Source organism: Sander vitreus, chromosome 13 (genome assembly GCF_031162955.1).
Source record: "Sander vitreus isolate 19-12246 chromosome 13, sanVit1, whole genome shotgun sequence".
NCBI lineage: Eukaryota > Metazoa > Chordata > Actinopteri > Perciformes > Percidae > Sander > Sander vitreus.
Genome location: NC_135867.1, coordinates 10312063 through 10456241, shown reverse-complemented (window position 1 = coordinate 10456241; position 144179 = coordinate 10312063). Strand labels below are relative to the sequence as shown.

General features: G+C 38.9%; 1 protein-coding gene across 9 annotated transcripts; it reads right to left on the bottom strand.

The window, feature by feature from the left end:
- Nucleotides 1-78272: 78272 nt before the first annotated feature.
- gabrg2 (gamma-aminobutyric acid type A receptor subunit gamma2) lies at nucleotides 78273-128907 on the bottom strand. Of its 9 annotated transcripts, XM_078265774.1 has the most exons (11): nucleotides 111762-111818; nucleotides 108341-108561; nucleotides 106441-106523; nucleotides 104378-104515; nucleotides 95821-95827; nucleotides 90835-90857; nucleotides 87719-87727; nucleotides 86791-86943; nucleotides 83301-83506; nucleotides 81710-81733; nucleotides 78273-78551 (listed from the first exon to the last, which is right to left on the bottom strand). In XM_078265774.1, exons 1-11 carry the CDS (start codon nucleotides 111801-111803, stop codon nucleotides 78273-78275), a joined length of 1185 nt encoding a protein of 394 aa, XP_078121900.1. In that variant the 5' UTR covers nucleotides 111804-111818. The 9 variants fall into 9 exon arrangements, with proteins under 9 accessions (XP_078121900.1, XP_078121895.1, XP_078121896.1 ...); XM_078265769.1 differs by lacking the exons at nucleotides 87719-87727; nucleotides 90835-90857; nucleotides 95821-95827 and adding exons at nucleotides 118629-118768; nucleotides 128792-128907 and having other exon boundaries at nucleotides 78273-78554; nucleotides 111762-111829; XM_078265770.1 differs by lacking the exons at nucleotides 87719-87727; nucleotides 90835-90857; nucleotides 95821-95827 and adding exons at nucleotides 118629-118768; nucleotides 128792-128907 and having other exon boundaries at nucleotides 111762-111829.
- Nucleotides 128908-144179: the final 15272 nt, after the last annotated feature.

The window sequence follows — 144179 nt, the reverse complement described above, 5'->3', positions numbered from 1 at the left end:
ACACATGCTATTTCAGAGACTTAACACCACATGACCCTTATGGAGCATAATTGCAGTTACAGACACATACATGTCTCTAAAGTGAGATTAGGAAGATAGATATCATGAGCAACACCCTGTGTATGTGCAAGTGCAGATGCACATCTGTGTGTTTTACCCACAGGTATGCGGCAGTGAAGAGATCAAGCTTATTCTTTGTGACAGTCACTTTTAAGTCCTTTTTGTAACTGGGTGGTTCAATTTACCACCGTCGCCTCCCTCCACCCCACTTCAATCGCATGTGCTGACACACACACACACACACACACACACACACACACACACACACACACACACACACACACACGTCTCTGATAGGCTGTTGGACAAACCATTGACCTTCACTTTGCAATCTCTGAGGTCGATCAGTAGGCCATTCTTCGATGTAATGTTTACATCTCTCTAGGCTATTTGGCCACAATGGGGAGATTGCCTTTGGTCAACAACCTGTGTCCACAATGGTCATTTTCCTCAGCTTGGCCCAAGGCGGGAGGCCATCAAAGCAGCACAGCGCCACTTTTTCTACTTATTGAAAGGAGTGAGACATTAGGGTAGAGGGAACACATCAACATCAGATTCTTTCTGATAAACTTAGTTTGCTCTTGGTTTTCACGGCTCCTACACAGCATGCTCAACATGACATCTTCTGAGTGTCGGATTGTGAACTCATCCTTGGGAAAGCTGTGACTAGAGAACAATTCATGACATTATCATGAACATTATTCTTAAAGTGTGGGTTCCCTATAGGGATTTGGTGCATTGTGCATATGTTTACATATCAATGAGGAAATATCCATGTTAAAACCGCCGTAATAAAATGAAGTTAATTCAACTAAATTCCAAATGCTATTTCAAGTGGTTTATTTGGAATAAAAATATGTATCAATGAGTGTTGTAATTAGCCTAATTCATAATGATTAACATTACCATTGTGCATGTTTAGGAATAGCACTGTCTCTCAGCATGGGCGTACTTTTTTGTATATAATTCTCTAGAATATTATTATTATATTAATATATTTGATATCTCACAAGATGTCTAAGACTAATGTCTTACACTGGAGGTTTTCAAATGCTATTAGAAATGTCGGCTCCAGCTGAGAACTAGTGAGTAACTGAGCACTGACAGTAGAGTTTAATTTAGTGTTTTACAGTTTTGTGAATTGTTATTTCTCAACTGGGGTGAGAGGGGTCAACTTTTAACTGTGTTTTATCATTAGCATAAGGGGAATGTGATGAGACAACTGGCTATTGGCTGCCTTTAAAACATTATAAGGGAATCAAAGAATGCTTTGAACAAAGTGTTTAGGAGCAGAAATGAAAGGGAACAGGATCAGAGTATGCTTGAATAAAGGATTCACTAATCATTTAAATCTGTAATACTTAGATGATTAGAAGCTTAGAAAATTATGCATGGGCTCTTAGTTCCATTCAGAGAAGAGTCTTCATTACAACCTGGTTTATATCTGCTTGATGACTGTGAATGTTTTCAAATTAATACATTTAAAATAATGTGTTAATGATTAGGTGCAAATCTTTCTGAAATCTGTTGCTCTAATCAATGCAAACCCCAAATATTGTGTAACAGTCCTCATCAGACCTCTAATGCCGTTGTTTGAGGCTACAGTGTATCTCTGTAAGTGTGAACAAATTTGTCCACACTTACAGTATGGGAACAGATGTAATGTAGCTAAACAATGGATCTGCCTGAATGTGTAGTTGTAGTGTTTCCTACAGAATTAGATTCTGTTTGTGGCAGTAGCTGCTGGACGGACAGATTAAATAATATCATATATAAGATGTATTGTACTAGCTAGGATTCTTACATGTTAGCTAATACCTTACTTTAATAAACACTTTCACAAAAGGCAACTTTCCACTATAAAACTACAAAAAACAACGTGTGCATTAGGAGGAGCATTACAATTAGTTTCAAGTCACATACTCAACAACGGTGGAGCAACACCGACACACAGACCTTGTCTTATAAACAATCTCCCTCTGTTGTTGTTGTAGCTGACCGGGACCCCACAGGCAGGTCTTCCAGTTCTGGCATTTCATTTGTGCTCACCATAGTGTGACTAGCACATTGATCCACTTGTCGTGCTAACCTCAGTACATGTTGCTAACAGTGTATGGGTAATATAAGTGTCCTGGCGGAACTCACATTTGTGAACTTCTGGTTCCACATTACGCGCATCAATCTACGTACGTGCAAAATAAAAAAATGCTATAATGGGTCGCCAATCTTGGCGGCCGTTAATATACCCGGGCACTCCATCCATGTCCAAGTCTGTGTGTGAGAAACACTGATCTACTGTCTGTAAATGCATGTGTGGTATTATATATTTATTATAAATTAGGATTGAAGCTGCTGTTGTCACTAATAAGTGCAACATTAGATGTTGTATAACCAAAAAGTTCAAGACAAGCAACAGCCTCGGGTAAATAAACAACTGTGGCCTTAAAGGACTCATGGATGCAAAATCAAAAATATATGCATGACAGCATCTGTGTTATACTGTATATGATTAGTGAATGTGTGTTTGAGCGTGACAGATGACAGTCTGATGCCTGTGGATCCACAGGGACTGGACTGAGAACAGGTGTACTGCTCCGTCCTGCAGCCGTGCCAGGACACACAGCCACACTGTGCCAGCGATGTCCGCCTTTCAACCTACCTCTCCCACTCCCTCCGCCTCACCTTATGTCTCGCTCTTTCTCTCCCTATTTGCTTCCAACCTTCATTCCTCCTTACGTCCCAATTTCCCTCCCACCTCTCTCTTGTTGTTTTCCTCTTCCACTCCCTTCCTGCTTCCCCTCACCTCTCTTCCCCCTGCTCCCAAATGAACTAAATCTCACGATACCCTTTATATCCTTCACTATTTGCATTTCCTGCCTGTGCTCAAACCTCACCAAATGTCTTGGGGGCATTCTTTGGGCTCTAACCCCCACCCATATGGAATCCTAGTCTTATAATTATTTTTGTTCCATTATTTATCATTAATATCACAGTCTTGATGCTCTGCAAGTCTTTTTATACTTTACCTCCACCGGTAGGCAGCCAGAGAGCAGGCAGACAGAACTGTGACCCCACTTTGAACCAGGCTCATTTGCTTTATAGTTGATCTACCTGCACACTAACCTTCTGCTAGAATAAGGTATCAGACTATTAAAATCGCCATTTACTGTAAACACGATTATGTTATCTATGTATTAAGACAATTGTCAGGATTACAGCCAGTGTAGTGCAGTTGACACAACCATATGTCTGATTGTTTGATTTCCAGCTGGCATACATAATAATACCTTAACCAGATATTATTTGGCTTTTTTAAAACTATACATATGCATTTTGATTTATTTAAACAAGTGTCAGCTGATGCAGTGACCTGGATGCATTAAGCAAATTATGGGTCATCAAGGCATCAGCTTCTATGAAAACACAAATTTTAATAGGGCTCCAAAAGATTATCTTGGTCATGTTTATTCTAATTCCTTTGGCTATTTGCATTTCATTTAGTTAGTTAAGTTATACATATTTATAAAATATATATAAACACCATTCCCTAATGTGAGTGGCTTGGCCACACACATTTGTTTTTCCCCTGCCAGATCTGAATTCTTTCCTCTCTTTTTTCCATGTTACACAACAAAAGCGATCATTTTTACCAAGAGTATCAGCATCAATGCATGAGAACACTAAGCCCTCACTGAGACACACCCAACTTTAATGTTTTCTCTCTAACTTCTTCCTACCATCAAAGCCCCACCCTTTTAATACCACCTTCCTAAGCTCCCTGTTGTCTTCCAAGCTCCCCCACATATATTAAACCCCCCCCCCAACTGTCACAGCCACCTGGTTTATAGCCTCACTCCATCTTCACCACATGCCAACACACACACACACACACACACACACACACACACACACACACACACACACACACACACACACACACACACCAATTTAGCCTCACAAGCCAGACCCCAGAATCTAATCAAACCTTCCCATCACATTCAACCTCTGCTCGTCTGCAACCTGCTTTCAGCCAATCACACACTACACACACACATTCTCTCACACACACACACACACACACACACACACACACACACACACACACACGCACACACACACACACACACGCACACACACATTCAGAGTCTCCACAGATGCATAGCCACTTATCATCACCCATCTCTGCTACCTTCCACCCCATCAAGCCTTCACTTGCAGTTCTTCCACCTGTTTTTACTGCATCTTCATGTTATCCTCCATTTTCTTTACTCTTACTCATCCAGTTCCTCTGTCCTCATACTTGGCTGATCCATCTGAATGGTGTGCTACCTATTCACAGTATATAGTATTGTTTAATTAAAACTCTGGCATAGTTCTGTGGTTGCAATGCAAGCTGCACAATTCAACTCTTACTATTGCTCACCCTGGACAATGTTTCCAGGTGTGTGACTCATTCAATTATTTGTGAAATTTAAGACATACATGCATAATTAGCTCTTCATGCAGCATACGTCGCCACACAGTTCAAGTAAACATCTTTGTTGAATCATATATCATTAGTCTCTCTCATTAGATGATTTTTTGTTCACCCAAAGACTGTTACCATCCAACCATCACTAATAAACGGTGAGCAGATAACTAAGTTAATTGAACTTAAGTTAATAATTATTTTACTGTTAACAAACAATGAAATGATAATTGTCTACTAATTATTACTAATGCTATAATTGATGTTATTTTAACAGTTTATTGTTGCACATACTGTATCATAACTATATATTATTTGTTAATGCTTGACATAGTATTTGTAAACCTTTAGGAAATCAGTTGTAAACCGCCAAACATTATTGTTTTTATAAAGTTGCAAATTATTATAATACTTAATGGTGAATAAATGGAAAGCATTTATAAACATTATTTATATAGCTTTTATCAATGCACAAATAATTGTCCCTTTCATAGATCACCAGAAACTATTTAATGGGGCAAAAGTTATGTTACTTGATGCTTTATAAACCACTTATTAGTAATTAACTATCAATTATCAGCAACTTTATAATAGCCATCCAATTCATGTTTGTAGATGGTTTACAAAACAATTATTAACAACTGACAAAGTATTATGTATTTAAATTGATAAACTGTTTTATATTATACTAAAGTAATGATAAAATAACATAAATTATAACATTACTTATAATTAAAACAAACATAAATCATAATTTCATTGTTTGTTAACAGTGAAATAACAATTTACCATTTATCAATGATGGTTATGATAAATTTGACCTGATCTTTTTTTTATTTTTAGCCCAATACTCATGATACTGTCAAAAAAAAACTACACAACAGCAAATGTATCCTGCACTCTGAACACGTTAAACCACTTCACACCTCCGTGGCAGTGACAATGACTAGTCACTTTTTTATTTTCCGTCATAAACTTGTTAGTGTTCTTCTGCTAACTGGATGTCTACCTTCGCTGCTGTTGTGCTGCACATTTGGAGGGGCCTGGATTTTGAAAAAAAGCAACGCACACTACACAGCGAAACAGGAGGGAGTCAGGCAATGGGAGGTTTAATCAAGTGGCTGACATCTGTGAAGCCTGACTACAGTAGTCGTGACCACAAGAGGCAGAAATCAAAGCTTACTATATCTTTACGCCTGTCCCTGACTCTGCCTCAGTGCAGCCCCTGCATGTGTGTAATTGGTCAAATGCAAGAGATTATATGAATTCATAGAAATTGTCCTTTTAATGTTGGTTCGGATGACCTGTTTGTCTCCTTTGAACACGGCCTGTAAAATGTGAAATGTGGCTTGTGCCCAAGGCATTATACAACGTGTGTGTTCATGTGTGCATGCACTGTGTCTCTGAAAAAGTGAGCATGTATAAATAGTGGTTAAACTGTGCATGTGTCCCTGTCTCTGGCATACAGGTGCTTTTTCGATCTGTGTTTGTGTGTCCATCTTTTCATACTTGCTTGTGCTGTTGTGGTTTCAGAGATGAATAAATGTATGAACACAGTCCTGTGGGCACTGCTTTATTACTTTTGGTTCATTGTGCAGCATAAACAGTTTGACAGCTTCCAACAGATTCCATTTCACTTGGCGTCCTTATCTGATCTTCAATTGAAAAAAAACTTAATTTGTTGTCCACACTTGGACATTTTTACTTGCAAAATAAGACGGCTCCGAGAGCTTGTTCTAATAAAGAAAATGTAAAGCCATATATATATTAATACAGTGTGTATGTATGTATGTATGTATGTATGTATGTATATATATATATATATATATATATATATATATATATATATATATATATACACACATACACCTGTGTGGCTGTGGGTCAAAATCATACTGTATTAATCACCTTCAAGTATATGATTCCCTTCCCTCCCATCTACTGAAAAAAAAGTAAATTAACAAATGATTATGATGGCATTATTACTATATGATACCACTCACATGCCGAATAATGGCATATCTTTGTAGCCTAACTTGTCCTTAAAACATACAAGTCCTCCAAATCATACAAGGATATAGGTAATTTATTCATACCCTCTAATACGACCCATAGGGGTGTTTCCTAAATTAACGACCCTAGGGGTGGCAGGAAATACGACCCATTTTTCATCATCATAACTAAACATAATGATCGCTGCCTAAAAAGAAAACGTAAATATGAGTCGTAATTGATTGAAGTCATTTTTCGGAGGACAGTCTTAAATAATATATGGCATGTTTGACACATGAGGTGAAAATGCCATAGACTGAAAAATAAAGGGAGTAAGAGTTGAGTGAATTTTTTTTTTAAAGGCAATTTTAAAATAAGTTTGACCATATTAAAAATGAGTTGTTTGAAACAATTTGCAAACTAAATGTCCATCCATCTTCATCCGCTTATCCGGGGTCGGGTCGCGGGGGTAGCAGCTCCAGCAGGGGACCCCAAACTTCCCTTTCCTGAGCCACATTAACCAGCTCCGACTGGGGGATCCCGAGGCGTTCCCAGGCCAGGTTGGAGATATAATCCCTCCACCTAGTCCTGGGTCTTCCCCGAGGCCTCCTCCCAGCTGGACGTGCCTGGAACACCTCCCTAGGGAGGCACCCAGGGGACATCCTTACCAGATGCCCGAACCACCTCAACTGGCTCCTTTCGACGCAAAGGAGTAGCGGCTCTACTCCGAGCTCCTCACAGATGACTGAGCTTCTCACCCTATCTCTAAGGGAGACACCAGCCACCCTCCTGAGGAAACCCATTTTGGCCGCTTGTACCCTGGATCTCGTTCTTTCGGTCATGACCCAGCCTTCATGACCATAGGTGAGGGTAAGAATGAAAATTAACCGGTAGATCGAGAGCTTTGCCTTCTGGCTCAGCTCTCTTTTTGTCACAACAGTGCGATAATTTGAATGTAATACTGCACCCGCTGCGCCGATTCTCCAAACAATCTCCCGTTCCATTGTCCCCTCACTCGCGAACAAGACCCCAAGGTACTTGAACTCCTTCACTTGGGGTAAGGACTCATTCCCTACCTGGAGAAGGCACTCCATCGGTTTCCTGCTGAGAACCATGGCCTCAGATTTAGAGGTGCTGATCCTCATCCCAGCCGCTTCACACTCGGCTGCGAACCGATCCAGTGAGTGCTGAAGGTCACAGGCCGATGATGCCATCAGGACCACATCATCTGCAAAAAGCAGCGATGAGATCCCCAGCCCACCGAACTGCAACCCCTCTCCCACCCCGACTACGCCTCGATATCCTGTCCATAAATACTACAAACAGGATTGGTGACAAAGCGCAGCCCTGGCGGAGGCCAACCCTCACCTGAAACGAGTCCGACTTACTGCCGAGAACCCGGACACAGCTCTCGCTTTGGTCGTACAGAGATTGGATGGCCCTGAGAAGGGACCCCCCTCACCCCATACTCCCGCAGCACCTCCCACAGTATCTCCCGGGGGACCCGGTCATACGCCTTCTCCAGATCCACAAAACACATGTAGACCGGTTGGGCATACTCCCAGGCTCCCTCCAGGATCCTTGCAAGAGTAAAGATCTGGTCCGTTGTTCCACGACCAGGACGGAATCCGCATTGTTCCTCTTCAACCCTGAGGTTCGACTATCGACCGAACCCTCCTTTCCAGCACCTTGGAGTAGACTTTACCAGGGGAGGCTGAGAAGTGTGATACTCCTGTAATTGGCACACATCCTCTGGTCCCCCTTTTTGAACAGGGGAACCAACACCCCTGTCTGCCACTCCTTAGGTACTGTCCCAAACTTCCACGCAATGTTGAAGAGGCGTGTCAACCAAGACAGCCCCTCCACACCCAGAGCTTTCAGCATTTCTGGACGGATCTCATCAATCCCTGGGGCTTTGCCACTGTGGAGTTGTTTGACTACCTCAGTGACTTCCACCAGGGAAATTGACGACAATCCCCCATCATCCTCCAGCTCTGCCTCTGACAAAGAGGGCGTATTAGTTGGATTTAGGAGTTCCTCAAAGTGCTCCTTCCACCGCCCTATTACCTCCTCAGTTGAGGTCAACAGCGTCCCATCCTTACTGTACACAGCTTGGATGGTTCCCCGCTTCCCCCTCCTGAGGTGGCGAACGGTTTTCCAGAAGCACCTTGGATGCCGACCGAAAGTCCTTCTCCATGTCTTCTCCGAACTTCTCCCACACCCTAAACTAAATGTGATCCAATAAAATGTAATATTGTATTTGTAATGTGATGAATACTTAATGAGTAACAGTTTTGAGTTTTATAACACACAACACAATGAGTGATAAGCATATATTTACTGCTGTGTCATAAAAAAAAACATCTCCCCTAAACATGGACGTGAGGATCCACATTTAAACTTCTAATGGACATTAACAGTCTGTTTGTGTTTCAAAACATTGAGCGATTAATTACAGAAGCAGGTCCTTCAAGGTCAGGGTGACTGAATCCCATTTAGAGTGGCATCATCAGCGCAGGGTCCCCAGGTGTTCAGATGATGGGAATGAAGGGAGGAGGCAATGTTGAGGGTAATAACATCATCATAACTGATTAAAACATTATAGTGTGTTAGAACTGCAATTGATAGGGGGAACTGTGTGTCTATATGTAAACAGATTTTGTTCTTCAGCGCATTATAAACTGGTCAGGATGTAAAAGAGAGCGAGACAGCAAGAGCTGCGTTTATTCCCAGGCTCAGGCAGAATATCAATTGACCTGAAAAGATATTACAATGCAAAGCACCGTACCAGAGTTCCTCCTCAGAGCGGCTCAACACAATAAGGAAATGAGATAAGTCACTGTAGAGTGAGAGGTAACACCAATATCTTGCTGTGATATTCCTCCCCATTGGTATTTGGATATTAATTACATGATGCTGCTTTAGTTATATCAGCCATAGAAAGCATGCAATGCTATGAACATAAACTACAATGTATTGTTAAGAACTGTTAAATCACTTAACAGGGCTCTCAAGTGTCACGCATTGAGCCTGTCTTCAAAACTGTCTTCAAAACTTGAGAGCCCTGACTTAAGAACAAGTGCTGTTGTTTACCTGTTTACTGCATTGTTTGCAGTGCAGTGGTGCAGAGAATACAAATTATGGTTTCATGATTTTCTTTTGATCTTGGACGTTCAAGGTTTACATTGTCATGATACTCAATGGTAAACTAATAACCCTTAATTTCCTTAAAGACTTCCAACCCCAAAATACAATCACTGTGCTTGTATGGATCATGAGGAATTATTTGAAATTAACCACTGTTAGATTTATCTTTCAGTGGTGCTTTATCAGAAGATCATTCTAGGATCAGACCTTTAGGGGGGCTCAGCCCCTAATGAGAATGTGAAACGGATACTGTGCCATGCAATGAAAACCCCTGCTAAATCTGTAATTTCATTTGATAATCTCTGAGCTAGCTACTGAACAACATCAGCTAACATTTTTTGACACTGTTAACACTATGATAGAACTAAACCTGACACTTCATAAGTCACAGTAATAACGACTAATTTGAATGTTCTAACATTCAGCAATTTTTGTTTCTTACGTTTTAATTTGGGTCTGCGCCATGAAATTACCAACTTCTTCTCTGGTGACTACCAACGTTAAACTTCCGCACAACCGCACTCCTGCTCTCCCTCTGACAGATTAGATAGAGACTCAGCCAAAGGCGGGAGTCTGGCACAACCACCTCCGATTAGCCAAAACTAAGTTTCTGTTAACCCTTTCCTTGAGTGGGTAACAGGTGCATAGCATTGGTGACAACGACACAGGATATTAAACCTGTTTCAAGCCCTTTGAACCTGTAATTGTTTGTCCTCTGTCACTAACAGACAAGTTCGCAAACTACCTTGAAGTACTAAAATTGATTTACCCAATTTTGTTTTTCAATTATTATAATTTTAAGGGGGGCTGAGATGACATTTAGGGGCTTGAGCCCCCCTAAAAAAGGTCTAACATTGCCAATGGGCAGTTAACACATTAAAGGAAAAACATGCATAAATTACTGGAGAAACATAACAAATGTAGATACCACCATACAGGGCATAATGGGTCACTGAATGGTTTGATGAAAATGATGTGAATCATATTCTGTAGCCCCAAGACAGTCACACCCAGTTAAAGCGTAACTCTCGCCAAAATGCAACCTAGGGTCTTTTTGTGAATGTACCCAAGTTAAACTTTCGTTTAAAATCATATTTAGGACGGAATCGCCACTTTTAAGATTTACCGTATTTTCGTTTTTCGGTCAAATGGCCTTTTGACTGGGAGTGCTAGGGGCACTTTTATGCTAGCCTCAAAATAGCTATTTTTAAAACACTAAGAAGGCTCAACACGACATGAAACTTTGCTCAAAGTATCACCAGGGGCTCTACACCTTAACGAAAGCATTGACAACATTGTTTGTGTACCCAGAGTTTACTAAAAAGAGAGGTTTTGAACAACTCACCATAGGTCTTGTTGTTTCCGGCTGCTATCACCTCGGCAGTCAAAACGAGTCGATATCCGAATGCGAATGAATGGGCTCTATATGAGGCTCCTTTTTCAACTACGAGGTCAATATTGTTTTTCAGTAACGACAAAACAAGAAATAATCCGTGCATTTATATGGAACTAACCTTTAGGAGCTTTCCATCTTTACTCTCCTCCCTGTTATGTTGCATTCGGAAATCGATTATTTTTGACTGATAAAAGGGCTGTGGCCGGAAACAACAAGAGCTACGGTGAGTTGTTCAAAAGCTTCCTTTTTAGTAAACTCTGGGTACACAAACAATGTTGTCATTGCTTTCGTTAAGGTGTAGAGCCGCTGGTGATACTTCGAGCAAAGTTTCATGTTGTGTCGAGCCTTCTTAGTGTTTTAAAAATAGCTATTTTGAGGCTAGCAAAAAAGTGCCCCTAGCACTACCATTCAAAAGGCCATTTGACCGAAAAATTTAAATACGGTAAATCTTAAAAGTGGCAATTCCATCCTAAATATGCTTTTAAACGAAAGTTTGACTCAGGTACATTCACAAAAAGACCCTAGGTTGCATTTTGGCGAGAGTTACGCTTTAAACACCTATGAGATAAGTAATAAATAATTTAGTTTATAGATCTCATATGGAAACAGACCCCATGAGAAGAACATAAAAGGAAAAATCAGTATTCAGAATCAGTAATTAATCAAAATTAAGTTTAGAAATGGGTCTCTGATGGGAATTTTACAGATCGCTATGTAGACTGCAAATAAAAAAATATTATATGTTTAAGTCCCTTACCTTTTTTCCTTATTTATTGACCTCACGTCTGATTAAAATAAAGTGTACATCTGCTCTGAAGTATGTGTGAAGTGTGCAAAGTCCCCAAATATGGGAATATCTTTTGAAAGAATGGTGTTCATCCCTCCAGAATAGAGTTCAGAGACTTGTGGAATTTATGCAGAGGAGCACTGAATGTGTTCTTGTATCTCTGAGGTGGACTAACGCCTTGCCTTAGTTTTTTCTTTGATTTTTCACCCATGTGGGATGGTATCACTGTCAAGGAGAAGTCCCCTTAAAAGAAACAGTCTCAGATACGACTAGGGGAAAAAAATGTTCAAGACAAACATGTTATAGTGTCTCTTTTAGTTGTTGAGATACCTACTCCTTCACCAGTTTAACACTTTGGGGTCTTACCAAGCCCTCTGACCTGAAATGAGAGATTTAAATAATGCTCTACTGCTGATTTTAGGATTCACTACCTCTCCCTCATGTGTTAGTCCTGCAGTTATTTTTGTGCTGGTGCTCTTTTGGTGTTTTTATTTTTGTATAATTCTTGCACTCGCTCTTCTCTCCTTCTCTCTCTCCCTTTCCTGCTCTCCTTTAGTCTTAAAAAAGTTTTCTGAGGAGTGAGTGGGTTGCAGGTGTTAATACTAAAGGAGGAAAATACATCTCTGCAAACTGCATTAGTGCTTACCTCAAACTGGGTTTATTAAAACTGTAAAATGAGTAGTGAATAAAACAATAAAGTCATACATTTAATTTAGCAGAAGGGAAGATGGAGAGGGATGAGCTGCTGCTTAATTTCCTCGCAGAAAATATTTAGTTTGATCATCATATGAGGAGTATCTTATAAAGGATTGGCTCTTGCAATAGCTGAAATTAAAAATCCACTTTTTTCCCCCGCAAATATAATGCTGTTATTTCTATTTCATGGTTGTCTTTAATCACTCTGTGGAACGGACCACAATTCAAAATGAAAAGTAGCGGTAAGATGCATTTCTAATGAAGATTTTCCACTGATGCGTTAGTTATGTCATGAATCAAAGGCTGGATTTTAACAGCAAAAACTGAAAGTGTGTGAAATTAAAATGTCCAGAGATGAAAATAGGCGTGATCACGCACACATGATGATGAGCTGTAATAAACTGGAGACCAGAGAGTCCGGCTTGCCTCTGGTTGTCCAGACAGTTTAATTGAGGTTGTATTAGGGACCTCTAGGGAGGAATTTAACTTGTCAGGCTAATCATCATAATGTCGGCCTTGGGTCAAGGCCTATTTGCATCCATTCCATCAAATAGCCAGGGTCACTTTAGTCAGCTGAGGACTCCACTGAAGTCACCAACCAGGCCACAGAGAGATGCAAATGATTATGTTGATTCACCTTTAATTAACTATAATCTGCTGGGTTTCCATATTGTCCCAACAATATTGCTTTGGGTCTGGGGAGAAATCATTCAAAGGGTCATTGAAAGTGCTATTAAAGTTTTCACACTTTGTTATGCACAATCAGACGTCTGAAATCATGTTGAGAAATGTACATTGTTTTAATTGCAATTCAACACAAATGTTGTCTTTTCTGTTTTAGTTTCGTTCTGTGGGAAATGGCCAAGTAAATCATCCTTTTGAAGTATGTGTATATCCTAAGGGTGTGAATAACTTAGTTGTGCTTCTTTGCCTAAAACATGCATATGTGAGGGAAGAGAAGTCAGTGAATCAGCTTGTTTGCATATAATTGTCACACACCAGCATGTATTCATAAATAATCTTGCAAGCATATTAAGTAATTCCATGAGGGTGTAAACTGTACCATATGCATACGTGGTATACGGTTAGACTATTGCCCTACATATGCTTATAGTAAAGCAGGTACTTGCATGCAGTAACACAGTGACTCACTAAAAAACGCCATCGCTTGAATTTTATATCACATCACAATCACTTGTGTTGTTGTCACATCTCCCCGAATGAAAATAAACCTGCAAGACTTTCCCTGTCTGTCAAATTTTACTCATGTATATGATGTGAGAATGGCAGCAGGGATTCAGTCAGCAAATCCCATTGACACTGCAGTAGAGAGGGTCGGGAATTATCACCCACTGACACATTTAGATGGAACCAGAAAAGCATGAAATTGAAAATAAACCATTGGATATATATTGACCCATCATGCGGTGGTGTACAAATGTTTCTGTTGAAAACAAAGGCAAATTTCACATTAACTGTATTCAGAATATGTGCATAGGAATGTGTTGGGAATGGCATCAACACAAGTTAACAAACTAGTAAAATATTACAAAATAGTTTTGCTTTCACCCAAAAGAGATTCACCCAAAATGCAAGGTGTTAGCTTTGTCTCATCTTTTAATGCTTCACTAGCTGATAACTACTAAGGTAGAGCATTAGGACTATAGCTGTAACCTCACACTCACTGTAGTTATTATTTAAAGGGTAACTACACCCTCAAATTCTGCTAAGACCCTCCCTCTAAGCATAATTAACAAATGCAGTGCCTGCAGGGTGGTGACCTTGTGGCTATATGTGTGTGTGTGATGCAAGGGTCAGGGGACATGGGGGAGACTGACAGTGTAACCTAGACAGCAGCGACATAGAGCTGGTAGTCACAGTTGACAGCCATGAGCAGCTATAGTCTGACTCTCTGTGTCTCTGCTGGAAGTAGCTCCGTGTTGTAGCAGAGCTAACCGCTCTTTGAGAGGCTCTCCCTCTGTGTGTGTCTGTGAGGGAGTGTCAGTACATTAGAATAGATTAGATTAGATATAACTTAATTGTCATGGCACAAAGTAAAGGTACTTAGACAATGAAATGCAGTTTAGCATCTAACCAGAAGTGCAAAAAGCAGTAAAGTGCAGAGCATTGTACAGAATAAAATATTGACTAATTAAAATGTGTGGAATAAACAGGAAGGGGTCTAAATATGATATATATATATATATACAGTATGAGCAGTATGAACAGTATTAACAATAAGTATGAATACGCGAACATATATACAGTATGAACATATTAGGCAGTGCAGGTAGCCAATAGTATAAAATACATAGTGAAGAGTAATTACAAGTAATGCCAACAGTAGACATTACAGAATAAACAGCTGGGGTTATGATTATGAATACAGTGTATACAATATTGATCTGATATGTACATTGTAGTATACAGTACACAGTATACAATGGTATAAATATGAATACTCTATAGCTTAGTATACATTATGTAAGTAAGTGTATGTGCAGTAGTTTGGCTGTTTGGTGTAGAGGTGGGTGTGTGTACATAGCCATAGCCCTGCTGTGCATGCAGTTAACACAGCTGGGTTAACAATAGTGTTCATCAGCCCTAAATATCTTTTTAAGCTCTGAACATAGCATAGTTATCGTTAGGCACGTTATGCGTTAACTGCCACTGTTCATGCATCACGTCATCTGCCCGCCGACGCTGATAAGGCTTGCTAACGACGCTACCAGCAGCTGTGTGTGAAAGGCACAGACTGGGGCCACGGTCAGCCACTATTTGGCACAGGGTCACTATATGACATAGACCCCAGTGTCTTGCTTATTACTTCGCAGTTTGGGAGGTACCATAGAATTTGGCTGCACTGACTTTTCAATTTTGTATTGCTGGAAAATTCACCTGTATTGACATCACATCACATCTCGTCAGAAGAAACCGGTGAGTTAAGTCTGTGAACAAAAACATTATGAAAACTTAAATTATTGCTGTTGCCAGAGGGAGAGAATCCGGAAATAAGAAGAGCGAGATAGAGACACTATCAACCAACTCAGCCAAGGGCATCTTTTTTTCAATCTAGATGACTGTCCCTGATCTCTGCAATTATGTGTGCATCCCGACATATCACAGAGATCTTAAACTGGAGGCAAATTAAACAGCCTTTTTATTGCTGTCGTGGCCCGCTGTGTCACTGGGCTGGGTTAGTCCATTACCTTATTTCCGCACGGTGTGCAGCCTTACAGAGGGAAACTGAGAGATGCAGTGTGAGGTCATGACAGATAAACTGCAGTTTAGTTGTGGGGAAGTGAAAGTTCACAAAGCAGGTGCGGGTTGGCTCAAGGAATGATGAACTATCCTTCAATGATACTGTCCTTATATCTGCTGAAGCTCCCTCGAACAAGATATTAAATCTATAAAGGTAGGTAGATAAAGGTAAAATCCATGATCAAATAAATATTTTAAAATGATTCATTAAATATTGGGTCCATTGTGTTCTATATATATATATATATATATATGTGTTATCACAAAGTACTGCTTGTCTATACAAAAAAGACATCAGAAAGGTACCGTATACTGTAACAAAAGAGATACAAATTGTGAAATGAAGGTGATGGAATACAAAATGTGGTTAAAAACACTGTGACCACGATGGGCAAGTTGTGCACTTGGTTTAGGTGAAGGTCATCTATAGTAGGTTACAAACCTCTCCTGCAGAGACTGTTAAGTGATTTTTTTTGTACTAATGATATGCAAGATGCAAAATAGCAGAGCTACCAAGGACAGAGATAGGACACAATAGCAGCAGTGGAGATAATTGGAATGGATGTCAGCCATTCTTAGTTCATCGTAGAAAAAGCATGCATGCCATGAATTGAGCTTTTCAGTACAGCTATTAAAATGGGGTTTTGAGAGGAATATTGTAATTCATCTCTTGTATTACTGAGCGTGAAGGATCAGCTTTACTTTTATTGACCTGCCTTCATAATTCATAGTGGCTTTAAACAAGGTTCTACAAGAAATAAGACGGATGATAGTCCAATAACTTGAATTCCATTTGGATTATTTTAATATAATTAGAAGTTTTCATCCATACTGGTAGAATTATGTTATTAGTTAGCCAGCAACCGGCAGATAAAGAGAGAGTACTATGTGTAATTCGGTTGTCTGTATCTATACTGTAATTTATACTGCATACGTATTTATATGTGTCAGGAAAATAATAGTATCTTAAAATACCTGACACATCAGAAAAGTGTCCTGGAAAACAATTTATGTTAATTCTGGTTGCATTTTGTTTTTTGAGAAAAGCAACATTTTTTTTTGTAATCCTGAGGCATATTTTTGCCAACAGGAACCAAACTTGCCAAAGGCGCAGCATAATTGATCCATGAGAGCCTGAACCAATGTTCAGGTTGGCAGCACTTTCTCAAAACAGGGCAAAATGTCCTTTTTTTCGTAAAAACATGTCAGTGGAATAGATATCTGTATTCAAAACATTGCACGACCAGTCTTCTGTTCAGTTGTAAAAGGTCATAGGGACTCTAATTAGGTGCCTGCTGGGAAAATAACATGCCCATCATGCCTCGATAGATACCTCCCCATGTCAGAACAGGTCAGCTGTAGCAGAATGGAAATGCTTCACCCCGGAGATGATGGCAACATTTTTAAGAATGGGACTTTTTTTGTTTTGGACCAAATGTGTTTTGTCATTTCAAGTAAATATAACATTTGAAAGCTCCACATCACTCTAAACATTGAGCAGCATTATGAATGATACATTATTCATTACTGCGTATCAACATTGGATCATATTGTTTGTGAGAGTATTTCCCCTAGTGCCCTTCTCCATCCAATCGATAATAAATACCACAATTAAAGAAATGTTCCCAATACAAAAGTCACAAGTGGAGCAGAATACCTCCATCATGTTAAATGAGGCAAGTTGAGCTTTTACTGATTTAATTAACAGAAACATTGGGTTCCGCAATCACGCAACAATGGCCCATGCAACATAGAGTATGGTGTCTCTAAAGCTCTTGAGATTAAATGTTGTTTTATTCCACCCATAGGTTCTTAACTCACAGTTACAGAGCCACATTCCTTTTGACATTTGAGAGAGTACTCATACAATAGCACACAATGGCTGCTGCCATGTGTAGGAACAGACACTGCACACATGGGATGATGTGAGTATTCTGTGCCTGCGCATGATATTGTAACTGGCAGGGACATGTTGAAACAGAGCGTTGCTGTCAGCCTACTCGCATGTACATATGCTTGCTTACTTATACATGTATATACGTGATTACGAATGCGGTGACAAACAAGAAACTACACAGGCTGAATACATGTGAGAGCACATCAGTAGGTCGAAGGGAGGTGGGCTAAAGCAGTCATCGCAGGTTTTTGTGATGAATGTGGTATCCGCTGTGCTATTTGATGTCCCTCTGTCACGGTTGAGGGATTTTGGGCTACTTGAGCTTTCTGTGTTGTTGACACCGTGCAACAGCACAGTGGATTTGATGTCTGCTGACAGTTTTTCAAACTGCTGTTACAATAAACCTTGGGTGGTGAGAGGGGGAATAAAGGTCTTGAAAGAGTCGAAATATAGGGTCTTGCATTCGGTTGCATTATGTGCACCACTGTCTGTGGGGTATTTGAAGTGTCATTTAAGTATGGAGCACATGCAGATCAAAGCTGTTTTTACAAAATAAAGCTACAACACAGCCAATTTAATGTCATGCTTCACAAAAACTTGTCAGTCCTTGTAATAAAAACATGTGAACCTATTCTGCCCTGCAAGATGAGATGACCAAACATAATGAATACAATAAAAACACTGCAAGGCAAAAGATTTTCCACCTCCTAATTGGCAGCATAGCCATGCGATGCTCTGGTTCCGTAGTTCCTGGAACTTTTTGGTTGGAACAGGGCTACAAGTAAGCAACATGTGGGGCAGAAAGTTAATAACAGACAAATGAATTATGGGATATTCATATTCACAAAGAGAGGCCAGCTCAAGCCAAGTCCCCACTACTCAAATGTTTCAATTAGCACATTATTTGCTCTCACTTACTTAATGAAGCAATGATGATGTGTTAGAAAAACTGTGCTCAGGGTTTAGTTGAATGACCCACTTCCTGGTAAAAGGCATTCATTCAGAGTTCAACTTGGGCTGAACACTGACCTCAACCAAATCAATACTGAGCCATAATCTCTTAGGATTATGCTGCCTTTCTCTTTTACTCTGTAGGGATTTCCTCAAGGCAGTGCCATTTCCCTTTTACTCTATAGGCATCAACACCAAAATAGTTTTTATGCCAGAAGTAGAATAAGACTGAGCCATTACTTACTTGGTAGGAATTTTAAAGTGATTCTGATAAACTGGTGATATTTTTTATTAGTGAGATAGATTTCTGTATCATCATGAGGGAAATGTTAAAGGATAGTTTTGTACTTTTTAAAGTCTGTTCTAACACACAGCTCACATGCTCGTATGTACATTGAAAGAGTCCCAGTCCTCATTTTGTGTAAAAAATGATTTTGTGTTTGAATTAAGCTATGTGGGGCTTTAGCAGTTTGAGTTAACCCAAATTAAATATGTATTTCCCATAGTCTTTTTCGGGCAAACTTCCCTTTATGGTTCCCCAGACTGTTTCCTTGCTGAGCTTCAGTGGAGCGATATGTTCTGGTAGTCACTAGTACGTTTGCAGGCAATCACGCTTACTAATGCTCAAACTAAAATATGAAAGTGAACTTTCACCCAGCTTTAGTCGCACAAATTTGACTATTGAGTGTTTTTGTGGTCTGGGTTTATTCGGCACAGATGGCTAATGCAGCTAAAGCAGATTCACTTGTTTATGTTAAGACCCTCTCATTTTAGCTCCAGTCTCTGTGCATAGTAGGGACAGACATGGTTTGTATCTGTATTTTGTCAGGATGTTCTCAAAGCACACTGTACTAAGATACCCACTTGGTTTGGCAAATATTAGTCTACAGTATATCCACGACCTTTCATTTCCGGGATTGTTCAGGTGCCGCCGGAAATTCCGCCAGATGTCCCCCATATTCGTCCGGATGTCCGTCACCTTCTGCTTTCTTTGTGTTGGCATTCTAAACTCCGGTCGATTTTTGAGGACTATGGTTAACTGTTACTCAGATCTTTGCAGACTGAATCCAGACAGCTAGCTAGACTATCTGTCCAATCTGAGTTTTCTGTTGCACAACTGAAACAACTTTTGAGTGTACACGTTCCACAAAACAAGTTCCTTCCCGAGGCTATTTTGCAGATGCACCGTTGCGCTGTCCGGCGCTTAGTGCTGCCCAAGACGATTGTGATTAGTTTAAAGAAATGCCAATAAACCAGAGCACGTTTTCTCCAATCCAGCAATGTAGTGTGGACTAGCCAGACCCTCCTCCACAGCGATGAGGAGGAAGGTCTGGCAATGCAAGACTAGGCAATACAGGCTGCTCATATTAGCTTGCTAGCGAGGGCTGTGGATTTTGCCCCTCATCTTTTATTGTGTGGTTACGCAAGAAAAGGATCACTTCTTTACAATAGGAACAGTGACTATTAACTCAATATACCATGTGGTAGATTTGAATAAATCTGAAGCAGCTCTTTTTCCAATAGTTGAGTATTATTGCATTTTAACACAATGTCCAACACAATGCCTTGGCATCTAATACTAAGGTAAACAAAACAGAGAATTTGCATTTAATATCTCTTAACTGGTGTCATGTGATTCACAGCAAACTTTGTAACATTTTACTCATTGATTATTAATGGTGTGATGACTGCTGGGATAATAATCAAAAGATAAACCAATATATATGCAAATTCCTCACAGCATAAGGATGATGCTTTGAGATGCATTATTAATACCATGCCATACCCACTAAAGCAAAAGTCAGAATCAAATGATCACAGTAAACTTTAAGAACTTTAACTCCTTAACACTCATCAAAGTAAAAGCCTCATTTGAAGTAGATCAATGAAAATGTAAATGAAATTTGGACTTGTACAAAGAAAAGTTCTCACACCTTCATAAAAAGTTTAATCATATCAGACAATCTGCTGCAGCCTTCAAGTAAAAGTGTACCTTTAAATGTTAAGATTGTTAAACAATTGGTTTAATGGAAAATTCCACATACATCTGCATTTAAATACATTGAAACAATGCTTTTTGACACTCCTTTCTTTAAGAGGACTTTGTAATAGAAACATATTTAAATGGACACTCTACTGTTTTGATCAAATATTCATTGCAGAGAGAATTGACCAAGCGTCCCCACAGAGCCTAGAGAAGGAGGGCTTTTTTCCGAACTTCACCTTAACTTTGTACAACTGGGTAATAGAAAAATTCAAGGGAAACGATTGAGGTCAAGCTTGTTTAGGCTACACCAGCATGTCTTGGAGTGCAAGCTGAAAGAGATTTTTTTTGACGGTTCTATCCTTTTGCTCCCCTCACGGTGGACATTTTGAAACAGTTTGATAGCTGTTTCATGCCTGTCTGAGGCATTGGCATTGTAAAATAATTGATTACCTCTACAGGCACACTAACCTTCTAGCCCTATATCACTCTCTTATTCTCACAGCCTTGCTGCTCATTTTACAGTTTCCTCCCTCTGTATCTTTTTCCAATTGCTGCCAACGGTTTATTTATAACCAAACACATACGAGCCCTGTACAGTTAAATAAGAACTATTCCTAAAGATACATCATATTAGGGTTTAATTTAAATTACAACCTCACTCAAACATGATGGTAATTACACATTTAATCTGTAAAACAGTAATTAAGGATGTATGGCATGCCGTCAGTTATTATAACAGCATGGTGAAAATAGGGAAGTCATAGAGGAAATGGACATTAAGACCACTGACTGAAGTCAGTGAGAATCATGGAAGGCTTTGAATGATGGAAGCTCTTCCAGCATGACAAATACTAACAATGATTCTCTACCTTTTTAATGCGATGCCGAACTTGTACGTGAGGTATGACAATTGTAATGATCTAAGGATTGAATATAAGGATTAGGTCACTAGGCTTAGTTGGCTCTCACCTCCATATTTATGCTTCTGGTTATTGCGGATGCTTTTGCTTGACATGAAAGTGTAAGCTTTGGTTTAATGAGAGCAGCATTTTAGGTCTGCAAGCTGCTCGACAAAAGATCAAATTTGGTCATGTCAACCTGACCATGAGCAGGAGAGGGACTCCTACTACTACCCGCTAAGTCAATCTGCAGTTTCACTTAATAAGTGCTTTAGCAAAATGTACTGGATCACAACCTGAATTCACTCATTTGTAGACCATTTGCCCTGCACACTTGAAACTATAAATAAGTCAAAATCATGCCATGCCCTCATAAACTTGTATAGAATTGCACTCATGCTTTCTCTAGTATTTTAACCAAGAAAGTCTTTGAACATGAGCATGTGGTTTGGCACTGCACCAAACCCATTGTCAAGCAGAAAAGATCAGAACTTTGTGACACCCAATATCGATTTCCTTTATGAACAGTGTTCTACTAATGCATGCAATGCTTTGACATTTGAAAAAGGAAAGTGTCACTTTGAAAGTTCTTGGAGAGGCATTATATGCGATCGATGTGTCGTTCAGGATATTGCCAACGCTAAGATGAGGGACAGTTTCAAGAGTGATTAGTTTGATGGGCCTCTGCCTGACAACAATGCTTGATGGATTGCCAAGTCTGTATCATTACCAAAACCACTATCCTTTAATGTTGATTCACAGCAGTTACATCAAACTCTCCCACGACCTCTTCACTCCTCCCTTGGTCACCAAGACTGATATCAAATATGGTTATTACACCACCAAGCTGATTTCGAAGGAGGATATGCAGGGCTGCCTTTAGAGACCAGATGCAGCGTTAGAAGGACAGTCATTCTGTGGGTGCATCCAGTCAACATGTTATCTGTTCTCCACCTCCCAGCCCGATCAAACACAACAGGCACTCCAAAACAAATATCCGTCTATCCTTTGGGACAGCAAGCCATTCTGGGTCATGGCTCGGATGAAAACGACCTTGACACACAGTAGGTCTGCAGAAGCAAACATTCAACATGAATTATACAAGGGCTAGAGGGATCTAATGAGGCCTTCATAGAGTGTTTGAGTAACGTAATGAACCGTGCATGCAGTGGACAAGTAAGGTATGACTAAATCAATAATATCTTTCATTGGATGGTGTGACAGTATACTTCCTCATCATCAAGGCTCATTTGGCAGACCAAATATGCCACAGGATTGTATTTTCGTTTTTTTTCTTCATTTTTTTGCTGTTTACCTGTGCTGAGACTGTGTGTGTGGGTTTTAATGTCTGTACCCTTGCCTCATCTTATGGTGTTGGGAGGCAAGTGGGATGTCCTCAATCCTGGCCACATAATAGACCGACAATCATCCCTCGCTATGAGCCAAGTGCAGCAGAGAGCCCACAGACGTACTATGTACTGTATGTGGCTGCCTGTCATCATCATATGTCTTGAGGGGGTCTGATAAATCAAACATGCTCGCATGATAAATTGGCAAAGGGAAGCCTCACAAAGCACTTAATTATTACTGCTAATTGGTCCATTCATTATCGTCTGATTGGGGAGCCACAAAAGGGTCTTTGCTACATAGAAGCAGTAGTGAAGACTGTCACATGAACCAAATCTGTGTCACTCTACCGCTACAGAGACTATTTCTACTAAAAATAAATAAGAATTTTTAAGGAAGATAAGACAATTTACAAACTTTCTGTAAGGAGGAGGAATATCGTGACTGGTTCAAATGCCACCAATATTACCACCATTATCAGTGTTCTCGTAACGATGTAATAATTGCAAGGCTCTGTAGACAGAGGTAGCCACCAAATGTCATTTTTCATGAACATACCTAACCATAATGAGCAGGCACAAAAAGCTTTTTCAAGCACTGGAAAAGAAAAGCTTAAAGTGACTTGCTACTCCATACTTTCCAGACGCCCTGGAAAGATGGAAAGAATATAATGAATTTTAGATCACTAGTGTCAGTTAGTAGTGTGTTCATCAATAGAATAAACCAAATGTAAGACCTTCATCTATAAAACATCTTTCATTCAATGTCTGACATTTAAGCCAGTATTCATCTCCAGTCCTTTTGTATTTACTATATTTTAGTTTATTTTTAGTGAGCTGTCACAGGAACAAAGATGTCAGCCCCTTTGTCTATGTTAAAAAAATAATTTTTTAAAAAATTACAAAATAAAAAAGGTCACAAGGAGGTAAGCTAATTCGTCATCTTCATCACTGGCAGCCTTGATGTCCCTGACATTAATGGTGTACAGTACAAGTAAAGGACTAAGTTTCCAATCACACTGGTTAAGTTGTGAACCAAAAAATTCTTTAAAAAAAACAAAAAAGTATAGAGTATATTTTCTTCCACTTGCTGCATATAGATTACACACAGAAAGATGGGAGAAGCACAATTATAACTTAAAAGTGCAGGAAATAATCACAATGTTCACAAAGGGAACACTTTGTCTTTACCAGTAATAACTGAAGAGAAAATGTCTGCATATTCTGCTTATTTATCTGTGCAAACTGACAATTTAGCTACTGTATCATAATGCAAAGCAGTCTGCACACTAGTCATTTTGCACCTCATTTACTGTAGCTGTAATACAGACACTGTAATATTTAGTGTTGTGTGCCTCACTTTTCAGAATTGAACGAAATATAAAAAAAGTTTCCAATTTATCAGTTTTTTTTACTCAGCTTCATCATATTTGAGACCAGAGATGTTCACCTTAACACCTTTCCATTGTGAAAATTTCCACAAAATCGCTGAAAATACAAAAAAAAATTGTATTTAAAATATTGACCCATTCCACAGTGCTTACAATTGAGGATAAAGCACAATTTTTCACAACATGAATTATTCATCCTGCCCTTTCTCCTGCACTCATAACTTGCAGAGAAGACCATAGGTTTAGAGGAATATGCATAGATAGGGTTTACAGTAGAGCAACACATTTATTAACTGCTGTTTAATATTAAGGTTAGTAAATGTGTTGTTGACTTATCTCTGCAGCGCTGCAGAGGAACGTCTGGCCCTTTCACACAACATTCTGCAATAGGAGAAAAATGGTGTATTGGCATTTTTTTAAACCAATCACAATCATCTTGGGCGGCTCTAAGCGTTCGATGGAGCAACGGTGCCTCCACAAAATAGCCTCAGGAAGGAACTTGTTTTTGTGGAACATGTTCAAAAGTTGTTTTAGTCGTGCAAGAGAAAACTCAGATTTGACAGACAGTCTAGCTAGCTGTCTGGATTTACCCTGCAGAGATCTGAGGAGCAGTTAACCATAGTCCTCATAAATGGATAGGAGTTTAGAATGCCAACACAAAGAAAGTTGGCCGGAAAGGAGGGCCATCCGCCGGAACCTCCGGCAGCAACGGAGCAATCCCGGAAATGAAACGTCATTGATATAGAGTAGTACATGATTTGCATTTTGTAAAGTGAAGATTGACAGCAAAACTAATAACATAATAGCATAGTCAGCAGCACTTACTGAAGGAAAACATGCAAATTTGATAAAGCTCCGTCGTTTCTTTTCTTTTTTTTATACATACACAAATATATATGGGAATCATACCCTGACAATAAATAGAAAGCATGCAATCTCATATCCTTAGTTTTATCGTATACAGACATTCACACAGCATAAACCAACATCCCTTAACTTGAGATTTTCTCCATGAGAAGCATCCATTTTCTTGTTTAAGTGCTTGCTTTCTCAGTCATTTCTCAACTATAAACAAACTCTTCCCCACAGCAATTCCTAACACACAAAGGGGAAAAGGAGCTCTTCCCTTTTTTTTTTTTAGCTGACTCCATTATAACTCCAATTTCAGAATTAACTTTTTATACCAACAATGGAATAACAAACATCTCTGAAGTCATAAAAGGGGCTCTTGTGCATATTTCGGGTGACTGACACACATCATCCTGAAGCGAGTTTAATCCATCTGAAGAGAAGTGAGGATAATCTTTCCAGAGCTTTGGCTTGTGAAAAGCTTCCTGCCATGGCCTGTGTTCAATCCTTTGTTTCTTTCTTTCTTGCTGCCTCACGTAAACATTGATAGACCGATGGCAGGAAGCTGTCATGCAAGGTGACCTGCTCATCTGGAGCTTGAGGGTTTAGTGTCTTGCTCGGGTTTCATGACAGTTTTTCAATTCAAGCGATTATTAATTTGTGCTTAACCCTTTTTTAGTGGGCCCACTCCTGCAAAGAGTCTCTCTGATTTACTGTACATGCAGATTTATTCACCTGCCACCTGTTTACTTCAGCTCACTGACATTTTTCAGCGGTCGGGTACATTTCACAATTCTCTCTGAATAATTTTAAAGAAGGGATATTTATTTACACCTTTGGTAGTTGTGACATTATTGCTACATGGACAATAATATTATTCCTACAACATGTTGAAAAAGTCAGGGGATCATAAAAGTCATTAGTTCCGTTCCCTTTGATTTATTCAATAATAGTGCAGAATCATCATCCTCATTTATATTATTAGCATTCAATGGGTTTATGAGTTTCATAAACATCTAAAAGTCCAGTGCATGCAGTGCAGACATATACCTGCTGCCGGTTTTCACGCTCTCATGTCTGTCTTATCTCACTGGTTGACATTTGGTTGCGGTAAACAACAATACGCCTGCAAAAGGCAGGGAATAAGGTACCAATGCTACCAATCATGGATGTAAACAATGCACGATTTCAAATATTTCAAACATCAGCGTTGCAAGTGTTTTAGGCGTCACGGACACACTTGTTTTCTTGAGGAACAGTAAATGTAAACATAACTTTATTTAAAAGAAAACTCAACAGGGTGCCATTAAGTGTTCTGAACTTAAAGGACATTTTAGTTGCCTTAGCAAAACCGTTATAATATTTAATTTGGTTACGGATTTATTATAATATTTGTCTGACTGTTAAGTTATACATCTACTTGTAAGTGGCAATGTTTTTTGTCCATTTATCTCTCCAGCAAACAATGTATGTTTTGCTATTAGATAACTTGTGTAATCATAAATTAGTTCAAATTATAAAAGTGCCCTCCTATTCCATCGAGGCTAAGCTCTCAAATTCAGACCTGTATGTGTCTTTTTGAACTTTGAGAACTGCTAACGCAGGAGAATGTAATCCCTTCCGTATTTATTGTATAAGTAAACCCTAATGGCGGTAAGCAGCATAGATCTGAAAAAGAATGATTCCTGACAGGAAATCTATTTTGTCTACACAGCAAGCACACAGCTTAAGGCTCTATTTTTAAAACAATACACATCCCCTCTCTCTTCAGTGAATCCCTATGTCATCAGAAATCCCTTCCTTTCCTCTATCATCTTCATCTTTTCAAAACGCCAAATTAGCTCAAGTCATATGCCCAATGCTTGTCTGTCATTGAAAATGTTGTAAAAATGCTGTAAGATATTTAAAAAGTAAGACTTACACACCTTACAGACACATGTCATTTATCTTCCTCTGTTTTGATGATTTGCATTCAAATAATTGCCTTGATGAGAAATTATTTACAAAACAAAAATAGTACAAAAATAGATCATGTCTCACTGTATGCTCCAGCGACATGCTTTTTAAAGTGTTTTTAAGCAGATTATCATCTGGAAATGCTTTGTGTCACATACCTAGATCTACATTCTGGGGAAGAGAGTGGGTTTGGAGACAGAAATTCTATGAACTAATAAAAACATGCTTTTTGTTAAATTGGGCTTTTAATGACTTTAGTGCACTTTACTCAGGAGTTTGGATGGGGCTACGTCCTCCCCTGTGTAACTAATCTTCAATCAGTGTTTATTTGAAAGACAAATGATTTAATCTTCACTAAGAATCTATGCACGTCAGTAAAATTTGTCTTTGGAAGTGTGTATTATTTTGCTTTGACATTGAAGTAACCTTGAACCAACCAAAAACCAGATCCCTGCTAGCTACATTTTCTTTTTCTTTTTAATCACTACTCATACATTTCTCTTATTCTCATTTCTAATACTAGTGATGTCTGGGCATGAGTGTAGGAGGGATGGAGTGGGTTGGGTTTAGGGGGAGCTTGTATGTGAGTGAATGTGTATGTTGTACTGCAGTGTCTTGTCTTCTGGACTGTCCAGTCCCACCGAGGACCCTCTCGAAAATGAGATGACACATCTCAAGAGTTATTCCTCGTACAATAAATTAATATCAAATATCTGTGATAGGGTTTTATGAGCCTTTTTATTCAGTTCCCACAGTAGTACACTTTGTCAAACAGCTGCGGCATGGCCTTGACTTTTAGGTATATTTACTTGTTGCATGCATCACCTTTAGGACAACAGTTTTTACTCTTCTTCTTGTTCCCTTTTTTTTTCCCCCATATGCAGGTCACCTCAGGCTAATAAGGACAGAATCAAAGTTAAGGAGGGACGGCTGTTACTCTTTCTCTCCAGGTGACACATGAAGCTGTCTCCAACGGACTGTAACAGCTCCCTCACCACCTGGCCAGAACAGTCACCAGCAGGGGGTGGTGTTTATCCTCACAATGTCAAGTGAATCAATCTGGTAAGTCAAAATGGGCAGATGGGAAGGAAAGTATGGACCTGATTAATCCTCTGTGTCTGTCAGTCTGTCTGTCTGGCTGTCTGTCCATCTGCAATACTGTATCTATCAATCAATATGTCTAGTTTTTTTTTTTTATCAGTCTTGCAACCCTTTTTACTTTCTTCTGTTTGATTTATTCATTTATCTGATTTATAGCAAGACACATGTTTTAGAGTGGTTTAGTTTTTACTGACTTACCATAGTATTCACTCAATTTGAAATACCACTCAAGCTGGTGTAGTCTTTGCTGCATCTGAAACTGCAGCATTTTCTGCTTTTTCAGTTAGACTACAGATAATTCCTGCAGTTTTCACAAAATGACGCTTCCTTCTGAGGTCAATACATTATAAAGTCTGTCTGGGTTTGAGGATTTGCAAGGCCAGTAGGCTTGTTCCCCCGAATTGTAACTTGTGGATGATGCTTGGCTGTCCTTCTATATAAGCCATATATTTTGTCAAAAGGCTTATTTTCTCTCTCAGTGATGGTGGCAAGAATCAGATAAGGCATTGAAGTGGAGGGTGCCACAAACACACAACTGAGCTGTTAATGAACAGCCTCTGTGAGAAGCACAATGTTTTTGTTCCATTGGTTGGTTGTTGGGTTGGGTGGTGGGTTGGTGACGAGTCAGCAGGGATATGGAAGATGTGAGGGGTTTTGAAGTTGAATCATTTATTCTAGGCTCTGCTCCCAAGGCACTCGGGCAGCAGCATTTATTTAGCTGTTGTTTAGCTGTTGTGTGGCTGTCTGCTCTGTCGTGTATTGTGTTTTTGAGTGGATGCTTTTCCCATATGCAAACGCTTTTAAAGTGTGTGTGTGTGTGTGTGTGTGTGTGTGTGGGGGGGGGGTGTTACTCTGCACTTCAACTTCAACTTCAAAGGCAGGCTTTAAGAAAGCTTCTCTGTGCTGTCTCATGCAACTCTTGTCCCTTTAATGAGGTTTCATCCTTCCCAAGACTGTGGATAACAAGACACAGTTTGTGGAAAGAGGAGATATGTATATGTATTCTTGTTTGTAGTGTTTGTATTACAGATCATGCAATTTCATAGTGGGGTAATGTATAAATATCTCTATCACCTCATATATTATAAGCCTCCGTGCTGCAATACTTTGAGGAAATTGAGTTCTCCTTAACTTTATAGGCAGTGTGCTTTATCCCTCAGTCAGTGGAGTACTTCTGAATAAATTTAAAAGTGAGAAAAAGGCCATGCAGTTACACAGTCAAGCTTCATTTAGAGTTGAATGCATCAATCTAAAATCACTAGATTAAAAAGTTGTTCATGAGTTTTGTGAGATGCATGTGTAACTTGCTCCCAATAATTCACTGATTTGTCAAGTTCCAACCGTGAGCTAGATTGATTCAATAGTTATTTTCCAGACTTAAATCTGGTAGCTTGTTGGTCACTGAAGCAGCCTTATGTAACACATAATTTTTATTTATTTACTTATTTATTTAGGCCTTAGGTAAACACAAGAAATGTGCAATCATGTGACGTAAACCTTTTTTGTAAACATCATTTTCTTTTTGAAATTTGCATCTGATGAAGTATATCCAAGACCAAGGGTATCTGTGGCTCACACTTAAACCCGCTTCAATGAAAATCAAGTTTTTTTTATTCCTGTTAACATGTCCTGTGTATATGACTTGTATATGCTACAAAACATATCATGAGCAAAATGAGCAGTTCACGCCATGGGTGAGCATCTTTGCCTTGAAACTGCACTGTACCAATGACAGTCTCTAAATTTTGGATTAAGGCAGTCATGGTTTCATATATCACATACCTAAGGAATCAATCCCATCAACTTGTGGCTGGGGCATTCCATAGCACACTATGGCAGTGGTGGTGGGTGGGGCCTCAGGAAAAGAGTAGCACTTCCAATCTTTTTTCAGATTTTCTTTGTAACTTTTTTGAGGGAAAACCATGTTAATCAAAATATGAATCATAGCAGATTATTGTATATATTTTAGAATGTGTCTAGAGTAGGACTTAAAGTATGTTATACCTAATACAATTAAAGATATTGTAGATGGCAGCATATTTTGTTTTGTCTGTTGAAGCTTATCTATTCCACCTCCCCTTTGACCGACTTAGAGAGAGATCTGTTGAGCTGTGGGGGAATACGTACAGAATCCATAGTAAGTGCTGTCTCCTGGTAGTGAGTGCCGCTTTTACAGGAACAGCATGTAATAGCATGTTTAAGTATAAATTGCCTAAGTGAGCCTCCATTAGATTCCCATCAAGGGCCTATTTCCATTACTTAGGGTACATTGATCAGATTCTGGCAAGTGTGTCCGATCAGCATTTCCCCTGAGTCAGCTAGGATTTTGTGTGTGTGTGTGTGTGTGTGTGTGTGTGTCATGCAGAGTGTGTAGGGCTGTTGTGTGACTTTTGTCAGGTTACTGCAGCTTAGATAAACATGTCTGGGTAATTGATTGAAGTTTACTAATCACATACTTTTGCGAATGTGCTTAACCTACATTTTTTTCACCCACCTTATAAAAGCTATGGCTTTCATTGAATGGGATTTTCAATAAAAGCCATAGCTTTTATAAGGTGGGTGTTGGCCTGAAGACAACAGGAGTTTCATTCATATATTCTTAGAAAAATGTGCAGTATTTTACTCATCTTGTCTTCTTTTATCTTTTTATTTTCTGTAATATTTTGGAACACTGTGCTTGATTTTCAATATTCCAAAGACTTTCCCAAACACAAACAAAACTAATCCGTTCTGTGCACAAAGTTGTCAGGTTGAGCTCAGGTTGCTGCCCATCCGGGTAAGGAACATTTGGCTTCCCCAAGTGAGATAGTTTAAGTATTTTGGGGTCTTGTTCACAAGTGAGGGTATGATGGAGAATGAGATAGATGGATGGAACACTCTCAACAGATGTATTCAGATGGGTAAAATCCTCTGAATGATGATAGATATATAGAAGTATGCATTTCTCATAATTAGTAGAGGCACACCTCCCTGTGCTATGTTGCCCAGTGATCACAGTTTGGAAAAGAGCCCCTCCCGCTGCTGATGGTGAAGTTGACATTTGAGGTCAGATTATGCTAGGAAGGACTGGGTGTGCATGTTGTCAAAGATGTGTTTCTTTAATGTAATAGTGGGTGTGATAATATATCATGACAATAAAAAGCATTTGAAATTTAAAACAATCTTATGTTATTAAAATACAGATTTTTTTAATCTTAGTGTTGCATGTAAGAGCCTCTTACACTTTTTGCATTATAGCATCTGTGCTTTGGCGTAGATCCGTGTGTGCGAGTGTTTGCTTGTGTGTGTTTCTCTTATCCATCATTCTTTGATGGATTACACACAGCTGAGTAGTAGCAGTCAACTAGGCCATTAGAAAAGCTCTATTAACATTGTAAACAATGACAACAGGCAGTCCTAAGAAAGATTCAGACGACATGCTGTAGCTAGGACTGAAACTCTACAGTCGCACAATACTGAAATGTTTTCCAGCTGATAAAGTATAATATGGTATGACGGCAGTTTTTGAAATGTTGGGGTGTTTTTCACTTTTCTTACAGAGACAGATGAGTGCCACTGCTTTTTATTTACCCAGATGCAGCATTTTTTTTTTTTTTAACATTATGCACAGATAAAAAACATTTTCCTTCTCCAAGAAAAGCTGAAGCTATGTTTTTCAGCCCCCTAAAATCTGAATTCACATGCTCTTTGTAGTAGTGACCTATTTTTGTCATAGACAGTTAGTTTCACTCATTCACAAATGAGAGCTTTTCCCTTGTCTGGCCGCAGAGGCTGGCTGCAGTACATTTACTGGAGCTGTGCATAAGCGCTTGCTCAAGGACATCTCAAGAGAGGAAGAGGATCACATAAAAACAAAACACACAACAAAGTAAAAAAAACACTGACTTTGTATGCCACCAGTTTAATTCCACAAACTTTAGGACCCCATTACTCTTACAGTCAGCAGCCTGTATATCTGAAATTAATACATAATTCACTATTTATTCCATATAGTGAATTATTATTTTCATGATTATTATTATTACTACTACATTGCACCTTATAATTAGGGCTGTCAGCATTAACGCGTTAATCGCGATGCGATTAAGGACCGAGCATAATGCGTTAATTTTTTTTTAATCGTATTAATTGCATGCCGCCATTAATTAATTTATTTTCACTTCACTCGGCTTTGCGTCGTGCCTAACAGGCTACTATTTTTCCGTACTTCCTCTGCTGCTGCAGGAATAGCAACGCGGATTTCGGTGCCTAATTCTGGTGCCACTGATATGTCTGCACTTCTCTCTGATGCTCTGAAACAGATGTTACAGGAAACAGAAACATCGCTGCACGTGACGCTAGTTAACACTATACTCGACAGCAGCTAACGTTAGCCTACCGCTAGCTAGTAGCTGGATTAAAAACGGTTAAAATGCTGACAGCTAACGCTAAACGGTGTAAAGTTTGTCTGTATTTCACTGTAGAGGATTCCGACACCGGGATGTAACAATCTGCAGCTGCTGTTGTCGGAAAAACACAGACGGTGTGTTCAATGAAACTGGTAATTTACACCCTCGTGGTGCGTTCAAAGTTGTTGTTAAATGCCCTTTTCCCATCTGGTGGTTGTTTTTTGTCATTCAACAGCTATTTACTAGTGAAATAAGTTATTGTTATAGTGATTACATTATTATTAAACATTTAATTTTGACGATATGGCCTTAGCAATAAACAAGCCATTTTTTTTATGTTGCCAACTGTTTAGTACCCTTCTTTTTTTAATTTTCTTCGTAGTAGTATTGGTTAAGGCACCGTACCGTTTTAAAAGTACCGCTCTAGCACCGGTATCCAAACCAAACAATACCCAACCCTAATATTGACTCTAGATTCAAATGTGTGACTAGATTAAATGTGTAATAAACAAATACAAATCTTAAAATCAAGTTCAGTTCAATCAAGTTCAAAGTAACTTTCTTTGCATTCATTTGATTCCCAATCAAGATACACTGGTAAGAATTGCTTTCCATAGTTAATATGTACTTAAAAACAGTTCTGAAATGCAAAATAATAGAATTTTAATCATGTGATAAAACATGCGATTAATCGTGATTAACTATAGAAATTCAACGATTAATCGCGATTAAGAAAATGTAATCGTTTGACAGCCCTACTTATAATATATCTTATATCCATACTATACTATGCTATATCATACTATACTATGTTAATATGGTATACAGTACGTATACAGTACAGTTCTTATTTTTACTTCTATTCTTATTCTAGTTGTGTACAGTATACACCTCTTATTATTAGGGCTGTACTGAAATCAGATTTTCTCAATTCAAATTGGTTTTGGCTGTTCAATACAAAGATTGTGTTTTTTTTTTAAATATAGACTACTGTATCTGACAATCAGAAAATCCATTGGCATGAGTTTCAGTGATAATTCCAACAGCTCTCCGAATTTACAGACGGTGTGCCAGAGTTTGTTCTTGGGTCTGGAGTGACAATGTACTAACGCAACCTTAGTATGAATACTTTACTGTGAATAAAAAATGTCTTACATGGATAATGCTTTCAAAAAGAATACAGGGTTTAGTTTTTCTTCATGTATTTGTCATCCCTTAAGACATACCATTGTTCAAAACAACAACGTCATATTTGTTGTTGTGCTTGAGGATGAAACATTCTGATGTGATTTAATGTGAGGGGTGCAAGTCTATTGTTTTGAGCTGCCCATTTGCTGCCATGACAGTCAGACACCTGAGGGAAAGTTTGTCCTTCCCAACTACCCCTTGCTTCTCATCAGCCATGACTCATTCCAGGTGTACATGTGTGTGTATGTGCACGTGGGACAGAGAGAGAGAAAGAGAGAGAGAGAGAGATATGGGGGGGGGGGTGTATGTCCATGCGGAAGTTGGTGGGTGTCAGCGTTCGTGCATGGGTCCTTATGCAGCTGCTTACGTGTCAGCAGACAGACACCCTCTGGCCAGAGCCGAATAAAGTCTCCTCACCTGTTTGTGGCCTTTGAGAAAGACTGTGTGTGTCACCTCCCAGAGGCCAATGCCATGCTGACTTAAAGCCGCTGGAACAATCAGCAGAATCTACACGGCTGGGTCAGATAGAATAGCCTCAGCCCCTCTGAGTCCAGGATCAGGAGCTGTTTTGTCTCTCTATATACGCCAAATGACTTAAGCCCAAAGTGGATGTTTTTAGAGGATAAGTGTAGTGCATGAGCTGAAGGAGCTTAGTCCAAGACTTGAACCTTGCTTGTATTACAATGTAAATAGTTTAAAGGGTGTTCATTGATGGAATTTAGGGATTAGGGGCAATACCCCAGTCAGACTTTCCATACCATAATATATAATATAATATAGTCGAAACCACATGTTTTCAATTCAATTTCATCTTTAGTGCCAAATCATAACAGAAGTTATCTTAGTACAATTTACAGATAAAGTAGGTCTAGACCACACTGGTGCGACAGCGGCGAGGAAAAACATCCTTTTAACAGGCAGAAACCTCGGACAGAACCTGGCTCTTGGTGGGCGGCTATGTGACTCGACCGGTTGGGGGTGAGGGAGAAGGGGAGACACAGACAGAGAGAGAGAGAGAGAGAGAGAGAGAGAGAGAGAGAGAGAGATATGTTTTGAATTGTTAAAGATACAAATACACTAACACATGTAAGCAGTATAGCATTACTCAGATGTTCTGTGATTTCCTGTAGTGTACCATTGCTCTTACCACCTGTCAAATGAATGTAGAATATTCATTTTATCTTTAATCTGTTTTTATTTATTATGCAAACAAATGGATTTGCATCTTTAGTTTGGTAGATGTTTACCTGGTGTGTATTTGACTTACATGAGTTTGTGAGGTCTAGGGTTGGACGATTGTTTCTATTTTCGTGTCGTCCAATCACGGTTACTCTAGATCGGCGGAGTAGTAGGAGGGGGTAGGGGGAGTTACGTAACACACCACGCCAGTGAAATGCCAGCATGTACGTCTGGTGTCAGAGAAGAATTTTTAAAGTATGTTTTGGATTTATGGAAGAGTAGGTAATACGTTACTTGTTACCTGTATTTGATTATTGTGAACTGTTTATGGCTGAATAAACACATGCCTACTGTTGGGTAACATTCTTAGTAGTAGTATGACGGTTTTATCAAAGAGTTTATTTACTGTTTACTGTATTGAGTGCAAAGCAAAGTTTTGGTGAGCGGGGAACTGAAGCGGAGAATCTGTGGAAAAGAGAACGAAAATTCACTTGTCACTTATACTGATTAATGAGGCTCAGCGGGAGATTATTTTTCATAACATCTTAGTTTTGATTAGGAGATAATTTAAACCACCTAATGTTGGCGTAGGAAAAAAAACAATAGTCGATCATCCTTTCAATCGTCAAATGATCAGATCATCAATCGGCACATGCCTAGTGAGGTCACAAGCTAAGTAGGTTTTATTTGGGGGCCTTGGTGAGGGATTATCTGATCTGTCTAAATTTAAACTATTTTATTTTTCATAATTTTTCACCCGTCAAAACCTTGTGTTGAAGACATCAATATTTTTCCATATAGACAAACTGAATCATTTCTAATGGTCTGTTGGGATCTAATGTTTCTGAAGAAGAACATCTCTTCTCTTGAAATTGAGCCAAGATTGTGATCACAACTGAACACTGATATACTTCATTAACTTAGTAGTTCAGCACATCACAGGCATATCTGGAAATGCGTGTGGGCTACCCCCACCGTATACTGTACAGTATACTGTATATGGTGAGTCCCATTGGGGTCTCGCTGCCCCTATAGATAGATTACTGTGCGGCCCATGTCATTTTTATTCAAGCAGGTGGGAATGGATTTCATAAATATTTTATTATGTTTTCAAAATGCTCGGACAATAAAATAAATAAAACAACATTCAGCTCAGAGTATAAGATTGAAAAACAGCAGTCTTATAAAAAGCTTTCCTGACCTTCACAGTAACCTTTCAAAAGCCCAGTTTCCATCCCTATGAACTCATTTCTTTTTCGGAAATCTGCAGTAAAATTTTTGAATAAAGGTCAGATGAAACCAGGAGATATGACAACATTAATCGGATGTCACTTTCGTCTTACAGTATTTTAATGTCCTCTGTGGCCACAGTTGACTTTGCCCAACTCGTCTTATTATAATAACATCTCAGTCATGTTATAGGTAGGTGTAGTCTGTGATGTAAACACAGTTCAACAATTCTACTTACTAGCTGTCAATTTACACAGTCTAGATTGAAAACAATTTCACACATGGTTTCAGGGAAGCAAGCTTTTTCGATTAGTTTGTATCAGGAGATTATCTATGTTAAGCTTTTCAAAATGTAATAAGCTGCATTGTTTTTAATATTGAAAGGCATGTTACTCATAAGTAGGCTGGGAGACATGACTTGAAATCTATTTACCTCCATAAAGACAAATGAAAGAATATCACATGTAAACATGTCCTTTCTTTCTCCTGTGATTCTCCGTTTTCCTCTTAATAATTGTATGTGCTGAACAATAAACAGAAAATCATTGACTATGACTCTGAGTAAGATTTAGTTAACATTAAAAATGCATTTGGCATTTTGGCTGCTAAAAATATGAAATAGACAATCAACTATGGGAAGTTTAAGCCTTTGGAGTGATATGTGTGCACTCAGTATATTGTACGACATGGGTGTACTTCGGGTGAACACATTTCTCGTGTTTCCTTTAGGGATGCACAGATCCATTCCAACGACTCGTTGATACTGACCTTATTAAGTATATTTGATACCAGATGTGACCAATACACATTTTGCACAGTGTTTTGCTCTACTTTTGGAATTTGCTGTGGTGAGGTATAACGTTGATCTGCAAGCTACTGCTTAAATTCATTGCTTCCTGCACATGCTTCCCAATAAATGCATTTGAACCTGAAGAGAGCGGTAGGCCTTTCCTTTGAAACCAGAAGTGTTGAGAATTAATTGATTTACAGATTTACATTTTCTGCTCTTTTCTTTCGGGAGGTCATTTTTAAACATTGCATGGATTAAACAGTTTTTTTATTCCACATTTATCAAAGCTCAACAAAGGAGAACAGCTCAAAAATCAATGGCGATGATATCTTATTAATGACAAACTTTAGCGATGTGGAGTTTAAAATAACTGCAGAGAGCTGACTCCACGGTTAGGATATACGTCTTGATTTATAGTTAATTATTGATGTGTAGTTAAAGGGATACTTTGCAGATTTTAATCCAACGGTGTGCGGCATCCCTCTATGGCACTGTATATCTAAACACACTGCCCACACTGCCATGACACATAGCTGGATTTAAATCAGCAAAATCTCTCTTTAAGATAAGTTAAAATATGATAAACCTGTATTAATCCCTGGAGGGAAATTCCTCACATTACCATACACATACAGTGGAAAAGTGATGTTGCCCATCTATGTTGTGTTGACTAAAGTCAACGTGTGACCTACGTGGCATCTTTCTGTACCAGCTGCAGTTTCTCTAGTGTCATGGATTTTTATTTCTTGGTTACTGTACATGACTGATGATGTATGATAAGGTATTCAAGCAATGTGCCTTACCACTTTTATTACATCTAATTTGCATCTGATTTGAACCAAAAGAGGAGCTGTAGTAGCAGGAAGTCAACACTGTTTGTATGTCTGGTGTACTGTAGCTTTATCAGTGTCAAAACTCTGCCTGTATGACCATTATGTTGTAAATATTAGTTCCTCTCACATCCTTACTGGTCATGCTCTGTCGATGGATGGTGTTGTTGTGTTGCAGCATGAGATCAGAGGATCAAGAAGATACACCACTGTCCTGGATGTGTGCTGGTGTGTTAACTCTTTATTTTAATTTTTTTAGAGATTTTTGAGATTTCTGAGAGAGCAAGCTTGCAATCTTTGCCTCTAGGGGCCTTCTCAATATTTCATGACTGTGCAGTGTATCTTTTCACGCTGAAATATGCTTTGAATTAAACATGACTGACTGCATAATCAAAAGCTTTTAATGCAAGTAGAAGGGCAAGCCTTTTAATTAAAGAATAAATGGCTACAGATTTTGGTGAATCTAACAAGGCATATTTCAGTTTGATATAACAGGAACAGTTTGTGCACTTCTTAGAACGGAACCCTCTCTGCTCTCAATGGCCCCTCTAACATTTATAGCCATTTCAATCACTTGTGAAGCAGGTCCACTACTTCACAGAGGCATAAAAGACCAATGAAAAAGTTGTTTGTAGAGCATTAAATGCGGAGGCCTTTATTTTTTTTTTGCAAAAGCTCCATGAAAGAAGGCGGTCATGGTGTTCAGTGCTTTAGAATAGACATGGAAGTATAATGCTAAAATTGTAAAGTAATTAGCTCAATATCAGTGAAGTCTGGCATGTGGGACTTTCAAATTAAATGAGCAGACCTTGTGCTTGTTGTAATCATAGTGGAGGTAGTTAGAAATCAACATACAGTATCATACATCAACTTTTTAGAATCTAATTACTACATTTTCAGTAAGGCCAACCATCTGCGTGGGTCTCGGTGTCATAGGCCTACAAAAAATATTCCTAATAATATTTCTAATTCACTAGATGGATACATTCTCAAGGCACCTTGGCAGTGATAAAATAAAAAAGCCCTTATACATAATTACTTTTATCTATACTTTCGGTGAAGAGCTTGTTTGAAATGCATCACATGCTTTAAAGTTATAGATGCCACTTTCATGGTAAATTAAAATATACATTCAAAGTCGATCTGCAAAATTGATGTAAAGAGTTATTTGATTATAAAGTTGTCATCTTTAACTCATCTCAAACTAAACTCATGCTTCCATGTCATAAATAAGTGATCATATGCAGAACACCAAGAAGCAAAAGCATAGCATAACTCCTGATCTGAGACGTTGTCACAGATCTATTATGAATGGATTTTATGATTCAACATGCCACATATCCACAACAGTATGACACATCACTTATCACATTTCAGCTGGGATGTCATAATACTCATAATAAATCTATAACATAATAATAGATATGCAAAGTCAAATGTTCATTTTTAGATACAACAGTTTAGAAGATGTTGCCATTTGTATGACATTATGATTTAATAAAAGACGATTGAAATTGATCCATTAATTCTGAGTACACCATTGCCTTCTAGATGCCGTAGGTAGACTTCAGTTTGGAATCAGTCTTTTGTACTACGTCTGAAGACTATATTGCTTGATGCTATTCTCTTCTAAAATGTCACATCACAGATACAGCTATACTATAATAGCATAGTGGACTGACCACTTAAAATTATGTTTTTGTTCTTTATTGCACCCTTTGGTTGAGTGAATGAACTTAACAAAACTGCAGGCCCCTTCTACCAAACTATCCTCTCAAACCAAGTGTATTGCCTTTTTAAATGTTCAGGAAACGCCCCATATTTTTCTTACAATATTTCCATGCTAGATTAACTGATTTTAGGAAGTCTTGTTTCATTTAACTGAATGTCTGGTGAGGAGAACAAATCAGATTGTTTTTAACTATTTTAGCAGAACTTTTAAATTATGGCGATCACACGTGCTCCAATTGGCACCACCCTTTAAACTATAATTATTCCTGAACGTATCATAATTAAGGTGCAGTTGCAAAATCTGTTCTGCTGCATTACAGCAGAGAGTTTATTAGTGTTACACATCTGCTCTCTTTAGTCAGCATAGTATACTATGGCCATATTCTCAAGGCGTAGAGCTGTTTCTTTGCACAGTCCTCCTACAGTAGAAGTAGCAGCAGCAGCATGACAAAAATAGCCTAAGGCATCAAAGTCAGAGGTGACAGCAGTTCAACCAGTTTCATGGCCTTGCTTAAGCTAATTATTGTTTTATTCATACAAATTATAATGTAATATATTATACTTAAAGGCTATTTGCAGCACAGAGAAGTAGTGAGCGGCGAACAAAGTTTTAGATTTATCATCTTTTTGAAAGGAACAAGGAGCTCCTCTCATATCTATACACTCAGAACATTTGTCATGACGCAAAGGGCTGAAAGGACCAGTTGGTCAGGGTTTTTCACATTTTAATGACCCTCTCTGGGACTTGTTCCCCATCTCTCTCTCTCTCTCTCTCTCTCTCTCTCGCTCTCTCTCTGTCTCTCTCTCTCTCGCTCTCTCTCTGTCTCTCTCTGAGAAGAAATTTCAAAAATATGGATAAGGATTGCCCCACGGAGAGTACATGACCTCATTTCCATGTGTCACAGTGATCTAATAGGCTTGGACACTGCGAGCTTGGATCTAAAGGGTTTAAAAATGTTCTTACTTCACTCTGTCAGTTTGGCTGTTATAGGTGGGGATAATGAAGCCCTGGCTACAGAAAGGGTAGAGGCCCTTTAAAGTAAAACCACCTCAACTTCCCTCCAAAGAGGTCAGATTAAGTCACAGTTTAGACAAACTTGAAAAATTAAACATAGCAGATGTGTCATGGCAGTCCTTAGTTATAGGTTACTTGCACATAGGAAAACACCATGGATTATTTGTTCAGCTCACATAATGCTTCTGGGTACTTTATTTGGAAAGAGAAAAAAACACTGTAATTTAATTATTCTAAAGAGCTTTAAATAATTTAACAAATTTGGCAAAACACAAAAGAAAAGAAACAGTAGAGAAAATAAATCCTGACATTGCAGCACTGGGATTTTTTATACAGAACCCGTTATTACAACCGCTGACAGCCGAACTGTAGCCAGGAACTGTATGTAACTAGCAACCATCAGCACTATAAACCAATTAGAAGGTGACAGGAACCTAGCAGACATTAACACAAAGCAATTGAGCATTCTCCTTCACAGCTTTTTACGAGGCCACAAAGGAGATGTCACTTAGTTTCTTTGGTAATTACTAGTCTTTCAATTATCCTTGATGAAGGGAAATTATTTAATTTAATAAATTACTGTAAATTAAGTCATAAATGTATGCAAGCTTGTGAATTTGACATGCCTAATAAGTGGATTCATTTATTCTGCAGCTAACTGTTCAGTACATATCAATGCCGTTGTTTATTTACCTTTTGCTGTTTTTGTGAAACAATGTTATTTTCAATCATGTACGTAAAAAAGCATAATAAAAACCAACATGTTCAGTATGGTTCTGCAGAATCATTTTACCGTGCTTGGTAATTTAAGTCATTCTGAACCTGATAGATATATTTGGTAATCATCTGTGGTTAAAAGCAGCTGAATATTTACTTCAATTTTGTTTTTTAATAGAAGCTGGCGTCCATCTGCACATTGTCCTAATCCTGCTCTTGAAACTCCACAGTTGTCTGCCCATCATAGTGCCATCACCATCTACGAGTCAACCTACTTTTCTTGAACAAAGCTGACATCTTACAGCAAACAACTTAGACACTTCTCCCACAGCTGTTTATACTCACACAGAGGGGATGTCATCAGTTGAAAGTTTTTTTTTCAAAAAAAATGATACAATACAGACTACCCAAACTTTTTTGAGTACCTGGGTTTTCTCAGATGGAGTATCAGCCCATGGAAGTCCATGGGAAACTGGCAGTTTGTTGTAAAAACATGAAGTTAAACCTCTGAATGTATAGATTGTATATCTAATGTTCGCTGATCCACATAATCAATTTTCTTATTAAACCATTGTCCAAATATAGCTGATAAAGAACAGCTGAGGGATAGACGCACAATGGTGGAAGAGGATGTCCTGGGCAGATGTTGCATCAATTATGCACTGAATGACAAGAGGATGCTGGCTGGAGTGTAATTACTCATTAATGGGTATGTCAAAAGTCCACAGTCAAACAACAATACATCTTTGCTTCCTGTTTGCATTTGCAGAGAGGCACACATTCCCTAATCTATTTAATATACTATATATCACAGAGTATATCCCAGAATAGAATTAAATATAATATGAATTAATTAATATAGCTACAATTATAGTAGGTTGTAAACAAAATGAAACAACCATAAGCTGAGTTATCTATCCACCCTGTAATCTTTAACCTAGCACACTCTGACAGAGATAAACATGTTTTCTTGGAGCAGACCGCGTGCAGCGTGAGACCTTCATTAGGCCCTGTGTAGCTGTGTCCATCGAAGCACTGGGATCTCTCTAAGATTGATTGTGGCAGAGCCAGATCAGTTAGGAGACCTCCCCCACATTCTGCTGCTGGTCCAAACCCAATAGCTCTTGCTAGGGAGGAGCTTAGGGACCCCCACTCTACACAGAGGCAATATCATCTGATAAATTGCCTTTCCTGGCACGATTATACACTGGAGTGTTCCCTACGGTCTTTGGGAGCAATGTTTTAGAGTTTCAGCACAGTGGGAAGGTTGTAAAAGGGGGGCAATCTGTAATAAGAATGACAAACAATGATAGGCTTAAATCATGTGTTGTAGGCATTAAATCTAGGGCTGTCAATCGATTAAAAAAATTCATCAAATTAATTGCATACATCATTTTTGCCCGGTGCCTTAACTGATACTTTTTAAGAAAGTTAAAAAGAAAAAAAAAAGAACTAAACAACAGTCGGCAACATTAAAGAATGCTTGTTTATTGCTAAGGCCATATGGTCAAAATTAAATGATTTAATAATAATGTAATAACTATAACAATAACTTATTTAACTAGTAAATTGCTGTTGAATGAGAAAAACAACTACCAGATGGGAAAAGGGCCTTTAACAACAACTTTGAATGCACCACGAGGCTGTAGTTTACCAGTTTCATTGAACGCACGTCTGTGTTTTTCCGACAACGGCAGCGGCACATTGCATCCCGGTGTTGAATCCTCTACAGTAAAATATAGGCAAATTTTACACCGTTTAGCGTTAGCTGTCAGCATTGTAACCGTGTTTAATCCAGCTACTAGCTTGCAGTAGGCTAACGTTAGCTATTGCAATGTTTCTGTTTACTGTAACGTCTGTTTCAGAGCATCACAGAGAAGTGCAGACATATCAGTGGCACCGAAATGAGGCGCCGAAATCTGCGTTGCTATTCGGTCTGGTAGATGCAGGTCATGAAGGCACCTGTGCCATATTAGCACCGGATTTCGGTACCCAACCCTATTTAGGAAGAAGATTTTTATAAGTAAATGTTCCAATTAATTATCCAGGCAGCGCATTCTCGTCTCCCTCCTTCATTTTACAGTCGAATGGTGACTAGAACAGCTCCGGGTCAAAGTTCAATATGGAATGGATGAATATTTTTTATTTTGACAGCCCTAATTAAATCAAATGTAGGCAATTTAAAAGTAAATACCACACTATCTGTAGTTTATTATGTGAACATCATACATCTGTATTCAATGAGCGACTGGTTTGTATTTTTTCTTATTTGATATAAAGACTGTCGAAAACCCAGTAGGGCTCTCACTATTTTCTCAGATGGAGTAGAATACCCAGCAAAGTGAACTGGAAGTAAATTCAGCATGAGTGGAGGTGGAAATGTGTTTTCCTAGATAAAAATAAAGGAAAGGCAGATTGTTATGGTCTTTCTTGTAACATACCATCTCATGTGGCCATCCAGATAGCATTGCTTCAAAACATTTGACATATTGTGCAACTATCATTCAGTCTGCCATTACTCCCTCTCAGTCACTGTCGTGATGTTGTTGTTGTTGTCCCGGTGCCTAAAAATAAAGCTCCAGAGTCTTTTAATGACTTTAGGCCTGTGGCACTCGCGTCCCTTATCATGAAGACGTTAGAGAAGATCGTGAAAGACAAACTTTTGAACTCTGTACAGGATCTACTAGACCCGCTTCAATTCGCCTACAGACCAAAACGGGGAGTGGAAGATGCAGCTCTTTTTAACTTGATCTATACCCATCTTGAGGGTGCAAAGAGCTTTGTGCGGCTGCTTTTTATTGATTTTTCTTCAGCCTTTAATTGCATTCAACCACATATTTTGGCAGGGATCTTAAAGAATACTTTTAATATTGATCCTAATCTTATCTGTTGGCTGATAAACTTTTTAACTGACAGGTCTCAACGCGTGAGAGTGAATAGCATCTTATCCGATGTTCTCTTTTCCTCCACCGGTTCCCCCCAGGGCTGCGTCCTCTCCGCGATATTATTTATTTTATATACAAATGCATGCCAAATCCAGCACACCAGGCGTCATATCATAAGTTCGCTGACGACTCGGTAATAGTGTCGCTGCTGACGCACAACGACCCTGAGTATGGCGCTACCTTAAATGATTTTACAGAGTGGTGCAAGTCGTCTTTTATGAACATTAACGCGGCAAAAACTAAAGAAATGCTGATCGACTTTAGGAAGAATCCCCCCACCCTCTCACCCACCCTTATTAACGATCAAGCTATCGAAGTAGTGAAGCAATACAAATACCTCGGTATTATAATAGACGACAAACTCACCTTCGCACCTCAAGTTGACGCTGTCTGTAAAAATTCACGCCAGCGCATGTTTTTTTATCGTAAACTTCGCAATTTTAATGTCGATTAGACCTTCATGAGGATGTTTTATTGTTGTTTTATTGAAACTATTCTTTCTTTTGCCTTTGTGAGCTGGTTTGGGTCCCTCACACAGGCTGCAATACATAACTAAAGTGTGTGGCAACATTTCCCACAACTCTCTGACTGACTTCAAATCGCTATATGAGACAAAGACCTTGAAGAAGGCCCAGTCAGTCCTGGCTGATATAAGCCCCCCCCCCGAACAGCTACTTCATGTTGTTGCCGTCTGGCCGCAGATTCTGTCTGCCTAAATGCAGGACAAACAGACACAAAAACTCTTTTGTTCCTGCTGCTATAGGGTTTGTTAATAATTCAATGTGAGAGGTGGACTTCTGTGTAGTATGTATCTATTTGTGTCCTCTATTGATAGTGTCTGTTGTTTGTATGGCTTATGTGTTGTTTATGTTGCATTCTATTGCTGCACAACGAATTGCCCCTCGGGGATAATAAAGACTTCTTGACCTTGACACTATCTGTAGTTTATTATGTGAACATCATACATCTGTATTCAATGAGCTACTGGTTTGTATTTTTTCTCTCTCACTATTTTCTCAGATGGAGTAGAATACCCAGCAAAGTGAACTGGAAGTAAATTCAGCATGAGTGGAGGTGGAAATGTGTTTTCCTAGATAAAAATAAAGGAAAGGCAGATTGTTATGGTCTTTCTTGTAACATACCATCTTATGTGACTATCCAGATAGCATTGCTTCAAAACATTTGACATATTATGCAACTATCATTCAGTCTGCCATTACTCCCTCTCAGTCACTGTTCACTGTTTCGTTGGCTGGCATAGAGTAAAAGAGAATACCCTTGTTTAATCCCCAACTTCCTGCTCCAATGTTTTTTTGCTGTCAGGGCGCTTCAGAAGGGGCCGCGTTGTATTTCCAAACCTCGCATAACTCAAGCCTGGAGCATGTGAAAGCTAGATGACATTCAGACCCTGGAGTATCTCAAAGGTTTTCCAAAGAGTTGGCCTGTACACTGGTTCCCTGAAACAATGCAAAGTGATGTGGCTACGAGGGGAATGTCTGCCAAATCGTTGGGTGCACTTTAATTATGGAGAGGGATTGTGCAACCCGCCTGACTGGCTTGACATTATTCAAAAGTAATTAGTTGCTTGTTATTTTAATTATGGATGAAAGGACACAAGAACAGAATTAAATCTGAAATGGGATTGCTGCATTGCCAGAGAGAGAGAGAGAGATAGAGAGATAGAGGGAGAGAGAGAGGGAGGGGAGGATGGATTTTGTAATCACTACAGTATTTTCATTTTGGTCACAACCTGCACAAAACAAAATGTTTATGATATGAAAGTCCTCTCCCTTGCTATTTTGTTGATATCTATTATGGAATCATACTCAAGTAAAACATGTCTCAATCACGCCAACCTTTTAAATAAATAGCCAGTGTTTGACAGGAGAGGGAACCTGGTACAGCAAGCACAGAAAACCAGGATAAACAATTTACAGGGTTAAACTGTCTTTAGGCTTTATTTTTTTAAACCTTTGTGAGCTTGTTTCGGTTGATTTCCTAATTGTGAAAATGTTGTAGCATCACATACAAATAATGCTCTCTTACATGTTACTGGAATCCCACTTTGAAATCTCAATTCAATTTTCAATTCAATTGTATTTATAGTATCAAATCTTAACAAGAGTTATCTCAAGATACTTTACAGAAGGTCTAGACCACACTCTATAATTTACAAAGAACCAGCAATTCCAGTAATTCCCCCCCAAGAGCAAGCAGTTAAGAGAGACTGTGATTAGGAATACATGAACAGAACGTGATTAGGAATACATAAACACACATAATTGCAGTGCACACAGAACCTACATTTATCTGGAATTGTAAATGTGCTTCAGGAAAGTTTGTCCTAACTGGCAGTAAGCTGTTGAAAAATGTAGGGCACGTCTTACAAACCGGGCACATTTTGTGCCTTATGTTCTTGTATGTGCTTTATTGTTTTGTATTGTATATGCACATCACAATATTAATTAAATAATATAAAGATTTGACTGGAAACAAAAGAATACTGTAAGGGAATGCCATTACGTAACCTGTTTACCCTGAGGGGACTGCAGTGATATAGGCTTCCTACAGCTTCTTCATCCACTAATCTTTAAAACAGCATCTTGAGTCCCCTCTGGAGCTCAAGATATATAGCTTTAATTAATCACCAACATACTCAATGCACACATAACAAGTGCTAAGTACTGGTCAGGTCAACCATTAAATGCTCCAGAGGGATATATCTGGAGAAATCTGGGAACACAAGGGAAAGTGAGCTATCGCTGATAGTTAATGTGATAAGTAAGCTTTAGTGATGTGCATTTTAGAAGGCAACAGGAGTGATTAAGGCATGACAGTTGACCCTCAGTGCAATGCAGCAGAGAGCTCTTTATGACTACATATCACCTCCTATTGCATTTCCGGTGACCGAGGGCCCCTTCCTTGCCTTCCTTGCCTTCTTTGCCTTCTTTCAGCCCTTCCTTGTCTCATTCCCATCATCCTTACCTCTCGTTTTCATTCTCTTTCCATGTATCTAGCCATCTCTCCATAACCACACAATTCTTAGTCACCCTGTGGGAACTTATCAGTCCAAATATTTCTCCTCAAGCTGCTGCCGACGTTTGGCGTGGAGGCACAAGGAGTCAATCCCCTCAGAAACCTGCAGTGTCAATTCCTGATGCTTTGTCTGAAATAATTAGGACTTCCATTAGCATCGGGGAGCATGGCTCAATTCTTTACCTGCTTAGGCAGGGTTTCCCATAATTGGTGTCTAGAGCTTGAAAGGCTCTCCTCCCCTGACACCAGTCTCGGAAAACTAGTTGTCTTAGATGCCATGTTTTCCCAGGCCCTATCAAGCTTACACAGGAGAGCTGCTTCCTTCCCTTGTCTCTTTTTCAGCTAGCATTTAAAAGTTTGATACTACTCCCTCCTCTCCCCTCTCCACCCTGTCGCTCAGTGCCATTTCCAGCAGCAACTCAGAATGAAGGCCTCCTGATCTGTCTTTCAGTATTTCATTCTCCAGACATCAATGTGAAAAAAGAAGGTACGCCAAGTCTCTTTTTGACATGCTGCCAGTGAAAAACTTTTTAAAACTTTGTAGGTGTTAAAAATAGCAGCAGCGCCTTTCCCCACACATCCCTGTATATAGTATAGTGAGTATCTAACAAACTCATATGTATTTACATGTTTAGTCGTGATAGAATAAACTGATAAACAAAAGGTTTTTCACCTAGTTGAAAATAGAGATGTTTCAGTGCGTTGTTGATGAAAGCATTCTAAAATGAGATGAGATGATTCACTTATTGAAATGTGTTTTTTACAGTGGTTTAGTGCTTGTCTTAATGCACGTCCACGGATAAGCTCCCAGCCTATGGACCTTTGTTGCATGTCATACCCCTGTCCCTCTCGATGTTTTGTGTATATTTTCACTGTGACCATAAGCAAGTAAAAAACCTATTTGCATAGCATGGCTTTACACAGTCATACACATAATATATGTTGGGAAAGCTTTCAATCTGTTAAAACAAGTGACACGTATCAACATACTGTAATGAGCAACATCATCTCCTTAAACTTCTATAACTGACAAATATATAATTTAACAAAAGACATATATATATATATATATATATATATATATATATATATATATATATATATATAAATATTTGCCTCACTCATTCTGATGCAGTGTGATGTATCACCCCTGCTCATATTCTCTGAAGCTCAATAATCTTTATATTAGACTTAATACATATGTAATAATTTATTCTGCGGTTAAAAGAGGCCCTCCTTATTTTCACTATAAAATGGAACCCTGAAAGATGCTGGGTTTACACATTGTTATCCACTTTAACCTTGTGTCTCTCACAGTGTTGGCCTTGGCATGGAGGTAGCTGGCTCCTGAACTCAACTCAGTGCCTGCTGCTCAATGTTTCACTGTCACTGTCACACCTCCAACACTAAACACAGCCAAGTTTAGTATATCAAATTAAATAAAAAAAACTACTACAAAAATCCAAATCCATGTCACTTATATAGGTTCATTTAATTAAAAGAGGTTGCTGGTTCATTGCTGACCATCAGTCCCCTTCCTTTGGAATAACAACTCTGTGAAATCAATCAGTTACCTCCTAATTCAGTCCAACACATTTCATTTGCATTTTGTCATGCCCAGCTCCCCATCCTAGGTCATGTTTTCAGTTTTCTTTCACATCCACTTACTTTGCTCACTTCCTGTTTTATTTTGAAAGTCACAGTGTGTTTGTGTTGCAGGTCACTGTCCTTCTGGTCTTTGTCTGCCTTCCTGCCTTTTGTGATCACCTTCCCAGCCCTGTCTGGGACCTGTGTCTCACCTCCCCCCTCAGTTGTATATATTCACTCCCTCGCTCTTTGTTCTCTGCCAGTTTGTCTTATCCCTTTGAGTTTAGCGTTTTTTTACCAGTGAGTTTATAAGTGTTTCTGATCCTCTGCCTGTTTTTGACCCAAGTCTGTGTTAGTGCTTTTTGGATACCGTTGCTAGATTTACCTTTTTGTTCTGCCTGCCTTTTTTGGAGACTGTTTTGTTTTGTACCGGTGTGTACAATAAATACTTTGTTTGACTGTTACTGCGAGTCCTGCATCCTGAGTTCCCTGTTTGCCCCGCCTGACACATTTCATTTCATTCCAACAATATTACATCACGTTAAACAGAATGTGATACCGCATTAAAAACTAAACTTTCTTAAGTGTTGTAAAACACTTAGTTGTAGAATCAATGTATAACACATAAATTACATTAAGAACAGCTTTTACAGCAGTTTCTTGGTGGGTTTCTGAATGCTAATCAGCCCAGACCACTGATCAAACAGCTATCATTCATTAGAAATGAAGGAGTGGGTGATGAAAGAAAAGAGAAAAACAGCAGGAAATGGAATTGCACTGTCGTGGAGCCTATGATATGAACATTACAGCCTTTTATAATGTTCTAGCATGGGAAATTTCAACTTGGGTTGTTTCTGTTATTACATAGAATAGCCGGGCTCCCTCATCTGTTCTCCTTAAATCAGCTACTGTCTATGTTACTGCAGCTGAGGATCAAGATTTTAGAATCTGACTTTCCAGTTAGTCCCTCTTAAATACTATATTGTGACTATGAATATACATCAACGTGTGAACTGATGTGATGTACCAACTATAATTTCACATTCAGTCATATTGAGCGTTATATCATGCAGTGATGTGTTGAGATTCATTCCCACATTAATTCTATCATGTGGCCATTATGTTGCACTGTGATTTCTTGTGTGTGTGTTTGTGTGCATAGGCACTCTTTTGCATATATCTTAATGTAAGGTTATGCTTTTGCAAGTACTGCATTTCTGTTTATAAACTATTACTTGGATTGACAGTCCAGTAGGGAAATGGGATTGTCTGAGTGGTATCACTTTCTTATTAAAGCATATTTTATTTGCAAGTTCTAACTAATAGCTGTATAAATAGTTACTAAAAAGTATTTAATTGGCCCGTAATTAGCTATTTGTAAGAACAACTTTAGGGTTGCTTGGTGAAAAATCCCTATGCTCTTTCAGTGAATATCTTCCTCCAGCACAACTAGCTTGGTCTTTCTCTCTAGCTCTTTAAGTCATCAGAAAGACCCTTCAAATGGACACTTTGATTACTTACCTTCTGAAAAAGTGCTGCAGGCCATTCACATAAATAACCATTCATCAATTAACATTAACACCTTCAAAAAACATGTTTTCTCGTGTGTAATGAGCTCTACATTCTCACAGCAGCGTTAACATGACTTCAGACATTTTTCTTGTTTCATTGTTAAAAAAAAGGTCTTTGTATGTAAATGCCATTTGGAATAACAAACTTGCACCTCTCCATATGATAGTTCAAGGATATGTTGTTATAGTAAATAATTCCTGGTTAACTGTCTGATGGCATTATACCTAAAGCCAGTAGTCTCAGTTTTACATCTTATGTCTGCAATCTCAAACACCTATCTGTACTGTAACTCCAATGCTAACCAGGCAATCAGTGATCCTTAATCATACACAGACAATTAAACTAAGACACACAGCTTGAATCTCAAAAGTGTTGTTATAAGAATATGGACATTGTATGTCCAAAACATAATATTAGGGTAAACCTTTCCTTTAGCTTATTGTTTTCTTTTCTTTCACTTACTAAATAAGTTTAACTTGCTCAAAACATGTCTGATTGGCCTTCTTTCCAATGACCTGTGAACTGCATTGTAAAGTTGTGTTTAGCACACAACATATGATTAATAGATGTTATTCTAACTGGTAGGATTAGTTGATTTTTAGACTCAGATTTTTAATACATCATTTTCTGTAACTGGCCATTCTATATTTGCACATCTGTGCGTCATTACCAGGTCCTAAATTGTGTTAATTTGGATCATGTAACACTTCTAATTTTAGAGCTAAAATATTGTTGGCCACTGCCAAATGGCCCTAATTCATTTCAGGGCACTTTCAATTCTCACCTCAAAAAGTCATTTTTGGGACACCAGGGCAATAAAGGGCTGACGACTGTGCATTTGCAATAAGAACCTAAAGTGAATTTCTATTTCACAAGATTTCTGTTACAATAAAAGCAACATGAACCACAAATTAGGGCACAGTCATTTAAGAGCCTGACACAAGCCAGATGTGTTAAACAGGAAGTCAATGTTATGTTGGTTACCAGATTGAGCCAAAAAACACCTAAAGCAACTGACTTAGTCACCATAATATGTTTAACTATCATACAAATTATGAAAAGTCAATTACGTTTTGCACAATATTTTGAATAACATTAGTAACTTTCAGGTATTTTCTTAATTTACAAATGTGTACTTTAGGTTAGAAGCTGGTGCTTGTGCATTTGTGGAAAAATATATACTAAATGGTAATGAAACCAACCTAACCGTGGCTTTAATGTTCAATGATTAGGGATTTTCATTTTGAAAACAACTAATGGAAATCATTAACACCTCTTAAATGTCTCAAGAAGACACTCCTTGTGTCCTCTGGGAGTTAATATATGGGGTTCAAAAACAGTTTTCATTTATATGTACCTGTGTTGCAACCACGTACATCGCCATCAGTGCCAGTCCCTGCGTATTTCTTATTAATAATTCAGTGGTGAGGTTCTTATTCGGTGGAAGAAAATCAATGAACACGTGTGTTACATGAAAGAGCATTCAATGACATGGCTTTGGGGAAGAGACTAGAACACAATTGCATGTCACAACTACATCTATGTGAACACTTTCTACACTGTAAGTGGAGAAGCACAACATTAAACATGATTTCTAAATCTGAAATGTGTTTTCTATCATATTAGGACTATCTCTCCAAGTATTTATATATTTCAAATTTATCGGAATTGGAGGTTAGATGAATAATGTGTGGCTATGAATATGCAAGATAAAGTAACCGTGAGTGCATATACTGTGAGAAACTATGTTTGTGTGCTAGCTTTCCATCATCAATTTAGCTTTTCCTACCGTAAGAGAGTGCTAGTTACCCCTCATGGTTAATTCTCCCCTGGAGTGTTGTCTGGTCTTGGGGCTTTTGAAAGCCGATGCAGTGGTGGTACATATCCAGCACTTACTAAGTGGAGTTAGAATTTGGTTTCTTGCTCGATGCTTGTTTTTTTTCATCGTTGGGACACTATAGATTGGCCTGTATTGCCCCAACATGGGTTTCATGAGGCTTTAGATTACCTGTGTAAAGTTGACCTTTTCAGCTGTCAGTGATGCTCTTTCAAAAGATTTGTGTAAATGTGGATGTAGTCTCACAACAAGAGAGCGGATATATAGTGGACATGTCACTGCCTTAGAAAATACAAAAGTGGGTGAAATCAAGCACTTCTCTTATGACCAGGACAAGATAGCTCATGGCCACTATGAGGAGGCCTTTTAAAGAGTCTGGTCATGTGCCACATATAACAATCCACTTTGTCAAACTTCTGTCAAACATCAGTATATCTTAAAAAAAAAGACATTAAGACATTTTAATACTGTCACCTTATGCAACAGTCTGGCAATATTATCTTATTAATTTACTGCTGACATTCATACCTGCAAACTAGTCGCTTTTCGGCGAAAATCACCGTTTTGAATGGGAAAATGTCATCCATTGAATCGTGTAGATCCGAAGAGTTTTTATTTGGGGGGGGTCCGAGACCCGGTACTAATACGGCACCGGTGCCTTAACGACCGTTATCTACCCGACCGAATAGCAACGCGGATTTCGGTGCCTTATTTAGGTGCCTCTTAAATGCATGCGCTTCTCTTTGATTCTCCGAAAACGGACGTTAGAGGCAACAGAAACATCGCCGCACGGGACGCTAGTTAATGCTACACTTTGCAGCAGGTAACGTTAGCCTACTGTTAGCTAGCAGCTGGAGTAAACACGGTTAAAATGCTGACAGCTAAACGGTGTAAAAGTGTGACTGTATTTCACTGGAGAGGACTGTAACACCAGACTGTAGCTGCCATTGTCTGAAAAACACAGACTCAGCCTCTCGTCGCCAGCCTCGTGCTGCATTCAAAGTAATTGTAAAATACCCTTTTCCCATCCAGTGTTTTTTGTTGTCGTTAACAGGAATTTACTGGTGAAATAAGTTATTGTTATAAGTTATTGTTATTACATTTTTAATAAATCATTTAATTGTATATATATATATATATATATATATATATATATATATATATATATATATATATATATAAAATTCCTCAGTTCAGGCACCTTTTTAAATGTATCGTTTTAGCACCGGGAAAAACTTTGGGGGGGGGGGGTTTGGGTAGAGATGTGTCACCTTTTTCAGCACTTCTGAATTTGCAGGTATGGACATTATAATGTACCAGTTTGCAATAATAGGCTGCATGCTCTAAATTATGTGCAATTTATTTCCAATGATAAGTTACTAATGTAAAACACCATTCAATAAAGAAAAAGAAGTAGTCCCTCTTGACCTTACACATACTGATACTTATTCATGTAATTAGGAAATACAAAGTCATTTGGAGACGTGGTGATTATGGGGTCTTGATTTTACTGCTGCACAACTGGTCATGGCATATACTTACCTTTGTAAATTAAGATATTTGTATATAATGTCTGTCCTTCCTCGCACTGGTAGTGGGACTCAGGCCACAGCTTACTGCACTGCTTGCCACTCCATTGATGTCCTGTTTGCTAACATGCCTGCCTTCTACCAGACCAAATAAGGCCATCTTTCTTAGTCCAAGTGAAAACTTTGAGCCAGGTCAGTGGTAGCAGTGGCTACCAGCCAGCTGCACACATCAGAGTGTTAGCAGCATGAGCTCGACTTTGATCTCCGTGAAATGATTGAACTTACAGCTTCCCTGTTCCGGCACAGCGGGCCCCTGCAGCTCCCTCACCCAAACCACAGACCCACCTTCACATCTGTAGGGCGGAGCAAAGCTTCTGACAGCTTCTCTGAACAGGCAGTTTCCCTGTGCTAGTTGGCTCTCACTTTAGGCCAAGACAGGTGGTGTTTGAATGGGTGTGTGTGTCTGTATGTTAACGTTTAAGGGCTCTCTATTCTCTGATGTATGGTCTTTCCACTTTAATATATCTCATTCTTTATAACCTAAGGTCTAATGGCATAACACTCAAAGTTCAGGTACAAATTTAGCTCGCTAAATGGAGCAAGCTAGACAACTGACAGGAAGAAGCAAAACTAGTTAATTGCGGTCATTCTTAAGCACATCTTTCAGCCCATCTCTAACATTTGTCCACTATAGTCTGAAATATTAGGAGAAATTTTCAGGAGCATGTGTCAAGTTTTTCCTGTTTATGTGAGAGAGCTATTAAAGTACAGTGTGTGGCATTTCGAGTCAGTATGGTACACAGCAGTTATTTTCAGTGTAAAAGCAGGTTGTTTTAATAAAAGGTGCTAAAGAATTCAGAAAAATTGTAATTCTAACTTCTATGGCAGGGCTCGACATTAAGGCTTGTCCGGGACAAGTGGATTGTTTTGTAGAGAGAAATTTACTTGCCCCACTGGACAAGTTATTTTACCAATTTTATTTTACCAATTTGAAACAAATACATTTTTTTCTTCACAATCCGTCGAACCAGCGTCCAACTCAGAATGCTTTGATTGGCTAATCAGGAGTCGGTCCAAGTAATAATCGCCCACAGTTTAAACATACATTTTTACCTGCCTCAGAAGAACAGTGGTGGAGAGTGATGTTTCTTCAGACTCCACAGCCCGGCCAAATGCCAGGGAAAGCACCAAGAACAATTAACCTTACAACAACAGCACCATGTGAGTTAAAAAGGGAAAGAAAATGTGTGTGGGGAGATGAATTTGACTGGGTGCGTTATGAAGAAGGAGTAATGTTCTGCAGCGTCTGCCGGGGGCAACCCAACTTGGCTGACAAGTAAGTAACGTTAGCTAGTAGGGGTGTCACTATTCTCCAAATCCTAGAATCGATTACATTTTCGATTCTACTGTCATGGTTCGATTTGATTCTCGATTTCGACCACACTACATTGTCAAATTTAAAACATTTATTAACAACATAATGTAACAATAACTTACTATGTATATCTTCAGTCAATTGGATACTTGAAATTTTTTTCAATAAAGTAAAAAGAAAAAAAAAGTTTGCAGACAATGCTGAGGGCAGACACTTCGCAGCAGGTGTTTGGTGTTTTAAGCCCCCAACGTTGTCTTTCAGGCAGCGCTGCTTGGAAGGCACTAGGATTAGGCAATGGTTATGGTTAGGTGCCTTGAAGACGACGGTTGCAGCGCTGACTTAAAGGCTTGGTTGGGGGCTTAAAACACCATCGAGCCAGCAAAGCGATCTTAGCAGACAGAGAGCAGAGAGGGTGACTCGGCAGTCCGCTAACTTGTTGCTCTCTCTAATATTATGTAAAGCACTTTGAATTGCCCTGTTGCTGAAATGTGCTATACAAATAAAGCTGCCTTGCCTTGCCTTGCCTATAACCAATATAAGCTCGGTTTAGGCTACAAAACGTGCATGCATGCTGAAATTCAACCGTGCGGTTTTGTCGGGATTAAGCTATAAACAGAGGAAAACTCCGCTAGCTGCTAGGCTAATGTGCAATGGTAAACACACAGAATATGGTACATGCACATAGCAGAGCTTGCAAACTGTGGCTTTTTTGTCAACACGAACATTGTCAACATAACTCACTGGAAATCCAAAATACTTCCACACCGGCGATTTCAGTGAAAGAGGAGAGGGTTCAAGTTCTGTCGAGGAGGTTGACTTGCAGCACTTCAACACGTGTTTTTTTCCGCTTGACAAGCTGACCGGACGTGACATGGGGACGTGGCAGCATCGACGATTCCATTTTTTTATTCGAAATTCAAGACTGTGACTTAATTTCGGTGACACCTTTATTAGCTAGCTAGCGTCGGCAGCTGTGTACCTAGCAAGCATTAGCAGCATTTGTATCGGTTATATGTACGTAGTTAAATATCAGCTAATATTCAACTGTAAAGTAGCTACACCCAGGGACGCCGCCAGGAACTTTGGGCCCCATGACAAAAAATCAAATTGGGCCCCCTCTGCGCAGCTGTTGTCACCACATCTCTAGGACCTAACTGTCCCATCAAAAGCTTTACATAACTCTAATTAAAGGCTTGCAACTGTCTTGCTTCTTGTAGTTCAATACTAGCACTAGCACAATATTTACTGCTGGTGATTTTTACATGCATGCAAGTCTAGTATGCAGTTCACTATTTGATGCAAGATTAAAAGCAACCATAAAAAATGTGCTGAAGGCCATCTTTTACAGTCTCAATGTATTTTTATTGTAAAATTCGACAAAATGGAAATTTCTCTTAACAAAATTATTATTATTATTATTATTATTATTATTATTATTATTATTATCATTATTATTATAATTATTAATGAAAGACAGAGAAATCCCCACTGACTCCCTGCAATGATGCTAACTGGCATGTCATTGAACACAATGTTGCTCACCTTCTTCACTGGGACAGAGAGGGGCACAGTTAGGGGGAGACTGGGGTGCTGCTGACTCATCTGTTAAGTCTGCTAAAAGGGGCAGGGACAATGATTTAATATGAATATCTTGCTAAACGTTTTCCTGCACTGATTAAATGGTGATTAAATGTTGATGTTGATGAATGAATGATAACACTAGTCTGTAGCTAGCTAGCTTATTTCACTATGGACATTAAGCCAACAGGTTAATACCACTCACAGACTATAGGCTACCCACCTTTCTTGGTGAAAAACTGGGTTACAGTTTGACACCCTTTCCTTTTTCTTTCCTCTCTCTCTTTTCTCTCTTTCTTTTTTTGAAAACCAGATTTTGATTTAACGTTACTTGGTAACATCATGGTCACTGTAGCTAGTTCTGGCGCATCTACTGACTGCAACTAAACACCGTCACTGAGTGCGCTACGGCAGGACCAAACCATTTCATGCAGATACAGGTGGGTGGTTGGTCAATATGGATGTTTACTTTTTGGTCAATGGGGATATTTAACTTTTACTGCCAAAAACAAGTAAAAACAAAGAGATCATTAATTGTATTATTATATTTGAAATATATATATATATATATACTGAATGATGATGGTTTAATAATTTTATATTAGTTTTTACCTATTTGTTGGGGCCCCTGTCAGTCATGGGCCCTTGGAACTGTCCTAACTTTTCCCCCCTATATGGCGCCTCTGGCTACACCTTCTAAAGGATCCCTTGGTAAATCAGCCTCTGATTTACCCACCTCGACAGACACACAGTCCATACTGAATCCTGCATCAAGATCAGACAGTTTTATTTTTTACAGCAAGTCACCACTACCTCTGTTACACTGCACACTGGCGTGCAAAGTATTACTTTGTATTATGGAGTCTGGAGATCCTTCTTTCTTGTTGAAGGGGAAATCTATTCTTGGGACACGTTTGTTTCTACTGTTTCAACTCTTTACCCAGACAAGTGACTTTTGTGCATAGACAAGTAAAACGTAAATGTACTTGTCCAAAGGACAAGTGCCTCAAAAAGTTAATGTCAAGCCCTGTATGGCATTATCTCTGTTCAGTTATGTGTTGCATGTATGTTTTTGTTTGTTGTTCTGAACAATGCTTGGCCTTTGAATGACCCCCATATAGGTGAGGTGGGGTTAACGAGGTTGAAAGGCCATAGATTATACAGTTTTCTCACAAATTGTCATGGGAACAGGAAAATGTAAGGACAACTTCAAGACAACTCTTGACTTGGGCTAATAATCATGTCTCATCCAAATGCCTTTGCCTCCAGCAATAACACAGGCAGTGATATGATTCACTCAGCTACCTACCAGCAGCTGTAGCAAAGGTGGTTTAAGAGCCAAAGTAGCAGCACGGATCTAAGAGGTGTATTGGTATTCAGATATGAGCCATTGCCTGCCTTCTAGATATGCTGAATGTTGTTCCCAGAGGGGCGGCTGTGAATGCTGGAGGCAAATGCCCCCCCAAATTCATGAAACCATGATAACGTAGCGTTGGTGGCTTTCTAGGGGATTCGGTGACAAGGGTATATGGGGGGTATGGACTACAATATTGCTGTTTGTGATTACTTTCATTTTGTAGGAAACCCCAGAGAGTGGGGTGAAATTGAACCTAACAAGAAAAACAGCCTGTGACAAGGAAGTGAATCAGGTTTAAGAGGTTAGTAGCCATATAAGATGCCACGTTTAGCCATGTGTCAGTCTTGTGTTTGTAGGTTTTTTAAACCATACAAAGTATTAGAATAATAGAGACAGCCTCTAATACAATAACTTGTGGTTAATGATCTTCATTTTAGTAAAGATGAGAAAACTGTTTGGCATCTTTTTATAAGTGGATTTTCCTTTTAAAATATTGGTGAGCAAGTACTTGTTTATATTTGAGAGTTTATGTTTCAGACTCAGAGACTAAGCTGGCAAGAAGCTAAATACCTACTTCTATGATTCGCAGCAGCAACAAAGCAATGTCTAATAAATTACAGGTAGCCGTATTGCTATTCAGTGTAGGGAGAGACAGTGTCCTGGTATAAACAGACTAATGGAGCCACCAATGGTGATTATTTTTCTTACAGAGTAGGAAAACATCTTTTAGCAGTCTCCTTTTTAATTTCAGTGTTAGTATTTGCATATGTGGAAGCGTTTGTAGAGTTACAGAAGAAACACACAGAGAGGGGTGCTGTGAGGATAAACGGATGCAATAGTGTTTAATCACTGGATTTAAAAAAAAAAAAAAATAAAAAAATAATTACTCACACTCCCTCCATTGGTAGAGTCAGCAGAATTTTTCTGTGAGAAATAAAAGTCCAGCCCCTTCATCTTCCCACTTCACTGTCCTACTCCTCAACATCAGAGATGAATCAGGCAAATAGAGAGAAGTAAAGTGGAGCTATGACAGCCATCTGGACAACAAACAGCAATGTAATACACGCTAGCATGGAAAGGCGTTCAAGGTAATTAAATGGCAGCCTCTCTAACTCAAATGGTCTTCTTTGCTATGTTGCTTCTGATTTTCACCTTGGCTAACAAACCATATAAGAGGCTTCACTTTATTTCAAGTGACTAAAACATTTTGCTGCCTTTTTTATTCTATTACCATACAGTACAGTTTTCTAGCTGTAACTGTACAATTACAAGAGCCATTTCATTTAGAAGGTGGTACAGCTCATAAAGGTCTGCAAACAGGAAATTAAGAAGCATGATGATGTATTCCGTATTTAGTGGGAAGGAAAGGGTTATTGTTTGATGGCCCAGTTGTATTCAACGTGTAAACAACAGCTCAAAATTATGTAAATGGTAAAAATGTCCCAAAATTCATTGGTAAAACAGAGGCAGTTTGCAGTATTTTCTGGACGGAAGCTGTTTTGGTAGGCCAAATGGTAGCTTTGCAAAGGGGATCAGGCCAACTTGAGTAAAACATGTTAAAAGGAAAAGTATATCTTTCTTAAGACTCCCCAAGAGAGTTTAAGTAGATGTGACAAAAGAGAATAAAATGCAGGGAAGATTAAAATGTGGTTTCTGTCAGCCTGCACCTAAGGGTCCAGAGCACACCATTACCACAAAGTCTCATGGGGGGAAAAGGAAAGGCGAAGAGATAAAAGGGAGAGTAGTGTAACATTTCAATGAGTTTTGCATAATTCCCCTTGCTCTGGGGAAGGCAGTAAGCTTGCAGTAGATATGATAAAGAACCAATACAATATTACAAATTCTTGATTCCACAGTGATGCCTTACTTATGTCTGAAACGGGGCAGTTTGGCATCAGGTATAATGTGTGTGATGTACACTTACAAGCTTACAGTCAAATGATCAAGTCATTACTTAGTGTAGCAGTGTTTATGGCATGGTGCTGTTTTCACATGCAGTCAATACTCTGTATATGTTCTTTGTTTTAGTCTGGCTGCTGTTCAATTTAATTTGTCCTCTCTCTCTGAACGCAGCTGAACCCCAGCCACAGTGAGAAGTTGGACTGCAGATTCACTAAGTTTAATGGGAGGCTAATGGCCAGCCAAAAAAGTGGCTTGATTTGTTGCTACTGTAGGTTTCCTTTTTTTCATTAAATTAAGTTTTTAAAAGGGTCGTCAATTTAGTAAATCTAGTGACACAATTGCTACTGTAAGTTGGCAAAATGTACCTGCAAACTGCAAAGCATGCACTTTTCAATTGCGCGTGTCAGCCAGTCAGTTTGGAAGGGACATTATTCTGAGGCTGTACCACCTCCAGTGTCCAGCAAAATGATATACGTGAATTTTATCTTTAAATGGTTGTGCCTTTGAGCAAGGGATTTAACTAGAAACTGTAGAGGTGCAACAGCAAACACTTGGTGGTTGTACTTCACAGCTCCCAGGAAGGAATGAGAAATAACAGTACAAATATGAGGCTTTATTGCTATAAACACAAAGCAAACCTTCAGTCCTAAGCCTTCCCACATGGAAAAGAAAAGCAAAAAAACCAAATACAGTATGTTTCTTCCTAACATATAGGGAGTTACTTCCTTTGTTATCACTCTTAATTGCTGCTGCTGGACATTTTAACATTTGGTTATGTTATTAGCTTGGAGTATCTAGCTGATTACAAGTTGTTTTGTGAAGTCAGTGTTTCACGTGAAGTCAGAGAATTGAGTTTGTGAATGTTATATTTGCCATTGCAAAATGATGGATTACCTGTTAAAATATGGTTTGCTAAAATGAAACTCTCCCCTCTACTGTTTGCCCTTGAGTAAAGCACAAAACTCCTAACTGCTCCAGCTGATCTGTTCATCAATGATAGAACTATCTGGCTTTACTGGCAGCTTCCAGTTGTGGATGTGGACTTAGATGAATGTAAACAGAGTTGGTGGAAGAGCAAGCACGCTCAGTCAACTCTCTGACTTTCAGCAGATTTTTTGTTATCCTCTCTTATATAATGTTGCCTGTTATATTCATTTCAGTTGATTTAAGCAATGCAAATATGAGCTGAAGTGTAATGCTTGTTGGTTGTGCATGACAAAACATGCTTTAACAGCTGGCTCATTCAGTTTTCATCAAACTTTTTTTAGTTTAGTTGTCTTCTCCTCTATTTTTTCATTTTAATGCTTGCCTTCAGGCTGTATTTTGTCATCACTCAGAAATTGTTTTTGTTATTCTTGTTGATTGGAGGAGGAGAATGTGCTTGATAGAGATGGGTTAAACAGTTTTGTTTCATTTATTGTTTATCTGATTTTATTGTCTATCTCAGTGGGTTGGACTATTAAATCAGTCTAATCTAATCCAACATCATACAAAGTTAATTATAGTCCAGGGTGAGGGGGAGCAGCCGTTTGAAAAAGTTCAAAGTACAAAACCCAAACCCTTTTTGCACACTTCTCTGGCTTTTTCAGTCTGTACTTTATTTCACATCAGAAACAAACAGCATATGGCAAACTGTAGAGCACTGATGCTATTCAATTAAAAGTCATGCTTGAGTCATAGCTGATTGTTTTTAGAGTTGTGTAATGTTTGTTATGTTACGCCGTTTAAATAGCCTCAATATAACAGTTGGCATTTCCATCTGGCAGGCAATCTACAGGCTTATTTTAAAAGGTTGACCAGGTGCAAAGCAGCTCAGGTCTACCTATAAAATCAGTCATAATTTTCCATTTCTATATTTCTTCCCACTTGGATCTTCTAAACATTCAAGAGAATGTCATGCGTTTTGACACTATTAGGGCCACTATGTCGGCCATACAGTATAACAAGAGAGAGAAAAAATCAAGAAAGGAAGCAAATCTGATTAAACTCACATTTGCATCTGGAGGAATCTCATCAATCAATGCCGCTTTCCTGAGCATGCTCCTAAAGGCCATCCAACGCCCAAGGACTGTGGATTTATTTTTAGGTTGAGGATAAATAATTAAATAAAAAGCACCTTAAACCCCTGACCTTTTGTCAGTGCCTGTGATTTATCCTCTGACTTGACACAGACATTTCACAGTCATTTGAATCCAATAGCTGTGCTCATTCCAACATCCACTGTGGAATTTATATTTATAAATGATTATATCAGACAGCTGACAACATTTTTTCACTCATGACTGTGACAGTGGCTTCAAGATAATGCGACTTGAATGAGGGGAGCATCGCAAGTGACTCGTTGACCTTGGTGGTGGTGTTGAGAGAAAACCAAAGCATATCCCGGGATGCAAACCTTTTTGCTGTGAGGTGGCAAGGCTACCACTAAGCCACTGTTCCACCCATAAACATTTTATTTGTGTGGAATTTAATGACATCAAAACTGTGTACTAGGGGTGGTAAGGTTCACAAAATCCACGGTTCGGTTTGTATCACGGTTTTAGGGTCACGGTTTTCGGTTCTGTACGGTTCTTGTTATTTTTTCTTTTAATCTTTAACACTCCAGAAATATACTTCAGAATATGATATATAGCTAAAATTTGTTTTATTGTTTTATTTCCACTGTCATCATAGGTAACATGAAATCCAAAATGTTCCCACACACCAGACTATATACGACGCTAGCACATCCTCCAACTCCAGGCAGCCTTCCTCATCTCTCCCACTTACCATTTCTGCATGTGACGTGACCTGCAGCACTCCACACTCCACCTGAGGAGCGGTTGGCTTGGTGCCTCTCAAAATCTGACGAAAATCTTTTAAACTGACCTTTGTCAATCAAAAAAACAAACAGATTCAGCAACTGTATGGCTATTTCTCGCTTAAAATGTTTTCAGAAATACTTTTCGGTGAACTATTTTCGTAAAATACGAGATCGTATTCAGAACGAGACGGCATTCGAGTCTGTTTTGAAATTCGGGAGCAGCAAGAACCACGTGACGCGTTCGTCCAATCAGCTGCCATGTGTTGTGTTCGTCACGCTCATCCCCCTCGTTGTTTATATACTGTCTATCTCCAGTAAGTCATTTCATTTCCAGTAAGTGTTTTAACATAGGTGTCGAAAGTGGGCACTACGGCAGTAAGTGGTTAGTGCACATTAACAGTGTACTGACGAACCGTGCGACACACACACACTCCAAACCGAGACATGCGAACCGAGCGGTTCGGATGTTTTTTCATGAACTGTACCACCCCTAGTGGATACCTTTAATTTTCTTAGGTTAGACAAGTTATTATCATCTGGTTTATTAAAAAAAACAAATGTCCCCATGTGGCATACTTCAGAATCAAACACAAGCACATACACATATAACAAATACTAACACATACAACAAAGCAGGCTTGATAGGGAATAGACTATCACGCTGTTATATAAGCAGCTAATGTTCCAGATGCCTTCCCCTTCATCTCTCTCTCCGCCAGGCCAAATTGCAGGAAAGGAAAATCCTGGAAGATGCCAGTCTACATTTAAACATCACATTGATGATACTTCTTGTTACGCATCAGTGCTTCGCAAACCGTACTGTATGCGTGTCATTTATCCATGGTATATGGACTGTGCAGGCATAGATGATGTCCCTAATGGAACAGAAAAGCAGAGGGTTGATCATTCACTATGTGATGCTCATTAGCAAATCCACGAATTGTCATATGTTAGTGTGTGCATGTTTGTCTAAGCTAATGTACTGTATGAATTGAATATATATCAATATGTGCAGAATTGCCAGCAGTGTGCGTAGTTGTCAATCAATTTCCCTCATGAAAGGGTTAGGGGCTGCACTCTCTCCATTTCTCGTGTTGGTTATGCCCCTGGCTGAGCACTGTTGGGTTGGTAATGGAACAGATCCTTGTTCTTGCAAGGACATTGTGTGTGTGTGTGTGTGTGTGTGTGTGTGTGTGTGTGTGTGTGTGTGTGTGTGTGTGTGTGTGTGTGTGTGGGTGGGTGGGTGGGTGGAGCCAAGGTGCTAATGAAGTAACTGGGAACACCTGCCCAGTGTTTCCAAGCTACTGACCCCTGCCTGCCCAGAGGCCAATGTTGTCGGTCCCTTTACCAACCTGAGTTTACCTTTGTTGCGTTGCTTCTTTTGTTAACATTGACAACATGCACATCACATCATTCATTGCATTCATACACCACTGATCTTGACTTTAACTGATCGGGATGCCTCCTGGATGGGTCCCTGTGGAGGTAGTCTCGGAACATCCAACTGGGACCAAACTCTGAGAGCAGATCCACAACAGGCTGGAGGGATTCTTTATCTCACCTGGGAATGTCTCAGGAATTTCCAGGAGGCCCTAGAGAAAGTTTCTGGGAAAGGAACTGGCTTACCCACTGACCCATACCTATAGAAGCAGTTTTTGTGCCTGGTGAAACATTCTCCCAGTGTCTTGTTGACACCAAATATAATATTTCAACCTCTCAGAAATGTAATTTGAAGTGATTGTCATCTATATCTATACATTTCTGTCCAAACCCTACATTCTAAATCTATCTAAATATATTTAAAACATGTGCAGTATGTTTGTTCCTGTGTCTTGTTTCTGATTCCCCTATGGGTATGACTCAGCTGTTTGCTTGGGTGAGTCACTGGAACCTGGGGGGGGAGTGGACAGCCAGTGGAGGAGATATCTAAGGCACGCAACCGTGGGCCTTCAGCCCTGTGGGGAGAGAGAGATCCAGTTTTCTCGACTAGACAGGTCTGACGAGACATCGCCTCAGGGAACCTGGGCAGGGGCGGTCACATAAAGAGAGGTAGTGTCAAGGGCAGTGTGGTCGAAAAGTGTGCTCCACCAGCCGTCGAATGTATGTACACAAATTACAGTACAGCCGTGGATTTGCATACACACCAACAACAACAATCAACAGCAACAACAAACAAATCAACAAAATAATTTGTCTCACTGAAGGGTAAGTTTTCTTTAATAATTAAAATGTATAGCAACTTGAATGTGTCAGGGACATAATCAAATGTAATGTTTTATAAAAACGTTAATATAAATGTTCAGTGTATATATCTATATCATATACAGGAAAAAGCACATTTAAATCGTCCTCCATATCACACTGGATGGCTCCCCAGTGATAGTGTTGTTGGGGTTGTTGCTCTTACTGCACTGACTTCCTATTAGTTGGAACCAAGACTAGCCTACAGTCGATGCAGTCCTCATTGATTCATATTTTGGGAGGTTAAACAATGTAAACAAGTGTTGTTGGTTTTTAACTTTAGTGCCATAACATAGTTTTTCCCCACCATTTGACAGATTCCTGATGAAGTAAAACTGTAGACACCAAAACTTTGAGCATTGTGATAGTGCTTTGAAAAACCTGACAGCCCTATGTGTGACCGTCGCCTAAGCCAAGCATAGACCTGACATCTACTCAGTTGATAGATTAGAAAAGACAGCTGCTGAAGGTACTGTAAAACAAGATGTGTGTGTGTGTGTGTGTGTGTGTGTGTGTGTGTGTGTGTGTGTATGTGTGTGTGTGTTTTTGTGGGTGGTTGGGTGTGTGGGTGGGTGTTTCGTTGATGTGTATGCAGTGGGATATAAACATATCTTTCATGCCCCTCCCGTCACATCATGTTTCATTTACAACATGTTTATATTCACATATGCTCAAAGGCTTATTTAGCATTTGTGCGTTTTGGAAGGTCTCCATATGATTTTGTCACTGCATTTGCAGATAGTATGAATAGAATGAATCGAACTCAGTCTGAATTAGGGCCCATATGTTTGCCACTGGATTGCAGCGACTTAAAAAAAAAAAAAAAATGAAATAATAGATCTGTTGGCTGAAAACTCCAGGAAGAGTTTCATTTTGTAGTTATGGACAAGTTATAAGTTTGTAGTTATAAAGTTTGCCTTGGTTCTTTCGGGGAATGATTGTAAGGATTTAGAAATAATGTGTTTACGTCATTTACTCTCTAACTAGGATATTTTGGGACTGATTTGTGGGGATTGCTATGGACGAAGTACACATGGCAATACACTACTAAGAGCAAACTACGTTTAACCATGTCCAGCTAATTTAAAGCTCCCATTACTGTATTGGGTGAACAGTTAACTTCATTTAATATTGTACGTGGCGTTTTCTTTTGCGGTGTTCAAATGTTCTACCAAAACAAGTTCCTTCTCGAGACCATGTTGCATAGCCACCGTCCGTAGCTTAGTGCCGTCCAAGACGATTGTGATTGGTTTACAGAAATGCAAACAACCCAGAGGTTTTTTTTCTCCTATCCCAAATGTATGTGTTGAGTGGCCAGACATATCTCCACAGCGCTGTGGTGATATGTCTGGCAATGCGAGAGTAAGTCTTTGGTAGAACTTTATCAGTAAGAGTCGAATACTAAATGTGTTACCTTCATCTTATTTTAAAGTTGCAGCAGGAAACTTTGCACATGTTGGTTGTGGATTTCACACATCAGGTTTTATGTTTACCATCTCAGCAAGTGTGTGTGATAATTTTACAACATAGAATAAGAACTAATCCTATCACCCGACAAGAACGTCAAAATTAGACGATTCAATAAAACCCTGGATTACATTTAAGGACAATTTTCAATTTCTTAAATTATTTTTTTATGTACAATTGCAAAAAAAAAATTAATTCTCGTCAACACAATATCTGTGCGAGGCAAACTTGGTTACGGCATTGGTTATTGGTGCATGGTAAATAAACTATGGTTAGGGTCAGGCAACTAGAACACTTAGATTAGGGAAAGATTGAGGTTTCAACGTTGGCATTGTTGGCATTGGATGCAAATTGTAAGGTATGGGATTTTTCCAATATGGACATTATTTTAAGGATAGTGAGCTATAAAAGAAAAACATAATTGGAGTGTAACATTGGTCAGTCCTACTTTCTATACAGAACACTTGCTTGCTATGCATCATTTTACAGTTATCTATATTTCAACCCTGCTTGGTGATTTTGATTGTTAAAATGGATGAAAGTTGAGATGTTTTTAAGAATTCACAACATTCATGGACAAGCCATCCAAGCATTACATTTTCTATAAACTGGCTGTTAAGCTATACATCCTAGAAGATGAAAGTGGAAAGGAACAGTGCACCAGTGAACAAAACTCTTATCACCATTCTCTGTGTGTGATTTTTAATCTGTGTGTGTGTGTGTGTGTGTGTGTGTGGGGTAGGGTATATAAACAGCTCTCAAATGTCTTACTGTCACAGCACATTTGACTTTCTCCAACAATTTATATCCTACTTACAAAGTGTTGTGGTTTTGTTGCAGGGGTGTGTGTGTGTGTGTGTGTGTGTGTGTGTGTGTGTGTGTGTATAACATTATGTCACTCCTGTCTGCAAGCTCCAGCAATACTGTCAAAACTCATTGCCACAGTTCATCTCAAAACCAAACTGTGAAACGGGCCTGGTAATGGTATTGTCTTTACTTATCCGGCTTTGATTATGTCTGATAGTCGCTTAATGCTGAACAAACATTGGTGCGATGGTCCTGGGCCTTATGTTTCACTCAAGTCTTATTTTATCACTCATAAATATTAATACGACATAAATAGTAATGACACAAAACCATGATGCAGCGGCACAGGAAAAGGAGACCTGCAAGACCAGAGAGTCTACAGTAGGTTGAAATGAAACATTAGAACAGGTGGCTGCCCCAAATGTGTCTGCGCTGCAAGTAGATAGTAGATGATTTGAAATCACAGCGACAACTCTTAAATCTTTTATCATAGCCATACAACTTTTTATATATATATATATATATATATATATACAGGGAATGCAAAGTAGTTTCTAAATAAGGAATGTCTCTAAACTTTTCTTGGCTTGTTTTAATCAACATCAGCCAGACTGTACTCTTATCTGCAGAGTAAACCAAAGCAACAAAGTGTTCTAATTTCACAGATTTAGTCACAGTGAAAAAGTCAGTTACTGTGAGAGATTATTTATTTATTTATTTTACGAGGAATACCTCTTGAGATGTGTATGTGATGTATCTCATTTTCGAGAGGGTCCTCGGTAGGACTGGACAGTACAAAGGACAAGACATTACAGTACAACATACACATTCACTCACATACTAACTAAAGAAAAAATGAAAAATCAGATTAAATTTTTTTTAACATCTTTACACCTGCAGCTTTCTCCCCCTGCAGGGCCAGCATGCTAAAAAGGAACAGAGTCGATGCACAGGGTCCATGTGGCTGCGAGGGCTCGTAGGAAAGTGTGATTATTCACTACAAAATAACTTGAATGACTTTTAGTTCTGACAGGACTGTTGTAGGTCATAATGCCACTGCATTTTCAATGTATTTTCTAATGAGTCTTGCTACTTGTTCTGATTAGCTCTGATGTGCATACAAGTCACCTTGCTGATATCACAATATTTAGACATAAGTCTTGTACTGTCAATGAGCTCAACACAGAACCCTCTTGTGCCAAATTAAATGCTAGCTCAAATGCTAACTAATACTGACGGAAATGGCAACTTAAAGGAGTGCACTTTTCAAATCATAAGCCACAATGTTACTCAGGCAATTATGTCTTAAGCAGCTGAAAAAAAGTGAAAGATTTTTTAGGCAACTGTCAATTCAGCTGGCTATGCTGACAACTGTCGCTGGGAAACATAGTCAGATAATACATTATAAATGTCCATAACTACAAAATGAAACTCTTCCTGGTGTCTTTAATATTCAGCCAAAGGTGGTTTTGCTGAAACACAGCTCTGTATCATTTTGATTGTTTGCATTGTATAATACTTTTTAATGACTGACAGCTGATGGATAGTGACTATAAGTCTGAATATCTGACTGTTAAGCTTTTAAGCACATGTTTTATGCCCAACACCTTAAAAGCAATGAATTGGGTTTTGGTTCTGTGAAGCCAATCATCCTGTCAGTCTGCTAAGCTAACAGCACCCACAGTACAGCTGCTTTTAATAAATATAACACCACTTTTGAATATCATGATTATGTTTGAAAATCATTAATTAATGTAATATCTTACTAAATGTGAGCTAAATTGGTAATTGATTCTATTGAAAACAAGTAAAGGTTACTAAGGAGGACAACAACAAGAAGCACTTGCATTTGTAGCTCTCAATTTAATTAATCTTAATCACAATTTAAATTGCAATTGGTTTTGAATATCACAATCAGATATTTTCCTCAAATCCTGCAGCCTTAGTCACTTGACATCAAAATTAAATGTGCCTTCTGTTTTGCAGTTAGGGTTAGGACATGAATTGACTGCATGTAAGAAATCCAAACCAACCTGCACCTGCCACTGAGCTGCTGCTATCACTGTGATATAAATAAACATTTATGAATACCGGGAAATCCCATTTGAAGTTGGTCAGCGCCAGCCAACAATTCATCTATATGGTATAATCTGAATAAAAAGTTTCCCTGCCTCCCGGTCCCCAGTGTTTTCCTGTGTCGAGACAACACCTGAGGCTTCCTTGACAGAGAGGAGACCTTATACGACCTTATTTCGTACTGTATGTGAGATGGTGAAGACTTCAGCCCAAGTAACAACTTAACAACTTCCCCGCCACCTCATACTTCAGATATGACAAATCATCAGGGTACAGCAAATAAAGGTTGAGTAAAAGTGGATAGACAGACGATACATATACGGATATATATGTCTGCTGTAAGTTGCACAGGGATGAGAAGAGCGATAACTTAAAAGGGTGTGTGATTTGGGTAGATTTCTTCTCAGGATGCAGTACAGTCCTTGTTCTCACCTCGGTTTCTGCCTGCGGGGTGCCAAGTTCAGCTCGACAACAGATCCAGAGTTTTAAAAATAAGTTTAAAAAATGTTTGCTGTAAGCAGATGTCGTTTCTGCTGAGCCTGTCAAATTTGCTAAGTAAAGATCTGCTTACGTTTGACCAAGTGCTAGGCATGTTTCGGCCAAGATTTATCCTGTGGGCTGTAGGTGACCAGCTGTACATGACCTAGCTGTTGGGTGTTTTTCCCTAGCGCCTAAAGTGTAAATGTTCTGCTTAAAAATTAGACACTTGCTGATGCCATTTCTGGACCTGAGAGAACATATGACTTGTCTTTCATGTCAATGTTTTTATATACTAGCGTCACATTTAGCAGATGTAGTACAAACATGTATGGAGTTGAGTTTAGTAAAATGTAATTGAATTTTCTCTCTGAAAATATACACCAACATCAGTGTAAAAGGAAGGAAACAACACAGGAAAAGAAAAGTAATCTCTAAGATTTAATGTCCATCTTCTGCAAACACACATCTGATATTTTACAGTTTATCCCTGGACTTCACAATGGCACTTTATATAATATTATTTTTTTCCCCTTGATCTAAATTAACATAAATCTTGAAATCACATCCAGACATCTACCACATTTCCAAAGCTCCAGGAAGGTCAAATTAAAATCAAGGGTTAACTTTACTGAAGGACTACGGGAAGCCTAGAGTACGCAGCTCTAAGCATCAAGGGTCATTGAATTTAATTTGCCCATAAAGCCTGTGCTTTATGGTGCTTTCACTTCCTGGTAAATGTACCTTGTCTACAAAAATACATTGTTCAAGGATGTCAAATTGTGTTAGATCTAAGCTTTCACTTTGAAAAGAAGAGCGTATAAGACTTTTTAGGTCGGTCAGATTTGTGTTTAGCAAAAACCACGAGTGCCTCTGGTAATTCTTACTCTCAAATGCATTTACATTTTTTTCTTTATTCTAAATCACCAGAGGCTCAATTAGCAGCTAAAAATAAAGGGCTTTTCAAACCTTGAACCACAACAGGGATTATCTTTGAACTTAGAACACCTAGATGACACTATAACAATAACAATTTCTACAAAAACAATGCTTTACCACCTTTGCTATTATTGAAATGGTCAGAAAGTTATGGATTGAGGGTTTTACTTTACCTGAACCATATGTTTATAAACCAAAGCAATTGCATACATTGCAATGTAATTTATAGTAAATATAGATCATCTTAGAATATGCCCAAAATGGTAAATTCCTCTTCCATTACTGCAGAAAACTGTTAGAAATCCCATCCAAATATGTGCTGTTATGGAGGAGACTGCAGGCAGTTGCAGTTGTAAGAAGTAAAGCTGGGTGGGAATTTAGAAAGCATGAATGTCAGAGGTCTCTACAGGCATTACAGTCTCTGTTAATTACCAAAGTGAGAAAAAAAAACTAAGAAAAAAAAAACTTATTTGTCTTTTCTTTAACCTCATTCCACCAGTTTGTCCTCTTTGGACTTTTGAAGTTGGAGATATTAAACACCAATATTATGATGTGGAACTTTACAGTGGCACAGTTAATCTACAGTGGTTAGTTAAATTCCATGTATTCAAGGAGAAACTTTTACATACGAGACTTTAGAAGTAAATAAATAAAATTGTTATTTCTTTCATTAGTCTCAGAAATTGTCTTTGTGTGTGTGTGTGTGTGTGTGTGTGTGTATGCAATAGTACTACTGGTGCATTTAGGATCCTATTCATCTGCCTTAGGATCTACCTGTGATGATTTGTGGATTGGAATATCTTGACAGCAAACCCTGGTAATGAATCCCTGTTTGTACACCGTCTTGCCATAAGGAAGAAGTTATGCAACCATCCCTCCATTACCCCGCTCACACTGTTACTGAGCCCATGCGAATTACATTTGAACTGTTAATGAGGGGTGCAGAAAACCAGGCAAAAACATGCATGCACAGTTAAATACATGATGCAAACACATGGGCGGAAACATCACCTGGAATTGCATACACAGACATTGATGCATACTCCTACCAGCCTCAGTGCTAACACGGGGGCATAGTCTAAATTAATGTTAAAGGTCAAACTATTTTATGGCTGACATTTTAGAATATGAATAATTGATCGAGCAGTTCAAAAGTCACTAAATGTCATCCCTTATGAAGTCCGTGGTTTATTGATGTAACAGTGGTATCTTCAGTATCATGACTTTGATACTGAGAGATCAGTATCATAGGCATTACAGAAATCAAATTCCCTATACTGTTTATTTGATGAGGTGTCAAGGAATCAATGGTGAAGACCGGGATTCTGTAGAATGCACTTTAAAGGGGCTCTACATTTTTCAATGGAAAGACGTACAACTAAACCATATTATGTTAATTGACAGTTGGTCTGCTGAGCTGTATTTGTCCCTTTACTTGAACTCCTCTTTTAATTTCCCATATGCCTCTTGAGTCAGTGTTCCATTCATCCATGTTTTGTCAGATGGCTGAGATGCCTCTGTGATCTCCTTACGGAGCCTTGTGTATATCCACTGCAGGTTAATAACACGTCACCCTTACTATCATGTATGTGCTCATATAGTTTATTACTTGCTTTGCTATAATCTGTTTGAAATGCTGTGTGAGAGAATGCAATATAATGTCAGAAACGACAATTAAGTGCCTACAGTAATTGGCAGGATCACAGTGTTGCTGGGTTCAAGCTATGTGCCTCTGTAAGTTGGAAATTGAAGTTGGAAATCATAAAAACAGTGTTTGCAATTTATTAATTTATGTTATATAATTCATTTATGTTATATAATGCTTTATGGTACTATGTCACAGATGAATAAGCTATGTCAGGCGTACTTGTTAGAAGAATCAAGTCATTGTTAGTTTTGTTCTTTTCCTGGACTGGTGATGTTGTTGAAATATAGAATATTGCCGGACTACAGCGTATTGTTACCATGCTCACCTTTCAGTATTTTCAGAAAAACTTTGATCTTACTGTTTACTGTTTTGTAAGCGGAACATCTTGAGAATTTTCAACAATATGTAGACAATATTACTGTTGACTGTTATTTTATTTAAACAAATAGAAGTCAGTATATTCATATTCTGGATATCTCATTGCACACAGTGATTAAAGCATAAGGGTGAAGTCCTAAAAAGTGAGCCATGTGCAGACTGCATTATTCATGCAGGACTCTCTGCTCTCCCAGCTCTGTACTCGCTGAAGAGCCTGTACCTCAGCTGATGAAAGGGCTAGCTGTGACGGCACTGCTGTGGTACATTGCAGATGGTTGTGTAATAATCGGAGGGATTCACTGGCTGTCCTTTGCAGCTGCCACACTGCCCAGTGGAGGGAGAGGTGCCAGCACAGGGGTCCATCAGCCAACTGCTGCTCTGTTTCAAGTGCACTTTCCTGGAAGGAAGAGAGTCACAGGACAGGACTAGAACAGGCTGTGCTATTCATACAGAAAAACTGTCAGATTAAATGAAAACATGCATCTGGTAGAGTTAAGTCATGCCTAAACTAATGTCCTTAGCTGTTTCCCTAAAATCAGGTTAGTACTAAAATTACCTTTGTGTATTTGTATATCAAATTACTCAGTGACACATGGTTTGCAAATATGCTTCAAAAGTTGGAAACAAAAATATAAACGTCCGATTATTACATTGTAGGTGCAATACACATTGCCATTCCAACACATATAACATCCACCATCTGCATCCTCAAAACCAATGGTGGCTGTATGAATGCTGTTACCTCAGCCTCAGACAACATGCAGTTTCAATGTTTGACAGCTCATCAAGAAAAGCGGCAAATGCTGAAGTGTAAATTTGGCCAAATTACACAGAGAAGGGCGTGACTATTAAATGTGTTTTGCTTCCACAAGGAGAAAATAAGAATGATTTCCATCAACCCTTACTATTCAATTTGCAGACGTAGCTATTAAAATGTCCTACCACGTCAGTTGTAATTTGTAATATGGAATTAGAGTGACCCCTCGGCAGTTTATCAGATGACAATGAAATTGGATAAATGTGTTTATCGTAGTCTACTTTAATTACAGCTTGGTCAACTGCTCTTTCCCTGGGAATAAGATCAAATATGAAGTCTGCAAGGGGTCATGTAGCTAATTTGGGTGTAAACTCTCTATTCTGCTATTTTTGTAAATCTTAGTATCCATGCCAGGACTTCAAATTGCTGCATATTTAGTTTTACCTGACTGGATCAAATTAACAGTAAAATGCTGCCTACATATTAATGCATCAGTAATCTTATAATGTCATGGTGAATAAAGTCCCAATAAGTCGGCGTGTTCCTTTAAGGAGATTTTGCTGATAATACGCCTGTACCTTTTTTGGTACTTTCTTGTCTGTGCATGATGTCACATATCTGTAACAATATACTGTAGAGTACCACTGGAATATTACAACAACAACAACTACTACTACTACTACTACAATGGTAAAATAATACATAATAATGATGAACCTATGCACATTGATAAATGCAACCATTTTATTGTAAAATTCCACAGCTATGTGCAATTCCCTTATGAAAAGGATTTATTCCAGTACATGTATAGTATATTATGCAGACCCTAACATCATTGATCAGTGTCCCTTTTATACAATACTCAAATATACATAGATGGCAAACAACTAACATAATGTATGTATGAGGACCATATGAAATTGATTTTGTTCTTGGAAACCTTTGAGCTCTGTAATTCCAGTGCGTATTATTTTGTTTTCTGCAGTTTGACAAAATACATAACAATAGAAAATATCTACATGTGCTGTCCACATAAATGTCTCATTTGTGGGTCCCAAAATAAATAAATTCACTTTGTCGAAAATAAGTACAGTGTAATAAAAAGTCCATGTCCGTGCAACCAAAGGACTGAGACCAGATGAAACAATGCTTGAATTAGTCCCAATTCTGAAAACATATCCAACATGCACACTACTGAATATTAACAGTATCTCTCATACACCTTTATATCTCTGCATTTACAGTAGAGTGCACAAAAATAAATTATATACAAATGATAAACAAGCTTTTGCTGGTAAAAAGAAAATACCATAGAGTATGTTTGTTTTTTGCACCATTGTTCAAGCACAAGACATGCTCGGTTATTTACAAACCCAGCCTACTGATGAAGTCAGATATAGTCTGAATCAGAAATGTCTTGCTGTTTACCCTGATACAATAATTTGTTTGTATTGGTCTGGTGTACAATTGAACAATTGTCCTTATGCTTTTGGTTCTGTACCATATCAATAAAAAAAAACTAAAAAAACAATAACAATGTCTGAGGGAATATCAGTGTATCCAACCTTCGCTGTATAGCATTTCCTTCAAGTAAACACCCACTTTTAGCATACTGTATGTTTTTTTTCTTCAAGGCAGTAAAAGTGGATTCACAAATGATATCATCGTTTGATATTCTCTATTGCATGTGTGTCAGTTTGGCACTTTTTTAAGATGTAATCATTCTTTTACACTTCTTTAAACTACAGAACACTGATGATTACCAGTCTACATTGCTATTGACACACTATGTTCCTAAAGATGTGAAAGATAGAGTATGTGCACACTGAAGCTTCGCAACACAACAGGAACACCATTAAATACAAAAGGGAAAGAACTTCAGGAAGTATGAGATAATATGATAAATGCATATGTTAGTATCATCACTGATGCTTTATTAAATATGGCAATATCAAGACCAATGAAGACCCTTGTAGAGGTGGAAAATGTGGAAATAATCAATAGTTACTTAGACAAGCAAATGTTTTTCTTCTGGTGGCTTGGGAACTGCTTTTTTGGTGTTTCCCCCCCCCCTGAAAATATTCAAGTCTATTACTCAGAAGCTGCACAACAGGTAATGTTGTAACTTATTAATTCAACAGATATAACACTTTGACAGGCCTTTGTGAGAGTAGTGTACATCGATCACAACATAGAAAACACAAGATAAATAAGCTCAAGCTCCATTGACACATTGAACAAAAATGTATCTTTGATATAAATGACAGCATTCTGTGTTTCTTTTCAGGGGCTACATGGACATAAAATTATATTTTTTCTCTTAATAAATAAATAAATACCATTAATGATGAAATAAATAAATACCCCATTACCCCCAAGTATTCTACATGGTCAGTCCAGCATAATACAATAAGTCTAATATACTGTATGGTGATATACTGTAACAATGCTGAAATTACAAAATATATACCCTTTTACAAAAATCCCAAGGGCTTGACAAGTGTTTTCTCTCCTTCATAATTTATGTACATAAACAATGTGATTTACACCCATTGTGAGTTTACAAATCATACTGAAGCACTGTCTCCATTTGTTGCATACTGGTGTCTATCAAAATTGCACTCTGTAAAGGGTTGTAAATCATGTGTTACATGTTGTATGTTCTCAGCTCTCTTCACACAACATCAAGGCATTCAAAGCTATTTTAATGGGGAACAAAAGTCAAAAAGTAATGAAATTAGGCCCAGCCAGTGAATCGGCTCCCTCACTATGTAATAATTTACATGTACATTCTCAATGTGTTTCTTTTCAAAGAGACAGAAAGCGAGCTGCTTGATAATAAGGCTTAAACATCTCTTCTCGACACAAGCAGATGCTTCTTTTTAATTCAATGAAACTCTTAAGTTTATTTGATATCAATTCATATTTCTTTAGTTTCAGTTTAGTTTTTTTTATTGCTCATCTTAGAAGGATGACACATTAAATGAACCCTGTCCCAATGCAGGGATGTCTAAATTCCCAACAGCTGTCTGTATTGACATTCACATTAAAGTGTAGATTAGTTTGAATTCCCCTATTTGAAACTCACCCGCTGGTTACGCAGTTGCATTTATACTTAAGGGCAAAACGTTATTCATTTTAATAAGAAAATCTTAATAGTTTTAGTACAGTTTCTCTTGTAAAAGCTTACATAACCAAAATACAACAGCAGTGTGTCAAAAAGCTTTACTTGTTGCTAAAGTAAGGCTAAATGCTAACTGCTGCTAACTGTATAGCTGCTATCTACTAGTTAGCTCAGTTAGCCGTGCTGGACTGGGAGCTAGGAGCACTGAGGGGTTGTTGATGTTTACACCGCTAGCACAGGAGCTATGGACCACAGGGAGGAGAAAGTTATCAGGGCCGGGGCGGGGGCGAAATGAATGCTGGCGGTGACGGCGGCGGTGTCGTGCCAGAACTGGAGCTGGACATCATAGCAGGCTAGAAGCTGAAGAGGACACAGAGGAAGCTAAGAAGAGAAAAGGAGAGAGTGACTGAGCTGCCATTGGACAACTCAGATGGGCTTTAAGTCGTTGGTGAGAGCTTTGCAAAATAAAAGGCTGCAAGACAGACCGCAAGCTGGCTATTACTATATCTTGTGTTGTTGCACTTGCTTGATGTTTGGATGTGGTAGCAAAGTTGTCCACTCGCTAGTTTTTGATCATAAGTAATCATAACAAATGCACTTGTACAGCTGTCCATATTTACAACACTGGTGTATAAATGAATTACACTCTGAAACTGTAGGGGCGCCAAATCACAATGATATCAAAAGTTCTGCAGTGCTGCTTTAAAAGGATAAACCGGGCACATTTTTGTTTATTAATTTTACCAATTTTCCTAGAAAATAGTATAATTAAATCTTGAACGATAATCAACAGTGCTCATTTTTTTATTTTTCCATAGCCAACAATAGAAGACCATAAAAGATGTTGATTTTTGGCCTGAAAGGTGCATGCAATAAATGTAAACCACTATGTAATAGTAAAATATATACAGTGTCTGTACAGTTAAGCATTGTCCATAAACAGCATCATCTCTCTCTGACCACACATGAAAAATGCAATGTTTAATTGTGCCAACACTAAAGCTAAATAAATTAAAAATAAATTAGCGTCACTGTCTAACATAGCTCTATTAAAGTGCTTTAGATTGTGTGTTTTAGTATGTTAAGTGAAAAATAAAATTAAAAGATAAGACATACTGTAATGTTATTTAGATTTCTCTGATAGGTGTTTGCTGTGATCTGAACTGCTATTTATTTAAATTGCATTCTATGCAATTAATGCATTCGTCTGAAAATACAGCAATTAAATTAAAAATTCCATTAAGAAGACATAAAGAAGAAATTCCAAATAAAAAGTCCTAAATCGAATCATGAAAACAAAACTTGGATTCTTCTTAATTGCTCACACAATCAATGTTTTCACAACACATCTACAAACCTCCTCATACCAGTTCAATGTAATGCTACAACATTTGCAATGTCTGTCAAAGTTATCAAATAAATTGACTCAAATTCAAAGAGATTAAAAGTAAGGAATTAAAGGAAATGTATTAAATCAAATCAGTGGGTATTTCAGTGGGTCGCCTCCTTTAAAATGTCCCTTGCTGGCACAGAGCATATGTAGAATGTAATGAACTGTATGATAAGGCTGGGTACACACCCAGGCCTAGAGATAGAGATAGGAGACCCAGTAGACCAGGTTGAAAAGACCAAATGCAGTGGGGAAAAAGATGCGTGCATACGAGTCTATCTTGGCAACGCGAATGTGCAACCTGCCGTGCCGCCAGGCACCGGAGCGGCAGTCTTCGAAACAGCAGAAGAAGCTGGTGCAGTCCTTCCCGTCCAGACACTCATAGCCATACTCTTCGTCTCGCTCCTGCATGTGCGTGGCGTTGTTCATCTGAATGGCTGTGGCCGAGCGTGGACGGATGTCTACCGTGGGTGTCTGCTTTTAACAGGACAAAATGACACAGTTAGCCATCAGAGCCTCAGAGTGCCATAATAAAGACCTCACTGACATAACAGGGGACCTAATTTGAGCTGCCATTTCCTGTCTCCCACTTCTTTCTGTCATTAGTCAACAGAATGTTGAAGTCCACCTTCGACTTGCCAATGGTCCCTTTAATGTCAGAAGAAGATACAAATTGACCTCTAACTACCACCCGTGGTTGTAATTAGTGAGGCTTATAGTGACCTCACATGGTGGAACCCATGATGCAAATTACACCTTTGCGGCTGAATCAGTCATATTTTTAGTACAGTAGTCTATTTTTATTTACAGCTATATAAGAGCTAGTGCTGGGCAATGACTCTGCATTTTTTATTCTGATTATGCTACTGGTGCTGCACAACATTAAAAAATGCAGTTAAAACACAATAGCAAACAGATGACTGTGTTTTTTTTCTGAGCAGTTTTTAAAAAAATGTTTTTAGTTCCAGTTACTCAACAAAATATCATTATTTGGACCTGTATCGATGTTTTAAGCAGTTCTTCTGAAATGCATGTATAAGATACGTTGTGTCTAAAATATGTAACTGGCTTAGCTTTATGATGCATCATAAGCATCATAAAACTAAGCTTAGGGAGGAGCATGGGCACACAGCTCAATATTTCTCCAGACCACTCTTTCGGTCACTAAATGGGTTAAAATAATCCTCCTTTTCAAACTGAAGGGCACATGCCTTTTTTATGATAAATGATTGCTAAAATAGGACAGTGACATCAGTGAGTTTTGTGGCGCTCTCATTCTAAAGGGAGACAATTACAATTCAAACAGACTGTTTTCATCAGCTTTAATCTTGAAATACCATGCCACCTTTGCACAAATTGGAATTCCAGCTGTTTGGCAGATCAAATGTTTCCCCCCCTTTGGCAGAGATTCCTTGACCTTGCTGATAAACTAGGGCAGTGGTTCTCAAACTTTTTTCAATAATGTACCCCCCTTTGAAATATGTTTTCATCCAAGTACCCCCTGACCAGCACAAAACATTTTGGGTAGGAAAGAAATACAGCACAATAACAAGAGGCACAATACAGCACTGCCCCATCAGTTTCAGATTTACTACAACAACAATATTTTAACTGAAAAACTGTTAAAAGCTACAGTACATTTAAAATATTAAGAATTACTAAATTAATTCATTACTATAGTGTATAATATTTATTTAATATATATTTATAATATATATATATATTTTTTGAAATTATGCATCACTAGTACTTTTTAAATTAACATTTAAAAAAAAAATCTTAGTACCCACTTAGTACCTACTCCAAAGTAGCTCTAGGGGTACGCATACCCCCATTGGAGAAACACTGAACTAGGTTGTCAAACTCATCATTTAAAAAAGACAGAGTAAGTCGAGCATACTTCTAAGAATTTCCCATCACCACTTTCCCTCAAGAAAGTGCCGGTAGCTGTCATTTAGCTTGTTCTTTATGTGTTGTCTTTTTAACATTAAACAGTATTCTATAAATGACTGTACTAGCACTGCAAATTGTGTTTTACAGCATATATTTATGTTCTGTGTTAATCTGTTGTTTTTTAATTGCAACAAACATCACAAAACATTAAATACTTTTTTGATGGTTGTTTTTGGCCCCATTTAGGCATGCTTGCTGCGGGGTGAAAGTCCTGTGTTGTTAGACCCATCTACCACCCCAACCAGCCTCCCTACGCGGAGCTGCTGCCCTGCCCGGTGCGTTCCATACACACGCTGAAGGGTGCTTTTTGCGTCGTTTTTGACGCTGAGAGGCACTGCCCAAGCGTCCGTATTTTACGAGTTGGGAGTGAGAACGGGTTGGAACACACAGTACCATTATCTGCTGTAAGCATGCATTCTCAAACAAGCTTAAAATACTTAAACTTGATTGAACTGTTCATTCCCTACAACTACTCATCTTGCCCAGCACTAGTGCACAAACCTGCAGTCCCTTTGATAACGATACATAACCACAAACAAAACAACATACTGGTTAGTTTCAGGATTTTTGTCCTTAACGGACAGCATGTTGATGTAATGAGGGGATTAGCAGAAGAGGTTATGACTCAGTTCTCAAAGGGGATCGGTTGCACTGGAGGAAGCGCAGTGGAAGCTCAAGCAGGAGGAGCATTAACAGCATCCTGCCGCATGGCCTGGTCAAGCTGGGCTGTGCTGTGTCAGTGTTAGCAAAAAATAAATAAAAAAACAACAAAGAAACAACACAGTGGCATTGGCAACTTTAACTGGCTGAAAGTAGACAACCTCTCAGAGAAGACAAAAGGTGGAAACATTGCTGGAGGATCCCTTGGCTATCTGTCTTAAGTTGAATAGGAGTGTTAAAATAAAAAATAAAGGTGAATTTTTCAGCAGTACATTTAGACTCATGTCTAACCTGAAAATCTAACAGATCTGACCCTAAAAATAGTCCTCCCAGTTAAATATTGATGTGGACCACTATATGGAAAAGCAGATTATCTTGTCTTGACTTGTGTGTTAGTTTAAATTTAGACCTTTGCTAGCTCCCACCCACTCTGGATGCTTTTTGGGTGTTTAAAGATTAACATGTGTTAATCTTCTGATTGGACCTCCAACTCTAATTATACTCATCACAGTGCAGGGGTTGTCTGTTTCAGTCTGTTAAGGCTCTGCTGACTCTGTAGGAAGTGTCAGGTTGAGAAGCCCAGCAAACACGCAGGTATAGATTTACTGGCAGGAGAAGGGAAAGAACAGGAAGCTGTTGCAGCGGCTGCTAATTCACTGTGGTTACAACAACAACAAAGAGTGAAACAGGACAGAGGGAGCCAGAATGAGTCCACGCTGGGCCTGGACTATTACATTCCTCTGGACACAGGATGTGTGGGATGCTTATTTTAATTTTAGAAAACTGCATAAATACGTCTGGCTGGCTGCCTTTGCACTGTGCACTGCAGAGCGCCCCTTTTAATATTATCTCTGATACCTATTTAGTAACTGATGGGGAGTACAGTAAGAATGCAGGTAGATAAAGAGGGGATAGAGAGAAGCGTATCTGCTGGAGAACAGACAGAAAAGCAGTGAGGTGCTGAGGGCTCAAAGAGCCAAAATGCAGCAGACACATGCAGTCAGACACAGGCAATATACCTTTGAGGAAAAGAGCCGGAGGAGCTTTTGTCCAGACAGGAAACAAAGAATACGTGGAATTGAAAGAGAGTAACAAAAAAAAAACATAGAACACATGTAAACAGAGAACAAAAAACATCAATAGAAAAAATAAATAAACACAAGATAATTTGTGAAATTTACAATTACTCTACTTTGTAACTCAAAATGGAAAGAGAATAAATATACTGTAGAGAGACATACATGTTACAAACAGACACAGGGAAGATGCATGTTGGGATATATGTATCTCACATGATTCTTACACCAGCATTACCTTAGAAAATATTACAAGTGCAAAACTGGAGAGATTAAATAAACACTATCCATAATGCAGAGTTCAAATACTCCCTGTGAGTGTGACATCATTACATTTTCACATTAAGATGAAAGCATTTGTCTTACACAGCACTTCATTAAGCATTGTTATCAGTTCCAGTATGTGGCAATCGACAAACGTGGTAATGTATGTCGTTAAACTTAAACAACTGATAGGACATCTGATAATCATAAATCCCTCTGCATTTTAAGAAGATCACGTGTACCCAATAATCTTACAGATAGTAAGAGAAACTTTCGAAGTTCTTGATTTATATTTCCTCGATTTCCTATTTTTTCCATCCTTTTAACAATTCAGGAAGATCAAAAGAATTTCATCAAAGATCTCCTTTTCTTGCCCACTTTCTCCTTCCCACATCTCGGGAATTCATGCAGAGAACCTAGAAAAGCCCCTCTGAGATGGCAAACACTTCACTTCATCAGTCATTTATTCGTCCACGAGACAGCTAGACCATGTGCAAAACCTTAGTTACAGAGGCTGAAACTAGAGCACCCCACGTTCCAGTTCAATACTCCTGTTCACCCAAGCACAGTATACTTAAAGGTTTAAGATTTAATATCCTTCAAGTCCAATTCCCAGATTCAAAGATGGATTTCAGTTACCTACAACCCTTTCAAAAGTATTGCAACTTGGTCCAGTTATAAAAAAGCAAAAGAACTAACTTTTTTTTTTACCAAGCAGACTTCAAGTAGTAGATTTGAACAAATTGCCATACAAAATCTTCATTTCTAGAACCATAAGCCAAATTTAGCTGATTATGGAGATGTGCTTGTTTTGCTGTCAAGGGTAAACGTTCTCAGCTCTATAAGTGCTCATATATATGGTGAGAGTAGCCCTTTAACCGAGCTGCCATGATCTCTTGAGGGATTTAAGGCCCACATGACTCCAACTTTCCTGTCATGTGACAATTACAACTGTAACAGATATGTGACGGATTATGAAAATGTTTGAGCTGCATGCCATCAGGGAAGATGCTCCCTTAGGAAGCAGTGTATAGCTTTTTTCTAAGACTTAATCCCTGTACCGTAATACAGTGGGTGAGGGACAGAGAGCTGGATACTGTAAACACTGTAAATATATTACATCAAGATATTACACAAAGATATAGTGCATCAATTAAAATAATGTTTGTAGCTACTAGGTACAATTGGGCAACCTTTCTTGGTCAGACTCTGAAACCCCAAGAAAATGTAATCTAAACACAAACATCACTTCAGTTAGAGAGATGCTCACCGGGTTTTTCTTCTTCTTGTCCTTTTTGGCGCTAGGCTTCCTGTTGCTGACAAAGTAGTGCAGTGTGCCATACTCTATGAGTGCGGCGAAGACGAAGATAAAGCAGACAGACACAAACAGGTCCATGGCGGTCACATAGGAAACTTTTGGAAGGGATTTCCTGGCAATAGTACTCAGCGTGGTCATGGTCAGCACAGTGGTGATGCCTGGTGCGAGATGGGAAAGAAAAGAGAAAATTAGATCTGCTCGAAATCAAGACAACTGCCACACTGCCAGACTCACTTCTGCATAGAGCTCAATTGTAGGTGCCATTTTCACATTCTGCATTACTATGTCAGCTAAACAAAATGCTCTAAAATAGTTTTTTTTTATATTGTAGTAGTAATTTCCAACATCAAAATGGTGCGCTTTTTTATTTAAAAATATACAGTATGCCAGTATTGCTTAGAAGAAGAAAAAAAATCATTACAGTATTATAATGGAAGGTGTGACAGATGTTTTTTATGTTTTTATTTTTTTAATCGTTTTATAAATGTCCCAGTTTATTTAGTTCAACAATAACTTACAAAACTGTGACAACAGAAATTTAGGTTTTAACAACAAAACAGAAATTATGAATTTTATATATATATATATATATATTAGGGCTGTCAGCATTAACGCGTTAATCGCGATGCGATTAAGGGCCGAGCATAATGTGTTTTTTTTTAATCGCTTTAATCGCATGCCAGCATTTATTAATTTATTTTACACCTCACGCGGCTTTGCGTCGTGCCTAACAGGCTACTATTTTGACCCTTTGCAGCACCGTTACTTATCATCAAGCTGCCACTTCCTCCTAACACATCCTGCTGCTGCAGGCTGCAGGCATGATGGAGAAAGACAGCAGCAATAACTCTGAATGGAGCTTTTTATTTTCCAAAACTCCCGGACGGCTCGTAGACAAGTCAAAAGCCATATGCACGTTGTGTAAAGCCGAATTAAAATATCACCGAAGCACGTCAAGCTTGAGCTACCACCTACGGAGCTAAGCATAGTAGTACAGTTAACGTGATGCTACCCGCTAGCATGCTACCCACTCAGGCAAAGCAGTATTTTGGAGAGTGCTACTTGCCGACCTGTGGATGAAAACAAATCCCCAAAAAATACTACAGCTCTTGTGAAACGGGTGGCAACTAACTGCAGCCCTGTCAGCATCGTAGAGGACTCGGGTCTTGAAGACGTACTACGGTTGGCATGTTCTGACCCGTTGCATTGCCGTCGAGGGGGACAGCAGCCCCACACACAGCCTGTACGACACAGAGAAAGCAGCCACACTGGAACTGCTGCAAGGTGCTGCAAACGCTGTCTCATTAACCGGTGATCACTGGACGTCAGTGAGTAATCAACATTATTTAGGAGTTACTAAACACTATATTGACTCTAGTAAGGATAGGGATTTTTTGTTTTTTAGTTAGGTACTTGAAGGAATTGTGCAATAATGACAGATTCACACATTTTTCTTTTGTTTACACAGTAAATAAATAATTACAAATCTTAAAATCAAGTTCATAAAGTAACTTTCTTTGCATTTATTTGATTCCCAATCAAGATACACTGGTAAGAATTGCTTTCCATAGTTAATATGTACTTAAAAACAGTTCTGAAATGCAAAATAATAGAATTTTAATCATGTGATGAAATATGCAATTAACTATAGAAATTCAGCAATTAATCGCGATTAAAAAAATATATATATATATATTAGGGCTGTCAGATCGATTCATTTTCTTCCCTGCTGTATATATATATATATATATATATATATATATATATATATATATATATATATATATATATATAGAGAGAGAGAGAGAGAGAGAGAGAGAGGATTAAGAGGATTAATGTTGGCTGTTTAATTGCATGCTCTTGCAGTTAGACGCTCATGAGGATGGAGTGAGCAGCTGTTTTACTGTCCCTTTAAACCACATACTTTACTGGTTCACGAGTTTAGCTGCCATTGACCACCACACTGACATTAAACATGTCTTTATCCACCATCTGGTAACCTTCTCCCCTGTTACTTGCTCTGTCTGTCTCCAATGATAATGTAGATTGAGGTGGGGTGATGCCACATGTTGAAGAAATGTGTTTATAAGTACACTACATATTAAGTACACTGCTACAACAGATTAACAACAGCATCATCACAACCACTTAACACCAACAAACAAGCTAGTACCAAGACCGCCTCCTTCCTTTAAATAGACTATACTTAAGAGGACTTGTCTATATTGTGCATGGAAGATGATTTATGTCTAAATTTAAAATGAACTGAAAGGCATCAGTCTGCGTCAAGATTAACATTGCAGTATAGCGAGTGAATTGATATATTTCTGGATGGCATTGAAGGATTAAGAATGATGTCATCTGCATTAATCCGCGTCCTAACCACCTGGCTTCCTGTACCTCCCGCATCATCTTTCAAAGGAAATTAAGATATCTGACTCTTAGTACAATTTTAGCAGGGAATTTATAGTGTTATTATTTCGACTGAAATTCATGTCTGGAGCTGCATAAGCAGGAGGAAAACAAAACTACCTATTTTTAGAGAGATTAATGATGGACACATGAATGATGATAGTGAGGTAGAATGAGGGTTTCTGCCTGCAGGGATTGTTTTACATTCATTTATGCCCGTTAATGATCACATCACATTGACTTGAGGTCAGGAATTAGAGCCTTAAGGGGCCAAAGGTAAAACTGACTAAGCAATGTGTACGAAACTGCATCACGAATGAACTTCTGAGGATGTCCACTGGACGCCAAGGGCAAGTTTAAAAGCTGACAAATTTCCTTGAAATCTTCACTCTTGCCCTCTTTTCCTTCGGTGTCCGCTCATTGCATTCAGTGAAGAGGCCACCTGCATTATTATCGTGCTGAGGCTGCATCTCTGCATCTTCCCTGCTGTATTGCATAATTAATGCCTCATTAACGCATGCATGAAAACATATGTGCCAGCATAGGCTCTTCTAATCAAGATGGACTAGATTCCTAAGCAGCTGCCCTGTCTCAGAGGGGAAAAGAGGAGGAGGAAGAATGGTGAAGGAGAAGACAAAAGGAAAGGCTTTTCAGTTTGAGGTGGTGTGTCACCACCACAGGGTTCTTGGTGTGTCACCACCACAGGGTTCTTGATGTGTTTCACAGCAGAGAGTAATTAAGGCCAGGATGGCTAATGAACCTCACTGGTGTAACGGCAGCATATGTGTGTTTGGACTAGGTCGACTGATTATAAAAATGAACTAGAGCAAAGGCTCTGTCAAGGCTTTATGAGCAGTCACAGAGATGGATAAGGGGTCTAAAAGAAATTAAATGTAAAATGTATTTTTTTTAATTTTTCTTATTATTTGTGCAAACTGACCTTACTTTTTTAAACTGATTCCAGCATATACATCATATGGTCAAAATCTAGTGGCAGAAATAACTTTAACTTTTCTTTTTTCCTTCTTACCTAATGATGTCCTGGCAGGTACTGCATCCTTGTTGATCCAGAATGAGACCCAGGAGAGGACAACAATAAGGGTGCATGGGATGTAGGTCTGAATGGTGAAGTAGCCCATTCTCCTGCTCAGGTCAAAGAAGACGGTCAGCACCACATAGTCTCCTGGAGAGAGAAAAATAACAGGAGAAAAGAAAAGAAAAAGAGTGAGGGCATTGTAGAATGTATAACAAAACATACGGTATGTAAAGTTCATATGCAGGATAGAATTTTCTTTATTACATAAGTGTAAAAAATGCTTGTGATTAAAAGTGATTAATCTTGAGTATTACTGTTCACAGTCCATACAATACAAGGACAAGCTAATCTAACAAGTAGTGCACTGAGAAAGTTCAAAAGAATGACAGCACATTATCATACTGTGATCAAAGAAGGCTGTCAACACAGAAACCCCAAGCGTGGATAAAAAAAAAACCTGTTAAGTCATGGGCTGATCAATACATAATGTTGTGGAACCAAAATCTTCACAGCATGTCTGCCCAAGGCAACTCGAGATCTTAAAGGAAATGGAGTGTTTCAGAGAGCTAGCGCTGGACTTGCTTGGATACACACACAAACCCTCGTCTCCTGCCAGTAGTTAGCTGGACCATGAACACTAGCATCCAGGCTGGCAGTCTGACCCAAGCAGATGTTGGGTGTTAAGAGGTTGAGGTTAGCCAAGTCCAGATAGCCCTGACCCTGACAATATGGATCATGCGGCCTGCTTGTTTAAAATGCATGCTTAGCATGAATGCACGTGCACCCTCTTGCACCACACCCACATGCAAGGAGGGTAAATTCAAACAAGACCAAACAGAAAGACAGGCATGTACAAGAACAAACTCAATACACACACAATCCAATAGTATTCCTGCCACCTCGACAAAGCAGCAATGCTTGCCAATAGTTACTGCCCTCTTTAGCGATCTACCAATGTACCTGTCTGTCTCTTTCCCTGGGTTTAATGGCAGTTCAGTCCTGGCCTCCAGCTCAGTCAGTTGTCTGCTAATTGATTAACTTTAGACTGTTAACAGTGTCGGAAACCTCCCCTGGCCTCTCGCTATGGCTTGTAACCTGCAGGGCACAAACCTACAATTCTCAGCTATGTATCTACTCTTAGTGTGTGTGTGTGTGTGTGTGTGTTTAAGCACCCACAGCACATGGGGTACTCTCTGCAGCTGGGGATTGAACAGCTGGCTAATAAATTGCACACAACACCTATGCAGTTTATTGAAAAACAGCCAACAGCTGTGTATTTGTGTGTTAATGAGAGACAGAGAGGGAAAAAGATGAGACTGTCAGTGTTTATTATGTCTGCGAACATGTGCACTCGGTGTGTGAGTGAGTCTTCGTAGTGTCTGGACAGGGACCAAGTCTTTGTGATCCATCCCACTATGCACCTCTGTTCACCCATCCATTGATAGCATCATTAAATAAACCAAGTGCAATAACCCCAGCAGCACAACCATAACTGTTCATTTTACCATGTGTTTTCTGCTGATGCAGTGTGCCGCCTTGGTTTGTAGGAGTACGGCAGACACATGAAGGCTGCTCTCAGGGGTCCCCCAGCCCACTATTTGGTTTTTATTAACATTACATTAACAGGGGCCCAAAACCGAGACCCCTGACAGCTGAGAAACTGCCGGTTAATACAGTTATTCCAGCTCGGTCAGCAGCACAAAGCCTCCTTCACATTTCCTCGGACTCTTAATGATAATGGGATTTCCACCACAGGGGTGAGGTCGGCTGGTGTTACACCCTCCTGCCATACGCCTCTCTCCGTCTGTTCACAAGTTTCATTATAGGCCACAGCACTTGCCAGGAAGACACTTTGAGAAGGTGTTATCAACCAATGGCCTCCATCCTGGCAGGCTGATGTATCTGTATCAGCATGCCTGCCATTATGACTTTGTAGTAATGCATACATTTGTTAATGACTTCCTGATTCCACTCAAAACAAAATAGCTTCCAGTTTCTGGGATTTCACAACATTACCGTACGAGGAACAAAAAGTTTAGTGCTCCACATATACAGTCCCAACACAATCAATGGACTGTGTGAACATGTGACATTTTTCACAAGTTGTTTATTTGTACTTGATTGCCTGAGTGGATTTTAAAGTGTCAAATTCTTATCTGATTCTCCCATCTTTCAAATTATTATGATGGCACATGTTTATGTTTGTAAAAAAAAAAGTATACAATCCTGGTGAAAACTGTATGGGTGTAGCACTAGTGGTGCATTGTCTCCACTAGAAGCCACCAATGTTATAGATATTTTGGAATTCTAAACACAGGTGTTTAAATATTAATATTACCCCAATGAAAGCATTTTATGGAGCTGTCCCTCTGTCTCCACTCTTGACCACATCAGCCAGTCGGCTTGTCAAGCGGAAAAAAACACGTGTTGAAGTGCTGCGAGTCAGTCAACCTCCTGTCACTTAGCTAGAGCCAGTCAAAAGATAGCATGGCAACTGCAGATGCTGGAGACCCATCGACAGAACTTGAGCCCCCTCCTCTTTCACTGAAGTGTGTGAAAGTGTGGAAGTATTTCAAATTTCCAGTGAGTTATGTTGACGTTCGTGTTGTCGACAAAAAAAACACAGTTTGCAAGCTCTGCTATATGCGTGTACTATATTCTGTGTGTTTACCATTGCACATTAGCCTAGCAGCTAGCGGATATTCCTTCTGCTTATAGCTTTATCCCAACAAAACCACACGGTTGAATTTCAGCCTACATGCACGTTCTGTAGCCTAAACCGAGCAGCTTATATTGGTTATATTAGAGAGTGCAAGGCAAGGCAGCGCTGCCTGGAAGACGACATTGGGGGCTTCAAACACCAAACTCCGTGTGGTGCAAAGTGTCTGCCCTCAGGATTGTTGACTGAAGATATGTTATTGTTACATTATGTTGTTAATAAATGTTTTAAATTTGACAATGTAATGTGGTACATTGCGAACAAAGGTCAGATATTATATTACATACAAGTTTAGTCTAAAAATGGCATAGCAACCTGTGCTTTAAAATGAAAAAGTAAAAATCGAGAATTGAATCGAACCGTGACCTTAGAATCGAAAATGTAATCGAATCGAGGATTTGGAGAATCGTGACACCCCTATTGGCAATAGTGTTTCCCTTCGCCCCACAGAATACATTGTTGTCGCATCAGCTTAAAACTCCCGAACATACAAGCAAACTGATTTTGTTTTGTTTGTTTAATTTAAAACATTGTACATTTTATTCAATTTGGAAGAATTCCGTTGGGTTTTTCGGTGCATTATTGTACACTTCAATGTGCGGTGTAGGCAAGGTAGATGGTGTTTCACACATGTACGAATGCATGCCTGTGTGTGAGATCAAAAGGTCCCTGTTTATTACTCATAAAACTACAGCTGGGATATCAAAGCATTCAAGCCTTTGTGACTGCGTTCCTCCTAATGGGAGCCCTTAAATTAACCTGAGCTAGAACTCCCTATCTGTCAACTTCAGCAGATGAAGGCGTGTTCATACTCTATCATCACAGGGTCTATAGAAAGCTCTTTTCTTCAAGGCGATTACCACTAAGGTCAAATTTCCTTCTGTGGATCACCAATGAATATAAAGAAGCAGCCATACATGGGATGATATGATCTCACAGCCTTTCGCATGTATCCAACAACAATTTAGTCCTAAGTTTTTCATAATCATCAACTAAACTTCATGTACTTATTTCTCAAGTAACAAGAACACACTAAGAATTCAGATCTCTGTAAAGGCCTTCCGTTGGGCCTTTTTTCTTTGTTACTTTGTTATCAAAATTCCTAAAAGTTAAAATTTCTCAAATCTTATCATCTTATCGCTTTCATTGCATTGCTCTCAACTCAATCCTGTCCTTTCGGTTTATACTTTGTGAACACAAAATGCTGACGACTGCTGTGTGAAAAATCAACTATGCACACAACAGCAAACAACTATTGTTTGCATTAAGATGTGGTTTGAAGCATTTATATTAGGATCACACATTTCCTTGGCAAAAGCGATTTACTACAATCTGATGTAATCTACAAAAAGCAATACAAACTTGGCAGGGATGATCATTCATCAGAAAACAGTGTGTCTTTGGTGTTAAAAGCCGTAGAGACAACACACTAACTGAATTTAGACACACGCAGCAGAGCGTGAAAAAATTGCAACAATATTCTGTATTTGAAGGGAGAGTATGGAACTTGTGAGAAGGAATGTTACTCCCAATGTGGCTGTACATTATTGCAGAATAGCCAAAGGGGATTTTATGGGAATGAAACATGGTAATTCAGGATTGCTGACCAGAAAAAAAAAAAAAAAAAAACTGTCACATGTGAATATCATTCTGCAGGCAGCCATGCTGTAAATTGGTGTGGATATGAATGGGCAGGAGAGACCCGAGGCACATGCTGGCCATCCAATGAAGGGAGACGAGCCAGACACATTGCAGAGCCGCTGACAGGCTGTCTTACTGAGGTCCTCTCCTGTCAAAGATCATCTATATCAGAGGTGACAGCAGATGCAATTGTGCATGTGTGTGTTGGTGAGAAAGACAGGAGCTTTGCTAATGACCAGGGTTATGCCATGGCTGCTTGCCAGAGTCAACAATACGTACAAAGAATGTTAACTCACCACTTTCTTTGACTATGGCTAGGGGCTATATGCCAGTGATTAACTAGTAACTATGGCTTTGCATTTTGCCTCCACATGCTACTGCAACTATTCCTGCCCGACAGCGAGTGGCAAGATGATGTCACAGCAAAAAAGGCACAGCAGCATTGTCATGGTGAGTAACTGCGGGAACACAGCAGCATGATTAAACACTAGACAGGAGTCTGCAGAGTTTGATTGCTTTGTTGTTAACTTTGTGTTGAATGTGACAGGGACAGATGATTATCCCTCTCTACATACTAATAGCTCTCACATTACTGAGAGCAAGGATGTTTACAGGATTTTTATTTTTAGAAGACAATGTCACATGCTATCATGTGGGGCCCCGAGATAAAGTAAACCACAGCCCCCCCCCCACACACACACACACACACACACACACACACACACACACACACACACATTTTGTCACACAGAAACCAACAAGTATTTCTATGCTGGAGTACTACCTGCCCAAGTTAGCTGTATGGATCTCTCTATAATACAGGGTCCCAAGTTTGGTAAACATTTTAACAGTTGCCCATGTATGGCACAGTGGTGCATATTACCAAGCAAATTTGGAATCAATCTAATCACCACAAAGCAACACACAGACCATGAGACAGTTCCATTACAGTTTTCATTAGCTACCATCCTAAAAACCAACACACTTTCTGGGGTTACATCTTATTTCAGGCCACACACCTCTTGTTTATTTCTTGTCCTTACCTAAACTGTTGTACTTCTCTAGCGAAAATTTAAGACAACTCCATTAGTGAGTTTACTTTCATAACACCATATAATTAAAAACAAGGCCAACACATTCACAAGTCACTTCTCTCGCAATCTGTTATCCGTGTTCCAGCTTACCTCGTCTAAAAATGGCATAATTATTTCTTATGTAAAAACTGAGGAGAGACGCTATTCACACTCATTACATAAGTTCCAAGTTCTAAAATTCAACTCTCACCTTCCTTTCTCGCCATTTTTAATATATCAACTATTTTTATTTTTTGGGTCTTTTTTCTGTTCTAACTATTTTGGCCAGGTGACAGGACTTATCCTCACTCAACAGTCACGACACGAATGGCTAGACGTATTTGTCTCTCTTGTGCTTCTATTAAAAGGAAAGATTAACATGCTAATTCAATTAAACGGCTAATTTCTGGAAAAGGAATTGCAAGGAGAGGAGAAGAGAGAATGCGATGCTGTGTGTGATGCTGTGACAAAAGAAAAAAACTACAGATAAGCACATAAGACAAAAAGCTTTCCAGAGGTCTCTGGGTATGGGATCTGTTCAGCTTGGATTTGTGTGTATAAAGGAAAAGGAAAATATAATGAACAACCGAAAAAATACAGATGGGTGAACAGATGACTTGATATGTTAAAATAAGCCGTCAGAAGGAGACGTGGACAATATTTGCAATTTTTCAGTAATATTTTGCAACGTATGATTCCCCCCCCAGTGATATAACACAATACTACACCCAATTTACATTTTAGCTTTGATTATTCTGCTCAACAACACCTGGTGCAAGATACTGACCAGAAAAAAAGCCCTCAGCAAAAAGGGAGTGTTACAGCCGAAACAGTAATTTGTCTGCAATAAATAGAAGAAGCACTGAGTAGTTAGCTTTAGTTGTAATAACCACTGTGGCTGAAAGAGAAAAAGAGGCAATCATGTCCCAGCGCTGGCCAAAGGTATTTTTTAATTTATTTTTTTAACAACTGAGTAACAATCTTTTGCAAAAACAGAACCTGAAATCTAATTAATCATATTCAACACACTGAATGAATTGCCCAAACTACAGCACTGATATATGCCTGTGCATACTCAGACTAAGTAGCATTTTCTTTTAAGTAGCTCAATAATCACAAAGCTTTGCCAAAACTGCACTCCCAGAAAGTCACACGTACACTTAAAGAAAGTGATATGTTCAGTGCAGTAAGCCTTATAAGCAAATGTGCTCCTTGTGCTTAACTTCACGTATGTTCCAGCATTAATATGAACCATGCATCCCCTCATACAGATTCATGGACAGTTTCATTGAAGGTAGCACATTTCGAAGTACAAGCTTAGAAGACTTGAAATTTAATTTCACTATAGCCTTTGCCAGACTTACAGGTATCTCTGACATCTATTAGCATAATGCACAGATTCACTACGCTCTTTCCAAGCTTAGCAAGGTAATATCAAATGCCACATATGACATATAAATAATGATTCCGCATAGTTACCACAATAACAGAAAAAGCACGTGTGTTTTAAGTGCTTCCCTAGAATTCAGGTGGTGTGCTGAACAGTGTCATTTCGATTAATGGGAAACTGCTCGTTCTGTTTTTATTACGATTCTGAGATTTATCCTCTTGATGCCATGTATTAACCTACCAGACACACAATGTTCCACATCTACGCTCTCCTTATTTCTTATGGCTAATTACTTTGAAACCTTGGGTTGCAGAATATTAAACAAGGCCAATATGCTGAGTGAGAATATTATCTAGGACCAAACTTTATAACAGTTTATTGAGCAATTTAGGACTTGTCCTAGGAACAATAACTCCACAGAGTGGCATCAACTTTGAATGTTTTTAGCCTCTAAACCAGCTCCGTCTGTCTCAACAAGAAGAGACTGTTCATTTTGTGTGTGCATGCAGATGTGAGCATGTACAGTACACATACAAACTCTATTTAGGCTGCAGACATATCTGTAAAATAAGGAGCCATCTTGTTCCACTTTACAAGTAACAGTAATACTTTGTACTTTCTAAGAGCTACGCACTAGCTACTTACTATTCATGTACTTGTGTATTGCAGCGAATTTACAGTATGGGAAGTGCTTCTATGCTTTTACTTTGTTTGTTTCAGTAGTGGAATGTAACTGAGTACATTAAATACTGTACTTAAGTACAATTTTGAGGCACCTGTACTTTATTTGAATCTTTTTTTTTTTTTGCTACTTTATACTCCACTCAACTTTTACAAGAAGATATTGTAATTTTTACTTAACTACATTTATTTGACAGCTAGTATATAAAGTAGTTAAATCAGCTCCAGCTCCACCCGCCACAACATGAAAATATTGTTTAAACATTATGCCACCAGTAACAATAAAGCAATGATATACCATAAATGATAACATAACCATAGAAAAGGAGTAATTTTGCATAATGAATATTTTTATTTATTTAGGTACACTTATCTGATAATACTTCCATATTTTTACTTAGAGTACTTAAATAAAAATGTTTAATGCAGGTTTCAAAGAATATATTTTACATTGTGGCATTTCAACTTCTTCCACAACTGATCTGTTTTTAGTACACAGTATGGGCAAATAGTATTCAAGTGATGCTCTTAATGTTGTTTAAAAATGAGTCCATCTTAAATCAGACATATGATGAAAATTATACACAATATGAAAACTCAGTTATTTATAATAATGTTTTGTATTTATTAAGTTATTTAATCACAATAATAATATGTTGCAGTTTTCAGTCAGTCAGATGATGATCACGCAATCTTTGCTGAAGTAAAAAAGGTGAAGAAGTGCTGAAACAATCCATTAGCCGCGGTGCGACTGTGTATCTATAATAGCTGCTCTCTCTAATCTCTCCCTCCGTTCATCCACCTCTCTCTCTGTGCATTCTCCCTCTTGCTTCTGGGTGATAGTTGTGATGGGCAGGAGTGGGAGGAAAAATGCTCTGACTCAGCCAGAATCCTCCTTTTGTGAAGTTAAATACCAATTTACACTCCTCCATCCCCTCTCCCATCCTCCACACACACATCCTAACCCGCCCAATACACTAACAGCATTCACATTTACAAGTGTCTGCTCTATACAACCCCCACCCCCCCCCCCCGTCTTCCCTGTTCACTCTTGCAAAAGAGTCGATTTTTTTCTATTTTGTGCCCTGTGTATTCCTGTGTCCTACATTTTACAATCCCCCAACCCTTCCCCATTGCTTTCTCTGTTTCTCTCTCTCTCTCTCTCTCTCTCTCTCTCTTTCTCTCTCTGTCATTCACAGCTGACACTTTAATAAGCTAGTAATTAAAACCTGCAACAGAGAATGTTAATAGGCCATACAAGAAGAGATTGCTTTGGGAAAATAAGGCTCTTGTTTTCCTCCCTATCAACCACCACCTGCATATAAAAGAGTGCCTGTGGTGCACAGCAGAGGAGAGCAGATTTAGAGAACCAGATTTTATTTGATTGTATGTTAGATTGTCAGTGCTCTTTGTTCTGTATATATGCTTGTTCTGTTTTGGAGGCCATACCATGAAGCACACAGGAATATGGATTGAAGACAGTGAGTGAAGGTCGAGAAATAGAATAATATGCAGCCCACTGATCCTCTCATGTAAGCTCTTCCACCTTAATATGTGAATATAAATGTCCTCATGATGTATATTTTTTCATCCACTTCAATTACATCAAACCTTTCCACAGCACAAATGTAGTTGCAATATGAGCTTCAGCAAAACTAGGACACTGGAATACATTGACTACACAATTAAAGTCATGTAATTTGCAAAAGAGAGAAAGAAGGCATAGCAAGTGGACGTAAATAAGGGAGGTTGTTTGGTTCCTGTTTTGCGGTTGAGATGACGGTAGAAAAGGTGGAGGTCATAAGGCGGAGAGATGCAAAGATAAAAAAAAAATCTTATGCCGATGCTCTGACAAGCAAAAGCCCCACTGTCTATGTTATGATAACTATTTAGAAAACATTTTTATATTTTAGGGAACTCACAAACAAGCAAGAATCCATCTCTCACTTATTGATGTGCACTGCGTTTTGCACGCGTAGGGAAAAGTTCAACACGCTTCAACTCTTGCAGTTGGCAGGCGTGTGAGTGTGACGAGCACGAACGTGACCGTTTCGCAGGATTGCGCCCGCTTGTTGTGTTGCCTGTCAAACTGCCCGCGCCCCCCTACCTACCTGCCTGCTCGCCTCTCATTGAAAATGAATTAAGAGGTGCGACAATCGCTCCCCGTGTGAAAAGCCCTTTACAGTGTGAAGCACTGGAAGGTGTTGATGGGGTTGGTCTTTGACAAATGAGAAACTTTGTATGCCTGAGGGTGCAGAATGGAAGATAGTCACACATATACTGTAATTTATGATGAAATGTTCTATTGGATGCTTGGACCAATATTACTTCTCCCGCTGGTACTACAAATAACTTGACTGCAACGGTTATTGCTCTTACTACTGCTTTTACTACTTGTACTTCTACTTCTGTTAATAATGTTTACACTACTACTTCCAGTATTACTACATCTGTGGTGCAGTACTTGTATGTGAATTCAACAGCATTATTTCTCTTTATGTACCTATTTTTATTAGGATATGTAACTTTACACCAGTATAATAAATAGTGACATTTTATAATACATCTATGAGTAGGTTAGTTCATTTTTGGTCAAATATTTAAAACTTTTTTTATGTCAGACAAGACAAGTGAAATTGGGAAAATAGTTTTCACTAGTTTCTTAAATTATACAAACAAAACAATTCATTGAGAAAATGAATGCGGTATGGTTAACGTTAGACTTCCTCTGTGGCAGGCAGGCACCAAAGTGTTCACTATGCCCTATTGACAACCATAATGTAATATTTGACTATTTTTTTGCTCTGTATGCATCGGCATATTCTTCAATCTCATATTGATTAAATCTCCTTTTTACATTTATTGTGAATTATTCTGAGAAAGAAGTGTTACTCATCAAGACAATGTATAAATTGGAAACGGGAATAATGTTGCACAATATGCTTGAGCTTCCACAGGTGTTTTATTTGATCAGGGATGTAATGTCTCAGTAACAATAAAAAAAAGATTGGCATTTTGGCTTTATTGCTTTTTTCTCCCTCGATCTTTCTTGATTAAACCAGGCATCTGTCTTGGTGGCATCATTTTGTTTTGAGGAATTTGATAACATATTCCCTTTAATTTAATTTCACAAACCTCCTGATGCCAAGACAATATTGTCACATGTCTGTCCCGTCTCTTTTTTTAAGTGGATTTCCTTAAAGGAACAGCTTTTTTGTTTAGCAGTGCAATGATAATGCGGCACAACCTCAATGAAACCCAACTAATCATTAAATAGTCCTGACACAAAACTAACATGTTATCCAGGGACCCAATGACAATGACTTTCGTTCTACAAAGACCCCTTTATAAGATATATGGACCTAAATGTGATATCAGAAAGAAGGATGGAGAAAATGTTGTTGCAGCTGAATGGCATCTATTCTAGTTGTGTGTGAAGTGTGTTTGAGGATTAAATGATGGTCTAGCTCCCCATTTGCAGCACAGAGGGCCTAAAGATAGAGCAACGTTGCACTCTGCCATAATATAAGGGGAATCCTTTGGAATGTCAGAGAGTGACTGTGCTTACATGAGTGTGTTTATATATACCGTGTGCATGGGCGTTGTTTGGCTGTCTGTTTTCCTCTCGCCGGGCCACTTCCTTTCAACCACAATGCCTCCAGATTCACCCCATCAAAGAATCATCTGCAAACTGTGGAGCTTCGTAATCGGGAGAGGGCCACTGATGTGTCCCTGGGCTTTCTCCACTCTAACTGAATCACACAGGCCGGCACACACAGACAACAGGGCTGCACGGCATGGCTTTTGGAAGGTCACTCTAAGAATAACTTTCAATATGTAAAAAAAGACCTGTATCCAATGGAGAGCACACACTTAAATGTGCATGCAGGCAAATGGACACATAGGAACATGCATCAATTCATGGACACAGGCGCAGACCAAAGCACTCTGAATACTGTCAAACACACAGATATACACCACTGGCTGATGCACATAGCATACAGTTGTGCTCAGATGAAGCACCTCATGAGAAATTCTAGAAAGAGAGCAAATGGCATTGATTCCCTTTATGCTCAAATGAAACAGCTTCTTGGCAATCTAAGCAATGCTGTTCTAAGCTCATTTGTTCCACTAATGTTCTGGGAAGATGGACGGCCTCACAGAGATCCCTGTGATAGTACACAGTACACTGGCTACATTAATCAGTGGCTTTAGACAAAATGACTAATCACCCATTTCTTGATAAAACTAATCACTCATTCATCTTGGTTCTCCCCTCACAATATATCTTCTTTTACCTCCTTATCAATCACACACTTTCACCCGTAATGTAATAATGCAACCACACAACTGTTTTTGGATGCAAATTAGTGGCCATTGAAGTTTTGTCAGGCTCTGAGATTGTGTTAGTAAATTTCCATTTCAGGTCACTCCATTTAACACACAGTGCATATATTTCTTTCCAAGTGAAATTACATTTCAGATACTGCAGAGTCGAAGCTCGAAAAGCAAACCCGTTTCTAATGATCATTTGCTTGTAAAAAAAAAAAAAACTACCAAAAATCCAAGTTTATAATGTTGCTTATACTGAGACATAAGTAACCAAAATATAGCCCCCAAAATATAGCCTCAGATGCAGCAAATCCACACATTTTGCTCAAAGCCTCACATCCTGACACACTTGACCTATGTAAACTGCAAAATGGATTCTGTTGTTTCATTTTCCGTATAATAAAATTAATTCCACAACTACCATTCCTTTCCATTTCATTGCTGTCACCCCTCCATGATTTGTCCGCTTCTCCTCTCCTATTTTTTTCTTTCTTCTCTGTCCTTGTCTGCACTATGATGTTCATCCCTGAACTTCAGCCTGGCAGATGGGTGAGAAAACAGTTCCCAGCATCAAGCCTAACCCAGTCACTAATGGGTTAACTTTGAGGCTAATTTAACAGCTACGTTAGCTGTGGACCTAGTGTCTTGGCTGTCCAACCTTCAAAATCGTCCTCTTTTAGTTTCTCTCTATTCTGTCCACTGGTGTCATTTTAAGGGTCCTTGCTTGTCATAAGCAGCAGTGAATGTTTTCTTCTTTCTCTTCATTGGGCTGAGATTGTGTGCATGCATGCAAATATGTGTGTGTGTGTGTGTGTGTGTGTGTGTGTGTGTGTGTGTGTGTGTGTGTGTGTCTGTGTCTGTTTGTAAATGCAGGTATAGGCTTCCAGGCAGTACAGGCGGCTCTGATGCGAAGTGACATGTTGAGAGACCAAGCCTTTGGACACTGGCTGAGGGAGGGAAGAGAAACAAAATAAAAACCGACATAGCCTTTATAAAAAAAACTACAATGCAACTGGATGAGAGCAGCAGATGGCATGTCACCACCCCAGCCCCCTTTTAATAACAATATCACTCAATCGTTATTTAATCATGTATCATTTTTTATTTAAAAAAAAAAAAAAATACTCAGACAATACGAGCACAGATACAGTAATGCGGTAGAGTAGTACTGTGACAATTTGAGCCAGGGAGAGACTGGCTTGTCTAATAGAATGAGAGGGAACCTTTTCCTCTGACTATTTGCTACAGTCTTTATTGTCTGGATCCGGCCAATTCACCTGCCTGCTTGTCTGCTCATCTTACCATTATGTGTCCCTCTGTTGCCTCACCTGACCCATTTTTAACTCAGTTTAACATGAACCTTCTCACATTATTCCAGTTTAAGCACATGATTCAGCAGAGTGCTTTAACTGGAATACTGTGAAAATTCAGTGTCTTGCTTGTAGACAACGCAGTATCATATACATCGCCAGATGCTAGAATGAGTGTTTGCGCCCAGGGTCATCTGGTTGAAGGACAGTCTCCCTACTCACTACTGTATAGTCTACAGGCGGCCCCCACTACTAACACTCCTTTTAGTCAAGATGAGAAAATGCAGCAGTTGACAAAGCTGCAGTGTTCAAGCTTCACTCTAGCTCATTGTAACAACAACAACCATCATTATAGTGTTTATCCTTGTTATAAAAAACAAAACAAATAATATTTGTATTATTTGTAATATAGTGTGGCTCAGGCCGCATTTTTCTGTCTGAACCCAAATCGAGTCAGGGAGAGTAGTAACCAAGCCCGAGCTGAACCTGACAAGCATTCTGGTTTTAATGTCCGGCGTTTTTTTTCATCCCGGAATGCTGTGTGGACTAGCCAGACCCTCCTGCGCAGCGCTGTGGAGGAAGGTCTGGCAAAGCGAGACTAGCATATAATGTTTGTGCAAGCTAGCTGTGTCACCCTGTCAAGCAATTGTTGGTACCATGGTCACAGCTTGCCTGTCCCATAAATAACAAAGCCCAGCACTGAACAAGAAGTAGCCTAACACAGGCAGTATGTCCATCATTTGTATTTAATTTTACACTATATTTTCACTACAAAAAGAACATCATTTGTAAGTATTTGTCCGAACCCGGCGGGACCCCCTTCCGGCTTGGTTATCCACACTTTAACTTGTATGCTACCTTTCACGCAAAGATGCAGCCCTAACTGCTTCACATAACATGATTAAAATGAAGAAAACTAATATGTTATTGTACCAGATATGTAGATAGTTTGCATATTCGACTTTGACATTGATAGGAAACACCAGAAGACGAAATAATAAATTCAATTTAAAAGCCAAATTAAAAACATAGGTCTAAGAAGATTTGTTCTTGAATAAAACTAAACTAAATGCAATGGTGTTAATAAGTATGTAGTTTGAAAACAGTTCAACTGTTTATTATTATAATATTTGTCTACACGTCAAATGCACAAAGGAAGCTGATAATGATATAGCACATTTAGGAATATTTCTACATTTCCAGCAAACCTTTCAGGAGCGCTACACACTTCATGGCGAGTACTTCAGATGACTGGGTAATTACAAGGCCCTAACTGACTGCTTTTTGAGACAGATGTTGTGTTCATGAATCTTGAAGCAGGTCAGATACCCAAACTGACTGAAAAATGAGACAAGAGGTCTCTCAGCCACGCCCAAGGTTCTCTGCTCTGACAAGAGAGCAGATGGCTGTTTGTGGAAAAAAACAAACCAGATCAGAGCGAGAAAGTCAAAGGACCCTGCAAATTCTCCACTACAGCGTACCCTCCTACACAGATTGCCTTTTCATGTTGTCACTTGAAAAATGTTTTAATTTAAACAGAAGGAAATTTACAAGCAGTTTTAGTTTCCTCTTTTTTAATCAACTTGCACCACTGCATTTGATCTTGCAACGCACGTGTGCTGTACACAGCGCAACCCTCTCTCTGCCTCCCTGTGTGTGTAAGGGTGTGTGTTAGCATTATGTTGCAGTGACACTCTGTTGAACTGTGGTGAATTACAGAACGATTGGGTAAATTCAGTTATTCCCAGGGCTACTTTGTGTGAGAGTGCATACAAGCTTATTTTTGTGTATGTCTGATAGAGCTCGGTCGGTCAGCCAATGAAAAGTGAGCATTTTACTCTGACAGAAATACGATACTATGTATCTGATATGACTATTTATATTTAAATATTTGAAATAATAAACAACATCACAGAGGCCATTGCATTTACTTTGTTTCTTTATGTATGTATCAAACTTGTACTGCAATCAAACATTTCTAATATGTGTTTTCTGTGAAAGCTAATGGTTCATGGTGTTTTGTCACCTTTTCGTCTGTCACCATTACAGAGCACTGGGTCACCTAATGGGGATAGCAGCTATTAAACCCATGGAAAACACTCCAAACACAATATTATCTTCAACTTAACTGTTCATCATAAGAGAGTACAACAGCTACCACATTTTAAGTAAGCTGAACATTCATGCACATACACACAGTGCAGCGTCACTATAAACTATACCTGTATCACCAAAAAACTCACACACGTCTAACCCCCCTTTTAAAGCATTCAAAAATGTGTATACTAGTTCTTTCACGTTACTAATTGCTTGCTTAGCTGCAGTATGTGCTTCTCGCAATACAGCCTGGGCTTTTATTATGAAAGGGAAGCAGTATACTATATGACTAGACATGCAAATTATGGCAAGAATAATGACCCTACATGTCTGAAACAATGACTTTAATTACTTCCAACCATTAGTATATTCTAAAACAGATGGAGTATAGCCAAAAAACATATATTTCCCCTGATCAATACTGGCATAGCAAAAAGACTAGGATGAATTGAATATCTCATAAAAAAGATAATTGAGTTGAAGCTGTAACGTAATACGGAAACATGACTTTTCAAGTTTCGTAATAGAAGATAGGAAAATAAATGCTGAAATGGATACAGCCATTTCAGCATTTATTTTCTTTCTAAGCAATTAAACAATAGGATTCATGAGGGACTATTTTACTTGTACATATATAATACACCCTTTTTTAAATTGTCATTGTTATTTCCTCTGGATAATGCAGCTGATCTAATGAGAATGAACTCTCCTCAGGCCAAATCTAATCTCTGCTGGCAGGCTTTCTTTGATTCACACCATAGACACGTGTAAAGGATATATATAAAGTCTTGCAGAACATTACATACATTACTTACTGCCATCTCATGAATATAAACAAACAAACATATGCATGCAAACACGGTGGCCCTCCTCTAAAACATCCACACTGTCAGCTGTTTTTCCTCAAGCACACATTCATATTCCTGCATCATTCTGAGTGGAATCAAGCCACTAAACCATAAATATATTGGACTGGACAGTTGACTTTAATAGCAGAAAAGTGGGAAAAACATTATTGAATGAGAAAGTCATAGTTACAAAGTTTTACTGGCAAACACTATTTCTAGTGTGCAATTAAAGGCTTTTGTTGTAATATATTACTGTATAACATTTATAGCTAATCCTTTTGTGCATTACTTTCTTGAGAATGAGTATAATAATATAATAATATAATATATTTTATCTGTAGAACAAAATAAGGAGCTGAATTAAAGATAGACATGTAACAGATAATAATAGTCATATATTATTGAATAAAATCATAATTGCAAGTCTTTGTTTTAAACTATTTAGGTAGAGTATCAGTGTGGACTTACAATGCAGATGCATCAAATCTCATCAAACATCAAAAGGTGACAGGAATGTACACTTAACTGTTTATTTTCAAATAATTTCATGTCAGTTAATTGTATAAAAAAAAATGTATATTTTAAAATCACTTTGCTGTTATTTTCTTAACTTCCCAACAAGCATGGGATGATTTTGGAGTAGCGGCTACAAACTGTACTGTAGGTCATAGTGCCCTCTGGCTCAGAAAGAGTTAAATACACATACTTAATGACAGTTGGCAAGTGGCTGGGAAACTAATAAGATTTCACAGTCGTCACACACATTCAAAACTGTTTTCTAAAGTAACAAAATTTGACCCATAAGGTCCAGTATATAATTGAAAGCCACCAAACAAATTGCAGGAAAAGAAAAGTCAGGACAAGCCATAGAAAAACATGTTTTATAGCCCAAATGCACGAGACCATCCCGCAGAGTAAGTGATATATGCAGGTAGGCCTTATGGATTTTACTTGAAGCAGTGTGACTTAAAAGTGGATAAAACACAACGAATCATGTCTGTAATCCCTAGCAACAGACACAAATCAGATCAGTCTACAGATCAGCAGTGATTTCTTACAGACTTGGAGGAAAAATTGCATTTTTAAGAGAGTCAAAGAGAGAATTTGACTATATTTTATCATGTGTTTAGAGCCACTGGCATGCATGGTTAAGCCTGATACTAATACTAATAATGCCTCTCATATTTTGATATGTGAAATTCCACCATATCTTCACATTAAGGTTATGTTGCCTACACGCTCCTGCCTCCCATCAGATTAAATATATCATGCTCAACATGAATGTTGTGTCGTGCAGCATCCGTGGAATCCCTATTCCACTGCTGCATGTTCATGAAATTACCATTGTCACTCACACGACTGTCCAATAACACAAGTAGGGCGTCACTCACTTAGAATGGGTATATTCAGTCAGTATTTACTGAATGTGTAAGACTTGTTTTTTTTTAAGAAGAGTCTTGTCAGAAAAAAATAATAGATTGTTTTCTTACCTGAGACAGTCCTGACAACCTCAGTGGTGTTCCTCAGGCCCACGAAGGAGAACTGGTAGAGCCTCCACGAGCGAATGTCCCCAACCTCCACTGAGCTCCTTTTCCACTTGTACACAATCTCCTCCCTGGGGTAGCCATCTGGACAGACAATAACACAGTTACATGGAGCTATGTTAAAACAAGGAGAGGAGAGAGTCTTGGTCCAAAAATAACACAATGTTTAACGAAGACTAACATTCATTCCTTTTAGGAAATATCGTAAGACGTGACTCTTTAGATAAGCGCTCTGCTGTGTAAAACAATGTGTTGAAACACCATTAAAAATAAAGCAAGTCCGTTTTATTTCAGAGTAAGCCATACACACAAAGTCAGCTAGCTTGCAAATAAACTGTTTCATGAAAGAGCCATTATATAACTCCTATATAACTCCTGACAAAATATGCAGTCCATCTGTGGAGTGAAAACTTATTTTTCTGAAACACTCAACTGACTTCCGTGAAAATCCATGTTTGTCCATGAGTTGGATTCCAGTAATTGCATTACCTCAAGAGGATGCTCTCTGGTTGTGAGAATCACAACGATCTTACTTGTCTGATGCAAATTCAATTATAAGTGCAGATGCATTATCATAATCAAATTTGTCGGTATTGAATTTCTGTCTAGTATCCAAATTTGGAACAAAAAGGCAAAGTTAAGCTTCTTTAAAACTAATAGTAAGTTGAATTTGGAAATGGACTCCTTATTTTGTGAATGGTCTAGTGTTGTCTTCAGTCTAGCGATGAGCTGTGTACAGCCGACGAGGGAGTGGTTCGAATAATGCAAATGAAACTTCCTCAGTGCTGACTTTAAATGGCTTTATTTCTAAAGTGCTCTCAGACATCCAGTAATGCAGGCCATCAGAGGAGCAGGAAATGGAAAGTTCTACCCATTTGCAACATTACAGCCAGGCAGGCCGTCTGCTTCTTCTCTGGCAATGCATCCAGGACAAATTATTGATTCATTGTCCTTTTGGGAAGCCAGAACAACAATGTTCCTGGAGCTCAATGTCGTGAAATCACTTTCCAACGAGTTGTGTTGTTGTTGTCGAAACAGTTGCTGCAATTAAGATATTAAAATGAATATGCAACTTTGAGCAAACTGAAATAATATATTGTATCATCTGTATCTGTAAAGCATTCTCCAAAACTGCTGCAAAAGTGGTTGCATTGGAAAATCTACAATGCTTTGTGGCACGTGTTGAGAAAATATACCGCGTGATAATTTGCTGCACGCTGCTCCGCCTGCTGCCTCTGAGATTGAGCTCATGTACTGTACATCAAGCAATGTTCAAAGTTCTGAAAACATCCATGGCTTTCATCAAATTAAAATGAATGCTTCTGTTCCATTTTTAGTTCTGCTACCCTCCTGCTTTTCCCTTCTTGTTGCTGTGGAGCTATTTAGGAATCATCCTCTCTGGAGAATAACCCATGGTGCATCTCTCTGTAGATCCATAGCGGCCTCATTAGCATAACTTACCCTCATCCGCTCCTCACACAGAGGGACTGAATCATTTGGTCTTGTGTCACCATTTGAAATGTCTTTTAGAACAGTACTGACAAAGTGCAGAAAAATCAATCAGTACTTTGCCTTTGGACGAGTTGGCAAAAAGATATCCCTTTATCCCTTTTGTCCCTTTACTGAATAGCATCATACTATGCATGAATTAATTGTTTTACAGCAAATGTTTTTGTTGAAATATCTCATATTGTTACACATAACGGCATATTGTCATATTTTTCTAACCTATTACATAGCTCTTTAAAGACTATGTTATGTAAATGCATACAACCTTTCATGAGACATACTTTCTAGAGCATCTGATTGGAGATTGGAGTGGTATGAAAGAAATCCTAAAACTACTGCAGCTTGAATTCCTTGATTTGGCCAGTTGCATAATTATTCCCTAAATAATGTATTTGTAAGGATCATATGTTGCTCGTTTATGGCCACAGCGTGTGTGTGTGTTTGAAATGAAACAGAGGAAGAGGTAAAACGGTAGGGGATCAGCATATGGCCAAACTTACAGCTTGAAAACTCCAGGGGACATGAGTGCTCATCCATTGGGAAGTTGTTCAGTTTAAGCTGGCACTCTGCATCGATGGTCAACCTGCAGAGACACAATATTTGGATCCACTGACTCAGTTACTGTAGACCATTTGTACACATAAACACTCTACATGTGTCCCAGTTTATTCCTTGTTGCAGTGCAAGGAAACTTAAAAAAATGTTAAAGTTGAGGTTCCTTGTTGTATGTATGTGAATGACACCAGCTGACCAGCAATGCAATCCTACTGAATAGGTCTATAGAAAAATGTAAATGTGTAAACACACAATTTAAATTGCATACCAGTCAGTCACAAAACAATAGTGCACATTTAAAAGGGTGTTGGGAAAGGCAGAATTAAAACCCCTAACCTTATCAGTATTAACACAAGGAATTATTAATGATTAGCATTTCACTAAACTAAATTGATGTTTTTCACAGCAACACACACGTCTCTTCTTTTTCACACTTGAGGGAGTTTGAACGCTAAGTCATTAAACTTCCCCTTAATGAGAGAATGACCTTAAATGACTTTACCCATCCATGCACTCGCTATTGTCATGTATCATTGTCCTCCCAATCACAGCGGTCATCCTAATTAACCAGTGGTTAAATTCTGAGTTGCTTAACAAATTAATGAAGTGGAGGGGTAGTGTTCTGCACAGCAGAACATCCATCACGGCTTGATTGAGTCCAGAATAGTTCACTTTCTCTCTTATTATCACTGATGATATATTGTGGTGTCAGTTTGAACGTCCGCTGTATTTATGATGGCATGGAAAACGTGATAATAAGTACAATTAATATTTCCCTTCAACCTATCCTCCTGTTTTACACCATTTAGTTCCACGGGTTTTTACACTCATACGGTTTATAGTCATATTATTATTGAGTAGTCAACAATTTAAAAAGCTAGTACTTTCAACTGATCAGAACAGTAACTTCTTGGCCATTATATTTGTCCAATCTCAAGCTCTTTAGGAAAGAGTGGGACATTAGACAATATAGTGATGAGTATAATATTTATATTAATAAAAAAAATCATCCCAAAGATTTTTGAAACTCATACTCATGCAGAAATCCAATAAGGGAATTAGAAATGTTGCCTTTTAAGCCATTTGCTACATGCAAAAAGTGCCTAAAAACATCATTTTAGGGCAATGCAGTTCTAGTGTTCCCTTGTCACTAACAACTTCCTGCCTCATTCAGGAGGACAGATTTCCTGCACGCTAATAAACGTCAAATTTAAAATGCTGAAATTCAAAATTGCCTGCTCAGTATAATCAGTACCATGAATCATTTATGTAGAGGCCATCAATTGTTGGGTACTTCAGAATACTTTCCAAAGTACACACATGCTTGTGGTGATTCCAGAGAGAACAGGAAGGACCTTAGTGGCAAAAAATTGACAATAACCCAAATAAAAAATTAAATGCTGCGCAGTTGGTATTTGTCCAGCTTTAATGCTCCAATTGTTAAGTCGAGACTAGTTACCATGGACTTTCAGGGTTATCTATTGTTTTCTGCTTTATTCAGCTAGGAGTACTGACATTAATTGTTTATGTAAAAAGATTTGAACTCCACATTATCTTGGCTATCATTTAAACATAGTCAAATAATGCTCCTTTTCCACTAAATCTAAAATTTAGAAGCACTTTTTTATCTTTTGGTTTAGATAAAATGGATGCAGAATGGCAGAGATAATGATAACTGACAATTTAAGCTGTGATAAAACAGGAATGTTAACTGGTAAGATGGATAATTCTGCCATCCAGTCACACAATCAATCAATCAATCAATCTGTGGGTCACATATGAATGTGAAATATCAAAATCAGTTGTATTACTAATATCTCATCTCAGGCATCCCTGACGTTTTACCTGAGGGTGTAGAGTATTCGACCATCATTCCAAATTCGAAGCATGCGATTGGGTGTGGTGATCCAGTGGGCGTCAGCCTTCTTTGAGTTGCGGAAAAAAGTATCTGGGATCCAGATCTTCCCAACCATGTTGCTGTTGAGACGCAGAACCTTCATCGTACTGTTGAATTTTAACCTCCTGTCGTACCAGGTCTGAGCAAAAAAGATGTCGATGGTGTATTCCTGACGACAGATAGAACACAGTTTTACCCAAATTGTTATGTCTAACTTCAATTTAAAAACTGAACATGCTTTATGTAACACACTACATAAATGTCTCTGGTTGTCAGGAAAACTTAGCAAACAGTATTATTTGCAACCAGTGCTGTCACCAATGAATGGCTGTGAGATGCAATGAGATCAAATCGAAATGTGGGCTGCAAAAGTGCTCCTGTTTCTTCTGGCTGAGGGGGACTTTTTTATGCCAGTGGAAAGGTTCACAGAAACACATTTGCAGGCAGTTTTTTTCTCCTCAGACAAGATGGTTTCTATTCAGTCCTTTTGTCCTAACTCAAGAGTTTTGTTGAAAAAGACCATCTTGGCGCTCTCAACCTGAAAATTAAATGTTCAACGGGGCAATTAATAATACCCCTTGTTTGGCTCGAGTATTATCTAAACTCATAACCTGCTGCCTTGGCAGCACTTTGTCCTGAGCCTGACAAAACCTTCTGTCTCTTCTGTCTCCTATTCAGCATCTGTAAGAGCTATGCTAGAACATACATGTAAGGGATGAAAAGCGGCTTGGGCAGTGTTGAATAGGCAGAGTTAAAGAGCTAATAGCAAAGGTGTGATATGGTCTAATGTGAGAGTGAAAAGAGACACGGTGAGTGAGAGGATGCTATCAGTCTTTCTTTCTTTTGTTATTTGGAAGGGTTGAGCCCTGAGGTTCAAAGTGAAGTACAGCAGGAGAGAAAAATAAATAAAAATCTGGGGATTTGTGTGCAAGAGGGCATTAACTTCCTGACAAAGCTTAGCCCAACAATAAAGCCTAAATCCATGCCAACGAGTCCTAAATGAGATTTGAAAAACATTTTTACCAGGCAACATTCCCATCCTTTCAACATCTTTTTTCCCCACAAAGGACAGGCAGACAGTTCAAATCCAATGATGAGGATATATTAAATGCCTTAGGATCTTCATCTAGGCCCTGCTGAGTGGGATGGACATCTAACTTTTTTTCTTCAACCTATATATACTTTGGGATATTTAACAGAATCACACTACTTTAAATTCAAACAGCTGCACACATCCAAGAACAGTTACGAACTGCTCGGCTCAAGTGGCTACAAAGCATCGATTTATGATTCTTCTTCAAATCACTCTTGAAGAAGAATCACTCACTCACAATTTTCAATTTCAATTTTAATTTCAGTTTGCTTTATTGGCATGACAAAAAAAAAATACATCTGTGTTGCCAAAGCATAAGAACAAACATACATATAAACAGCAACATCTCAACAATTTCTCTCTGTTTGTCTGTCCCATCCCTTCCCCCTCTGTTGCATGAGTTGCAACGTTATCATATTTCAAAGATTCCTGCATAATTAAAAAAAATTATTATGGTTTGATGCTCTTTATAAAATACACCAACTGCACCACATTTGTCATGTCACAGTATGAACACACTGGCCTAACCACGCTGATTACATTACATGAATGTGAAGCAATCAGTTGTTTCATGCCAGCATGATGCCCTCATCACACAGACACACAAACACTCTCGCCCTCTCTCACACGCACACACACATACACACACACACACACACACACACACACACACACACACACACACGCATGCACGCAGACTCCCTAATGTGAACGCAAAGACACATTTTCTAACTGATCCCATCAATGCTTCTCTTCCAACTTCACTGTGACTGCAGTTATTAAGAGTGGGTGTTTTAGCTAAGACTTAGTGAAATGGAACGCCACCACCATGTAAAGCAGGCTGCTCTGCAGAATTACAATAGAAGTGGCATCTCAGCGGGGACGTGCCACAGAAAACAATGACACATAAAACAACGCTGATGTGAGATTTTCAAGAGACTCATTTTCTAATCCTGCTTTCTCTCCAACAAACAGTTTTCCTCTCCACCATCAGATGAACTGTTCTTTTGGTCATCACTGCAGAGTGACAGCTATATATTCTATTACTATTCCTCAGTTTTCTTCAGTTACTGTGCATTGTAACATAATACCAATGGTAATCAAAAAACAATATGGTGTAGGGTCTTCCTCTCTAAAACTGATAGCTGAAATTTAGCATTTCCAACACTTCCAACTCGTTAAATTGTTTTTTAATAATAGAAATGTACTGATACATATGGTTTTTCGAAGCTGGAAGCTGGGAGTATACAAATAAGCAGTTCTCCCACTCATATTGGCTGAAACTGAAGTGCATCGTTGTAAGAGTAATAAAATTGTATGCATACACTAGAAGAAGAATACTGACAGAAACTATTATTAGACCATTATCATAGAGACAATAGAGATTGTATGTACTTGTTCATAGTAAGGTTAAACTATATATCACCTGATTTGCAAGGTTTTTTAGCTGTTCCTATATTGATTACTGGAATATTATTAAAATCATTTTTTATTATATATATATTTTACATATTTATGAAATAAATTCTAATAGAAAATAAATATCTTTGCAGTTGGTGAACAGAAATGCATGTAGTGCAACCAGCACACAATTAAAATGTGGCGTTCTAACCATAGCAACAGACAAACGTGATCAAAAGCCACCCAAAACACCCTTGTCTTCAAACTACATTCAAGCAAAATCACAAGCTGGTAATATTTTAACAAACCACAAAGAGCTTGAACAGGTTACACCTCAGATTGCTGCTGATGCAATTCAAATGCAAACTTCTTAGCATTTGCCAACTCACGCAGACATTTGCAAATATGCTGCTTTGAGATCTGACCTGTGTGTTAAGCAACACAATTGGTTAACTGTTAAACAGTATTTCTAACTCGAAATAAGAGGTGTTTAATGCAACACAGATGCATTAAATTGACCTTATTTATCCTCTGTGGGGCAAAGGCCAGAGCAGTAGTTAAGTAGCTGATTGACACATGTATTGTGTTGCTACACTACAAGGGCAGAAGGGCAGCATAGTGATTAGGTGGACCCACCAATCCACCATGACAGCAAGCATCTGCCCTGCTGAAGTGTGCTTGAGCCAGACACTGAATCCCTGCCAGGTCCAGAGAAGAGAGCTACAGTCTGGATCATTATACACCCATCCTGAGGATGGAGGCAGGCCAAACACAGATTTGTTAAATTCATATTCTCCTTTAGTTATATATGCAGTTTTAGGCTGATTATTGATAACAAAGATGACACATTAACACCATATTCCAGTATTACTCACCATATTGATGGCATTTACTGGACCAATGCTGTTGACAAACATGTCTGTGTGGATCACTGTTGGTTTGACTGCAAAGAAGCACAAGACAATCCATTTTAGAGATGAGCAATGATTTATCATGCATATGCACAACAAGTTTCCGGAAGTTGTTTATCAGTTTTGTCTACTTCATCATCATCAATGAGGAAAACGAGGGACATAATCTCCCTATTGTGAATGTGTGAATACAAAGTTGCTGGAAAACATCACTGCTCTGCTTACATTTGATCTAATACACACCTAAGACACATAAGACAGGTGCATATGATAAATTCATGCAAAAGCAAGTTTTGAATTATTGCAATGATTGTCTGCAATGAGTTCAGTGAAAATGCTATGTTTTGTTATGGACTTTCATCAGGCATTAAACTCAAAATATGAAACAACAACATCTTTATACTAAGGATAAAGATACTATGGACTGTACTATGGACTAAGCCACAGACTAAAACAATCAATTGAAAAAGCATTGTTAATATGAGACAAACAATATATTTTAATGCCCCTTAAACACAATATAAAAATGCAAATAGAAAAAGAAGAAATAGATGTTCAATGCAAAGAAACATGATTTTTGTATCACAATAAATCCAATAGGGGAGAGGAGGGGGGATCCGACAACAAGTTGGAAAACATTGTTCACAAAAGTCAATGTGTCTTCTAATGAGGACAAGGATAGTAGAATCAACTATTGTTAAAGAAATACTGTATGAAGTAAATTATATAATATTGCAAATATCAAGCTAATATTTACCACAATGCCTGTGTGCCCTCTGCAATATCCCATCCATCCATTCTTTACCATTCTTAGAAGATTACAATTCTTAGACCAATAGAGACCACCAAATATGCCACATAGAACAGCAGTTACATTGGAAACTATTAAATGTTGCATGTTCATCTTCCCATCTATTAATTTTTATCTCTGATTGTGCACCTGCATGTGTACATCTGTCCCCCGCCATGCATAACACGTCTTGGTATCTGCTGCATACACCAAGTGATATGGATAGACAGACCTCAGACAAAGTATGACTGAGGACACTGGAAAGCTTGGTGTCACATCGACACCCATGCTCTGTCAGAGCCTCTAAGTCAGCCTGGATCACTACACTTTGCTATGTAATGCATATGTTTATGGATGACTGGACGTTACATCTGAGAGGACAGTCAGGTTAAGACTTGATGTGGGAGCTATAATGAGTGTAAGAGATAGACAGAGGGAGTAAGTCCAGGTTTGCATCCATTTTTCATGTCAGTCAAAGGCATAAACACACACACACACACACATACACACTCTTGCTCTTAATGGTTCATACTTGATTGCACATTGCACAGTGTTGCATTCGGACAGATATATCAGTGAGTGGCTAGGAATACTAGTGCATATTATTGCGTTGGCATAATTAGCATGTATTGATTATTAGTAAAATCACATAAAATAACATGCATGAATAGAATATTAATAAATAAAAACAAATGTCTTATTTTATACAGCCAACTGGAGTGGCCAAGTAGATTACTTTTATAAATGTGACAGTGAACATAAAATGGCTGTGCTCAGATTTTTTTACTTGCTGTCTAAGAGGACATAATACATGCCAACACACCCACCACAGGCCTCATGCACAAGGGTGATTTAATTAGTTAATAAACTCTGACCAAATTCATCACCATGCATTAGCAATAATTTAGACCAATTAGTTAAACTCACTGTATGGTAAATTTATGTCTCCCCATATTTGTGAATTCTCAAATATGTTTATTTTCTAGAATGCAATGATCTTGATCAAAGCCATGGATGTTTTATGATTGATATGAGCAATCTCTCTCTCTCTCTCTCTCTCTTCTCTCTCTCTCTGTTCAACTTGCTTCAGTTTTCATACATACAGTAGACTCCAGGGGCATTAAAATTAAATGAGCATCACAATGGACTTCAAAGGGAGACTGTGGCACAATCAGCGATGAATCTAAATCCATAGCGCTCTGAGGAGTGAAGGAGAATCTTCGCTTTGCCTTGGTATGGTTGGTTGGTAGATGATTGGTTGGTGGTTCAGATGACAGTATAGCCAGCTAATTATAACCCCTCTGTAGCTGTGTAACATGGCAGCAGCTGGAATACCACCATCGAGTGAGCGAGATCATAGCGTGTTTGAAGATGATGGTTAAGACGGTGGCAGCCAGCCGCCAAGCTACACAGTGGCTCTCTGGGTTGAAGCTGCACCTCAAAGCAGATCTTAGCTGCTTTTCAAGTCTTAAAAATAAAGATCCTCCCTTTCATGAAATGTGTCACATTATATGCAGCATTGTACATATTGGACAGTGTGTGGAAAAACCATGAAAGCAGTGTAAATGATTTACTATATACATCCATGTTATTCAGCTGCTTTCATCTTGTGCTATAATTTCAGTCAATTCATTAGTCTTGCTTTAAAGTTGCATTAGGTCAATTCTCGGCAGTGGTACCTCTGGCTTGGTCATTTTTTCCCCACCTAAAATAACTGGCCATGTTTGCGGTGGGGAAGCCAGTGAGGGATTGTACCCTTTTTGTTGCACTAGGGATGCCTATTTGTTGGCCGGGGTGCCTTCAAGGAAGTTGAATCTTCATGGAATCTGGGGGAGATAGCAAGAACCTCTCAGTGGCAGGTTTGAAGAACCAGCTGATGAGGTAGCACATATACTCCCTCCTTACGTCAACAGTGGAGGTGACAAATACCAATGACAAATACTACAGCGCAAATTAGAAGAAAACAGGGAAAAATCCCAAAAATGGTTAATGGGTAAACATTCAGGCCAACTTGGTAGCGGAATGGTTACGCCACATACCATAACCCTGCAACGTCCCTGGTTCGATTCCCCATTTCCAGTCTGCCTCTAGTCTACACGTTCATCAATTCAATAAAGGTGAAAATAACACCAAAAAAACTAGCCAAGTTTGAATGTTGGTGGCTCAATGTAGCATGAACACCTAATTGAAAACATTGTATTTAATTTACAAAATCCATGTAATAAGTTAATCGGTTCATTGCAAATAATATAAGTAAAGTGAACTTATGTGCGTCACCCCCCGAAAAACATGGGCTTATCCCTTACAACATACTGTATGTTGCAGCACAGTGTTTCCATTTCAGCTCAATGTGAGTCATATGTTTTTGCTGTCATTTACGGTTGCACTGCTTTCTCTCCTCTCCGTTGATCTATTCCACAGACAGTTCAGAAGGCTCTATTGTCAATAAAGTTACTAAAGAATTGTTGTTGTTTTTTTGCCGTCAATGCCGAGCGCAGAATCTTTGCAACACCGCGGTCTAGCAGCTGAGCAGATAGAGAGCAGAGAGGGCGACTCGGCAGTCCGCTTACTTGTTGCTCTCTCTACCAATATAAGCTGCTCTGTTTTAAGCTACAAAACGTGCATGCAGACTAAAATTCAACCGTGCTGTTTTGTTGGGATTAAGCTATACGCAGAAGGAAACGCCGCTGGCTGTTAGGCTGAAGTGCAATGGTAAAACACTGCAGCTGTAACGTTAATGTGTCCACCTCAGCTGAGAACGGAGAAATGTCTTTCCCTTCCCTATCGTGTATTATAATAAATGTTTCCTGTAGAAATGATTCGTAATAATCGGACACACAAAAGAAATACCACATATATTTAATGGACTGTCTATCCTCCTGTGCAAAGCTGAAGTGACGAGCAACTTAAGTTTTTTACTCCATAATCTCTTGAATATATTGATAGAAGACAATCGGTGAGGATAACTAAACAATAGTTATTGTTTTCATTATATTTCATATCACACAACATCTGTTCTCCTGTAACCTTCACCAGCAAAAAGTTAAATAAAATAAGAAATGTGGTGATGGCGGTGATGATGTCATCATCGTGGTAGTGTCACAGCGGTTATGGTCACAGCCCTAGTTTGCTATCACTTGTTTTGGTAGAGATACTAAAAAAGGGGTCAATATTTTCTTCTTTGGAAGGAGCACTTTGTTTCTTCTGTGTAGGGTGCAGGTTGCATATGTCAGTTGCTGTTTCCTTCTTCCTGTGTGTGTACACCACTACAAGACTCAAGACTTAATTTAGGCAAACAAATGATAAATGTCTCAGCTGTAACTTTGTGACACAGAATGATAAGACTGGGGCATTTTTCCAAACTATTATTGCCATTTGCTGCTTCAATACAGCACTACTCTGTGCCCCTACAGTGGATGTAGAAGCGATTCCCTGCTGGCATATAGAGTGGTAAATCTTTATCATTCTGTAAGAGTATTTGACAGATTCTGACTTAAACCAGTTTTCCCAGGAATACTGACCCATGAATCAAGTATTCAAGGGTACTGAATATCTCCCTATTCTGCTCTTGCAGATTGACGTGACAGGCTTTAGGATATATGTGCGCTTGTGCAGACAAGGAGGCCCTGCCCAGCTGTCTGTCAAAGTGAAGGGAGTAAGCTACAGTACTTGTCAACAAGACAGGGCTTGTAGGAGCATGACGGACTGCTATCCCGACCATAATGCACGCATGTACATAAACAGCAGCACACATTCTTTATAGTCAGTCCGCCTGCTTGTCAACACACAACACAAAACACACACACATAAAATGGACACAGGCAAACACACAAGGACACCTTGTACTACCCAGCATGTTAAACCCTGCATGTTCAATTTCTACAGCTAGTGAATAGGCCATCCAGTGCAGCTGGCCTTCCATTGTCATGTTATGTCATTACAAAGTAATTATTGCTTATCATTTTACATTTTGCAGCAGATATATTTAAATATGTATCAGGTGGAATGCCCAACATTATTACTTCCTACCATTAGAGGTGAGGCAAACTTTGTGTTTTGAGTCTTTGACAAGTCATGGGTCCCTTTAAATTGAATGTCATTTAGAATGTAAAAGAGGTGGTTCAGTGGGTAGAGCAGGCGCACATATACTTGGAGGTTTATGCCTCGACGCAGCGGTCCAGGGTCCGACCTTTGACAATTTCCTGCATGTCTTCCCCCTCTCTCTCTCCCCTTTCTCACCTAGCTGTCCTTTCAAATAAAGGTGGAAAAGCCCCAAAAAATAATCTTAAAAGAAAAGTAGTAGAGTACACTTAAAGAATAATGCATGCTTTTAAAAGTGTGTATTTACGTCTTATGATCAACCGCCAGATTTCATATTAGCTTTTTGGCATGTAAATAACAGCAATATTGTTAACTAGAACGCTACAGGTGATGTCATCTGCCACTGGAAATGTGTCATTTAAACCAGCTATAGCAAAGGGTCAGCTCTAGCTAAAAGTAAGAAGCCTGCAAAACGCACCTTTCCCTCGTGTTTGTGCAATGTGACTGGAAGCCCCCGGATTAATTTAAAAATGTATCTGTTGTTAGGGAAAAAAGTACTTTGTTTTAACACGATTTTTAATCTTTGGGCTTTGGAAGAATATTAAGGAGATTACAAGCCGTCAGGCTAGAGTCTAAGTAAAGTACCAAGTCACTGGTGTTGAGGTCAAATGTTTTAAACTACACTGCTGTTGTGTGAGAAGCCACTTGTTGAGGGAAATTGATGACCTCTTGGGCATATGGAATCCTTTGATAGCCCATTAACCTAACCACAAGGCTGTTTTCTCAGCTCCTGTTTTTCATAAAAAAATGGAATCTGTATGTGTACTTAAAGTACAAGCCACTAGATTGGTTTTTATAGTATCAACGTGTCCTCTCAGTGTGCACAAGTGCCTTAAGATCCCTAATTGCTGCTTTAGGGCTCTATCTTGCACCCGGCGCAGCGCAGCGCGGCGCGGCGCAGCGCAGCACGGCGCAGCGCAGCGCAACGCAACGCAAAGCCCGACCCAAGTGTCTTTGCTAGTTTAAGACCGACACAGTTGTCAATATTCCGTCCAGCGCCTGCATTGTTTCAATAGCAAATGCACCTGCGCCCATCTTGTGCTGGTCTAGGGAGGTGTGTTCAGGTGAATTCTTGACGTATTGGTAGCTTGAGGCAGCAGGAAGTGATTGCGCCATTGACCAACAAAAACCTGGTCTAAAGCCAATAACGCAGCATTTCATTGTTATTTTAACAGCAAATTAGTAAAATGCGCCTAGGCTTATACACAGCACACGCACATTATGCTTGTTACACACACACAGGGAAGCGCAGCAGCACACAAACATGCAAAAGATTACAAATAATACAGTGCAAATCCGCCATCATAATAGCAATGCGCCAAGGTACAAACGCGCCTGGCTTTTAAAGGGAATGGGAGATGACACTCTGATTTATTGCATGTTACGCCCAAAACACACCTATGAATTAATGAAGACACTAAATACAACCCTTTTGAACCATGCGCCCGGGGCACAGACCCTTTTTTCCGCCGTCAAACTAGCAAAAGTGGATTTGGACACGCCCTAAACACACCTGCTTCACGCCGTGCGATTAGATCGTTAAAATAGGGCCCTAAGTCTCCAAAAAAGGAGAAAGTCTCAGAGAAGTATTCCCTTTATATAAAGCATTTCTTAGTGACAATTTTGAGAATATATCTCAATAAAGTTTAAAGGGGTGTATGATGGGGGTTGGTTTACTTTCATTAACAAGTGTTACAGGCTTCACACCGCTGCACAATCATGGATTATCTTCCACAAGTGAGAATATGGCAGGCTCCTTTTAGAAATCACACATATGAAGTCACATATGCCACGTCCTTGCCACGTGCTTGGGTAATAGTAATGGTTTGTCAGTTAATGAGTGCATAAACGTGTTCAATTGCAAATGTGGCCATAAACGTGGGTGTATTTCTTTGTGATTCTGCAACAAAACAAATCAACTGTGAAGAATCAGCACCCACCTCCAATGTCAGGCCTTAGTTTGTTGTCATATCCGTCTAGTAGGCTGTTTAGGATGTGTGTGACGTCACTCTCGTGCACTTTGGGAGTCAGCACCCACGTCTTATTAGCCACCTCATCATCGTCATCAGTCTGGAAGGAGCTGCAGAGAGAAGAGAGAAAATAAATTCATGTTATCAATAATTTATTTTAAAAAGAAGAGCAAGCAGTGTTGTTCCTAGTGTGCTCTGCTTTCTTTATGAACTTATTTTCAGGGCTTTTTATCACCACATTATTGTGACTATAGAGACCAACCGAAATATGTGTGATTAATCTTCCCTTTCCATTTTATTTCTGTGATTTCTCGTACAACGTAGTTTCACCACTTTAAAATGCTAATATCAGAAATAAAGAGTGAAATAAAGTGATCATTTTGTAGGATTAACAACTATTGTACACATTCAGTGCAACACTTCAATTCTATCACACTGTAAGGTCCCACTGTAATAAGTACCTGTCTACAATATACTGTTTGTTCACTGTGAGATCTCTGAATTCCTACGGCCATGCCATCTTGTGCATATATCATAATTTGCAAAAGAAATGTCCCTTCAAACATGCTTCTTTAGTTTGATTCAGATTGATACTCCTATCAAATGTGTTTACTTAATCTACAGCCCAGAGCATTTAGTGTTTTGGTGAAGAACCCACCAGTATTTCAAGACCAATCCCATAATGCATTTAGACCACATCAGATAAGAGTCAAAATGTTATCTGATGTTTGATGTGAAAATTAGATGAAAGGGCTGGATTTATTTGCTTCAGATCTTTGAATTCCCTGCATGGAGATACTTAAAGTGCTCATATTATGCTCATTTTCAGGTTCATAATTGTATTTAAAGGTTGTACCAGAATAGGTTTATGTGGTTTAATTTTCAGAAAACGTTTTGTTGTATTGCACATTGCTGCAGCTCCTCTTTTCACCCTGTGTGTTGAGCTCTCTGTTTTAGCTACAGAGTGAGACATCTCACTTCTGTACCATCTTTGTTGGGAGACGCACATGCACAGTAAGTACTGCTAGCTAGTCAGTTGCAGAGCATGAGGGAGTGCCATGCTAGCAGCTAGGTGAGCATTATAACGTGTGTTGCAAAGTCACGCACGTTCGTCATGGAAGTAAAGGCTGGACTACAATAGAGCTGTTTGGAGCAGTTTGTGAACAGGGTTTTCTGTTGGAGATGGTAAGTCCCTTTGGGGTGGGCTTTGGGCTTTTTCACTTTGTAAACCTATAACATGCACAAAAAGATATATAACACAATAAAGGAAAGGGGAAAAGCCAAAAAGCATAATATGAGCACTTTAAGACATAATCCCTTGGTTCTGTTATATTCATGCCATAGAACACTTCGAGAAATGCACAAATTACAAAAGAACAAAGCAACTATAGCCTGCATATGACACAAGGCTCATATATAGTATATGCTCATCTAAGAGGATATAAAATAGACATATAGATAGATTATGGCTGATAGGAATTATGCTTTTTCTGAGGCAATGTGCCGTTATATGATTAAAAAAAAGAAAACTTATTGTTTGAGTTTTACACTTTTTTGTTTATTTTCAATGGAACCTAATCAATGCATATTCGTGTGCACCAACACACCAGCTGAGAGCCACTATCATCTATCTGACACATCTCATTAATTTTGTCCTCCTGGACATCTTGTACACACTTTTCCCCCATGGAGAGGTTATGCTAATGTTCAGTTTAAGTAATGTGGTTAGATAGTCAGCAACTTTGTTAGCATCAGTCATGCAAACATACCCCAGTTTAGACAGCTGATCTTAGCATCAAGTAAATTGGACGTAATGTTAAATGCCCACTTGCAGAGATTCATCATAAGGACTCACACATTTCTTTTTCTATTACATTTGAAACAAATTCAATACTTGGTCACTCTTTCAATCTGAGATGCTTTGACTTTTGCTGGCTTCCATCCAGGTGCCCTGCTTTCCGCCGAAAAGCTGTTTGACAAATCTTCTCAATGGAGGGAGCAATTTTAGACAATTTTCACTTAATAGAAGTTGGAATTTGACAAAATGGCAAGGCCAACAAGGTTCATATCGTAAGAATAGACAGACCAGCTAATCTTTTTTTGATCTCATGTTAAAAAACTAAAAAAATTGTCAGTGTTGTAGTACCACCTTCAACCACATACATTCTTAGTGACTTGGGGCCCTATTTTGCACCCGGCGCAGCGCAGCACAAAGCCCGACGCAGGTGTCTTTGCTAGTTTAAGACTGACGCAGTTTTCCCATCCAGCGCCCGCATCGTTTAAAAAGCAAATGCACCTTCGTCCATCTTTGCGCCCATGGGCGTGCTGGTCTTACATAGAGGTGAATTCTTGGCGTATTGCTATCTTGAGGCACCGGAAAGTGATTGCGCCATTGACCAACAAAAACCTTGTCTAAAGTCAATAACGCAGCATTTCATTGTTATTTTAACAGCAAATTAGTAAAATGCGCCTAGGCTCGTGTACACCGCGCGCACACTATGCTTGTACGTGCAACAGCACACAAACATCCAAAAGATTAAAAATATGATATAATATATTATTACAATGTGAAACAGTATTATGATATGATCTGCTTGCACACTTTCACTTCACGCACGAGCAGATCAGTTTCTTCTCCTGAAAATCTCTCCTTCCTACTTAGCAAATCCGCCATCATAATAGCAATGCGCCAAGGAACAAACACTCCTGGCTTTTAAAGGGAATGGGAGATGACACTCTTGGTTGGTTGATTGGTTTATTGCATGTTACGCCCAAAACACACCTATGATTAATTAAGACACTAAGTACAACCCTTATGAACCATGCGCCTGGCGCACGGACCCTTTTTTCTGCCATTAAACTAGCAAAAGTGGATTTGTATATGCCCTAAACATACCTGCGCCAGGCGCTTCACGCCGTGCACTTAGATAATTAAAATAGGGCCCTAGGTGTTGATTGACCAATGGGACATGCCTTTAAACAAATGTGTAGGAGTCAGGTATAGTCATTGTTGAACACCTTTTTGGTCACTTACGGCAACTGGGACATGTGGTTGGTGGTGATAGCAATAGGGCTATCATCTATTCACTAGTTTAGTTTTGTATATGGATGAAATGGTGGTGATGGGGGACATCTTATAATCTAGACAAATATGGGTGACTATCTGAAACAAAAAATCTGTCTTTGAGATGCTCAGTAGGAGAGACTTACCTGCCCGCCGTGCTGTTTATCGCTGTCGATACCCTTTGGACACTTTGCCCTTGAAACACTTGCATAACTTTGTTTTTCCTGCAAATAAGACTACAAAACAGCCACTCAGCTTCTCTGCGACTAATTTTTAGATAGTGGCCTAGAAAATGTAAGAATTGCATAGAGTATATCCTACTATTACTGTGAGGCCCAGAATTTGAATGACAACCTCCACAATCATCTTTAATAACAGCTAAAGCTCTTCTTTAGTTTTCAACTCTGTTAACAAATTGCATGATGATAAAGTTGAGGAACTTGACAGCAGAATTGTTTGTCGATTCGTAAATAGGGTTTTATGGCCCCCCCAAGCTTCTGAGAGCTGGAAAAGACAAGCCAATTTTCCTGAGAATACGTCTCACCTCAACATCTCAAACTGCAATGACAATGATGTCCCAAGAGCCCCCGACCCCAAATACCACCACAACGATGCTGTAAATGTTTTTACTCTCCCACAAACAAGTGTGATCTTTGTAAATGATATGTCTGGAATGAAGGTTAAGTGTCTGTCACAATATATATTTGTCAGCTTTGATACCTGAATAGAAGATGGAGGTATGACATGCATTAGTGCAAATTAATATGCTGACAACAACATGCTGCAATCGTTAAGGACTATAGTATGTCAGAAGCACTACATAATGCTGTCTGCAGTAAGAGGGAAGATGTGTACTGCCAGAGGGCAGTGGTGAAATGAAGGAGAAGGGTAGACGGAAAAGCATGAACGTGATGTTGGTGAAAGAGACAGATTTATGCACATAAAAGCACAGAGCAAATGTGCACTGGATCTTTTCATTCAATTTGTGCTAGCACTATCCGAGTGTAATTAGTGTGTGATTTACTAAGGCAGCAGTTCATTATGCAATCAGTGCCTTCTAGACTTGTTTTGTGCATGAAGAGTTAAAAGAAAGTGCAGTTCGGGCGTGGGATTTTCATAAGATTAGCAACCTCAAAAGAACGTAAAAACAAGTCACAAGATAATGTTACATGAAGTAGTAACAGTATTCCAAAATACTCACTAAGGCTTCAATTAAACTAAGTGTGAAAATTATTTAGGCTTCTATTACCGATTACATTTTAATCTTGATATCAACTTTAAGAGGTTTGTAAAAGTACTGCAGTAGAGTCATACTACTGTCTAATGAACTGAAATAGCAATGGGCAAGAAATTGTTCAAAAGCAAACATGTTTTGTTAAAAATAATCTTATCTATAAATCTATGTTGATTAAACATAAAGGAGCTCCAAATTTCAGTTCTTTCAAATCAGTACTTACAACCATTTGCCATTGCTTTTTATTAAATTAAATCTGGGACTATTTATTCATATCTTTCACTACACTGTTACTGCATTGTATTTTTGATGATGCTCTTAAATCTGTTTCACAACTTTATTGTACCCTTTTTGTATGCATCTTTTACAGTAATATATCATGTCATAGTGTTTTAAAATATATATATATTTTGTGTAAATAACTGATTTATAGAGCACCATTCAACAACAAGGCAGTTTAACTTGCCTTGCCGTATCAAGAGTTCAATCGGTATCTCCGTACTGCAACTCCAACTTTTTGTTAATGATAAAAGCACAACTCCCAATCCCTTGTTTAGTTTTAGAAAATGGACAGATATTGTAATTTATTGCTCTTTATTTAAAAAAAAAAAATGTTCTTCTTGTTTTTAAGGAAATTGTTACGATTTTTATAGAATACAGGATAATTAAAATGTATTTTTCCTACTACAGTTTTCTCTTAATACACCAGTGTAAATGTGCACACACTCTTTGGAGGCAGCTTCCATGCAAACCAAGGACCTGGGTACGATTGAATGTGCAATCAACCACATATCTCATGCTATTTGTGTGAGCTTCCTTGTATGCATATGCATAAAGAGAGGCCTACTTTACTAATTACATGAAAGTTGTGCCTAAGATGAAAGAAAACTTGTATTTGATAAATAACACAAATTTGTTCAGGCACACAATGCATCAGAAACCAGATCGAGACAAAAGAGAGAAGTGGTAGATGGATAGATAGATACAGATATAGAGAGAGAGAGATATTCTAAGAAAGAAGAGTTAGGAGAATCGGCCAACAGCACAGAAGAGCAACAGTAAAACAGTTGGGAGCTTTCAGCCAAGCTTTAGAGCAATGAGAGAAAAATAGACTGCTAAATGAAATAATAAAGAATCAGTAATGGTAAGGGGGGGAAAGACACAGTTTCCATGGTAAAGCACAAGGATAGAGGCCCTGATAGCTTTCTCATGTTCTTAGGCTGAAATAATGTTTTGACCAGCACTCTTCCTTAGACTGCATAAAGTGCCATTACGTGTCATCCATCTCCACCACAACACTAATGCCTAAAACATTAAATTGTAATAGTTTTACTCAGGTGGACGCTTTTAGATATGCCTTACTGGATATTATAAAAAAATATATTATGGGAGTATCTGTCATGTATAGATAGATAGATAGATAGATAGATAGATAGATAGATAGATAGATAGATACGCAAGCCCGGCAGTGAAGGGTGTAAGAACTTGAAACTTGCTGAAAGGTTGCTGCAATTTCATCATCTGTATTCATCTTGCAGAGTATATCTCTGTGTATATGGAAATGCTCCAAAGACAAGCAGATCAAAGGAAGAGCCATGTGTTCACTGCAGGCAGATCTGAGGTTTTGCCTACTAATTCAGTACCTGAAAATCCACAGAGAGGTTTGTGCCAGTGTGTGTATGGGTGTTGTATGTGTGCATGCTGTTATGCGTTTGTGTGCGTATTAGTGTTTGTTATTCATGCATATGTATGTCCGCGGCTGTGTATGTAATGATGGACAGTACTGGCGTTAAGTGTTCTCATCGAGCACAATCTGATATTTTAATAGATTCTACACCTTCACATGTATCACCATCATCAATAAACACTCTCATCTGCTCTATATGCAGCTGTCAAAGCCTGCCTCTACTATTAAACAGATCTCAATTAAAATCTCATCTCAGGTTTCATGTACAGCAGCAGAAAACTGCCCCATCCTCTGCAGTTGTACACATTCATGAAATAGTCTAGGGTAATTATAGCAATACCAGCTACGGAAACAGCTATGTGCCTGCCATTAACATCTACATCAAGTTCCCTTGAGCAATCATCTTCGCATGTTTTAAATTGTAGCTAATAAAGCAACCAAATCTAACGAATCCTCATGCTTATCATCAACCAACATGAAATTGGTCCTGCACATGGCAACAACACAACAAACCACTCTTGCACATCACATTGTTGCTACAGCAATCTCACAAGCTCTCTTAATAAAACAAATTAACACAATACATTGGCGACTTATTTTTTTAAATTAACAAACTGTAGTCATTTGTGGATGAATGTTGTGTTTCTGCTTAATCAACCAGGCTACCAATTTACAATGGGCAGTTATGGTACTCACATGCAGGACTGTTAACAACTAATCACCTGGACTATGTCAGCCTGCTCTACTTAACTGACCTCTGGTAGTGAGAACCAGTGTATTTACAGGCGCCACTCAGTTCAATGTGAACCACATCACAGTGATTAGCTGAAATTGGCATACAAGGTTGACTTGTCAGCGATGAAGTACAATAAGGCAGGTTAGGCCAATTTGTAATGTTGCCAATGTTGTGTATCAAGTAAAAGGGCCAATCAGTAATATCTTGGACTATTTAAATGTGAGGTCTGACTTAAAGATGATGTGAACAAATCATCAATAACTGCAGCAGCAGCAGCAGCAGCAGCAGCAGCAACATAACATATAAATAAGTAATTAAGATGCTGCCTGATGTTGATGGATTAAAGAGCTTGTCAATCATTAAAGGGGCAGCGTCCAATTCTGGGTGGGGTGAGCTTTACCGTTTGCATTTAAATGGCAGCGCATTTGCCTTCATCGAGTTTTATATGAACAGTGATATTGCAGTGAGTCTACATTTAATGCAACATTGAGTGTTTAGAATTAACATAAAAAAAACAAAAAACATATTACCATAGAGGGAAATAAAACATCAGTGGACTAGTTTTAAAAGTATCCCCTCTTTACTCTAGTATCCTCATTTACCTGCTGTTTACCTACGTCTTTAAAAAAGAAATGCACAAACCCTTCTGGACTAAGGGTAGTAGCTCTATATTTATCCACAGGATATCCTAGAATAAAGACAGAACTAGTGAAAGCCATAATGAAAAATGACAAGGCATGTTATGTACCAATATTCATGCCCCTACTTCAGGTTTCTTGTGGTACTTACTGGTCTGAGTAAATGAGAGTAATCACCACCACTACACATCTCCATCCCAGAAATCTGAAATCACTTAGACCTTAATACCTCCTGGGTGATGAATTTGACAGATTATCTAAACTGAGAGGCAGCTATGAGCTGTGACTGTCATCTTCTACTGTCCTGTCAAACTGTCTTAAATTGAGACAGGAAAAAAAGAAGTTTGACATCTGTGTGCTATCATAAACATTTTAGGAATTCTGAGACATGACTACATATGATAGTCATTATGGGATACATGACAGATTGACAGTTTGTACATCCCAGTCTTTTTCCAAGTGATGACAAGAGGCAGATAGTGATTGAGGGTTTGATTGAGTCTAATACATTGTATGTTTCCAATTTCAATGGATGGAAGCAACTGCACTTACTAATAAACAAGTATAACTAGAATGCAATAAATGGCATGCTGGACTCAGGATTGAATTCATAAAATTGGCATCAAATTTGTTCTCTTCTGAAATTTGTCCCACATCATGCACACTTATAGCAGCTCAAAAATAATTCTACAAATCTATATTATTTTCATGTATTATGTCCATAGCATGTTCTTGCTAGCAAGATGATTTTAGCCAGAAATCAACCCTTCAGATCCAGGAGTGTCATGTTAAACAACTGATGTAAAATGTAAAGACACTTCATAACTATCTGTTTAATTTACAATTATGCCAACTGTTGTTAACTGTGTGGGTGTATATGTTGTTCGCAAACTATTTCTTACTTGTTTAGCAAGACAACTTTTTGTTAGGTTATTGTGGGATGTTTCCCTTAAGCCACAACTACGGTACAATGCAAAATTAAAAACAGTAATTGTAGTGGGTCCCAAATGGTGATAATGTAATTATTAATTAATCTTCCACCTAAAATGCTGGAAGCGAGTTTGCTAAACAGTAAACAGCAATTGGCATAACCTGAGCAGAGCACTTCCTCACTCTGATATCACTACCTCCTGTCATGGCCATAATACCATGGTTTACAAACTCTCCTAGTTGATCCTGGGCCTACATCTGAAGTCTAATTATTGAGTGATGGAACTATATGCCATAAAATGTGTAACAGAATGTCTTCTACTTCTACTTGAGTATTGACAGTGCACTGGGGTTAACGTATGGTTAATAACACAATCACTACACATAGTAACTGCCAATGAGTCACAAAGTAGCATAGATTACTGAAAGCATGCCAGAGGCCTTGAGAGATTTCTTACGTAAGAGGTCTCATACATGAATCACAAATGACGTCCAATGCAACTTACCGAGCAATAGCAATCTTCTAATTGTTACATAATACACTTGTATATAAAATATTTGAAAATAAAACACATCTCCCTGTCATTGGGGGATAACTAGGATTGATGCACAGATAGTTATATTACATTTTTCCAGCTATTAACATGAATAGCTCACATTTGGCCTTGTAACGATTATTTTAGAAACACCCAAATGTCACATCTCAGTTCATTATGTTTCAACCACTCATGCACAATTTATACAATCCATAACTTGCCCATTAATCTCAATTCTGGATTGTATTCAGTGGGGCAAGGTGTAGTGTTTACTCAAGCATATTGTGAACACTACTTGTGCATACAATTAGAGACACACAGGCCTGACAATGAAGGCTGGGCAGGGAGCCCTGAGGTTGCGATCAGCATGACGGTGATTGAACGTCAACTGATTTATCTGCCTCCATTTTTCACCCTCCAGCAGCATAAGACAAAAGCGAAGCGAGAAGCCTAGCCATCCTTCCTCTTGACTTCTCTCATCTTAGTACACGAGAATGCCTTGACAGGGACAGCCAAACAGCTTCTCTCAACAAACTCAAATCTGCACCTCAGTTTAAGATGAAATGGCAGTCCTTTGCCTGTGTGTGTGCAAGACAAGGATGAGTCCATATGTGCTATCCTTGTCCTTATTGTGCCTTTACACTTGTATTATCTGTGTGATTGTCTGCCATTTTGAAATGCTTTTTTATTTCAAATACGTGGTATGTAACGTACCCTCATTCAGACTCATGTTATCTTTATTACAAGCGACGGTTTGCATAAAGCTATTCGAGTTCGGCCACATTCGACACTAAGAATAGACTTGATCTTTAAAGACAGCTTAGCAGAGACTATGGAGCCTTAGCTTCAAGCAAATTAGCTTGCCACTATGCTATTTCTAACGCTGGACAGATTGTGTGAGATAGGCTACTGGGCTCTTCATAGACATGCTATCTGCAAAAATGCCCGGGATTAAATCATCTGATTTCCACAGCCGGATCTTTAAGATCTTGTTTTCTGTCCAGAAAATACACTATGATGCACGAAATCTCACAGTAATGCGATGCATGTGTCGCTATGGCTATCTAAAAAAATAATATCACACGTCCATGTCGAACCACAATTAAACGTGTGATACACTACATGCCTTGGTTTTCTAATAAAACTAGATTGCACAAATCGTCCAGGATCCCACTAAAAGCAGGGTTGTGTTGGCAATTAAGGGAGGCACCGCAAAATGATGTGTTGTTGGATTAAGACACACGCTACCCAACAAAGCCGACACAGAATCATGTTTTAGAGAGTACATATCACGCATTAATATCTTACCTTGTAGGGAGATTAACGACAACAAACACCCAGAGAAACAGCTTCAGGGAGAGGGAAGGCTTCGCCATTGCTGTCGAGCATTTGGAGGCTAAATTTGATGAAGCCATCATCACCATCTTCGTTACCTCTTTATTGCAGATGGACGTCTCCGTCTATTTACTGTGTTTCCTCTCTACGATACATTACGCACGTTAGCAGTAGCGGGTCTGTAAATCTAGACCCGAGGCGAACGTGCGGTGGAGTGAAATCATCCAAAACAAAATCGATGCGAGTCGAAAGCTTGATTTCGCGTCGCTTGTTTTTATTTAGTTATATATAATATAATTGTTTGTTGCGTGTCTGTTGCCGAATCGTCAGCCTAGCAGGGCCTTAAAAACTGCCACAGACGGCGAAGCCCCCCGGAATATGCTACTCTAATATCGAGCAGCTGAAAAAAAAAAAAAAAAGCAGTGCAGTCTCAGTCTGAATGCAGATTAACACTGGGGTCAGAGAGGAACTGATGCACGTTGCTGCAGCACGGATCAACACATGCGTGGTTTCACCAAGCGGAAGCAGATCTGCACTGAATAGTGGAAAAAGCCTTAGCTTGGTGCTACAGGAAAAATTGTGGTTTTTATTATTTACTGCTAGCACACAATTGGTGTATGCTACGTGATGACTGTTAGGACATCTATTTTTTTTATATGATACAATATGATAACATTATACTATGTTAAGATAGTGACGATGTTAGTATTGGCTGCTGTCGTGACTGTAAAACTTTCCCCGTTTGTGATGCAGCAGGTAACACAAATTAATCAGAGGGCTCACAAAATGAAATCTAATGTGACATCCTGGGTCCCTAACAGACTAATGAGGAGCAAGCACACGATTTATGCAATATCAGTGACCACAATGAGGGTCTATAGAAGACTGAAAGTTGTAATCATGTTTCACTGGCACTTTTCCTATGTACAGACAGACAGACAAAACTCTCCTATACGTAATTACACAAATCATTTCAAAAGAAGTGTGTGTGTGTGTGTGTGTGTGTGTGTGTGTGTGTGTGTGTCTGCCTGCGTGCGTGTCTGCCTGCGTGCGTGCGTGCGTGCGTGTGTGTGTGTGCTCTTCGAGCCATACAGATCTATTTAGAACCCTAAATGAGCTGCAGGCCTGACTTGAGTTCAGTCACGCTTTCAGCACCCTGGACAGCTATATTAGTTTCATCTGCATATCAAACCACCAATCAGCACCAAGGACAGCTTCCGTCAGTTTGTTGCTACTTAAATCAGAGGAATACGGGATCTCACAGCCCAGTTGTTTTAAAAAAACAAACAAATAAATAAAACTGTCATCCCAAAAAAGGGCTGATTAATTTACTTGTTTATTTTGTACTTTTATTGATTGTTTGACTCAATGAGGTTAAGTAGCCTGTGCTAGAGGATACATTTATGTTTTGACAGCATACACAATTCTTCTATCATATGTGCTTTTGTAAGTCTTGTGACATTCATGAACCATTCACAAGGAGTAGAGGTCTGCATTGTCCTTTGTAAGGTAAGGTAGTACCCATTTCAATATCCTTATATAAGTATGCTAATGCTCCTGCTTTGGTGAGATGTAACTGTTTTCCAAGGACTCCTTGAGGGGATGTTTGAGAAAAGATGTGTTCATAATCTAAAATACAAAATGGTAGCCTACTCACATTGCCTCATACATTACTTTAATACTGCTGTTACACTTTGCAATCTCTCTCTCTCTCTCTCTCTCTCTCTCTCTCTCTCTCTCTCTCTCTCTCTCTCTACATCAATCTATTTAAACACACACATTGCTTGAATGCTTGAATGGCAAGTTTCCAATATCTTTAAATGCTACTTTAAAAGACAGAAAGGAAATCAAGACAAATGCATTACACAAATAAACACATTCTCTTCAGTCTAATTGGTGCTTGTTAGGACTGTGTGCGTGACCCGACTGGCAAGAGCAAAGTAGGTCATGTGTCCTCCGCAGCATTGCTCCAAATCTGTTTTAAATCACTAAAGGACACATCTGGCAAGTTTCCATTTACAAGTGTGCACAGTACACTATATGCTTAAGATATCTTTCATCTAAACTGCATTCTGATATATTATCATCTTCACTGACAGATGGGAAGAACAATGTGTCTTCATGTACAAAGGTGCTGGTCATATAATTAGAATATCATGAAAAAGTAGATTTATTTCAGTAATTCCATTCAAAAAGTGAAACTTGTATACTGTATACATTCATTCCACACAGACTGATATATTTCAAGTTTTTATTTCTTTTAATTTTGATGATTATAACTGACAACTAATGAAAACCCCAAATTCAGTATCTCAGAAAATTTGAATATTGTGACAAGGTTCAATATTGAAGACACCTGGTGCCACACTCTAATCAGCTAATTAACTCAAATCACCTGAAAAGGCCTTTAAATGGTCTCTCAGTCTAGTTCTGTAGGCTACACAATCATGGGGAAGACTGCTGACTTGACAGCTGTCCAGAAGACGGCCATTGACACCTTGCACAAGGAGGGCAAGACACAAAAGGTCATTGCTAAAGAGGCTGGCTGTTCACATAGCTCTGTGTCCAAGCACATTAATAGAGAGGCGAAGGGAAGGAAAAGATGTGGTAGAAAAAATTGTACAAGCAATAGGGATAACCGCACCCTGGAGAGGATTGTGAAACAAAACCCATTCAAAAATGTGGGGGAGATTCACAAAGAGTGGACTGCAGCTGGAGTCAGTGCTTCAAGAACCACCACGCACAGACGTATGCAAGACATGGGTTTCAGCTGTCACATTCCTTGTGTCAAGCCAATCTTGAACAAGACACAGCATCAGAAGCGTCTCGCCTGGGCTAAAGACCAAAAGGACTGGACTGCTGCTGAGTGGTCCAAAGTTATGTTCTCTGATGAAAGTACATGTTGCATTTCCTTTGGAAATCAAGGTCCCAGAGTCTGGAGGAAGAGAGGAGAGGCACAGAATCCACGTTGCTTGAAGTCCAGTGTAAAGTTTCCACAGTCAGTGATGGTTTGGGGTGCCATGTCATCTGCTGGTGTTGGTCCACTGTGTTTTCTGAGGTCCATGGTCAACGCAGCCGTCTACCAGGACGTTTTAGAGCATTTCATGCTTCCTGCTGCTGACCAACTTCATGGAGATGCAGATTTCATTTTCCAGCAGGATTTGGCACCTGCACACAGTGCCAAAGCTACCAGTACCTGGTTTAAGGATCATGGTATCCCTGTTCTTAATTGGCCAGCAAACTCACCTGACCTTAACCCTATAGAAAATCTATGGGGTATTGTGAAAAGGATGAAGCGATGCGCCAGACCCAACAATGCAGAAGAGCTGAAGGCCACTATCAGAGCAACCTGGGCTCTCATAACACCTGAGCAGTGCCACAGACTGATCGACTCCATGCCACGCCGCATTGCTGCAGTAATTCAGGCAAAAGGAGCCCCAACTAAGTATTGAGTGCTGTACATGCTCATACTTTTCATGTTCATACTTTTCAGTTGGCCAACATTTCTAAAAATCCTTTTTTGTATTGGTCTTAAGTAATATTCTAATTTTCGGAGATACTGAATTTGGGATTTTCATTAGTTGTCAGTTATAATCATCACAATTAAAAGAAATGAACATTTGAAATATATCACTCTGTGTGTGATGAATGAATATAACATACAAATTTCACTTTTTGAATGGAATTAATGACATAAATCAACTTTTTCATGATATTCTAATTATATGACCAGCACCTGACACAATAGGTGTTAGAACATGTTGGTAACATCTATAATATTTTTCTCCTTCTTCTTCCTCAGTGAACATACTGAGTGTTTTTCTTATATTTTGTCCCTATCCAGTAAAAATGTTGTTGTCAAACAATCATCGAAAAATACAGTTAATTGATCCCATTATAAATTAAAACATACCAACGTGAAAGCTTAAGGGGGGGAACGAACACCAGGGAGAGTGGCAGGTGCAGTGAAACAAGCAGGTGCTTGCAGAGTCGTCATCTTGTCATGGTGCATTAGACCACAATTCCCATCTGAACATATATTCCATGGGCATACAGGCAGTGAACATGCTGCATTATCACTTTTATGGTCCCATGAGGTGACAGCCATGGTAAACTGTTGCACTGTTTTCTTTATATATATATATTTGTGGTCTTATGAAGTCATTCACACAGAATGACAACCAGCCGTTGTCTAGGTCCTGTTTTTTTAGACATTAGTTATTAAAATTTGACTGTGGCAATCAAAGTTGATTGTGCTACCTAAGTGTGACATGCATAGAAGATGATCTGGTTTAAAAAACACCATAATGTGTTTATTTATGGCGAGAGAGGCTCAGCGTAGGTTAATCATCTTAGGGAAATTGACAGATGCTTCATCAGGCAGGCAGCACTCCTCAAAGTAGAGTAAACCAGCAATCGCTCCCGAATACACTTTAAATAAAGAGAGGAAGTCTCGTAATATTTAATTTATATTCTTATAACCAATTTACAATGCATATTCCCATGACCATACTGTACCTACGTCTTTCACCGTGGATATAGGTTTCATAAGCTAACACATGTCTGCAATATAGGTCATGTTTTGACATCCTTTTTATGTTTAATAAATATGACTATAATACTCGCAAAAAACACAATAGTATTGAACTGTATGAGTTTTGCTGTTTTATGTGCAGTTGAAACCCGGCTAGTATGAGCCGAGGTAATAGCAGAGAAGAATAATCTCTTGCCCCCACATGCTATTTTTCAATATACAGTAGAGATATTGCACATATCTACAGCTTTGGAAATAGAAATGGAAATGTAGGCCTTGCTCATCATATACTGTAAATTAAACTAAACAGAGGCCCACGCACAGCACACACACACACACACACACACACACACACACACACACACACACAGACAGACAGACAGACAGACAGACAGACAGACAGACAGACAGACAGACAGACACACACACACACACACGGCCCATATCATTCGGTCCCCAGGGCCAGTTATCTCTCTCTGCCCTGCAGCCATGTCACCGCAGCAGCTGTCAGAGACTCTAGCCACGCCGGTCATGACCCAAAAGGTAGCATCAGAGATATTGGTTAGTAGTAGGACGTATTGATCTAGCTGAAATGGAAGAGGTAATTTAGATAAATGCTAACACATCCATTAGCTATTACAGTAACTGTAACAGTTAATTAACAGATTTTAATGTATTTTGTTAGTGGAGGACATTCACAGTTGGGTGATAATTAGATACACAAAAGAAAGGATTGGTGCAAGCCGGAATAGAGGCTTTTTTTTTTTTTTTTTACAGTACTTGTTTGCTATTACAACATGTTACTAGATGTTCACTTTTAATCTATATGGCTTAACAGGACATTTATTTTGATAATACAAGGCAGCCCATTATTACCCCAAGCAGAATCTGCCACTATGTCTCTTGTTCATACTCACTTCTTCATTATCTCTCTCTCTCTCTCTCTCTCTCTCTCTCTCTCTCTCTCTCTCTCTCTATATATATATATATATATATATATATATATATATATATATATATATATATATATATGTATATGTATATGTATATATATATTAGAGATACTAGATATTTAGAAATTATGTCCGGGTTCGGGTTGGGCTTGGTCACATCAGCGCGATAAGGCATTGAACATTTTATTTTTAAAAAAGCTTTTATGTAGCTGCGCATCTGTGTTAACGTGCGCTTGTTGCCCCGTGTGCGCTGATGCGCTCATCTGTTGACATTTCCGAACGCCTTCCTACAAACGTACATGTGTCATTAGTATGAGAAAAAAACAAACAGATTTTAACTGTGTCGGGCTCGGACATAAATATCTTAATGCCTGTCGATCTGCACTCTAATACACACACACACACACACACACACACACACACACACACACACACACACACACACACACACACTAACAGAGAGAGAGAGCAAGAAATCGAGATGTCAGGTTAGATCCACTTGGTTCAAAAGTCACAGCAGTAATTTTAGGCCAAATTGGTGCATCCCCATATCACGGATGCACCTGGGCTCTCATGCATTGACCTACCTCCAGAAACCTATTTATCTGTGTGAGTTTACATTTACGTTGCCTTTACTGGTATCAACTCATAATTCTTATAGGGCCCCTGGCTTACACATGGAAGTAGTGTCATCAAACAGATTGGGTGCATTGTAGGCAGTGACGTGAAGGCTTAGTTTAGTAACATGTCTGCTTAAAAAAAATTCTACAATGTCCTCATCTCTAATGGTACCCATTCTCTCTGCAGACAGGGTGGCATGTGTGACTCTGGCTGTGATGATATGTTGTGTCATCTTTAGATAAGAGCTGGAGGAGGTATAGTCTTCTATAATGGCATCATTGAACACAAAGATGCCCAGTTCCACTATCATTCCAGTTTTACAACCCACACATATGCTGTCACAGCCCTACTCAGTTTGCATCAAGCTGTGGCAGCAGAATGATCTACTGTTAGCACTATTGGATATGAAAAACAGCCTGGCATTCAGACCACAATGATGTAACATCAGAGCAAAAATCCCAAAACTATTGTTGAAGAAAAACATACACAACAAATGTTGAAACTTCATGAGAAAAATTGGCTACAGGGATGGCAAAAACAAAAATAGACAGTAAAGAGCATTGGAACTGGAAAAGATAGATGCAGTATAAGGCCGGGTGGTCTGTTTATTAAACATAGCAAATGTGCAAAAGCATCGCTCCTTACTGAGAGCTTTCGGACATGAACATGAATAAGCACTCTCTGTGGTCTGACATTACTAACATTTTTAAGCCACATCTGAAATGCCACCAGACTAGATTCCACCTTGTCCCTATTTGTCCTTAGTCCAACTGACTCTAGCTTTTTATTTCCCATGCCTGTTATATAGTGCTAGCCTAGAAATCTAGACGCACCCTAGCGGCAGCAAATGTAATTTGCAGCTAGAGGGTCTAGCAACTCTCTGTTGGCTTGCGAGCTGGAAAAAACAAACTCTGGCCGGGCCAATCACATCATGTATAGAGTCGGTGGGCGGGCTGACGGCTACTGCTGCTGGCAAACAGTGGCCTTTCGAATCAGCTTTGGCCGCGACTCTGGAAGACTTAAGCTTTAAGCTTAAGCTTTTCTTTGAGAAAAGAACAAAGAACGGCACTGAAGTCATTCTTAAAAAAGGAAGATGTGTTTGGAGTTTTGCCGACCGGATACGGCAAAAGTTTAATCTATCAACTAGCTCCGCTACTTTCTTCGTTGCTCTGCTTGGTTGTAGCGCTATCCTATTGCGTGCAGTGGGAAATTGAAAGACAACCGTTTATCCCGCCCCTCGGATTGAGCCCTGCCAATGGTGAGTTCCCAGACCCAACATCTTGATGTGGGTCTGGCTTGTCAGGCTAATATAGTGCAGCTTTCTTTTAAATCTTTGTCTTTATTAGACAACATTTAGAAATGTTATCCTTTATCTAACAACATGTCATGCTGAGTCATTTGGTGGTTTCTGTTGATTTAACGAGGGCCCAGATTAAGAGCAACATATCTGCATCTCTTGTTTTGCTGCAGTCTGTTTTTTTCTTCAAGCTGATTCCACTTTCTGTCATACTTTATACATCTAGAAACACAATGTGATTATAGGAGTAGCCTAGTGGACATTGTCATTAGGGAGTGATTTTTAAAATAAGTAACTTCTTTATCATTATTTAGTCCGCAGCATTTAGGTTTTTTTCACCTTAACCCAGGATTTTTACTGCATATGAGAAGAACATGTGTTCCATTCACTTGTCCTAGTAGTCACAAACATGTCTTTCTATGCTACTATTGCTCTCTCTCAATGATGTGTACCTGGGGCACACATCATTATGTTCTTAGTATTTAATTTTTACTGTTGCATCTTAAAGTGGCTATATATAACTTTCAGTCTGTGTTGATTCTAGCGGCCCCTTTGGACAAAAGCGGTAGTGTTTTTACCACACCTGCCGTCTTAAAGGTCAGTCTTTACGGCGTTTATTGCCCACTGTAGATTACTGAGTTAGCATTACTGGGAGGTCATATAGTTGCGATGAATGTTTTGCTCAGAAAGAAAACCATTCATTTACAATAAGAAAATATGTTACATGTGCATTGTTGCATTTCAAGTGTGGCATATTGTAACTGGATGTATCGTGAGCTAAACCGGGTAACATAATCACTGTCACTGTGTCAAGGGCCAAAGCATTAAGAGATTGTTGTAGCAACCAATGAAGTAATAACTTATATAGCGCATTTCATGAAACCCACGGACGCTTTACACAAGTACAGTGGGGCAAGAGGGAAATAAGATAGTAGGCCAACACAAACACGGACTAAAAGGAACAAAACATCTGAGCTAAATAGAAGGCAGATGTAATTTAATGTTGGTACTGATGTACAACCACATCGCGCAGACTAAAGTTATTTTATGAATGAAATAGACATATTACATACCTGAGGGCCACTTCGGGGACGTTTTTGAATCATTTACAATCCTCTAATTGTCTCCATCTGTTGAAAGCCCGACTGAGATTGACTTGGTTTCACCCATCCTCTTTTACTTTCCCTTTTAGCTTTTAGTTGTTCTTTGTTTAATTTCCTTTTTTTCTGTGATTGCCCTGCCCCAGTATCAGCCATAACTACAACAGATAACTTCTAAAATAAAATAAAAATACAATTAGGCCTACATAAAGACATCTCCTGCTACCTTTTACCTGCCTGAGTGCTCAGCCGAAATCTGTGACCCATCAGAATGTGTTACTGTAGAGCCGTTCTACATGCCATAAATCATTTAGTGACTTTGCGGGAAAAATCGCACCCGGGCAAAGGCATTAATTAAAACTATATAAAAATTGTGTTTTTTTCACTGTTAGTCTCGTTTGCTGTTACATGTCATTTATGATCATCAGATGAAAAATTACACAGTTTCAGAAACGTTTAAAAGTTACATATAGTAACTTTAAATGGTATTTTTTCAAAATCTTATGTTGCAGCGTGAAAGTCTGGAGGTTGGCAGCTGAACATCCATGTTATCACTATGAAGGATAATACCGTTATAGGCTTGAGATGGAATGCCAACAACCCCCTCACTGTGGACAGGCAGCTGTAGAGGGTGTGAACTGTGTCTGACTTGTGGGCATTCAGATCTGTCAATCTGAAGGGGGCACAAACCACCGAATCAATCACCTTTCAGGCAGAATGGCACCCCTTAACAGGCTTTTACCCTCACACTGTTTGCATTTAACCTGGCAAACTATGTGGACTGTGTTTGGGTTCTGGGTGGATCTCACATTAAATACTGGTCTTTGAGGAGAATGACTCTGCGAGTAAGCAGATGTGATGGATGATTGACATATCAGGACAAGGGTGCAGTTAGCAGGATGCAGTACTCTACTGTAAGAGAATTTCCATAGGAAGGCAATTTAATTAACAGTAAAACTACAGTAAGCCGATTTATGATTTGAGGATTGCTGCTTTGATAGATTACAGAAAAAAACGACTGTCAAATTCTTGAAAATAAGTTTGGGACATACATCATATGTAATGTTTGGAATAGTCTAAAACCATGGTTTTTTATATTTCGTCTTAAGTAATTGCAGGACACTCAATTTTAATAATGACTTTGAAATCACAGTAGGAGTAGGAAAGATCAGCCAAGTGAATAAATATTATCTTAAGTTCATTTAAGTTTTCAAACTTCTTTTACTGAGTTGAAAGAAAGTTAAAAAAGACAACATATCTGTCTCTATCTAAATTGTTCTAATCCAGTAAACCACCCATTGTATATGGATTGAACAAACCGTAAGGATTATTTAGAAATTCAGTTTACACTAAGCCTGTAACAGTCAAGCTCAGTTGTCTGCTTTCCATGATGCTTGCACACATGCTCCTGAACTGTAGCTTGTGAGGCGCCTGCCAGCATCTAACCTCTCCACTGTGATTATGGGGAAATTTAGCTGGCTGATTTCATAGCCTCTTTATATGGTATTTGGTCTGCTTGACGTTAAGCAGGTATAATCTCCACTCCCAAAGGTAGATCACAGGGAGTTTCTGCTTTCAGCTCTGGTATTATTTCTGAGGCTTTTATGTTCTCTTTAGGGTCACAGCTTTATTAAACACAAACCACAATTGAGCCCAAAGTCACTGATGCAGATACTACAGACTACATATGAGGGAGAAAATGCCAAAATGGAAGAGTGGTGAAAGTTGCAGGCAGAGCACTGCCAAGTAAATTAAAGCAGAGGGATACTGGAATATGTGGATTGTTTGTTTAGACTATTTCTGCGTTGAACCCTCAGGAATTTGTCTACTTTTTTCTAAAGCCTTTTTGTGAGAAAAAAGTGTGAGAAAGCTGCAAAACAGAAATGCTTCCACACACCGGGTGCAGATGCCAACATATTTATCTGCTTTGGGATGTACTTAGAGTATGATGCATTTTTCTATCAAAAGTAAATCTCCCTATCATTACACAATAGTTGTCATCAAGATTAGCCTTTCCCCCGTCAGAATGCTAATGCCCTGAAATTCCACCAATGCTTTTAGTGCTGTAGGGAACAACATTATAGTGATATGCAAATGCATTTCAGCTTGTGGCCTTCATTGCACCCTGATTTTCTTAATTTCCACAGCACGGCAAGTGTTGCTGGTATTTTCCCATTCAAGTGGCCTCTCTGTTTACATTTACCTTTTTTGTAGATGAAGATGTGCCAGAGCCCCACTTTGTCATCTGAAGAACACCAATACTCTGCCATCCCCCATTCATCAAAGACTGGAGTTTCCAACCAACTTCAAAACTTAGTTTGAGAATCACTATTATCTTGTCTGCTCATTTTTTTGTCGGGAGATGGAAATAGCTATAAAGACGCATATTTACTTTGATCACAGCTACTGTAATAAATAAGCTTGATATTGCTTGCGTGTGCATGTCAGAAAGAGAGATAGGCCGCTTGCACACATTGTCACTAAATGGACAGTCCATAGGGAAAACTTTACCATCACATCGACCATCAGCTATAAACTCTTGTCTCTGTGTTTCAGTGGCACCCAAAGCACCACACTAGAAAAGGAACCATTTAGTACATATACTCTGGCTGCAACACTATACATCCAACACCCCTTCAGATGGAGAGCATGTCACCTAAGTCATTAAGAATGGGGAATTGATTCTGAAAGCAATATTTTTTATGTCTCACTTTGATGGTGGCCAAAGGCTGTGACTCACAATACTGCAGAGCAGAGCATCACTGTATCTTTAATTATTCTTTAGTAACATGATAATGATGTCATGGGATGTGGCAACTTGATTGGGCTATAACTGATGGGAATATGTGTACGGATAATGTGGACAATATGACTTTTATATGAGAATAACATTTCAACCAGTAGAAATTGAATCCCTAAACCTACAAAGTCACAGCCTAACATTAACTATGGAATATATTATCATAAAGTATTACCTGTAAGGAATAAAGATGAAAGTGTAACTGTGGCTTTCACTGGAAACGTTATTTTCACATCCTGTTCACTTTACAATGACATTCAAAAGGACGAGGAGAAATAAATGACTCTAATTCAACATTTTGTTTTATGAATATCGGGCCTACCTCACCTAATCAGTGCAGTACATCTTCACACACACCTCAGTGGTTTTTAATGCCTTTGATTTAAATTCATTGCTATCCAAAGCTTATCATTGTTTTCTGAGTATCCATCAGGACGCTTACATAACAACTTGTTCAACCCAAGGCCATAGCGCTCTGTCCCATTGTGCATATTGGTTACTCACAACAACAGTTGATTAATTAACTCGGCCTTGTTGTGCTCATGGTCGAGGGGGCCTCCCATTTTGTCTCTGACTAAGAGGACACCAACAGCCAGGGGTGACATAGAGTTTAGAACCTTTAGCTTCATGGAAACACCTTAAAAGTGTTAATAAGAAGATGTAGTTCCTAAATTTCTATGAAAAATAACAAAAGAGGGGCATTGTTTAAACACATTCTGTATGACAAATTACAGAATAAAATTGTCCAAAATCTGTACGGAGTCTCTTAAACACTCTTCCCCTGTACGCTTGAAGTTGGCTAGAAATAATTTTTTTCCTCGCTCCTTGTAAGGGGATTGCATCTGTAGTCAGTTTGAATTCAGTTACAGTGGAATTGAATGGCAACTCAAGTTCATGGCAAAAGAAGAAAAGAAAAAATACAATATCCAACATCTATTGAAACTTCTCCTGCAACACAATGGACACTGTCCATCCTTATGTTCAGTGTTCCAAAAAAACTTAAGGATGGGCTAGCCTAACCAAAATCCAAGATAATTTTGTCTGTCTGTGGAAACTTTCAACATTTACATTACCTTAATACTGTTTTACCCTTACATGTATTTCTGGGCAAAATATTACAATTGCCAAAATTTTAATTTTTTAACATTGCCTATTTACTTATCCAGCAGACATGGAGAAACATTAGCATTTATTTGGAGTTACGTTCTTGACACCTTCACTCTCCTTTTAGCTTTGTTTTGGTCTCCACCAACCAATATCTGGCTCATTAGCTGCCAAACAGTCCACTATGGTAACCAGCTAGAATAAACTGGTTGCCACTTTGTGGCAGGCAGGTAGCGTACAGTGGGTTTATCTGAGTTTCTACTGTCTTCATGCTACATGCAGAATCAGCTCCAGCGTGTATACAACCTGTTAGTGCCTCTGTGCACACCTGTATTTGTGTATCCGGAGATTTGGCTGTAAACCTGGTAAGTGCAGGACGTCAGCCTGCCTCTGTGTCATTTATGCCTTTCCACTGAGCAGTGGGGAGTCTGTGGAAACTTATTCCTTTCTGCTCCTCTGATCAGCAGCCTGTAAAGGCCCCGGCGGGAGCCCCAGTGCCAGTCCGGGCTTGCTGTATGTACTTGAACAGCAAAACTATAACCGTGTGTTGTATGTCTCTATGAGTTCAGATCCTTGGGCTCCTCACGCATAAATACCATTAGTAGAGTTTACAGAGGTGAAGTGAACTGCTGGGGTGATATTTGGAGACACACCAAGGACAGGACTGTGGTTTTTGAGATATGAAGGACAGAAATTCTTCCAGCAGCCACAGTCACACCTGAAAAACAACAGGGAGAGAGAATAAGAGTGATACACAATTACTGTGTAGAGACAACCTGATATGTAAAAGCAGGAAGTGCTATTAAACAGGAGACAGCTCTTGTTGGTATTTCCTGACAATAAGAGATCAAATCAGTTGCTACATATTTCATACTATAACTCCTCTGACACATCACAGAGTTTACAAAGAGTTATTTTGTTTATAAAGCAGCCAAATGTATTCTGGATCAGTTGGAGGGTCTTCATGGCTGTTGCCCAACCCAAGGCTATTCGCTCTTACCTTGGAAGCTGAAATGTGTTTTGTGTCTAATTTATGGAGTCAGTAAAGTGCCTTGAGCTGAAAACAATGCATTTGGTGAAAATGTATTGTCTACGACTCTGCTTTGAGAGTGTGCTTGACTTCACAGTATGTTTTATTTTGACAAGCTTTAAGTGATGAGCTGTTGTATTCACAAAGCCTCAAGTCGTTAATTTGGCAATATTTATATTTTATATATTTCGCATTTATTGTCTTCCTTTTTCGTGAACTTTGTATATAAAATAAATGTATGCATTCAGCAATATAAAATATTATGAATAAAAGCATCCTGAAAATTGTATTATAGAGCCGCAGAGGTACAACTGTTTCAGTTCTTACTCTTGCTATGTGCAAGTTATATTAATTACTTTATCAAGTCATACAATGTTTATTTCAAGTGAGATCAAACTTAGTATTTAAATGTGAAATGAATTCCAACACACTAATCATCTTGGACAGTTCAATTAATATTTATGAACATGAACAAGTAAACCCAAAAGCTAAAATCCAGACAACCATGACTATGTGATCAGCATCCCATTTTTTCAGCTGCTGTTTTGTCAAAAAATAGGGGGGCATACTCTGCAGCCTGACTCTGTAGAATAACTGTTAGGTCTTTTACACCCAAATGGGTCCATTTCATAAAAGAACTAAGAGCTCTGAACCAAAAGATGTGCCTATATCCCCAGAAAATAGCCTTCGGCACTGTCACACAATTCACAAAGTAGGCCCATCCACGACAAATGGAAAAGCTCCAGGTGGTGTTGCTTGATGACATCAAAGATTAGTCTTCACTCTCTTGCGTGTGACCTCCAGAGAACTTTTCATGTTTGCAAAGGTAGACAGAATGAGCCATGGTCATACAAACATAGTTTACACTTTGACTACAACAGTAATGCTTTTGACAGCTGCAGAGGATATCGTAGTATTAGTAAATAGTATATTTAATTTATGTTTATCTAAACATCACTATAGGTCAATATCCAAAGGCTCCCAAAACAACCTGTTCTCATGCACCATATGTTCGAAAAGATAAGCACTGTAATTCGTATGATTTCCTTTTTTTTTTGCTGGGCGCACCACATTGACTGCTGCTGTGTAAGAACGCGGCTGGCCGCGTAGGTAGGTGGTCGGGGTGATGGGTGGGTGTTAAAGGAACACGCCGACTTATTGGGACTTTAGCTTATTCACTGTCACCCCCAGAGTAAGACAAGTCGATACATACCCTTCTCGTGTCCGTGCGTGTTGTAACGCTGTCTGAAGGTTCAACCGTAGCTTAGCCTAGCACAGAACCTGCAGGTAACTGGTTCCAACTAGCCTACTGCTCCAAATAAGTGACAAAATAACACCAACATGTTCCTATTTACATGTTGTGATTTGTAGAGTCACAGCGTGTACAAAAAACAACGTAACATCTTCTAACCATAAACAAACCGGGAACTATATTCTCAGAAAGGCTTGCTGCAAAGCAAATCACTCCGCCCAAGTAGCAGAAGTAGCAGAGCTTCGCCTTTCTGAGAATATAGTTCCTAGTTTGTTTACGGTTAGAAGATGGCTCTGTAGCGGCTTAAACAGCTAGCAACTGCCGCTCTGTAGCATGGAGCTCTGTAGCATCACTGGCTGGTCACGTAGATGTCACGTGATTTAGCTAATTTGCATGATGTGAAAAACAGTTAAATGAATAGAACTTTGTCAATTTTGATTTTATCAAGACCAAAATTGGTATATGGCCTTTGCTGGACTGAGATACACATTTCATATAAATGAGCAGGATTCATCATAAAACATGGCCGCCATCGATCAAAGAACTTCCTAAAGGGCGGGGCTAGCAGGGAATTGCCTATAAATCAAGTTCTGCCATAGCAATCCTGTCTAAAATTGATGGAGACATTTAACACCACGACTTGAAGTTTCGTTAAAATCTGATAAAGGGG

Bases quoted from the DNA above. Each gene is read 5' to 3' on its own strand.
- gabrg2 (XM_078265769.1), bottom strand. From the start codon at position 128,907: ATGGTGATGATGGCTTCATCAAATTTAGCCTCCAAATGCTCGACAGCA. The intron at 81,734-83,300 runs GTGAGCATCTCT...TCTGGACAAAAG, and splicing joins ACAAGAAGAAGAAAAACCCG to CTCCTCCGGCTCTTTTCCTC. The intron at 78,555-81,709 runs GTATATTGCCTG...TCCTGTTAAAAG, and splicing joins TCCGGCTCTTTTCCTCAAAG to CAGACACCCACGGTAGACAT.